This window comes from Cajanus cajan, chromosome 3 (assembly GCF_000230855.2).
Source record: "Cajanus cajan strain Asha chromosome 3, NIPB_CcT2T_4, whole genome shotgun sequence".
NCBI classification, from domain to species: domain Eukaryota; kingdom Viridiplantae; phylum Streptophyta; class Magnoliopsida; order Fabales; family Fabaceae; genus Cajanus; species Cajanus cajan.
Window position 1 is genome coordinate 2,854,272 of NC_138519.1, and position 141,553 is coordinate 2,995,824.

At 32.2% G+C, this 141,553-nt stretch overlaps 9 protein-coding genes across 10 annotated transcripts; 6 read left to right on the forward strand and 3 right to left on the reverse strand.

The window, feature by feature from the left end:
• Positions 1 to 23,983: 23,983 nt before the first annotated feature.
• Positions 23,984 to 25,934, reverse strand: LOC109802674 (UDP-glucosyl transferase 73CC6). The gene has a single exon (XM_020364093.3). It carries the CDS (start codon positions 25,871 to 25,873, stop codon positions 24,431 to 24,433), a length of 1,443 nt encoding a protein of 480 aa, XP_020219682.2. The 5' UTR covers positions 25,874 to 25,934; the 3' UTR covers positions 23,984 to 24,430.
• Positions 25,935 to 31,784: 5,850 nt separating this feature from the next.
• Positions 31,785 to 32,786, reverse strand: LOC145955954 (uncharacterized). The gene has a single exon (XM_083071503.1). The coding sequence runs from the start codon at positions 32,784 to 32,786 to the stop codon at positions 31,785 to 31,787; it is 1,002 nt and encodes a 333-aa protein (XP_082927629.1).
• A 7,570-nt stretch (positions 32,787 to 40,356) lies between these two features.
• On the forward strand, positions 40,357 to 42,716 carry LOC145955443 (putative ferric reduction oxidase 1). The gene is made up of 3 exons (XM_083070189.1): positions 40,357 to 40,696; positions 40,801 to 40,903; positions 42,329 to 42,716. Exons 1-3 carry the CDS (start codon positions 40,525 to 40,527, stop codon positions 42,531 to 42,533), a joined length of 480 nt encoding a protein of 159 aa, XP_082926315.1. The 5' UTR covers positions 40,357 to 40,524; the 3' UTR covers positions 42,534 to 42,716.
• A 308-nt stretch (positions 42,717 to 43,024) lies between these two features.
• LOC109803882 (ferric reduction oxidase 2) lies at positions 43,025 to 54,827 on the forward strand. Its single transcript, XM_083071504.1, has 12 exons — positions 43,025 to 43,411; positions 43,735 to 43,978; positions 44,072 to 44,778; positions 44,860 to 44,995; positions 50,048 to 50,283; positions 50,381 to 50,483; positions 50,632 to 50,832; positions 51,143 to 51,377; positions 52,780 to 53,107; positions 53,364 to 53,607; positions 53,694 to 54,400; positions 54,490 to 54,827. The coding sequence occupies exons 1-12, from the start codon at positions 43,084 to 43,086 to the stop codon at positions 54,627 to 54,629; spliced, it is 3,609 nt and encodes a 1,202-aa protein (XP_082927630.1). The 5' UTR covers positions 43,025 to 43,083; the 3' UTR covers positions 54,630 to 54,827.
• Positions 54,828 to 57,863: 3,036 nt separating this feature from the next.
• On the forward strand, positions 57,864 to 60,944 carry LOC145955956 (ferric reduction oxidase 2-like). The gene is made up of 4 exons (XM_083071505.1): positions 57,864 to 57,898; positions 59,753 to 59,950; positions 60,069 to 60,306; positions 60,912 to 60,944. The coding sequence occupies exons 1-4, from the start codon at positions 57,864 to 57,866 to the stop codon at positions 60,942 to 60,944; spliced, it is 504 nt and encodes a 167-aa protein (XP_082927631.1).
• A 7,618-nt stretch (positions 60,945 to 68,562) lies between these two features.
• On the forward strand, positions 68,563 to 68,949 carry LOC145955957 (uncharacterized). The gene has a single exon (XM_083071507.1). It carries the CDS (start codon positions 68,563 to 68,565, stop codon positions 68,947 to 68,949), a length of 387 nt encoding a protein of 128 aa, XP_082927633.1.
• Positions 68,950 to 72,354: 3,405 nt separating this feature from the next.
• Positions 72,355 to 74,964, forward strand: LOC109802667 (putative ferric reduction oxidase 1). Its single transcript, XM_083071508.1, has 6 exons — positions 72,355 to 72,402; positions 73,088 to 73,174; positions 73,622 to 73,949; positions 74,209 to 74,452; positions 74,536 to 74,817; positions 74,931 to 74,964. Exons 1-6 carry the CDS (start codon positions 72,355 to 72,357, stop codon positions 74,962 to 74,964), a joined length of 1,023 nt encoding a protein of 340 aa, XP_082927634.1.
• A 672-nt stretch (positions 74,965 to 75,636) lies between these two features.
• On the reverse strand, positions 75,637 to 84,354 carry LOC109797844 (TMV resistance protein N). 2 transcript variants are annotated; one of them, XM_020357997.3, is made up of 5 exons: positions 83,735 to 84,354; positions 81,935 to 83,030; positions 77,627 to 77,908; positions 76,459 to 77,523; positions 75,637 to 76,340 (listed from the first exon to the last, which is right to left on the reverse strand). In XM_020357997.3, exons 1-5 carry the CDS (start codon positions 84,205 to 84,207, stop codon positions 75,855 to 75,857), a joined length of 3,402 nt encoding a protein of 1,133 aa, XP_020213586.2. In that variant the 5' UTR covers positions 84,208 to 84,354; the 3' UTR covers positions 75,637 to 75,854. The 2 variants fall into 2 exon arrangements, with proteins under 2 accessions (XP_020213586.2, XP_082926316.1); XM_083070190.1 differs by having other exon boundaries at positions 83,728 to 83,867.
• Positions 84,355 to 119,003: 34,649 nt separating this feature from the next.
• LOC109803237 (brassinosteroid-responsive RING protein 1) lies at positions 119,004 to 119,800 on the forward strand. The gene has a single exon (XM_020364719.3). It carries the CDS (start codon positions 119,090 to 119,092, stop codon positions 119,576 to 119,578), a length of 489 nt encoding a protein of 162 aa, XP_020220308.1. The 5' UTR covers positions 119,004 to 119,089; the 3' UTR covers positions 119,579 to 119,800.
• Positions 119,801 to 141,553: the final 21,753 nt, after the last annotated feature.

Sequence of the window (141,553 nt, forward strand, 5' to 3'; positions counted from 1 at the left end):
TTGTTGTACTTGCAAACAGAACTCAACTACCTAGCTCGGTAAGAGTTTAAAATGGGTCTATTCTTTTAAGTCAAAATATATTTGAAGGCGAAATTTACATATTATATATATATATATATATATATATATATATATATATATAAATAAATAAGAGACATCTGTTTAATATTTTAAAAATTTTAAAAATTATTTGATATTTGTTTTATTAATTTAAATTAATATATAAAATATTTTTATAATTATTCATTAATTTGAATTAATAAAATAAAGTATTAAATAATTTTTAAATTTTATAAAAATTAATAAACTTATTTTATATGCTAAAATTTTTAATTTTAAAGATTAAATCTTTAAAATTTAATATAAAATATGAGTTATTAAATAAAATAAGTATAAATAAATTTATTATTAAAAATTTAGTTATTTAAGTACATTTAAAATATTTTATTGTCATGTAATACTCAAACATTATTTTCTATAAAATTTAATCATAAAAAAATGTCTTCGAGAGGTCAAGTACTCCTTGATATATGGGAATACACTGTTTTCGACAAGGAAATCTAAAACTTATCCAAAACAATGAAGATAAATAGCATTTATCCCGAATGTAGCTAAACATCTCAGAGAAAACTAAACATAAAAGGCTCTAACATAAATAAATAAATAAATAAATAAATAAAATTAAGTGAAATGTTACCGTATAAAATAATATAAAATATAACCATTCAGTTCTCAAAATCTTAGAACAATACCCAAAAGTTAAAAAAATTATATATCTAATTATATTAGTCAAACACTTATATTAGAGTAAATAATCCTTAATCCTCATTAATATTATATTATATTATTGGTATGACGGTCCAAAAGCAATAAATTTTGTATAAAATAGAAATCAGGTCACAAACACCACAAATGCCATTTTTTTTGCGCTTAAAACAATTGCCACAAGCATGTGGGCCAAAAGCTCTCTGAGACTCTGACGGAATTTTTTGGACCACCCGTAGCAAATTGAATTGTGAACTGGGAAGCCAACGTACTGAACGAATCGATCGAGTTGGCCGGAAGCCGAGTAAACCAACTCAGTGCTCGTCCCTTTAAGGATGTTGGGAAGATTTGGCATAGAGCAGCATCATCGTTTGTGCTTAGAGTAACTTGAGTCAAGAACACATCCACGTGTTCGTCTGGATCGGTAGTGCCATCATACTTGTCTAAGGGCAAAGACTTCCAATGGTCAAGGAGTGCCATCTGCATGATGTTCGGGGTAAAAGGATGCCGATGTGCTCCGGCCGGCAAAGGCTGGATCGGTCGGCCGACCGAAGCATGCGCAGCTGGAGCGGCGACGGAGGTGTGGGGAAGAGAAGAGTGAGGGCCCTGCGAGTGGAACGACCCCTGTGTGTGAGTTGTCTCAGATGGTTTCCATGTGGGATCCCGGTATTGATTTTTCAGCGCAGCATTCTCTTCTCTCAATGCAGCCATCTCGGCAGCATCTCTCTCTCGCTGTTGTTTCATGGCGATCATTTCTTCCTTCATCTGGCGCACCATATCGGTCAAGTTTGTCTCCTCAACCGTCTCGGCCCCGGACTGATGTTCGTCTTCAGACTGTTGCCCCTCAAAATTAGTATTCCTTGTCTTTACCATGATTCTTTTACTCGTAAACTTTCAGTGCTTCTGCAATGCTATCGGTTCGGCCCCACGGTGGGCGCCAAAATGTACCTGCTTAAGGATACACTCGTAGTCTTCTTGGTAAGAAGGGCCAAACGGATACTTCAAACGGATTCTTCAGAGGGGGGAGGTACCTGCAAAAGGCACTCCAACGCTCAAGTCAGGATAAGCACGATATTCTAGGATAATTAATGAACAGTGACATACCTTGTTGTGTGTGACCTATTTATAGCATCTGACATGGGCCTGAGCGTGATGGGCCCTCTCAGATATTTACCAAATTAGGTAATACGGTACTAATTGGTTGTTAGGCTTTAATCATGTACTTACCTTTCTTAATTGTGATTACCGTTATGACTTGTTTAACTCTTCGGCAAGAGGCCGAGCCGACTATTCAATACTAGTCGGAACGGCAAATGACCGAGCCGTCTAATCCGTATACGGCAGCTTGTATACTTCCGGTACGATCTATGTCGGAACGGTACTTGACCGAGCCGACTCGATGAGTGATGATGGTCCATATTGGCATTAACCAGACTGATGTCGGTTCTCGACCTCATGCCGAGCCGACGTTGATGGTGATGCTTGTACGTGGCTTACTATGCATGAGTGTCTGACGAAATGGCACGTGTTGGCCCACGTGACCGATACGGTCTCTCCGGTACAAATATAAAATATAACCATTCAGTTCTCAAAATCTTAGAACAATACCCAAAAGTTAAAAAAATTATATATCTAATTATATTAGTCAAACACTTATATTAGAGTAAATAATCCTTAATCCTCATTAATATTATATTATATTATTGGTATGACGGTCCAAAAGCAATAAATTTTGTATAAAATAGAAATCAGGTCACAAACACCACAAATGCCATTTTTTTTGCGCTTAAAACAATTGCCACAAGCATGTGGGCCAAAAGCTCTCTGAGACTCTGACGGAATTTTTTGGACCACCGGTATTCCCGTCAGGTTTCTCTGGAATTGAAAAAACTATTTAAATTATATTCTTCATGTTCACATCATCACATGTATATTACCTGTTTCTCATAGGAGCTGTATATTAACAAATTTAATACGTTAAATTATATTTTTATTCTCACTATTTATTTTTAATATTTTACTTAATCCTTCTATTTTTAAAAGATCTAATTTCATTATTTAATTTTTAAAATATATTCAATATTACTTTTCTATCTAAATTGATATTAAAAATATTTAAAAATTAAATAAAAAATAATATTAACATTTTTAAAATTTTATGATCAAATTGAATATTTTAAAAATGATGAGACCAAATTAAATATTTAAAAAATAGTAAAATTAAATTAAATAAAAAATTATTTTACATTTTTTGTCTAAATAAATATAAATTTTCTTTTACTTATCTTAACAAGATCATAAATGATAACAAATTGAGTACTTGAAATTAAAAAGATATCAAAATGAATGAATTATGTAATAAAATAAATCATCTAATAAAATAAACTATTATAGGTAAAAGAAAACTCAAATTTATCTATAAAAAAATGTTAGATAAATTTTGTTCAATTTAATCCTTCTATTTATAAAATGTTCAATTTGATCCCACATTTCTTTTAATCATTTAATTTAATCTTCAAATTTTTAAATAATATTTAATATTGTCATTTTGTTTGATTTCATTAATATTATAATAATATTAGTTTGAATAGAATGATAACACTAAATAATTTAAAAAAATTAGAGAATCAAATTAAATTATTTTAAAATAATAAGACAAAATTAAATCTTAAAATTAAATAAAGTTAAAAATATATAATTTAGTCAATCTAATAAAAAAAAAACGTGTTTTACTTCCTTGGCTGGTGGTCACATGGTTGCCCGACAAAACCATCTTCATGGAAACCAATTTATAATGAATTTCACCAATAATAATAATAATAATAATAATAATAATAATAATAATAATAATAATAATAATAATAATAATAATAATAATAATAACTAAGACGAAATAAATTCTAGTACGCACTATAATCTTGAACAAGTCTAAAATTAAAAATGCATGGAAAAAATCAGGAACCACAACATAGAGATTCAATTAGAAAAGGAAAATTGGAATTAAGATTTCACCTTCGCAATTGATTTGCGACAACGATTTACGAGCCTAAGTAATTATTAACGAGGCTCAGCTCAACCTCATGTTATCCTTTGCAAAATCTCTAAGCGGATCTAACACATTACACATAATCGATTGCCCATTCCTGATTTTGGTCCTGAGAATGAAGTGAATATGATGTTTATTTTATTTTATGGATGTTTTTTTTATATTAAATACATAAATTTTCAATTTTTTAAGATATCGATCATTTTTCTTTTTATTAAATAAAACAAATAAATATGTTTACCGATTAAGTTAGTGATGCATACAAACCTGCACTTACATGTCAATTCAGGTGGTTTTAATAAAGTGATGATGATTCACGGTGGTGATAGAACAGAACCAAGGGTAATTCGGGAATAAAACGGAGAAAAGAAAAAAATATATAAAATAATTTAAACTATCAATTTTAAATTCATCAAATCTAAGGGTATATTCACTTTCTCATAGTGGGAGACTTCATCTCCTCTCCCAACCTAAGAAGTGAAAGGAGTTCAAATAGAAACACATTACAATGATTTATTTAATAAAATACAGATGAAAAAGAATAAAATATTCTTACTCAATACTGAAAAATCAAATATTTAGCTGTAAGTATATAATGTATTTGAACAGATATTTTTAAATTTAAGAAGGAAAACATAAATAGTTTTAATTTAAGGAGAAATAATATTTCTTTTCTAAAAAAAGAATTATTATTTTTTTAATAATAGAGGCTAAAGTCTCAAAGACTAGATTTAATTATCCTTTTTTTCTCTATAATTTCATAAATTTTATCTTTTAATTTTTATAATTAAAAATATTTTAATTTATTTCTTATACATATTATTTTTTGTTCCATTTTAATTCACATCGCGTATTATTATAGAAATTAAAATATAAAGTTCATAAACGTGGGAATTAAAAAAATCATGAATAAATTAAAACTAAAATTTAAAGTTCATAAACTCTAGAAATTAGTTCACATCATATATTATATTTTTTTATCGCTATAATTTCATTAATTTCATTGTTTAAACTCTATAAGTAAATATATTTTAGGGGTATATTAGATTGAGATTTTAAAGATTTTTAAAAGATTTTATTATTATAAAAAAATATTGTGAAATTCAATTAAGGCTTTTATTCAATATAAAGATAATGTGATATTTAATTAAGATAATTAAGATTTTTTAATAGTATATTTGGTGATATTCAATTAAGATAATGATTATTTTTTTAGGAATATGTCAAAATTTGATGATATTTAATTATTTTTTTCATTTAAAAGAGTCTATTAATATTAAAAAATATAGAGATTTTAATGAATTATTTTGATAAATGAATTTTACTAGACTTTTTAGTAGAATTTATATATAATTCATTCATTCAACAATGTTTCTCTCACCAAAATCATTGAAATTTCACATGACTTTTTTTTTTCTTGTTTATTTATCTTTTTTTCCCTTTCACCATTTTTGCTTCTCTCTCTTTTACCCCCCCCCCTCTCTGATCTTCTATCTTCTTTCTCTCTTTCTACCCCCTCTCTCTTTTTCTCTTCTCGTGTCCTTTTTATCTTATATTCTCTTTCTCTTTCTGTTAATCTTTTATTTGTTTCTTCTTTTTAATCTCTTTATTTTTCTCCTATCTTTTTTATCTATCAATATATTTTACCAACATTTATAATCTATCAATATTGATGTGTAATTTATCAATATTTATTTAATTTTAAATTATTAAATATTATGTATTGTTGATTTTTTAAATTATTAAAACTTAACAAATGTTTATTTTCAATAAAATTTAATATTGTAATATCAATTTCTTAAACATATATTAAGAATATATTTGACAATTTTATTAGTTAATGAATATCATAAATTTGAACATGTTGTTTAAATTCAGTAATTTGAATGAGAAAATATAAATGCATAGAGGGTTGTATATAAAGATATTTTACTTAAGAGTATATGAAATCTATAACGACCCAGCATGTCAATACATTTAGTATGGTTCAATTAGTACGCAACGAAAATTATACCAAATACATTTATCCTAAATTTATTATGTGACCATCATATAATCTCATGCACACAGTCATGCAAGGAGAAGAAAAGTATGCTAGATTCCTATACATGTAAACTATATACATCAAAGAGTAAGTGATATATACAAAATATATCCTAAAGTACCTCTCAAGCATCTATACAAGATCATTGCATCGGAGCAACAACCAAAAGAAGGTCAATCATCTCCTGCATGACCCTACACTACCATACAAGCCACTAGCTAATCCTAACATGTTTTCATATCAAGTATGATTATCGTAGTTGTAACCATAATGAAAACATATGGTAAGCTTGTGAAATAAAAATAACATGTAAGCACAACATCAATGTCAATATGAACAACATAAACAACAATACCAATTTCAACTTAACATACATTACCAAGTCACTTGTGAAATTAACCTGCTAACTATCATTTGCCACACCATTGATCAACAAGGATCTTCTATTATCTTAGGGAGTCTAGAAGGAAGAAGTCGAAGGATTAACTTTAGAACTCCTTTCTTTAGAATCCCTTTCTAAGATTCTCTAAGTATGAGATTATGAGACTTAAATCTAAAAATAAAAAAAATTAAATATTTTCTTTTATAGGATCAATTAGACCATTGGTCAGAGAAATCCTCTAAACACTCATTGAAATTAAAAATGATGGAAGTAGGAAGGTGAAGTGAAGCTTGATCTTCCCTTGCCTCCTCCAAGCTCACGGATCTTCTTCTTTGATGGATGAACAAGGATTAAAACTCAAGTTGAATGGAAAATGTTCAGGTTTTCCCTAAGCTAAGATGGAAGCATCCTAGCAAGAGAAGCAAAAGATTACCCACGGACTAAGGCTAGGAGAGGTGATTTTCCTAAGACTAAGAGTAGGATCTTTTGATGACTTTGAGAGGGAGAGACTTGGCTGAAAATTCATAAATCTCTATTAGCATTCAAAGTGTTTACAAAGGTGAAGGATTCAAGCATATAAAGCCACGGATCAAGGAGCTAACCCATGTGCACTAAAAGTGGCGCCAAAATTTGAATTCAAATTTGAGTTTGAACTCAAATTTTGAACGTCCACTTTGGCTCCCCATGTGCAGCCCCTCCTTCTAGAAACCTTAATTACATTTAAGTGTAATTTAGGGTTCATTTGAGTGATCACATGTGCAGCCCCCTTTGGCACAAAACATGTGACTCAAATGCAACTCTAATTACTCCTAAATGTAATTAGATTTCTATTATTTATGCCTAATCCTTATTCCTTTTAAATTCCTATTCTAATGGCCTAAATACAATGGCCAAACATATACAAATAAAAGGAAAAATTACAAGAATGAAAATAAGCCCAATATTGGGTAACAAAAGCCCAAAGGCCCATGAAGCCTATAGCCTAAAATGCTATCCTAAATGGTCAAAATACAAGACCCAAAATATAGGAAACCTATGCTAATATGGTATATACAAGACATAAGGAAAATATTGAAAACAAGATATGGCCCATGAGAAGTTCCACTTGGGCCTTCCAAGCCCATCGGACCCATTGGACCTTGACTGGCCCAATCCTTCATGTCTAGCTCATTCCTCTTGGCTCCTTCAATGTGTCACCCCTTGCCTTCCTAGGCATGATTCCATCATTCCCTCCCTCTTGAAAAGGATTTGTCCTTAAATCACGAGGATCCATATGATAAGAATCATCACCTACATGCATAAAATACCATGTATAAGAGGTGAAATGTTCATGTGAAGAAAATGGATTGTGGATCCTAAGAGGAACCCTTCCATCTAGCCTAACAAAGAAAACTAAACTTTTGAAATTAAAATCCCTACAAATGGAAATAGGTTCTTCTTCTAAGCATAACCTAGAAGGAAATCCTAAACAATTTTGAATCATATTGTTTGGTAAATAAAAAGATAATGTCTTGTGAAATCCTGAAAACTCATATAAACTATTTTTGTCTTGTAGGGAAGGAGGAAAATTAAGTTCAAATAAAGTTGAACTTCCCATAAGATCAAAAATAGAATATGAAATATAACAAGATGTATCCATCAAACAATATATTCCAAAATTTGGGTGCTTTATTAGAACAACTATGGTAGAAGGAGTCCTAAAGAGAGGAAAGCTATCTTCCTTGGGCACCTCCAAGGAAGTAGCACAAGAAGTAGAACTAAGTGTAGTCCACTCCTTCTTCACTACATCTTGAAGTTGAGATTCATTTTTCTTTAAAATATTTTGTTTTAGAATCTCCACTTCATGACTAGTGGTAGCATAAGGGTAAGAGTTAAGGTTTTTATGTATGAAGAGAGTATTTTGCAAATGATTTTTAGAACAACTCTCTTCACTCACAAGTCCTTTAGAGGAAATGTTTTCCTCCTTACTCTTCCCTAAGAGAAATGTCTTTTTTCTTTCTTTTTCTCTTGTTTTTCTCAATTTTTCCTTTGCTAAAAGTTTTTCTTCTTTTTGTTTAAGAAGGAGAATTTCTTCCTCCAAAATTGCAAGTTGTGCTTCTCTTTCAAGTTTTTCTTATTATCTTTTTAACACTTCTTGCTTTGTCCAAGGTGTTAGTGGTTTAAGCTCTTGAGTAGATTGCGAAAAATATTTTGAAGAGCTTGATTCACTAATACCTAAGGAATGTTTTCTCATGATTAAACAAAAAGAGTTATTTTATGCTATGCAAAAAGAAATTATTTTTTTGGTCTTTTCTAGGAACAAGACTAACACTTGGAAGTCTAGGTGTACAAATTGCACTTTCAAGGGAGGTGAGATACTAAGAGCCACTTAATAACCAAGCCTTTTCAAGTGAAAATCACTAAACTTCCTTGTGGTAATCTCAATTCCACAAACTTAATTTTTCACAAAATTTTTAATGATGGATGATTTTCACAAATGTTTTTGATTACAACTAGACATGAACAATTTAAATTCTACACATGCTAGTCGAATTAATAAAGCAAAGTAAACAAACTAAGAACAAACAAATCAAAGGAAACAATACTAATCAACTAGTCGGATTTTCTCTAAGTGGAAGCTTGAAACATATGAAATTTCCAAGCCACTTCCACTAGTACTACACGTGAGTGATTACAAGTGATTAGAGATACCTGACCAGCTTCTTAATACTCCCTACAAGCTATTACAAATTGATTGAATTTACAAGAAAAATGCAAGAAATTAAACTAGTCCTAAAAACAAAGTTGTGACGGTTTTGTGACCACTTTAGTGACGGATTTTCAGCCACATTTTTCCATCACTTGTTTGAATGCTTTAATCCAGCACCAACCTTGGTCCTTTGATTCTCCTTTAACCTGCACAGTGAACACAACAAATAGGTGAAAGAAGGCTGCTCACAAGATGAAAGGATTGATCACTCTTGTGAAGGTAGTTTTAGGAATTTTAGGTCACCAAATTTAGGTCAAATTTTATGTCCTTGTTTCAAAACTCCTTTTCTATCCTTGTTGAGTCAATGTTTGGTTCTTTAGCAAGGATTTGATGTCACTTCCAGCACAGAATTTTATTCAAGGAAAACTTAGACAAGCAACAAAAGCACAATTTAGAAAGCTTATACCAAAATTGAAGGAATAAGTGTTTATGACAAGACTCAAAGAAAGCCAAAGAATTAAAGCAAAAATTAAGACTCCAAAACAATCTAGCACTCAATTAGGAACACTCCTAGATAGGCACTAGAGTAGATTAACAAAACCCAATTTTTTTTTTGAAAGTAATCAAAGAAGCAAAATCAAACTAGTAGTTCAAAGTATTTGATGAAATTTGACTTTTCTTCAATTGTTTTTCCTTCTCGGCTTTTCTTTTATTTATTTATTATTTTTTTTAACTCTTTGTTTTGCTGAATTCAAATTTCTTTTCCAGAGAAGATAATTTTCCTTTTACATAAAAATTTTTACCAATCAAATAGACATGAACCAAACTACTAGAATGATCAATTTCAAGTGAAAATTCAATTTCTAGTGTAGTTTAAGATGAAAATGTTTTTGGATCCTTTTTACTCTTTGTTTTCTTTTCTTTTTCACACTCTTTGGCTTCAATATACTCTGTAGTTCTCTGTTTTTCCAGCAAACAAACTTTACAAATTTGGATCCAATACAATTGATACACTAGAAACACAAGTATCACTTAAAATGTCTAAGTAGAATTACTTGATTTACTTTTTGAATTGGAAGGTAACATTTGAAAACTCAAGTACACAAAAGAAACCTAACTCTAAGAATTCATCAATGATCTAATGATGAATATGAACTCAAAAATGTAAAGGAAAAAGCACACAAGCAAAGCACATATGGTGAACAAGGAGTCTAGACCAAACTCAAAATGACTCAAAAAAATTTCAGCATATGGACACAAGCACATCTCGAATATTTTTTGACATTTTAAAGAACTAACATGACTTGACAAAAGATTCAAAAATCAAAATCAAACACATGCATAGACAACGAAATAGCCGAATCAAATCGAAGAAATAAGCAATGACTCAATCAAACCAAAAAAATAAGCACAAGTAGAATGCCTAATTTGTAGTAATTGCCGGATTGAACACAAGTGACAATCACTAACTTGGATCCATCAAATTTAAGCCAAAAATTTAGATCCAAACAGCAAAACCAATATGAGACATAGGAGAACACAAAGACACAAAAAAAATTTGGTGAAAAGAGATTACTTAGCTCAAGGAAGCAACCTTGCTCATGATACCACTAATGATGGAAGTAGGAAGGTGAAGTGAAGCTTGATCTTCCCTTGCCTCCTCCAAGCTCACGGTTCTTCTTCTTTGATGGATGAACAAGGATTAAAACTCAAGTTGAATGGAAGATGTTCAGGTTTTCCCTAAGCTAAGATGGAAGCATCCTAGCAAGAGAAGCAAAAGATTACCCACGGACTAAGCCTAGGAGAGGTGATTTTCCTAAGACTAAGAGTAGAATCTTTTGGTGACTTTGAGAGGGAGAGACTTGGCTGAAAATTCATAAATCTCTATTAGCATTCAAAGTGTTTACAAAGGTGAAGGATTCAAGCATATAAAGCCACGGATCAAGGAGCTAACCATGTTCACTAAAAGTGGCGCCAAAATTTGAATTCAAATTTGAGTTTGAATTCAAATTTTGAACGTCCACTTTGGCTCCCCATGTGCAGCCCCTCCTTCTAGAAACCATAATTACATTTAAGTGTAATTTAGGGTTCATTTGAATGATCACATGTGCAGCCCCCTTTGACACAAAATATATGACTCAAATGCAACTCTAATTACTCCTAAATGTAATTAGATTTCTATTATTTATGCCTAATCCTTATTCCTTTTAAATTCCTATTCTAATGGCCTAAATACAATGACCAAACATATACAAATAAAAGAAAAAATTACAAGAATGAAAATGAGCCCAATATTGGATAACAAAAGTCCAAAGGCCCATGAAGTCCAAAACTAGGCCTAATAAGCCTATAGCCTAAAATGCTATCCTAAATGGTCAAAATACAAGACCCAAAATATAGGAAATCTATGCTAATATGATATATACAAGACATAAGGAAAATATTGAAAACAAGATATGGCCCATGAGAAGTTCCACTTGGGCCTTCCAAGCCCATCGGGCCCATTGGACCTTGACTGGCCCAATCCTTCATGTCTAGCCCATTCCTCTTGACTCCTTCAATGTGTCACCCCTTGCCTTCCTAGTCATGATTCCATAAAAACAAAGATACAATTGTTATGCATGAAAATTATATATAATTGCACTTTAAAAAAAAACAAAAACAAAAATTTCTAGATAGATATTCTATCATTCGAGGGTATATATTGTCATTTCAGAAACCACATGCCACTAAAATGTGCCAAGCTAACACAAAATTATTTTTCTCTCGAACATTATGGTACATTGATTTCTTCTATAAACACAAAATTGTCTCCTGAGCATAATTTACCTTGAGCATCAGACCTTTTAAGTAGTGATTTAATAGTCTTGCGGTGCCAAACGGGCTTCAACAACTACTAAGTTGACCTAGATATTCCCTTCAGTTTGACTCAAGAGTCATGATCGACTAAATGGCTCAAAATATACTATAAATTATATTCCTGTCATTATTTAAAACGCGTATGTTTGTAATTAAAATTTTCTAATTCTATAATGTGTAGAAAAAAAAAGCATTTTGTGGTATAGGCCCATCCAATTGTACTGATGATATATATTTAACTCAATTCATCTTTCGCGTTGCTTTTTCTTATTGAAAACTGACAAACTTCCGTGAACATAAAAATTTCTAAACACACCCCAAGGTAGTGTTTGTTTCTATTGATTTACTGTTCACGACGAACGAAAGGCGAGGAAATTTCACGTTTATTTCTACTGATTTACGAGGAAAGAAAGGCGAAGAAAAGAGGGAGAAGGGGCGTTGGGCGTCTTCGCATTTTTGCGAAGAAAAGAGATGAAAGCCACTTAAGATTTGAGAAAATTCCATAATACCCCTACTCCATACATGCAGAGACTGTGCCATGCAGCAGAGGAACGAAGCATAATCGATTATGCATGCCACATAATCGATTATGAGCTTGCATAATCGATTATGCTGAGAACATAATCAATTATGCAAGTCCATAATCGATTATGTGGCTTGCATAATCGATTATGCCGAGGACATAATCGATTATGTAAGCCCATAATCGATTATGTGACTTGCATAATCGATTATGCCGACGACGGAAGTTATGACACCCTGTCCTTAACTCAGCAACGGATTTCGACGCCGAGAAATTCTCCACAATTGATCTCAGAGCATTCTTTTTCCACTCGCCAAGGTAGAAAATCTCGTCCACGTCGAAGAACCCCACCCACTTGCATTCCTCCTTCGCTTTCAATCCACAATGGGAAAACCCCGCTTCTTGGCTTTTAATCCAAGGCCACACCACTCTCGTAATATTGTACCCTTTAGAATCAAGCTCTCGCGCCACGTCATCAATCTCATCGTCGCTGTTGTTATCGTAGATAAACCACCGTTGCACGCCCAGCCACGCGTGGTACATCACCCACTTTTTCATCGAACGTGCCTGGTTCCACACCATGGTGCACGCGCACAGTTCAAACTTCTCCTTCTCCCCTATCTTTCTCCGTCCCTGCCAATTCTAGCCACCGTAGGCACGCTTTTATTTTTACGCACATGACTCACGGTCACGCTTATTCCGCGGGCCATGTCGGGGTTCTTAAGAATGCTCTGCGGCAACGAGCACCGCACGACTTCCTGCGCGGCGGAAACAGCTTTCGTGGTGAGCCAAAACGCACCGTTTTGGGGTCCGAAGTGACAATGGATTAATTATAATTTATTTTCATTATTATTAATATTATTATTATTTATTATAATTAGTATTATTATTATTTATTATAATCCTTATTATTTTTCTAATATTTATTATTATTCTTATTATTATTTATTATTATTTTTAATAAATTATACTTATTAATATAATTTTATTGTAATTATTATTATTTACAATAAATAATATTATACTCATTTTTAATTCAAGCATAAAAGTATAAATTATATATTCATCTATTAAATTTTTAATTTTTATCTATTTTAAAGCAAATATTTAAATAAAATTATTTATAAATTAATATTTTACATTTATTTTTTAAGTTAAAATTTATATATTTATATTTTAATTATAATAATTATAAACTTTTTTTTAATCTAAGGGCAAAATAGTAATCTTACACAATTATCAATTAAAAAATTTATTTTTATCTATCACATCAATCAATTCACTCACAAATTTTCACAAACTTTTTCTATACTTTCCACTCACTTTCCCTTAATCCAAACAACCTCACTTTCCACTCACTTTCCCTTCAAATCTTTCCTTTTCCACTCCTCCTTTTCCATCTTCAAATCCAAACAAAGCCTAAGTGTCCCCGTATTCCTTTTTATTTTATTGGTCCCGCACTCCCGCTAATCGGTGTCTAAGGTCACTAATCAAGAAATCAAAATGCATTAAGTTTTATTAAAATTAAAATTTAGTTATACGAAAAAAATATGAAGATCTCTTTGTTATTAAAAACTTTATATTTTGATTTTTTAATCAGTGCATTAAGAATAATGGTTAAATATTTTTCTTATTTTATGTTTTTTTAAGAGGAAAAACTATAGCGAGAGACGATCTCTTTTCACTATACTAATAAGTCATAGATTTTTTTATTAGAGAATTTTTTCGGTAATTTTTAATTTTGAGGAATCCATGTAGGCATGGCAATCTAACCCGTCCACGTAGGTACCCGCTCGAACCCACCCCGATTTGGATGGGAAAAACCCGTGTTTATTAGGTTCGGGTTCGGGTTTTCCCCGATTGACAAAATCGGGGGCGGGGGCGAGCATGTTAATACCGACACGCCCCCGTGTCGCAACCCGAAAATTTCCGATCTTGCGACCTATGGTTTAGACATCCTTTTAAAGATCTCATCAATTAAGGAATGCCCATACACCAGACTAATCCTTAATCAATGGTTTTGAAAATAGGTTCTATGGAGTCGCCACCAATGTTTTACTCAAAACATTGGAAAAAGAAAAGGTTTTTAAAAGTCCAATAATGGCCTTGATAACCATAATTGGGTTCGGGGGTCGGTTACGTGTAGGGAAGGTATTAAGCACCCCTACAGCGCCCTAAATCGGTACCCTATGATGAAGTTAACGTAATAAGAAATAATAAATTAAATATTAGATCCATTTTTATTAATAATTATTTACATGCTTAAAAATTAAATTACACAATTAATCCTAAAATATCTACATGATTGCTTTTATTATAAACAATATTTATTAAAAATAAGAAATAAAATAAAGAGAAGAAAATTGACTGAAATACCTCTTGAATGAGCTCTATTGGATCTTCAAAAAAAGGTGCTTTGTGGCAACCCTTCACACTACAATGCCTCACAAAATCTCAAGAAATACAAAAGAGAGGGGAAGAGAGAAAAAGAGAGAAATTTCGAGCTATAGGAAGCCTGGAAGAAATTTCGGAGTCCGGAGAAATGAGCCCCAGCTGTCTATTTATAGACTTCAGGAAGGGGGTCCAGAACGGCCCGTTCCAAAACTGGAACGGCCGTTCTGGATATGGCCGTTGTGCCTAAATTTTGTACCCCAGAACGGCCCGTTCTGAAATCGGAACGGCCTGTTCCGGGGGGACCAGAACGGCCCGTTCTGGATTCAGAACGGCCCGTTCCGGGGCCAGAACGGCCCGTTCCAAAATCAGAAAGGCCCGTTCCGGGGTAACCAGAACGGCCCGTTCTGAAATCGGAACGGCCCGTTCCGGGGGAACCAGAACAGCCCGTTCTGAATTCGGAACGGCCCGTTCCGGGCCCCTAAAAAATCCCTAATTTGTCTTTTAGGTCCCTGACGTCCTATATTGTTGTTTTGTACCTCCCGGACGAAATTGGGTGTCTACAGCTGCCCCTCTTTACTTGTCCTTTGGAATAATTGTGTTGCTTTTCCAAAGGCAAGTAAAGACGTAGACATTTCGTACGGGTCTTCTCTTTGTCTCTTTGTGTGATGCTTCTACGTTGCTTCCCTTGGATAGATGTATTTGCTCGTATCATCACCCTTTAGAGCAGTTGCATACTCTTGGGTAACAAGGCTGACAAATTGTACACCTTATCTTCATTCTTCGAGTAGAAGCTCCATTGTTTTTCTTGTGATAGTGAGGTGAAAATTCGGATCTTCACTCTTGCTTTGACAATGGATACCTTAACATTGTTTCCTTTGGGTAGACGGTGTTCCCTATATCCCTGCCCCTTGAAGCAACTAAGTGTTAGGTTGTATGCTCCGTTGGGTGTTAAGGATGGTAAACCGAAACATCCAGCCTTCAAGATCCATGTGAATGCCCCATGTCGCTTTCTGTGTCCGAATCCTCTCCTTTACTTCAGCAGTATAGATGCTCCCACATCATTCCTTTCGGGTAGATGGTGTTTACCTGTATCCTTGTCCCTAAGAGTAACTGAGTGTTGGTTTATGCTCTGTCGGGTGATAAGGATGGTAAACCGAAACATCTAGGCTTCTGGTCTTGATATAGACGCTTCTTACTGCTTCTGCTTGTCTCATGGTAGTGTGTCTCTTTATTTGTGGCTTGTTAACGAGGGAGTATATTCTGAGCTCAGCCTCTGCAAGCTGGACTGATATTTAGGGTTTCAGCCGACCCACTCTAAGGTCAGGTAACCCACTTTGTACTAGTTTTGGGGATCTAGCAACCCTTTCACTAAGGTCAGGTAACCCAATTTGTACTAGTTTTGGGGATCTAGCAACCCTTTCACTAAGGTCAGGTAACCCAATTTGTACTAGTTTTGGGGATCTAGCAACCCTTTCGCTAAGGTCAGGTAACCCAATTTGTACTAGCTTTGGGGATCTAGCAACCCTTTCACTAAGGTCAGGTAACCCAATTTGTACTAGTTTTGGGGATCTAGCAACCCTTTCGCTAAGGTCAAGTAACCCACTTTGTACTAGTTTTGGGGATCTAGCAACCCTTTCACTAAGGTCAGGTAACTCAGCTTGTACTAGTTTTGGGGATCTAACAACCCTTTCACTAAGGTCAGGTAACCCAATTTGTACTAGTTTTGGGGATCTAGCAACCCTTCCGCTAAGGTCAGGTAACCCAATTTGTACTAGTTTTGGGGATCTAGCAACCCTTTCGCTAAGGTCAGGTAACCCAATTTGTACTAGTTTTGGGGATCTAGCAACCCTTTCACTAAGGTCAGGTAACCCATTTTGTTCTTGTACTTGATGTCTTCTTATTGGTGTTGTGAGATGAAAGACTGCCCCCAGGTTGATGGGCAGACGACGTTTGATGTGCCCCTGTGTTGGTGGGCAGGAGAAGTAGATGGTTGATAGGGATTCCAATGTTGCCCCTGCCACTTGAGTATTGTGATGCCTCTCCAGGCGCCTGCTTGCGTTAGGGTTTTTTCTAAATTTCATTTTTTTAGCTTCGGCTTTTTCATGTTTGAAGCTTGCCTTTTCTGCTATTTTTCTAAATGCTTCGGCTTTTTTCAACATTTACGAAGCTCGCCTTTTTCTCATGTTTTTTGCTCTTTTTTTGTGTCATCATTGATGGAGGGATCTATTCCCACGATGATGTTATTTGCTGAATCTTGATTGATGAGTATTATTTTGGAAGCCACTCCTGGCTTTGGTTAGGGAACCATTTCTAGTCTTGGCATTCTCTTAGATCATCCTCCATTCAGTTGAGGAGTAGGACGCGATGGCCTCTTCATGCTTATGAGTCTGCTTATTTGGTTGATTCTATTCCACTATTGATATGTCTTTGCTTAGTGGGCACATAGAATCACTTCATGTTGTCGTTTGCCACTGCTTGGCTCATGCTCGGCTATTTTGCTTTGACGAGTGTTTTGTCCTGATGGCTCCTTCTGACCCATAATAAGTAGAATGCATGGATGCATGGATGTAATGAAAATGCAAGACAGAATTATTCTTTTATTTATATTTTTGTGTAACGCCCTTCCATATGCCCCTAACTCATATGCATGCGATGCAGTTTAAGCTCATGTGTTTATTCCTAAAGATGCAATTCCTTTTTTTTTAATGTCGGGAAATTAACCTGTACGCATTAAGGTTAATGTTGACGATTGCTTTCTATCCATGTCAATCTTGATTACTATCGGGATATGTTCTTCTGAGTCCAAGCTTGAGTGGCTCCTTGACTATCCAGTCGACGTGTGGTCAAGCGTCTCTAACCTCTATTTGAGGACATCTCGGCCTTCCTTCTGTGAGTATTCACTGTGCATTTTCCGTGTATCTTTTCAGTGTTATTTTAATGCCATAAGGGTCAAGAGAAAAGAAGAAAAGGGATGTTTGTTTGTTTTTTTTTTTTTCAAAAGGTTGTTAGAAGGGATTTTTTTTTTCAAAAGGGGTTTTTAGAAGAATGGCTGGCCAAGGTAGGCTTTGGTGTTTAGGGTTATTAAACAAAACGTATTTGCTACAAAGAAGCTATCATTGTGTTTAGCCTTTTTGGAAAGTGGAGTGATGACTCGGGGTCGTACTTTAATTGGATGATTCTTCTGAGCCGCCTTTGAGTTTTCAACTCAGGTTGCTGTTTTAACGTCCTAACTTTTGCCTAGGTCACTTGAGATGTGTTTCCTAGCGGACATTTTTCTTTTGATCTTTTTCTTTTGCCTAGGTTACCCATTTTTACTTGTGGATTGCCTAGCAGATCTTGCCCTAACTTTTGCGCAGCCCCCTTAGTGGGTTTCCTGCCGAGCCTTCTTTTTCGCAGCATTTGTGTGGGACGACTTTATTTTTATTGAACCCTAGTCATGTCCGATTTTCTGATTGTTCTTTTGTTATCCTTTCCATGCTATTTTCGAGTAACATCTTTGTCGCAAATATATTTTGTTTATTAAGGGTTGATGGATGAGGCCTAGAGTGAATATTTTAAAGGGAGAAGAGAAATGAAAGAATGTTATGGCATTTAAAACAGTACTTCCAATTTACACGTGCCCCTTTAGCAAAGCTCGGAGGCCCGGGCATGCCCCGAGTTCGTGATTCATACACAGAGAGATTAACCGAGGTTGCCCCCTAGAGAGGCATGGTTGACGATTGGTTGAACTGCATTATGAATGCATTCCCACTTGCTTGAATGTGGGTGTTTCGACTTCGGAGTGAAACCTTCATGAATTCTTTCTTTCTAAAGGGAATACTCAAGCCGCCTTTCGTTTTTTTAACTCAAGTAGGCATTACTTTTTTTTTTTTATGTATCCCTAACTTTTGCATAGGACGTATCCTATCGGGATTTTGATTTTTTTCTTTACCCTAATTTTTGCCTAGGACACCCTTTACAGGTTTTCATCCTAGCGGGTTTTTGTCATGCAATGCCTTTATTCTTCAATTGAGTTGTTGTAATTCCATAGAAGCAAGAATTCATTCATTCTTGATTGTTCCTCCTATCCCAACAGTTGTCATTTCGTCATGGGAAAGTCTCGTTGTTTGAATCGTCGATTTGGGCGTGTGATGCCCCTAATTACTGATAAGTGTTTCCCGATTTGATGTATCAGGTTCGCATTTGATTACAGTAATTTCCATTATCCGGCTAACACGCACAAATTAGATTTCCCTTTTTATTCGTATTTATTATTTACAAGGAAGACGTGTTATCTATATGAAACGTAAAATAGGATGCAAAGACATATGAGAAATTCAACGGATATCATTCTCATTGATTTTTGTTTAGGGAACATTCTTTGCATACTATTACATGAGTCTTCCATTTCTAATGAATGTATGCTAATGTACTATCCTAGGAGATGCATGATATTTATTTTTTGCCTAAATTTTATCATGTTTTTTTTTTAACTAAGAGTTATGATGCATGATTTTTTTGCTATATATATATATATTTTTTTTTTTGAAATAAACTACCCTATATGATGCTTTAGAGTTAGGGTATACAGAAGGGAATTAAATTTTTTATCATAATTTTTTTTAATATTTACTTGTTTGTAATTCTTGTCTATTTGAAGTAAATAAACACAAACAAATGCAACACGCATATGCTCAAACAAATGTACACCCGCGAACAGTCACGTTTAAATCCTTGGTCTGTGGTCCCTGCAAGAAAAGTGCATTGTATAGGACGGTTCTAATCTCACTGGTCTTAAGGCCCCCAAGGTGCCCCCATTATAGGGACCCAGTATCTCTGTCGCCGTCACCAGGCAAACTCTAAGGTTTGTCGCAGTATTTCGGGCTAGAGTAACCGGTTATCACCTTGAGTGTGATTTCCGACAAGGCTCGCAGGCTCCAAGGCCAAACTTGGGCCGGTCGTACGTCAACCACTCCCTATGTTTATTACCCTCATGCCCCCGGGTGTAGGGGGAACTGTTGTGTGCAAAGGTTTCTGTACAATTTTTATTCAAAAAGATGTAGAATTTAAACAGGCAACAGATATTAAAGCCAAACAAATAAAATAAACAAATTAAAGTAAAGGGGAAAATATTTAAATTATTATTTTTATTTTATTAACTTCATCAATTAAATGGGTCTGACCCTCTTTAAACTTCCCCAGTGGAGTCGCCATCTGTCGCAACCCGAAAATTTCCGATCTTGCGACCTATGGTTTAGACATCCTTTTAAAGATCTCATCAATTAAGGAATGCCCATACACCAGACTAATCCTTAATCAATGGTTTTGAAAATAGGTTCTATGGAGTCGCCACCAATGTTTTACTCAAAACATTGGAAAAAGAAAAGGTTTTTAAAAGTCCAATAATGGCCTTGATAACCATAATTGGGTTCGGGGGTCGGTTACGTGTAGGGAAGGTATTAAGCACCCCTACAGCGCCCTAAATCGGTACCCTATGATGAAGTTAACGTAATAAGAAATAATAAATTAAATATTAGATCCCTTTTTATTAATAATTATTTACATGCTTAAAAATTAAATTACACAATTAATCCTAAAATATCTACATGATTGCTTTTATTATAAACAATATTTATTAAAAATAAGAAATAAAATAAAGAGAAGAAAATTGACTGAAATACCTCTTGAATGAGCTCTATTGGATCTTCAAAAAAAGGTGCTTTGTGGCAACCCTTCACACTACAATGCCTCACAAAATCTCAAGAAATACAAAAGAGAGGGGAAGAGAAAAAGAGAGAAATTTCGAGCTATAGGAAGCCTGGACGAAATTTCGGAGTCCGGAGAAATGAGCCCCAGCTGTCTATTTATAGACTTCAGGAAGGGGGTCCAGAACGGCCCGTTCCAAAACTGGAACGGCCGTTCTGGATATGGCCGTTGTGCTTAAATTTTGTACACCAGAACGGCCCGTTCTGAAATCGGAACGGCCTGTTCCGGGGGGGACCAGAACGGCCAGTTCTGGATTCAGAACGGCCCGTTCCGGGGCCAGAACGACCCGTTCCAAAATCGGAACGGCCCGTTCCGGGGTAACCAGAACGGCCCGTTCCGGGAGAACCAGAACAGCCCGTTCTGAATTCGGAACGGCCCGTTCCGGGCCCCTAAAAAAATCCCTAATTTGTCTTTTGGGTCCCTGACGTCCTATATTGTTGTTTTGTACCTCCCGGACGAAATTGGGTGTCTACACCCCGCCCCCGCCCCCGCCCCTGCCCCGCTTAATAATATAATTAAAAAATTATTTTTTTATATATAAATCAAAATTAAAAATATTTATATATAAAAATTTATATTATTTTTATTTTTTTTTATTTTTTTAAAATTGTTCATATTTATTTAAAAGAAAAAAAGAAAAAAAATATAGGAGCGGGGGCGGGGCGGGGCAGGGCGGGGAAACCCGAACCTCACCGAGGACAGGGATGGGGACCTAGATTTTACCCCCGGAGAGTATCAGGAGCGGGGGCGGGGAACGTAAAACCCGCCCTCGCCCCGTCCCGTTGCCATGCCTAAATCCATGTTAAAGATTAAGGGTCTACTAAATATGATTACTATAAAATATAAAATATATAAGTGAAAGAATACTTTTTTTTCTTATAAATTAGTTTTGTAAAATTAACTCAAGTTGTTATCTTAACATTATGCAACTATTTGTAGATGTATATATAGTTTAGTGAATTTTACACCATGAAAAAGAAAAAAAATCACTTAAAATGACATGAAAATTACTTACATATTTATAGATGAAAATACGAGTATACGAAAAAAAAACATAATGGCTCCCTTATTATCGATTTTTCAATCAATATAAATTTTAAAAAAACCAAAAATTAAAATCAATTTTTTTTTAAAATTATTTATCAAAATAAGTACTTTCTGTCAAAGTACGAAATGGAAAACGTACAGAGGATTGTGTTTTCCATTTTAGGCAAATTTGAATAAAAAGCGCACATCTCTTATGTGTTTTCAATTCAAAAAATTTTGAATAGAAAATGCACAGGGGATATGCATTAAATGAAGATCATTATTAGTAAGAGGTTCTTTGTCAAATGTCGATTAAACATTTGTGATAGGGTCAAAGTATGCATCAAAATCACTTTTAACATCTGTGTCGGATGAGCTATCATAAGGAATGTTGGCTTCTTCATGTTCGTCTCCATCATCATCACTTAAGTTTGTTATAAATTCAACATTCAAATTAGGATGATTTGGAGGGGGAGCAATAATTTCATGCGGCTATTCTTCAATAATAGGGACATTATATGTGTTTCACATTGATCTACTATTACATATGGATTAGTCTCATTTGTAATTACATTAGTCAAAGAAAGTTGAAAGACCAATAATATCAAGTTCAATATATAAGTCGATCATGGTACTAAACTAGCTTTGAAAAGCATCAAACATGAGCTCGATATCTTCATTGTCTGAAATATCATGACCTTCGTACTTTGATGGATTAATGAAATGAAGATACCTACAACTAATAGAATTAATCACTTGATGGTCATGTAATTTGAGTTTATTGTGAAATTTTCTTTTCAAGTAAGAAAAGTTAATTCCAAAACTAAGGTGAATAGTTTTTGTTTATCTAACAAATGATAAACCTTGATCATCACGATATTTATTTCTATTAAAATACAACACACAAATGAAAGACATTTCCAATGAAACGACAAATAACTCCAGATTTCAAACAACTTGCAACACAAAATGATAATTTGAATTAAAATTAAAATAAGAAATTTCACTTTGAAGAAAATTAATGAACATAACATATTCACTAACAACACTGTGAAGAAGAAGTCTGAAGAGGTTGTGTAACTTTGAAAAGGTAATGAAGGAGAAGTCTAAAGAGGGTATGTGACTTTGTTGAAGAGGTATTGAATAAATGCTATAAGAAACCTGACACGTGAATAGTAACGATGACCAATCGGTGAGATCTTAGCCGTTGGTTTTGTGGGTGAAATCTTAGTCGTTTCTTTTTCTGCAACATTTGCATACATCCTGCAATAAGTCTGACACGTGAACAATGATGATGACCGATCAGTGAGATCTTAGTCGTTGATTTTGTCGGTAAGATCTTAGCCGTTGTTTTTTCTGCAACATATGAATACATCCTGCAACAAGTCTAACGCGTGAACAGTGACAATGACCAACAGGTGATATCTCAATTGTTGATTTTATCGATGAGATCTTAGCCATTGCTTTTTCTATAACACCTAAATACATCCTGCAATAAGGCTAATGTGTGAATAGTGACAATGACCAACTAGTGAGATCTCATCCATTGATTTTGTCGGTGAAATCTTAGCTGTTACTTTTTCTACAACAACTAAATACGTCCTACAATAAGCTTGATGCGTGAACAATAACGATGACCAACTAGCTAGTGAGATCTCACTGTTAATTTTGTCGATGAGATCTTAGCCGTTACTTTTAAATAATAGGGACTAATTTACACAATTAAAAAGTATTCATAAAAATCAACTCATGTGTATTGAATCTTGTAGAAATTTGTAGATCACATACATTGTCAAATAGTAAACCATTACAACAAGCTTTTGAAATAGAAACATATCATTGTGTGAATACATTCATAACAACAAACACATTAAGATGTAGTTAACTAATCTAAAGCACACATTGAACAATAAATCATAATGAACACAAACACCATCACTTTGAAATGATACAATTTTATATATCGATTTCAACTATAGTATGTTTAGCTGTCGATCAAAATTATAAGCTGTCGTTGAATCCGATATCATGTATGATGGCATTTGAATATCCTCAATAACAAAGAAAATACCAATAACTAACAACTTTGGATCTTGAGCAAAACTATTGAACATAAACTTGACATCGTTATCTTCATTAACTTAAATAGTGTATACTGGTAGCAACCATTTTCAATTGATATAGGACATCAATAATAAATTTTAGAAACTTGTTTGTAATTAACTTTGATTATCCTTCATTGTATCGCATGACACAACTCATGAAGTGTTATGTCGCCTCATAGCTTGATTAATCTTCCATTCTGATTTTCATTCATCACATAGATTTGTATTTGGATGATCTCGACATCGCTATAAACAAATTTAAAAACTATTGTAGAATTAATTTTCAAAAAACTTTGTTAATTTATTTAAAAGAGAGGAATATAAGTGTGTGAAATGAACTAAGAGGACCCATGTATATATAGGTAGTAGTCATGGAAACAATTTTTTAAATTTGTTACTAAGTCCTTATAAAATTGAACATTTATAATTTTATTCTTCAATAACAAAAATATTACATGTTGTTAAGTAAAATACATAAAAAACAAAAAAAAAAAAGAAAAAACTTCATCTAAACAAAAAACTTCATCTGTGTGGTCTCCGCATTGGATCATGCTCATCATGCGGAGGGGGACAACCGTGCTAGAACAAATTGCGCACAAACCCCTTACTCCATCCGTGCCAGATCAGTTTGCATACACCCCCTGCTCCATCTGCTCCATCCGTGCCGTGCCTGATTGCGCACCACCCCCCGCTCCACTTACTCCATGCATGCCAGCTTGGTAGAAACTATTTACTTTGATAAATAGTTTTTTTAATTTTTAATTTGTAGTACTTCTTTTAATTTAATTTGGTGGAAAATCCCTTATTATCATTGATTGTTGCACGAAGAGTAGGAAAATTGAAGGTATTTAACTAGTTATTAGCTACCCTTTCTAGGCTAGGCACAAAGCTCTTAAGATGTTGTGTCAAATCCAAGAGACTGTTGTGAGAAGATCCACCTTCATTAACAGCTTTCCAAGCCTTGTGCTTCATCTCCTTCGCTTTCTTCCTAATCCCCTCACCTTCTCCACCATCCATCAGCCTCCTCACAGCCTTCTCTATCCTCTCCCCACTCACCACACTCTTCTTACTCTCGTACGGCGACAGGCTCCACTCCGCTGCGCCCACCTCCACCCCAAACCCATGCACCTCCGTTATCAGCTTCTCATTATAGTACTGGTCACCAAACCCCGGCATGGTTATCATCGGAACCCCAGCACTGATAGCCTCCGCAACCGCGTTCCACCCACAGTGCGTCACAAACCCTCCAACAGCACCGTGGTTCAAAATCAACGGCTGTGGGGCCCACCCCTTTATCAGCATCCCTCTCTTTTTCTCCCTCATCCTCTCCTCAAACCCTTTCGGCAACCATGTTTCTTCTTCGTTGCCTTCGTCTTTGTTTTTCCGATGAACCACCCAGAGAAACTGATGCCCTGACGCTTCAAGTCCAATGGCTATTTCATAAAGCTGCTTATCCGAAATAAGAGACAAACTCCCGAAACAAATGTAAACGACCGAATCATTTTCCTTTGAGTTGAGCCATGTCAGGCATTCGTGTTCATCTCCTTTAACACTAGGCACTGTTTTCTGCACCATGAGGGAACTAGGTCCAACATGCCACACTTTTCTCCCGGTGAGATTCTCGTAGTGTTTGGTATACTCCACGTCGAGTTCCGCAAAGCTGTTTACGATGACTCCATGGCTTTCTTCTTCAGCGTCCAACAAAGCTTCAGTCAAAACAGCAAAACCAGGTGAGGGTTTTATCGGCAAGGTAAGAGCGTGTGGTAGACCCGGGATGTGATAGGGTCCAGAGTGAGAATGAAAGGCTTGAGGGTTTTCCTTGATGGCGTGGATCATGCAGACGTCGAAGATTGAAATGGGGTTGAAGACGAGTCTCGGGACGCTGAGAGTGTTTGCGGAGTGTTTGGACCAGGTGAACATGATGTCGGGGATGAACACATCGGGAGGGGATTGCTTCATGAGGGACTCCACTTGGGGTTTGATGAGGTGCGCCGCCATGCTTATCTTGAAGGCGGTGTGGTTGTCGGAGGCGGCCACGAGATTCTCCACGCCGGCGGGGAGGCCGACCTGGGCGGCGGGGAAGTCAATCAGGAGGACGCGGACGCGGTGTCCGGCGGCGGCGTCGTCGTCGAGGGTTTTGTCGAAGAGTTGGGCGTTGGAGGGGGTGGTGATGATGGTCACATGCTGGGCACGTGACGCCACCAAGCGTGCAAGCTGGACTAGGGGGATTAGGTGCCCCTGTGCGAAGAATGGGAGGAAATATATTTTCAAAGCCCGGGGTGTTGGTGTTTCCATGGCTACCTTTGTGTTTGATTTTTTTTAGTGAAGAGTGAAGAGTGAAGAGTGAAGAGTGAAGAAGAAAGCATCATGAGTTGGAGATTTATTTAGTTGGGGAAATACGTGACTCGTGGCATGCATGGAGTATTAAATATCGGATATTTGAGGAGACCGCCACGCTAAATGCGAGTTTAATTCATCTCACCATCTATCTTTTAGTAGTTCTATCTTCTATGCACGTTTTTGTCCTTATTCTTCTTCTTCTTATTATTATAATAATATTAGAATATAATATATCATGCGTGACTCTCGTGGAGGCCTTTCTGGTAGGCGTGAGCATAAAATCCACACCCGAACCCAACCTGAAAAATCCAATAAAAAATATTATTTTTGAGTGGGTTCGGGTGGGTTTTACGGGTAAATCAGGTTAAAATTTTGATTTTATACAGGTTATATTGGGCGGGTTCGGTTTTAAATTTTTAAACCCGCTAAAATCCGAACCCAACCGAAAATGAGATAAGTTTATATTTTTATTATTTTTGTATAACTAAACAACATTGGTCTAAACTCAAAAGTCTTTATTTCAAGTATAATATAGCCATCAATTTGTAACTTTTTTTTTCTTTTTCTCATAATCTAGATATTTCTTTTGTTTTCTCCTTCCTCATTCAATTTCTCAATACACTAGTCTACTTTTAGATTTTTCTTTTTGTTTCTTTCTTTATCTTTCTTTTCCATCTTCCTATCTCCATTTTGAGTACAACTTGTGTGACAGTGGTTTCTTATAGATTTTGTAATCTAACTTTAGATTTCTTTTGCATGTAACGACTATGAATTTTGTTATCTTTTATTTTTGCTTCTTTAGTTTGTAAAATGTTTTATTTACGAATCTACTTACATCATCTATTGTTACCTTCATTCTATTTTTGTACACTGTTTTAAAAATATTTTTTTTACCGTTTTAAGCTTCACCTTCGTTAAAATAACTTGGTCCACAGAAAATCTCAAACCCGATTGTACCCACCCGCCCAAATCCGAATCCGTTGCAACCCGAACCGCCTCAAACCGAAAGCTCAGTCGGTCAGATATGGGTCACATTTTTCCAAAGTCGATTTACAACGAGTTGAACATTTTTCACCCGAACCCGACCAAACCCGCCCGTTGCTCACCCCTACTTTCTGGTTTTAGTTTTTCAAAATAAAGATGACTGTTGGACACTCAACAGTCAACAGCATAAAAAAAATTAAGAACCTAAAGCACTAGTACTGTACTGATACACTTGCGAATATCATCACTGACCCAACTACATATGCTGGTTATCAGTACTAGTGCTGTAAATGATTAATGTCACATGTAGAATATAAATCCTACAATAACTTGTATAATATTATTTTTAGTTTATTTTTCTTTATTATTAATAATATATATCTTTTCATAATAAAAAAATAAACATGAAAGTAGTATTTTAAAAGATATTGTATAATTTTTATTTGTAACTTTGACACTACTACACATGATTGCTAGCGTGCGGATTCGATGGTTTTGGCATGCGCGCAACGGCGGGTAAATACGTTAATATTCATTGATTAAACATCACTATTCCCTACAAATGACTTTGCTAAATGTTTAGTTTTTTTTGTACTATGTCTTTATAGATTGAGCCCCATATTTTCAAACAACACAAATTACAGGAATTGTTTTTGACAAGTTTCACTTCCCTAATAATTAAGGTTAACTCTTTACTACCAAACTTTTTTTTTTTTCTTTCGACATATTAAACGGAAGAATATTGAATTTAAGAAATAATTCATGTTAATTCAACCTCCTATGTATATATACGCTATTAGACCAATCTAACAGTTCATTCCATAAATGGTGTGACCTACGGTTCAGACATATCAAAATAAAAGTAATTTACAGATTTATATGTGTGTAATTTACAGATTTATATATGTGTGAGATAGTAGCAAGATAATTTAAAGGAATTAAGTTAGTAATATTTATATTGATAAATGTATTTTTTTTTTTATAACTTATCACATGAATTTTATAATAATTTTACTGGGGGATGGTTAAACTTCTAAAAAAATTTAAAAAAATATATAAATGAGGATAAAACATGTATATATGCTAAAAATTCTTGTCTTGATTTGAATGTACTTGGTAAGAATAAGTTTTCTCGAGTAGTTTTCAATCCTTGGTTCTTGACCCTTGTCTTTGATTCTTGTAATTACAAATGATTGTTGTACTTGCAAAAAGATATCAGATGTCTAACTTAGTAAGACTCTAAAATGTTTGGGTCTATTCTTTTAAGTCAAAACATACCTTTTAAAGGTCGTATTTTGTTTGTGTCTATTTATATATAAAAGGAGAGATCGTGATACTTTTAAAATTTTAAAAACTATTTAATATTTTATTTTATTAATTTAACTTAATATATAAAATGTTTTTATAATTATTCATTAATTTGAATTAATAAAATAGAATATAAAATAATTTCAAAAAAAAAGAATATAAAATAATTTTCAAATTTGATAAAAATTTATAGACTGTTCTATGCATTAAGAACTTTAATTTTAACGGTTGAATATTTAAAATTTGATATAAAACATAAATTATTAAATAAAGTAAATTTAAGTAGACTGATTATTTCTATCTCTCTTTATTTATATATATATATGAGAAAATGTTACTGTTAAAAATTTGGTTATTTAAATGTATTCAAGACTTTTTAGTGTCATGTAATGATCAAACATTAATAAAGGAATGTGTTCAAGAGGTCGAGTACTCCTCGACGTATGGGAATACTCTGTTTGAACTATATGAGCACTATTTGGATCCTTGTCATGTAGTTGTGGATGCATCCTTAATGTATGGCCGAAAACCAATAAGTTCTTGATGAGAAAATCTTAACCTATCTGAAACAGTGAGAATAAATAATCATTTATCCCAAACATAGCTAAACATCTTAGAGAAAGCTACAAACAAAAAATTCTCACATATAAAAAGTTCTAACTAAAAAAGAGTTAAGTACAATATCACCGTATAAAATATTATAAAATATAATCATTGAGTTGTCAAACATAAGATGTGTTATATAAACAATTTTAGACAATATCTAAAAGTTAAAAAAATTATATATCTAATTATATTAGCCAAACACTTATATTAGAGTAAATAATCCTTAATCCTCATTAATATCATCTTATCGAATTGGTAGGAGGGTCCAAAAGCAATGAATTTTGTATAAAATAGAAAACAGGTCACAAGCACCACAAATGCCTTTTTTTTTTTGCGCTTAAAACAATTGCCACAAGCATGTGGGCCAAAAACTGTATGACAGAATTTTTAGACCACCGATACCGCCAGGTTTCTCTAGGGATTCAAAAAACTATTTAAATTATAATCTCCATGTTCACATGTATATAACCTGTTTCTCATCGTAACTATATATTAACAAATTTAATAGGTTAAATTATATTTTTAATTTCACTATTTATTTTTAATATTTCACTTAATATTACTATTTTTAAAATATTTAATTTAATCATTTAATTTTTAAAATATATTTAATGTTACCTTTTTATTCAAATTAAAAATATTAAAGATATTACAAAAATTAGATAAGAAGATAATATTGAATATTATTTTAAAATTTGATGTACCAGAAGGGTTGTATACAGTTTAGCTTGACTTATAAGGTCTTGAGGAATCACATAATATTTCCATCTAATGTCATATTTCGATGGATATGGACTAGCATTGTTCTAACAAAAGTTTCAGCTTTTGCTTGGAGGGTTATTTTGAATAGAATATCAACTAAAGATAATTTGTTTAGAAGAAGTGTTCTGCAAGCATCACAGTTGGAATGTGATTTGTGTAAGAATAAGGGAGAAACAACTTCTCACTTTTTTTTTAGTGTGAGATTTTTTTTCAGCTCTGGATGGCGTGCTTCAATTAGTTAGGACTAAATTATGTTATGCATAATTGTTGTGTGCAAAACTTTGAACAGTTTTATGGGCTTCGTTATTGTTCTGCAAAGTATCATAATTGTTGGATTATTATCTAGTTATCTTTTATTTGGACCATCTGGCTGGCAAGAAATAATTTCATATACAGCTCTAAAATAATTCCTGTTTTTGAAATGCTAAATCTGGTGCAATATTACACTCATGGAGATGGTTAAGGGCCAGATTACCTTCTTTCAATTATGATTTCTTTTCTTGGTCTAATTCTCCTGGTGTCTTTCTTTCTTAATATTGCACATTAGCTGTTAGTTTTCTGGGATATGAGAAACTTGTTGGATATAGGTTAATTAAGTCACTCTTTTTGTGAGCTTTTTGATTGACGTGAATTGAATTAACTTTTTTAATTTATTTTTATAAAATACTATATATATATATGTTAGAGTACCCTTTGTATTCTTGTTAATTCTATTTTGCTTATCAAAATTTTTATTTAAAAAATTTGATGATCAAATTGAATATTTTTAAAATGATGGGACCAAATTGAAATTTCAAAAATAGTAAAATTAAATTAAATAAAAAATTATATTACATTTTTTTGTCTAGATAAATTTGAATTTTATTTTATTTATTTTAAAAATATTTTTTATAAAAATCTTAAAAGTCATTACATTCTTATATTGTCTTTTAAAATTTACAAGACTTTTTTTTAATGATAAAATTATTTTATAAAATCTCAATCTAATACACCATTTTTAGTATGTCTTCTTTTCTTTTCAATTATGTGTTTTTCTATTTAGAAGACTTAAACTAAAAAAATTTCTTACAAGGACCAATAAATTTAATATCATCCAACCCAATGATTTGTTAGTAATGATCAAAATTTACTATCAGAAGAGAAAATAATGGATTTATGAGAACATGTAGAAAGAGTTTTAGTCAAAAAGAATAAAAGAAAAATTGTTAAAATGATTAAAACTAAAATTTAAGGATTTAATGTCTTATCGTAAAAGGAAAGAATCAAGATTCTATACAAAATCTATTTTAATAATAAAGGATATCTATTTTGTGTACAAATTTATTTTGATTATTTTATTATTATAATCAACTCCTTATATATTAAACCCTAACTTTTATTTTACGCGAGAATATTTTTAAGAGTTATTTTTTTCAATAAAAGAATTTGTAAGAAATTTTTTAACTTCTTATCTAATTCAGTTTATATTTATCATAATTATTTATAAATTAAATATTGATATTTTAAAATAAATTATCAATAAATAAAATAATTTGAAATTTGTAACAATTTTTTTAACTTCTTATTTAATTTAATTATTATTTATCATAATTATTTATGAAGTAAATGTTAATATTTAAAAATTATTATATATATATATATTAATTTTAAATATAATTTATTCATTCAGACATAATATTTATTTATATAATTTATTATAAATTTTAATTATACATAATAAATATATTTGTGTATTTTACATGCTAAAATATTAGGTATCTATAAATTACTACCATTTTTATATACTAGTCGGTCGAAATACTTTGTGTCTTTATTAAATATAAAATAAAAATAAAATTCAAATAATAAAAGTATATTAGTTTAACTAAATATGATTAAAAGTATTATTTTTCTAACTTTTTAAAACATAATGGTATAATGCTTCAAAAAAAAAATAATAGTATAATAATTAACAAAATATAGAGACAAAGGTGATTATTAAAAAACGTATTCTTTTATATATTAATAGAGGGACCGAGATACTTCGTGCCTCTAACATAAATGATTACATTTATATATATATATATATATATATATATATATATTATCCTTTATCTATAAAGAATTATTGCATAAACGAATGAACAAAAAAATAAAAAAGAAAAATGGAGACAAATATGGTTATTTAAAAATTTATTCCTTTTTTTTTTTTTTGAAGCAAATGAACTTAACTCATTTCATTAATGATAAGAGATGCAATACATGGAGGAATAAAATCGAAAAAGTGGTGACTAGCGGAAGATCTAGCCACCCTTGCTAAAGTGTGGGCGACCCGATTGGCTTGTCTCCTAATAAACCTAACCTGAAGGTTTTGATGGGAACGTAACAGGGATCTACATTGATTTATAATGATCCCATATTCTGAGTGAAGAACCTGCGTGCTGTTGAGATGATCCGCTACTTGCTTGCAGTCCGTTTCCACACAGACGTTATCGTATGGAGAATGGATGAGATATTGGATTGTTTCCAACATAGCTGCTGCTTCTGCCTCATGGGGTGGTGGTAGGCCATGCTTCCATCCGGATATGGCAGTCTGGAATAATCCTCTTGTATCGCGGACACAAATACCGAACCCAAAGGTAGAGGAATCGTTGAAGAGCGCCGCATCAACGTTGCACGTGAAAGTGTCGGCTGGAGGTTTGGTCCATCTGTGGTTCACTACGGGGGAGGCAGTTTGCGCCAAGTTACTGTGTGCAGATCGCCATGCATGGAAATGTTGTTCCGTTAGCTGGATTGAGGTTTTTGGGGGAGGGGCACCCTCCTTCCATACTTTGTCATTTCTCCGCCGCCAGATACACCAAAGCATGAGGGTGAACGATGTTAAATCAGAACCTGTTAAGTGACCCAGCAGTTTCCACGTGGTGTCGATGAAGCTGATGCCTTGCTCTACTATATGGGCGATCCGCGGCCAACATCCTGAGTCTATCCATATGGATAAGGCGGCTGGGCAGCGATAGAAGAGGTGCCATTCGTTCTCTTGGTTTGCAGAGCAATGGGGGCAAGAAGACGTGCATGGGACGCCTTTCTGTTGTAGGTTCAGGCGCGTGGGAATGCAACCTCTCAATAGTCGCCAGAGGAAAATCTGTGTTGAGTGAGGGATCTTCAAGCTCCAAAGTTTCATCCAGTCACCCTGCACTCTCAATGTATTGTTGGAGATGACATGTTCCATGAGATGGTGATATGCTGTGCGTACCGAGTAGGAGCCATTGGTGGTGAGCCTCCAAGTTAAGGAATCTGGGCGTGAGGGGTTCAACAGTGGTATAGATAGGATGGATTGAGCATCTTGATGATTGAAGAGAGTTTGAACTCGATGTGAATCCCACTAGTGAAGAGTGCGGTCAATGAGGTCGTGGACAGTGAGGGATTCGTATCCTTGAGGGGCTGTTGAGGTAACATACGAGCTATGTGAGTTGCGGAGCCATGGATCCTTCCAAATGTTAATAGAAGATCCGTTCCCTATACACCACCTGGCACCTTGCCTGACTAGAACCTGTGAAGCGTGGATGCTTCTCCAAATAAAACTTGGGTTGTGGCCCAGGCGGGCACCCAAGAAGTCCCCTTGAGGGAAGTATCTAGCTTTGAAGATCCGTGTAAATAGAGCATCTGGGTTGGACTGTAGATTCCACCCTTGCTTCCCAAGCATAGCCAAGTTAAAACCATGGAGGTGACGGAAACCCATACCGCCATACTCTTTCCGCATAGTGAGTTTATCCCAGCTTAACCATTTGATTCCTCGCCCTGTATGGTGGTTAGAGCCCCACCAGAAGGAGTTCAGCATCCTTTGAATTTCATCCTCGAGGCTGGTTGGTAAGAGGAAGGTACTCATACAATAGCTGGGGATTGCTTGTGCCACTGCCTTGATAAGGGTCTCGCGGCCAGCCTTGGAGAGATGTTTGCCTGTCCAGTGGTTGATCTTTTTCCATATGCGATCTTTGACGTAGGAGAACACTGCCTTTTTATTTCTGCCCACCATGGATGGGAGTCCTAAGTATTTTCCAGTGCCAATGCATTCGTGAACCCCCAGAATAGCGTTGATGGACGTGCGCGTTCGTGTAGTGGTATTTTTGCTGTAGTAAATCTCTGATTTTTGCAAGTTGATGGCTTGTCCGGATGCACTCTCGTATTGTTGAAGAATGGTGCGAAGAGTGGTGCACTCTCGTTCAGTGGCTTTGCAGAAAAGGAAACAGTCATCCGCGAACAGCAAATGTGAGACTTGCGGTGCGCCTCGACAGATTTTAGCCCCATGGAGATCCCCTCTAGCTTCTGCTGTTCGTAATAAGGAAGAGAGTCCTTCAGCACATAAAATATAAAGATAGGGTGAGAGGGGGTCACCTTGGCGTAGTCCTCGCTCCGGTGAGATAGGTCCAACTCCTTCACCATTAACCATGACATGGAACGTGGGGGAGGCATAACACATACGCATCCAAAGAGCCCATTGGGCGTGAAATCCCAGTTTCAAGAGTAGAGCATGTATGTAGGACCAACTGACTCTGTCAAAGGCTTTACTGATGTCAATCTTTAGAGCAACCGTACCTGTTTGGCCTTGATGTTTGCACTTCATATAGTGGATTATCTCGGATGCTACCATTACGTTGTCAAGGATGGAGCGTCCTTCAACAAATGCAGATTGGGTTTGGGAGATGCATTGGTGTAGCACATCTTTGAGTCGATTTGCAAGAACTTTTGAGACTATCTTGTAAATGACGTTGCATAGTGATATGGGGCGCAGGTCCTTCATAGATGATGGTGCTTCAGTTTTTGGTATGAGGACAATGTTGGTTTGATTTAAAGGTTCTGGGAAGGAGCCTTGTTCCAACCATTGTTTCCCGGCCTGGTAAATTTCTGGCCCCAACAGTTCCCAGAAATGCTTATAAAAACCTGGGTTGAGCCCATCCGGTCCTGGCGCTTTGTCTGCATGCATTGAAAAGAGGGCAGATCGAAACTCGCTGATGCAGAATGGTCGTAAGAGATGCTCATTATCTGCAGTGGTGATGCGTTGAGAGAGAGAATCTATGACTGGGTCTGGCATGTTGGCGGAAGCTGTGAAGAGAGTATCAAAGTACGTTTTGGCTACGTCCATGAGTCCCAGTTGGTCGTGCACTACCACATGATCATCGCGGGTGAGTTTCTGTATGAGGTTGGTCTTTCTCCTTGCACTGGCTATGGCGTGGAAATATTTAGTATTGTTGTCACCATCCTTGAGCCAAAACAGTTTTGACCTTTGCTTCCAGAAGGATTCCTCCTGCATGATAAGTGAACTGAGTCTTTCTTGAAAATCAAGGAGCCGGGATATGGACGCAGGGTCTTGCTTGTCTCTCAATGCCAAGATATGTTTCCTGCATGCTTCTATTGGAGCTCTAAAGTGAAGTCGGATCTTTCTCCCCCAGGCATCCATATCTGTTGCACAATGGTGTAGCTTGTGCAATATGTCGGGAGATTGTGCTTGTAGCCAATTGCGCGTCACTAGTGGTGTTAACGTTGGCTCTTTCAGCCATGCATTTTCAAACCTGAAAGCACGTTTTGGGCGTGTGTATCTTTGCCCCGAGAGATTGAGAAGGAGAGGGGAGTGATCTGACCTGGCAGCCACCACATTGAGGAGCCTACAGTGGGGGAAGATGTCCAACCAAGAACTTGTAGACATAGCTCGGTCCAGTCTCTCCTCTATTTGGAGTGGTGTTCCTTTGCTTTTGACCCATGTGTACTTGTAACCTTCCAAGGGTAGGTCGATCAGATTGGCGTCTGTGACAGCAGAACGAAAACCGTGTAGCAACCATGGAGGATGTGCATGGGTGCCGCGTTTATCATCATCAGTGAGCAGATCATTAAAGTCCCCCATGATACACCACGGGAGAGAGTTGTCTTGTGCTAGGTGGCGTAGAAGATTCCATGAATCTCGTCGTCGTGCTCGTTCAGGGAAACCATAGAAGCCAGTGAGGCGCCAAACAGGGTTGGATACGTGAGATACTTTCACGTTGATGAAATGTGGGGAATAGTTAATGAGTAGACAGTCAAAAGGTTTTTTCCAGAATAATGCTAGCCCTCCACTGTGGCCGGAGCAACTAACCGCAAAGGAAGAGTCGAAATTCAAACGGGATCGTAGTTCATCTATACGAGAAGCTGATACAAGAGTTTCACACAAGAATAGAACGTCGGGGTGATACGTTCTGAGTAGGTCAAGGAGGGTAGGAACTGCACGCGGGTTGCCTAGGCCCCGGCAGTTCCAGCTGAGGAGACTCATGATCCCTGGTAGGCCTGATTCCCAGGGCCTACCGTTAAAAAATGAAGAGTAGAGATGCTGGAGTTTGTGTCTTTTAATGGGGAAGAGTGCTGGGCGTCGTCATTTGATATGGAAGCAACTTCGTGAAGATCATTAAAACTATGTTTTTTGCTAGTTGTTGTGATGTTTAGATCCTCATGGTCTTCTTCCATGGCGGAGTGATCAGCGCTGCCAGGTGGAGTGGGAGAAGTATTCTTGCGTTTGGGTGCAGTTACCATATTTTGAAAGATTTGAGCCATAATATCTTTCCGTTTTTGAATTTCCATAATATCCGGAAATTGGGTTGGTTGATTATGATCAGGAATAGTCCCCCCCTGATTTACGTGGAAGCCCAGATTTTTTGCATGGGAAAAGATATCATGTCGATAATCTTGGCCGGATTCATCCCGCAGCCACCGCGAGCTTCCGTCGCCGTTTCTGTTGTCGGCTCGGAGTGTTGCATTCCAGTGGCGTTTCCCGTCATCCTTTGGCAAGGCGAAAAGGCTGTCGCAGCAATCCTCTAAATGGCCCATGACGCCACAGAAAAAACAAAATATCCCTAAACGTTCGTATTTGAAGATTACTGTGAGGGCTGCACCGCCTGCTCTTCTGATACGCTTGTCTTTTTTCAACGGCACTCTCACATCCAGCAACACACGAATGCGCATGTGGCTTTGCCAAAGGGTCATGTTGTTCTTTTCATCATACTCCAGAAAAACACCAATGTGGTTACCGATTTGTTGGCCCACCTCGAGAGACATGAAGCCTGGAGGTATGTTGTGTATTTGGATCCAAAAAGGGCATGTGAAGAGGGGGATCATATGAGGAATGTCCCCTGGCTGGAGAGTGCCAAGGATGAGAAGGTGTCTGTCGAAAGACCAGGGGCAACCTTTGAGCACTTTCTGCATATCCATGGCGTGAAAAAATTTAAACATAAACAGGCTTGGGCTTATCTCTTGAATGGAGACTCCACGCCTGGGTTGCCATATCTCTGCCATCCGGACCTTCATCATCTGAACTCTGATGTTCCGTTCTGTAAGAAAGCGGCCAATGAGGCATAAGGAAATGTCGGTGGCATTGGTCTCTTGTTGGTCGTTCGCAATGATGAGTTCATCTTCTTCATGGCCAAGGTTGAGGTTGTGTAGATCAGGAGTAGTCATGGTGTGATCAGTGTATTGGCTAGGGTGTGTGGCAGCAATTAGGTTAAAACTTCTCAACGAGGAGAGAAAACATCCCACGAGAGGAGAGAAAACATCCCAGCAATTAGGTTAAAACTTCTCAACTTTAAGACTTATTTTATTCCTTTTATTAATAATTAGAGGGGGTAAAATATTCATGCCTCTAATAATCATACACATATAAATATTAGAAATTATAAATAATATAAGAAGATTTATTTATTTTTTAATTCAAAAAATATAAAAATCCATTAAAAAATAGTGAAAAAAAATAATTATTAAATTATATCCTTTTATAATAGATATAAATTTTATATTTTGATTTGGATGAGGACATGTCATGTCTTGAACGTGAGACTCAAGGGTAGTATTGCAACAAGCAAACCATTGCACAAGTTATAAACATTATTTTTCGGCCCAAACGTCTCATTCTCTTTTGAATAATACTTATTATATTACTTTATTAAAGAAAAATACAAATTACCCGTTTTTAAAGTACTTCCTATACTAAATAATGATAAAATCACGTTTTATTAGAAAAGTAATAAATATAATAAAAAATAAATTCATGTTTTAAAAGAGGACTTTAATTTCAAATATAATTATAAGTAATATATATAACTATTCATTTAATGCCTGTTTTATTACCGTTAAAATGGATTTTGTTCGATGAGAAAAAAATGATTTTTTTTAAATTACAAGTATAGATTTTTTTAGTATTTAATAAAACTGCGTATTAAGACTCGAATTTAAAATTTCTAATGAAACTAAAAAAAACCTCATAACAATTAATCACACTTGAGATAGAAAAATTTGACATTGATAAAACTCGTTTTAAAATGCGTGTTTTTTTTCCTAATTTTTTAAAGAATAAATCTATATTTTCCTACTTCATTTGTATAGTATTATTTTAAGAAAAAAATTATTAAAATGTAAAATAATTTTACACTATCATCAAAATATAAAATATTATATATAATAAATTTATTGACTTTATAATAATTATTTAAAGACTTACTAATCATTAATTTTTATAATTGATAGTATAATTTTTTTATACCCACAGTACATTATCATTAAATTTTTATATTAAATATAAATATTTAAATTATTAACATGAAAGTAATATGTCAATACCTATAAAGTTCTTATATAATACACTGTATAAACAAACAATTTCACTAATATAAAAAATTAATTAATATATACTATAAATGCATTAAATTAATATTAAAAAGAAACATTATGTTATTGTATAATAAAAAAACTATAATTATTTATATATATAGAATTACATATTAAAACTCATAATTGATATCTATGCTAGTATTTTAACTTTTAATAAATAAAAGATATGCTTTACAACTCACATTTAGCTAATGATTTTTTAGAGTTGAACTCATTAAAAGAAAGTATTATTAAAGAATATTATAAAAATTATAAAAAATTAATTAATATATACTATAAATACAAAAAATTAAAATTAAAAAGACACATTATGTTATTGTATAATAAAAATTTATAATTATTTTTATATATAGGAATTACATATTAAAACTCTTAATTGATATCTATACTATTATTTTAACTATTAATAAATAAGTTCTGTTTGGATGATGAATTTTATAAATTCAAGGAATTTGAAATTCTTGATATTTGAATTATTTTGATTTCAAATTTTTTTGAAGGGATTGATTTCAATTTCTATCATTCTTAAAATATTTTGTTTGGATAAGTCATTTCAATTTTTTTAAATTTTAAATTGTTAATTTGGATATGATAATTTGATTCTACCATGGTAGAATTGATTTTAAAAATATATTTGTATGTTGATGTTTTTAAATAAAATTTTATAAAAATAAATATTAGCCAATTTTTAAAATTTTAATAATGTTAAAATTAATGTTAGATAATATTTAATAATTTTAAAATTATTTTTAAATATTCAATAATTAAAATTATGAAGAGATAAGATAAAATATATAAGTGAAATAAGGAAAAAAATGAAAAATTTTAAATTCTTACTTTTTTGAGAGAACTATTTCAAAAAATTTCACAAATGCTTAGATTTCAAATTCTCTATAAATTTTCCATCCAAACAAAATATTTCACCCCCAAGAATTTAAAATTTTTCAAACAAATGAATTATTCCATTTAAATTCTCCATCCAAACATATTCTTACAGCTTACATTTAGCTAATGATTTTTTAGAGATGTGAACTGATTAAAAGAAAGTATTATTAAAGAATATTATAAAAGTTATAAAATTTATTTTGTGAGTTTTTTTATTATAAAAATAAAGAGTTATTTTTAGTAAAAAAAAACTTTTAAACTAAAATATTTTTAAATTTATATCTAAGCAAATTTTATATCAATATTTAAATTTAAGTTGTCTTGAAATTTACTTTGATCCTAATCAACTTCTAAGAACCAACTGACCTTTTTTTTTTTTTAATAAGAAATTTTTACATTTCTTTTATCAAATAGTAATAAAATTTTATAGTAAAATTTTCATTTTGTTTATTTTGCATCCATATTTTAAGATTAACTCGAACATTATTTAACGATTCAATTTTAAGTTCAATTTATTAAGCATTTATACCCATCTTCTTAATTAATAAAGTTTTCATTTAATGTGCTTCAAAAATTGAAATTAATATAAAATAAAATATATTAAAAGATAAATATTCACATATTATATATATATATATATATATATATATATATATATATATATATATTCAGAATGTTAACAAAGATATTAGTTAATGAATTTAATGGCAAATAGTCTGTAAAATAATGTTTGATCCACAGAAATTAAGTTTCGCATAAAATAATTTTTAATTATCAATTTTAAAAAATTGTGTGAATATGCAGATAAAAAATAAATAGTCTGTAAAATATATCATAGTAAAGTGTATATAGTTTGTATGCTGGCTCGTGCATGAGGGCGTCCGTAGAAGAGTGAAGACTTTACGGGTTTTATTATTAAATGTTTTATTTATAAATACTAATACTCCTATTAATGACATCAATTTTAAAGAATTTATCTCCCTTAATTTGCTTGCTCTCAATATTGAATGTAACACTTATTATTTATTACAGAATAATTACTTTTCATTTTTCATTGATTTGGGCATTGACCAGATCGACCACACAACACTGAAATCAACCCTTTATTGTTTTTTGCTTCCCTTCATTTAATTTTACTGGGCATTAGTCACCCAACAGTGAAATACTTGTCGACCTTCAACCATGTAAACTCTATGTGACACGTAATTTGGGCCAACAAACTATATATGATGCAAAAATAAATATATAGGAGTACTACTTCTTTGTTTCTATCTTTCTGGTGTTCCTTGCATAATCATTTTTTATAAGTACAATTGTGCAATCACAATCATGATCCATTTCTTGAACTACAAGTAGGTGTACTGCAGTCTTTTCTCTTCTGAATACAAATTTGTTACAACATGGCTCAAGAAACGGTGGTGAAAAGGGTTCAATTAGCAATAAGGCTATTTGTGTTGGTATCGTTTCTGGGTTGGATTCTCATTTGGATAATGATGCCCACAAATACTTTTACACAAACATGGATGCCTCCATACACGGCAAAGACTAATTCAACCTATTTTGGTGCAGCAGGTCTCGTTGATTTTGTTTGATTATGAAATTCAGAGTTTATGCATTGCTTTTATTTATTTTATGCTAATTAATGTATATAAACCCCTATGATCTTCTTATTGCAGGTGGTGATATTCTATTGTACACTTTCCCAGTCTTGCTCGCAGCTACTTTGGGGTGTGTCTACATCCACTTAGCCAAAACGTTAAATGATTCCAACGTCGAAAGGTGCCATTTCATTTTTCACCTGTTCATCTTGTTTTATATTTTTTCTAAATGGTTCATTGTAAGATTAAGATTTTTTTTTTAGGCTTTTATACCCAATAGTACTATTTTATATTTTGATCCTATATATAAAAAAAATTCTACACTTTGTTGATCTCTATTTAAGAAAATGCTAACGCAATGATATCAGATTTTACTAAGCTAATTGACGTTTTATAATAGTATTAAATTTTCTATATTTTTTTTTATTCTTTATTCATGATTGAAAGTTTATTTATAATTTGTATAATAAAAAATTGTATTAAATGTTAATTGGTTTGAGATTACTACCGAGGTGCGACATATGGTCGATATAAAAATACTTAAAAATAATGGCATTTAAATTTTGCTCTTATTTGATAATTTAAAATGTTTTTTTTAATCTTTATATTTTCGATTACTTCATCTTTTAACGTTTATAATTTAAAATAGATTTTTTTTTTCTTATAGTTATCCTTTTCAATCTTTTTAATTATTATAGTTTGATATAGATTTTTTTATCTTTTATACTCGTAATTTTTTTTTTAATTTTTTTAATCTTTATTGTTAAATTTTTTTTAATAATATTATATCTTTTGTGTTGTATAAAAATGTATTAATTTAACTCTATATGTCTTATATCGAATTTATATCGTTAGAATTACTAAATTAGATTTTCAATTTTTTGTGTCTCTTTTATATCCTTATTTGTGACGTCTATTGTTAGATGTCTTTTTTTTTTTTACCTCACAAAATTGGAGATTGTTCCCTTATTTGAGACATTTTGTTGAATACTTTTTTTTATCTCACAAAATTAAAGACCTCAACCATGTCAACAAAAATGGATAAAATTAAAAAATAAAGATAGAAATTAAAAATATTAAAAATTGTAAGTATAAGATTTAAAAAAAATTTATTTTAAACTTTAGAAACTAAAAAAGACTGAAAAAATAAGAATAAAGACTAAAAAAAATCTATTTTAAACTGTTAAACTTAAAAGGTTTAAAGGAAATGAAATTTTAGAAGAAAAAAAATATTTTAACCTATTTGATATCATGTAATTTCAGTAATTGTAGATAAAAGAAGCTCTCTCATCATCATAATTTTGATAAATAACATGGACAATATATATAAACATTTTGTAGAAATTAAAATGTAGAATTTTCATCGAATGACTCTAGAAAAATGTTGTCAAGAGAGTGAGAACTAAGAATCAGTTTGAATACAAGTTTAGAAGTGTTTTTGAAAATTTTTCTATTAAAACATACTCTTTATTTTTATAAGAAAAACTTTCAAAAGCTTTTTTCTAACTTGTATTTAATCAAGTTCCGAGTTTTTTTTATCAAACCTGAAAAGAATTCTATAGTTATGATAGTTGGCTTATCATCCCATGTTTGTTTTGTATATCAGTAACCGCAATGCAAAGAAACGTGAGTCAACCATATGGAAGCGTCCAATGCTTACAAAAGGCCCTCTGGGGATTGTTTCCGCCACAGAGCTAGTATTCTTGCTTATGTTCATTGCACTCCTAGTTTGGACCTTTATAATTTCTATACAAATAAGCTTTGCAGGAATCACTGCAGAATCAGCAGCAGAGGATGGCTGCACTATGTAAGTTTATTATTAATTATCATTATCATTAGAAAAATATACTAGCCATGCACCCTCTAACACACTCTTTTCACTACATTTTTCATCATTAACCGAATTTTATTGAAAATTATATAATGGTGGTGCAGTTGGGAAGAGAAACTATCTACGGCAGCATCAATATTTGGTGTGGTTGGGAACATATGCTTGGCATTTCTGTTTTTTCCCGTGGCTCGTGGCTCATGCATGCTGCCACTGCTTGGCCTCACCTCAGAGAATAGCATTAAGTACCATGTTTGGATTGGACACATGACCATGCTACTCTTCACTTTTCACGGCATTTGCTACATCATCGTTTGGGCAGCTATTCATAAAATTTCATCGGTTAGTTAACATTAAGATTCCCCGTTTTTCTGATAATAATTAATCCTAGAACAGTTGCAGTACAACATTTTAGAGACCAAAGCAACAAACCTGTCACTGCGTTATTTTTTGAGCAAGTCCTCTGAATGCGATTTTATATGACTGTTGGTTTATAGTATTGTATATATTAAGCTCATGGGGTACGATTGCAGATGCTGGAATGGAACAATACTGGTATATCAATTGTGGCTGGAGAGATAGCTTTGCTTTCGGGTTTGTTCCTATGGATTGCAACCATTCCTTGCGTTAGGCGAAAATGCTTTGAGCTCTTCTTTTACTCTCATCATCTTTACATTCTCTTCATGGTCTTCTTCGGCTTTCATGTTGGCGTGTCTGGTATCTTCTTTATCCTCCCTGGTTTCTACCTCTTCTTGGTTGATCGTTGCTTAAGGTTTCTACAGTCAAGGCGCCAAGTTCGTTTGGTTTCTGCTCGGGTTTTGCCGTGTGAAGCCGTAGAACTCAACTTCTCCAAGGGATATGGTAATTAACATGGCTATCCAAAACAAATTATTATGCAGTCCTCGACCACTGAATGTCTATGATGTCAAGTAATCTCAACATGATACATAATGCAGTTTTTAATTTACCGAATAAAAAAATAATAACAATCAATTATGTGTCGATGTGGAGACCAGTTGACATCATGTTGGTTCTGAGCCATGTAATAATTTCACATTATCCTAGCTTAGTAATTTTTTTGGGAGTTATTCCTAGTATCTTATGGCTACCTCTGGTTACTTCTTGAGAAATGACTATATTTTATTGAGACTTTTATAAGAACCAATGCGACATTTTTTTGACAGGATTAACTTACAACCCCACAAGTGTGATGTTCGTAAATGTACCAAGCATATCTAAGCTACAGTGGCATCCATTTACTATTACTTCTAATAGTAATTTGGAGCGAGACAAGCTAAGTGTTGTTATTAAAAGTGAAGGAACTTGGACCAAGAAGCTCTATCAGCTGCTTTCACCTCCTTCAACAGTCGATCACCTTGTTGTTTCTGTTGAAGGTCCTTATGGACCTGTTTCAACAAATTATCTAAGGTTTGTATCTTATAAGCCAAACACAACCTCAAATCTTATGCTTTATTACATATAGTATTAACTTTTGTTTTTTTTTTTTTCCCTTTTTATCAGGCATGACACTCTTGTGATGGTGAGTGGAGGAAGTGGCATCACACCTTTTATCTCCATCATTCGGGAGCTAATATATCTCAACACTACATTCAAATACAAAACTCCAAAAGTTGTTCTAATTTGTGCCTTCAAAATTTCGTCATCTCTTTCAATGCTAGATTTGATCCTCCCAATATCTGACAACCCTTCTGACATTTCTACTATGGAACTACAAATCGAGGCCTACATCACAAGAGACAAGGAGCTTAAAGCAAATGGTCCAATTCACCCTAAAACCATATGGTTGAAGCCAAATCCATCTAATGCACCAATACAAGCTATATTAGGTCCAAACAGTTGGCTCTGGCTTGCTGCTATAATCTCATCCTCTTTCATCATTTTCCTTATCTTAATAGGGATCATTACCCGTTACTACATTTTCCCTATTGATCATAACACAAATCAAATATTCTCATCCTCTTTGAATGCATTCCTTAACATGTTAGTAATATGTGTGTCAATAGTAAGTGTTGCTAGTGTTGGATTTCTTCATAATAAGAAAAATAATGCTAAAGAAGCAAAACAGATTCAGAATTTGGAAGGCTCAACACCAACAACATCACCAAACTCCACGGTATACAATGAAGATAGAGAATTGGAAAGCTTTCCATATCAATCCCTCATTCATGCTACTAATGTGCATTATGGTGTAAGACCTGACCTAAAAAGTAAGTTTCCAATTTCTTTAATTATGGCTTAAATGCATATCAATAGATTGAAATCTCTTAAGTTCTTTCTCCTTTTTATAGGAATACTATTGGAACACAAAGGGTCAAGTGTTGGAATTCTAGCTTCAGGACCCAAAATAATGAGGCAGGAGGTTGCAACCATTTGCTCGTCTAGTTTAGCTGAAAATTTACATTTTGAGTCCATTAGCTTTAGTTGGTGATTTTACTCTTACTGTTGTAAAGGTGCAAAATGTTAAAGATAGACCTTTGGAAGAAGGTAGTAGTCTTAAGTTGAGTCAGCTTTGATGGACCTCTAATTTTGTTCCTTTTACTTAAAATGAATGATATTTTGTTTGACAACAATAATTAAGCCTTCATATAAATAGTTAAAAGAAGTTTACTTCAATATCTTTTTCGTTAGTATGGATCATCTCAACGAAAACATGCAAAAGTTGAGTTCAAACTACAAATATGGAGTGAGAAATTTCTATATAAATAAAACACACACATAGTTACATGAAAAGTTGCAGCATAAGTCACCCCACCTCATTGATAAATGGAGCTCTTCATTAGAAGAAGTAACACACCTACTATAGTATTATGATAAATCCTAGAAATTATTTCCATAAATATCTTCGATGCTTACTTACCAAACGACACCTAGATCTCACTATTTCCAATGAACGACAACAATAACTTTTCAAAGCAAATTCAATTTCACTGCGGTCACCACCTTCATAAATTATGTCTCAGAATTTATCAAAGGACAAATAGAGAATAAAAAGAGTTGCTTATTGGTATGTTCATTTTGTTGTTTTCATTTTTAGTAAAAATGGAAAATAGATAAAAATTTGCTTGTTTAGGTTTTAGAAAACATTCTTAAAATGAAGGCTAAAATTTAAAAAAAAAGTCGCTTCAATATTTTTTTTAATAAAATAAAACACAGTGGTATAAATCATAATTATAAAATAATTTTCTTTATTTTACATATATTTTTATTTCATCATTTTTTTACTAGTAATAATGATAGTACGATAATGATGACAACATTATCATCACTACCTCTATCATTATTGTTATTGTTATTATCATCAACATTATCAACATCATTGCTATCACATAACAATTATGATGATGATTATAGTTTTAGTAGAACACCACAATTACTATTTTTGTTGTTATCATTATCATCACTATAACGTAATAATGACAATGGTGGTGGTGACAACAACATCTATGACGATGAAACAATAAATGATATTGGTGATAGTTGTGGAGATAATAATTATAAGAATATAATATATTTTTAATCTTTATAAGACTATCAAAATTTGATTTAATTAGTCTTTCTAAATTTTTTGTCCTATTTTAATCCCTTTATTTTAAAAATCGTCACTTTAGTTATTCAATTACTTTACATAACATGTAAAACCGGTTATAAAATGTCATTTAAACTACAAATTTGTTTTTAAATTAGAAGGACTAAATTAGGATAAAAAAAAATTAAAAAGCACAATAGTCAAACTTGAAATTTTTTAGAGAAATAAAAACGTATTTTACCCGATAATAATAGTTTCATAATAAAGATATTTATACTTGAAATTAATTACAACCATTATTTTTAATTAAAAAATTATTACTTTTTCTTTTTTACAGGTTCAAAGGTTATTACTTAATATCTCATAATTAATCACGTCCTTCTCACTTTGATATGCTATTTGTACTATTAACATCAATCAATAAACTTATAATATTTATTATTAAAAATTGTTTGTAAACATATAATAAAAACATTTAATGTTTTTCATAAATAGTTAAACTAAACATTTTTAGTTTTCTCGTTTTTTGAAAACAGAAAATAAGTTTTTTTTTTATTTAAAAAAAAACGTTTCTAAGATTTGAAAATGAAAATTATTTTGAAGGTTGAAATACTTTTTTTAATTTATATAGTTTCACTTCTTAAAATAGATCCTTTTAATCTTATATTTATCTTTTTCAATTTTTACAGTTTAAAATAAATATTTTTAATTCATATATTAGTAATTTTTAATTCTTTTAATTTCTATTATTAATTTATTTTTAATATTATATATTTTATATTGACGTTGTATAAATCCTTAATTTTATGAGGATAAAAAAATATTTTTTCAATAATTGACGTCACAAATAAAGTTACAAAAGAGACACAAAATTTAGAAAAATCTAATTTAGAGTAATTTTAATAAAATAAATTTGACATTACACAAACAAGTTGAATTAATATATGTGTCAAAAAAATTAATAACCGGGACTAAAAAATTAAAAATTACAATTATAAAAATTAAAAATAGTTCAAGAATAAAAAGGATAGAAGAATATAAATATATATAAAAACTAAAAAAATTATTTTAAGATATAAAAATCAAAAGATAAAGTAAATGAAACTATAATATTAAAAATAATATTTTAACCTTTTCAGAAAATAAAAATAAAAAGCAAAGATAGAAAATATTTTCTTAAAGAAACGAGTCCTGTATGTTAGGGTAATACTAATATGGCTCCATGAGAGGTAAATTCATGGAGCTGAATCAAATGATAATCATCTTAGATGGATTGAATTCGGAAGTTTTCGGTGAAAAGCAATTGCTTGCATCCAATCCTCGCATGCTTATGGAAGCTCCTGCAACCTCTGAGCTGTTTAGGATAAGAAATTCAAGCTTTGAGAAATTGGAATGAGAAGGTTATTTTGCAGAATGAGACGAGACGCACGCACAATTAATTCTTGGAATGGAGGTGAAGTCAGCAAAATACTATATAATTGTTAAAGCAGAAATGAATATATAATTAGAATCAGAATTTTTCAACACAGGCATGGTTCATGGCTTCAACCATACGTAACCTTTTGAGTATAAGATTAAGATTAGAGGCATTATTTGTGAGGCAGACTTTTAGCAAGTGCAAATTGTTAAGCAACAAAGATGTCACTTGAAAATTTATGATGTTATTATTATGCAATTGTTATGCATAAACCTTTTTTTATTTTTTTCTTCTTTCATATTTCACTTCATTTTTGTCATTATTATTCATTTATTTCCTTTTTATTTTTATTTCTTACCATCAACATGAGTTATGCAATTTTATTGGTGGCTTATTAGTAACTCTTCACTTATGTTACAAAGTTACTTAACATATCTTGAACACCAATTGAAAATTCCTGACCAATAATGTTATATCTATGTTCAAAGTCATTTTGTTTATAAAATTGCCTTTGACAAATATTAAAAATTTACTAATTATCAATTATTTTAGTTTAATAATATCTAATGAAACTACTATGGATATGATTAAATATTAGTTTCTAAATGCACATTAAATTATTTTTAGTTGCTCATTAAAATTTTTAAAAAATGATTCATATATGTGCTATGAATCTGTTTATATTTTTAGAAAATGTCTTTTAAAACTTAAAGAAAATGTTAGTAATATATAATTAATATTAAATTATATATTTTTATTACCATTAAAATGGATTTTCTTGGAAGGAGAAAATTTTGACTTCGATAAAACTTGTTTCAAAATGAGTGTTTTTTCCAATTTCTCAGAGTAATTCTAAAGTTTCCTACTTCATTTGTATAGTATTTATTTAAATATAAAAATTTACATTATTGACATAAAAATTATTGATCTATACTTATAATGTAATATACTGTATAAACAAATAATGTCATTAGTATAGGAGAGGCTACATTACTTATAAAAGGTATGTTATGGAAATAACCTTTGCAGGTTACATGTAGCCAATGACATTTAATTATATTTTGTAGAGACGGGAATTGATTAAAAGAAATATTATATATTATAAAAATAAAAATGTTAATAATAATATCTGGAGAGGCTTCACTCTTCACTCTTCAGCACAAGCCTACATGGTTGAGAAACGAGTATGGTTTGAAAGAGGAAGCAGTAGTGGCATCAACGGAAGACCGGATGAATTTAAACCATGCACCAAATATATTTTCTTCTTGGACTGCTTTCACGTGAGTTGAAACGGGTATGAATCTTATTCGATTAATATTTGATTTTCGACAAACATCAAAATTTTTAGCAAATTATATTTTGGACGCTCAACTTCATGGTTTTTATTAAACTCTATTATTTCAATCATTTTTAATAAGTTTGTAAATTTTTAAAATTCTTTCTTCTTAATTTTTAAGGTACTATCGTATTCTCTTGTTAAAAAATATTTTTAGAAAGTATTTTTTAATGATATATATTATTTTAAAAAATATTTTTAGTAACTACATATCATGATCACTACATTTTGTGAAATTCTCAAATAACAATAAAACTACTAACATATTAAAGGTCATACATTTACTTCTAACAAGATAAACAATATACATAACATGTATAATAAAAAAGAAACCAACTATACAAGTATAAAATAAGTATATATATATATATATGTATATTAAACTAATATAATTATTTTGATGAAAAAGTAATTAAAAAAAAATCCATTATCTACTAAAGGTTCTATAGTTACTTATAAATGTCTCTTCCAAATTCAATATACGAATCAACTACAAATAAAAATATAAAGATTAAAATATAATTTGTTTTTTAAATTTAGGATAAGTTTTTTTTTTATTTGTAATCTAAATTTAAAAATATTTTTTATTCCATGTAATGTAAAAATAAAAAAAAATTACTTGCTTTAGTCACTTGGGGCCTGGGGGAGACAAACTTCTCCAAAATAAAACTAAGAAGTTCTTCATGGAGAGAAAAACGTAGTAATAAGAAAAATCTGAATGAAAAATTAAAATTAATTTTATGTATAAGTTAAAAATAAAATTTTGAATAAAAATTAATAAGAAAATACTTCTACAAATTAACTTATTGCATAAACTAACTTTAACTTTTAGAAAAATTAATTTCATTTTTTCTGTATCTTTTTCACTTAAAAATATTTATGAAAAAAAAAAAGCCAAGCATACTATGATACAAGCATAAATCAAAGCTTTTATTTTGTTTTGCTTCCTTTGATTCTTTCGTTGGGCATTAGCCACACAACACTGAAATGGTTGTTGACCTTCAATTCATGTCAACTCACAGAATTTGGGCCCACAAACAATGATGCACAAATAATACTAATTTCTACATTCCTAGCAGTAGCAGAGGGACGTGAAACATGCAATCTTGTTTTTATCTTTCTGGTGTTCCATGCTTAATCATTTTTTTAAGTACAATTGTACAGTCACAATAATTCCATTTCTTGAACTATAAATAGGTGCCCACTCAGATTCTCCTCACTGCACTATTTTCTTTTCTCCATACAAATTTGTTACAATATGGGTCAAGAAACGGTGGCGAAAAGGGTTCAATTTGCAATAAGGCTATTTGTGCTGGTATTGTTCCTGGGTTGGATTCTGATTTGGATAATGATGCCCACAAATACTTACAGAAAAAGATGGCTGCCTCGATTCAGAGCAAGGACTAATAACTCAACCTATTTTGGTGCAAAAGGTCTTATAATTTTTATTCAATTATGAATTTCACTCCTTGCATTTTCTTAATCATTTTATGCTAATGTATACCCCTATGCATGATCTTCTTATTGCAGGTGCTAATCTTCTGATGTACACTTTCCCAGTCTTATTGGTAGCTACTTTGGGATGTGTCTACCTCCACATAGCCAAAAAAGTAAATGATTCCAACATGGAAAGGTGCCATTTCTCTCCGCTAATAAGCTTTATTTTCAGTAGAGGAATTATCTATAGAACTTTTATGTTTGTCTTGAAACATACTCTGAATCTGAAAAGAATTACAGTTCTGATAATTGACTTATCCTATGTATGTCTTCTACATCATCAGCTGCAATGCAAAGAAACAACATAAGGTAGTCATATGGAAGCGTCCAGTGCTCATAAAAGGCCCTCTTGGCATTGTTTCTGGCACAGCGCTAGCATTGTTCCTCATGTTTATTGCACTCCTTATTTGGAGCTATACAACTTCTATATACAACAACTTCGCAACAATTACCCCAAAGTTGGCAGCAAAAGATGGCGACAAAGTGTAAAGTTTATTATTATTATTATTATTATTATTATTATTATTATTATTATTATTAATGGAAAAATACTAGTAATATACTTTCTAACTAATACTTACTTCAATCTTTTTCAATTAACTAAAATTTATTAAAAATTATAAAATTTCATGAATCTTGTTTTATATTTAATGAGTTTCACTCGTGATTCTATAATCAATAGTAAAGAATGTATTAAACGGGATTTATTAGAAAGTAGAGTTAATTATTATTATATATAAAAAAAATCTTTTGTTTGATGGATTTATTGTTGATTGTTATATGTTGGTGGTGCAGATGGGAAGAGAAACTAGAGAGTGCAGCACTAAGGTTGGGTGTGGTTGGGAACATATGCTTGGCATTTCTGTTTTTTCCGGTGGCTCGTGGCTCATGTTTGTTGCCTCTGCTTGGCCTGACCTCGGAGAATAGCATAAAGTACCATATTTGGCTTGGACACATGGCCATGATTCTCTTCACTTCTCATGGCATTTGCTACATCATCTATTGGGCAGTTACCGGTCAAATTTCTCGGGTGAGTTAGGATTAAGATTCCTACACTTGCATGTAAGGGTTGAATGGTAAAATATAAATTATCTTGCTTATCACATGCGTATTAAATAATAAATTAAACATTTATAAATATATATAAAATGTTTTTAGTCAAAAGAGAATTAGATGAAGAGAGAAGAGGGCTAAGAAGTAATAACATACTTACCCACCTTAAGTCCATTCTAACGATCATTTAACTTTAAAGTCAAGATAAACTCTTTGTACTTTCACTTGTTTTATTTTCTATAAACTTGTGTGTCTATAGTTTTGAATAAAATTAGGTACAGTCCTTATTGCCCATGTTTAATTATAGTTTTTCAAATTGTTCCTTTTTAATGGGATTTAATTTATTTTAAGACCGGTTCTTGCTCATTTCTTTAGATGAAAGGAAATTAAAAAGAAACTAAAGAAAAATTTGAAATTTCAATTGAAGAGGAAAACCGTGAAAGAAAATTTTAAAAATTTCCTTTCAAGTTTTCACATCGATAATCTATACATATAAAGGCCAGTATAGAAAATCAGCATTAATCCATGAGGTAAAACTTCAATCTTAACTAGAAATTGCTATTACCAACAAATTTAACTTTCTACTATACCAACAAATTTAGCTTTCTGCAATTAAATTTTTGTCCACTTCTACTAAAGATCAAATCTACTTCTATTCACTATAATTAATTTAGTATGGTAGGCATTATATATAGTTTATTTTATTGGGTTGGGTTGTTAATCATAAGTTTGACTTGTGTCACTACTTGGCTTCGCGGCATGCTCTATAACTGTTCCCCATCTTTCTGGTCTGGTCGCTGTCATTTAGTACTTTGGGGTTGCCTTCAGGGCATGTAAACTTTTATTTAGAGTTGATTGAATTAATCCACGTACGAATGATACCTTATGAGGTGGGATATTGTCACTTATGATATTTATTTTCTTGGGCTTATATATGCTTATTGACCTAGATTCATTTCTGACCTGTTTGATAGCAAATTGGGCACCACCCTAAAGGGAATTTTTTTTTTTGTGAAATTATTTCTTTACTACATGAATCCTATTTATACGATTTTGTGGATTTATAATTATAAAAAAGTTTTATTGATGGTTGTATATGGCTATACAAATTTATGTGATAGTAATCAATACTAGAAGAGTTACATAGAATATTTTAGAACTAATTAAAGGTCAAGCCCAAGTGGTTAAATACTTAAATGTAGTTCTAAACCTACATGTTCGACTTTTATGGATTAAAAAAATGAGACATTTTAGAGCCCAAAGCAACAAATTGGTTACTGTGTTATTATTGAGCAAGTCTTTGAACGCAATTTTATGTTATTGTTTGTTTATAGTATTGCATGTATTAATCTGATGGGGCTATGGCTGTTTCATTGCAGGTACTGGAATGGAACAAAAATGATATATCAAATGTGGCTGGAGAGATATCTTTGCTTTTCGGTTTGTTCCTATGGATTGCAACCATTCCCCGTATCAGGCGAAAATTCTTTGAGCTCTTCTTTTACACTCATCACTTCTACATCCTCTTTATAGTCTTCTTCATCTTTCATGTTGGCATTTCCTATGCTTGTATTATGCTCCCTGGTTTCTATCTCTTCTTGGTTGATCGTTACTTAAGGTTTCTACAATCAAGGCAACAAGTTCGCTTGGTTTCTGCTCGGGTTTTGCCATGTGAAGTTGTAGAACTCAACTTCTCCAAGGGCCATGGTAATAAACATGGCTGTTCTAAGAAATTATTACATGGTACAGAAGTACGAGATACCCATGATCTTGATCAATCTCAACATGACACGTAGTAAAGTTTTTCGATTTTTGAAACATAATAATATTCAATTACGTGTCATGTTAAAAATAGTTGGAATTGAATCATGGTGATCCTGAACCATGTAATAACTTCTCACTAGCTTGAGAAATGACTTTTTATCGGGACTTTTAAAGAGCTAATATTGCATGTTTTTTGCAGGATTAACTTACAACTCCACAAGTGTCATGTTCATAAATGTACCGAGCATATCCAAGTTGCAGTGGCATCCATTTACTATTACTTCTAATAGTAATTTGGAGCGAGATAAGCTAAGTGTTGTTATTAAAAGTGAAGGAAGTTGGACCAGGAAGCTCTATCAGTTGATTTCAACTTCTTCCACAATAGATCACCTTGTTGTATCTGTTGAAGGCCCTTATGGGCCTGCCTTAACCAATTATCTAAGGTTTTGCATCTTATAAGCAAAACACAACTTGAAACCTTATGCATTATTACACATAGTAATAACTTTTGTTTTCTCCTTTTTACCAGGCATGAGAGTCTTGTGATGGTGAGTGGAGGAAGTGGCATCACACCTTTTATCTCCATAATTCGAGAGCTAGTATATATGAAGACTACATTCAAGTGCAAAACCCCAAAAGTTGTTCTAATTTGTGCATTCAAGAATTCTTCATCTTTGTCAATGCTAGATTTGATCCTCCCAATATCTGGCAACCCATCTGGGATTTCTGATATGGAATTACAAATTGAGGCCTACATCACAAGAGACAAGGAGTTTAAGGAAGATGGCCCAATTCAACCTAAAACCATATGGTTCAAGCCAAATCTATCTAATGCACCAATACATGCTATATTAGGTCCAAACAGTTGGCTCTGGCTTGGTGCAATAATCTCATCCTCTTTCATCATTTTCCTTATCTTAATAGGGATCATTACCCGTTACTACATTTTCCCTATTGATCATAACTCGAATCAAATATTCTCATTCCCTTTAAATGCATTCCTTAACATGCTAGTAATATGTGTTTCCATAGTAAGTGTTGCTAGTGCAACTTTTCTTTGGAACAAGAAACATAATGCTAAAGAAATAAATCAGATTCAAAACTTGGAAGGTTCAACACCAATAGTGTCACCCAACTCCATGGTGTACAACGCAGATAGAGAATTGGAAAGCCTTCCATACCAGTCCCTTATTCATGTTACCAATGTTCATTATGGTGTAAGACCTAACCTAAGAAGTAAGCTACCTCCAATTTCTTTAATTATTATGGCTTAAAGACTTATCAATGGATTGAAATCACTTGATTCTTTTTTTCCGTTTTTACAGGAATGCTATTTGAACACAAAGGGTCAAGTGTGGGAGTTCTTGCTTCAGGACCCAAAATAATGAGACAAGAAGTTGCATCCATTTGCTCGTCTGCTTTAGCCAAAAATCTACATTTTGAGTCCATTAGTTTTAGTTGGTGATTTTATTTGTAATGTTGCAAAGGGTGCAAAATGTTAATGATCAGTCTCTGGAAGGAGTTTATAGTCTTTAGAGATATTAGGATCGATCTAGTAATAAGGGTTGAAATGATACGTAATTTTAGGTTTGAGACTATTTTTGTAACATGGTTAAAAAAAAGTTGTCTCTCCCTTAATGGACCACTTGTTTTGTTCGTTTCATTTAAATGGGTGAAAAATGTTAAATTATTTTAATCATAATTGGATTAGTATTAAATAATAATTAAAATATTATTCAATTATAATAATTAAAATATTAAATAATAATATATTGTCATATAAATATATTGTAATTTATATCTATAGTTGTTAGATATGATATGATTCATTATTTTTTTTAGCAAAAATTTGTTTGTCAACAACGATTAGGCCTTCATATAAATTATATAGAATGAAAGTAGTTTACTTTCATATCTTGATTCTCATTTGTATGGATCATCTCAATAAATCGTGTAAAAATTGAGTTCAAATTATAAATTTAGAGAGTGAACACTACTAGAATTTATTTTATTACATATGACTTTTTATGTGAATTTTGCATAAAAATTTGCAGGAAATGTTATTCTTACAAATTTTTCTGCAAAATTTTATCTCTAGGTAATAATACCTTCGTAGATAATATTTTTTTGCAAATTTTAAAATTTACAAGAAATTTTTCTGTGAAAAAAATTCGCAGGAAAGTTTCCTACGAAAAAAATTCACATGAAAGTTTCCTACGAAATTTCCTGCGAATTTTTTTGCAAGAAATTCTAAAGGAAAATTTCTTACGAAAAAAATCAAAGAAATTAATTCTTTAATTTTCAAATGCTTACAGTGAACTCATCTAAAGCATTAAGAAATTTGTTTCCAAGCCTCTAACATGTGATAGATAACATTTTAAATTCTTAGATTGTAAATCATAGGTCTAAACTCAACCATACAAAATCAACTTGTAAGGTGAGTGTTGCCCTAACTTATATACTCCTTAATTGTTTTATTTATAATCGATGTGGGACTTAAGGAAAATCTTTTAATCTTTAAAATTACAAATATATATATATTTATTTTTTCTGCGGATTATAATTGACAGGAAAATTTGCAAGAAAAGTGTTGAGATACAAACAAGTCCCACATTGATAAAATAACACAACAAATAACAACTTATATATAATACAAACATACTTCAATGAGGTCCCTTGAGAGACCTTTTGGGTGATGACCAAAAGCAAAACCGTGAGGGTTAAGGCCCAAAGCGGACAATATCTCATCATTGTGGAGTATGTTTGTGTAATAACCTTATAAAAATAATTCATAAATATCCTCTCAGACAAATACCATAAAAATAACCCCCATCAATGGTATCAGAGCCGCAGGTTAGATTCGGTGACAACCAATAACATATAACCCCTCATAACTCATAACATATAATGTGTCATATAAAGACAGATTCCGCTGCATAAAAGGTTAGGTCCCTTGTTTGAGAGGAGGATTGTTGGGATACAAACAAGTCCCACATCGATAAAATAACACAACAAATAACAACTTATATAATACAAACATACTTCAATGATTGAGAGGCCTTTTGGATGATGACCAAAAGCAAAACCGTGAGGGCTAAGGCCCAAAACGGACAATATCTCATCATTGTGGAGTATGTTTGTATAATAACCTTATAAAAATAATTCATAAAATATCCTCTTAGACAAATACCATAAAAATAACTCCATCAAAAAGTTACTTGCGAAATTTTTCTACCATTTAATAAACAGTACTTGCGAATTTATTTTTACAAGAAAATTTGCAAGAAACAAGATAAAATTCTTACAATATTTTCTGCAAATTTTTAGAAATTCTTAAAATTTGCAAAAAACAAAATTGTAAGAAATTTCTGAAAATTATTTTCTGCAAGATAAAATTCTTAAAATTTGCAAAAAAATAAAATAAAATTGTAGATTATTTTTCATAAAAAATTTGTAAGAAATTTCTGAAAATTATTTTTCAGAAATAAATTTGTAGATATTTTTTATAAAATTATTATTATAAGAAAATTTAACAAAAAAAAAGTCTGCAAATAATTTTTTTAAAAAAATTTGAAAAAAAATAAGACTTTTTTAGTAGTGGAAATTTTTTTTATAGAAATAACAAAACTAGTACATAATTACATGAAACGTTGATGCATAATTCACAGGTGGTATTCTTGAATACACGTTATATATAACATGCTTCAATGTCCTCTCCACTATTGTCCGTTAAGATACCTAAACTATCCCAATTTTGACGGAAAATATCTAGTTTGATTATGTATGGATACGGATAAAATCTAAAATATTAAACTGAGAATGGGGACGAGTATATACTTACCTGCCTCGTTCCTATCCCGTCTCCATCTATGTCCCCATCCCCATCCGTGATTTAATATATTCATTCCCAATTTGTTTGTTTTGAAGAATTTTAATATTTAATTGTGTGATTATTTATATGATGTGAAACATTTGTAGTTGTTTAATTATTAAGAAGTCTCTTAATTAAAATGAGATAGACAAACAACCCAATTATAATTGTAATATAATGAAAAGATAAGCTAAAAATATTGTGTATTTTTTTTTGTAAAAAAGATTAATTAATTTTTTACGAGTATGGGTATATCCGATACCCGATAGTAGGCATGGCAATCTAACTCGCTCCTGTGGGTACCCGTCCGAACCCGTCTCGATTTGGATGGGGAAAACCCGTGTTAATCGGGTTCGGGTTCAGGTTTTTCCGATTGATAAAATCGGGGGCGGGGGCAGGGACGAGGATGTTAATACCCACCCCGCCCCCGCCCCCATACCCACCCCGCCCCCGCCCGCTTAATAATATAATTAAAAAATTATTTATATATATATAAACCAAAATTAAAAATATTTATATGTAAAAATTTATATTATTTTACTTTTCTTTTATTTTTTTAAAATTATTCATATTTATGTAAAAGAAAAAAATAAAAAAAAATAGGAGCGGGGGCGGGGGCGGGCGAGGAAACCCGAACCCTGCTAGGCGGGGATGAGGACCTAGATTTTATCCCCGGCGGGGTATCGGAGGGGGGGTGGGGGCGGTTTAAATTTGCGGGGGCAGGGCGGGGAACGTAAAACTCGCCCCCGCCCCGCCCCGTTGCCATGCCTACCCGATAGAGACAGGAATGAAACAAAAATTACATATCTAACAAGTACAGAGACAAAGATGGATTTGAATCGCAGGGACAGGAACGAGGACGAGTATCATTAAACTCGTACCCGAGTCCCAACCTACCCCATTGTCATATCTAGAAACCAAAATTATTATTTTTAGGGAAATATCTATTTTTAATCATATGCTTTTCATTTATAAGATTTGAATTAAGACTTTATTTAAAAAGATAAAATTTAGTTCCATTCGGACAAATAACTTATTGATAATTTAATATTATATATATATATATATATATATTATAATTATTAAATATAACTTTTAATGTGTTATTAGAGTAAATTACAGTATATCACATTTAATAAATATAGACTTTAATAACACACAAATATATAGCTAAAGATTGGTATTAGATGCTATATTTATTGAAAAAATAAATACGGAGTAATGATTATGATTAATAAATTAATATAGCATTTAACAGTTTTCTTTAATTTAATTGTATTCGACGCATAGTAAATATTGATAGATACTGTATAAATGTAGATAAAAATGAAGTGTTAAATATATTAAATGTAATATTAAATGATACTGCATTGTAATTATTAATTAAAAAAATGTGCATGTATTAATTTTTACTTTTTATCATTATAATAATAATAATAATAATAATAATAAATTTTTTATATAAAAAAATTGTTGTTTACTATATTAACCAATTGGAGTTGTGCCTTGCTAATAATTAAAAAATCTATATTAAAGGTGAAAATAAGTTAATTCTAATTAGAAAATAATAGTAAACATTAAAACAAATTATGTCTTGTATATAGTTTAATTTATCCAATGGCGGAGGTCGACTAAAAAATTTGGAGGGGTCAATTTTTTTTAAATACAATCTATTATATATGATTTTAAATATTTAATAATATTATTTAAATATCAATTATTTTCTTAATTAAATATTTTATGATATTAATTTTTTTTTGTATTTTATTGATGCACTCATCAGATATTTGTTTTACGACTTTCATATATAATTTTGTCTTTTTCTAAATAAAAAGGGAGAATTTATTTATAAATTATTTTTGTTAAAATTTAGAAGTCAAGTTAAGTTATATTTTTACAAAAAAAAATTAATTTTTTGAAAATCAGTAGAAAATATAAAAAAAAAATTAATCATTTTTTTGATAAGTTTAAGAAAATAATCATATTTTTATCAATATCACAGCATAATTTGACGAAAAAAAATTGTAAGCAAAACCACAAAATTTATATAAAAATAATAATTTGCAAGAAAAATTCACAATAATATAATATTGCGAGTTTAAATTATATTGTACAACAAGAAACTTTCCTATATATAATGAGAATATAAAAGTCACAAATAAATGAATTTAAAAAATGTAGGAAAATAGTATAAAATATCAATTAATTAATTAAATTATTCATGTATGAAAAGTATAATTAATATTTAAAATTTGTTATGAGTAATGATGTTATAAAAATCAAACACTTATTTACTATAAATAAATTAAAAAATTATAATAAAGAAAATTACTAGAGATTAATTTTAATTAAAGTATTATTCTATATTTATTTTGTGACATAAAGTTATTAATAAAATTTAAACTATATTTTTAAAAATATTACAAAAAAATTAAAGTATAAATAATTTTTAATTCATATGTAAAAAAATTAAAATAATAACTTAAAATTTTGGGGCCATGGCCTTCACCCCTTAAAATGCTCGGCCACTGGTTTTATCCTTATTTAATGTAAAGTGATTTCAGTAAACATGGTATAGATAACTAAAAAAAATCTATTATCATAGAACAAAATCATAGAAAGACAGTAGAAGAAAGATGTTAACATGGGAGCAAGTCCTTAAAAGAAATATAGTTCTGATAATTGACTTATCCTGTGTATGTTTTGTGCATCAACAGCAGCAATGCAAAGAAACGTAAGGTAACCATATGGAAGCGTGTAGTGCTCATAAAGGGCCCTCTTGGCATTGTTTCTGTGACAGAGATAGCGTTCTTCATTATGTTCATTGCACTCCTTGTTTGGACCTTTACAGCCTCTCTACACAACGCCTTTGCAAAAGTCACCCCACAATCAGCAGCAATTTATGGCGAGAAAGTGTAATAATGTTTATCATTATTTACTACTATTTCAGTAAATATGATAGATAACTATTATTTTAACAACCCTTTTATTTGATAAATTGTGCATTTTGATTGCTATATGTTGCTGGTGCAGATGGCAAGAGAAACTATGGAAAGCAGCACTAATATTGGGTGTAGTTGGAAACATATGTTTGGCATTTATGTTTTTTCCTGTGTCTCGTGGCTCATGCGTGCTGCCATTGCTTGGCCTGACCTCGGAGAATAGCATAAAGTACCATATTTGGCTTGGACACATGGCCATGATACTCTTCACTGCTCATGCCATTTGCTACATCATTTGTTGGGCACTCACTGATCATATTTCTGATGAGGTTAATTAAGATTAACATCCTATACTTACACACGTATGACGCTTTTATTTATTTATTATCTAAACTAAGCACTCACGCATTATTCATCTATTTAGATATTTATACGTGTGATGGTTAAATAATAAAATATTATTATCTTACTGATCACGTACATATTAAATTTTAGATAAATACTTATAGGTATATAATTTTATAGTCAGTATTTATTTATATTTTGAAAGGTGGTATATATTATACTATAAAATGAAATTAATTTATTATTAGTATTTAAGTTATATTCCTTTCACTTTTTTTTTCTCATAAGATCTAATTTAATTACTTAATTGACTAAGAATAATTAAGAAAATTGATGAATTTAGTTGATAAAATTAAACTTAATATCGAGGATTATTCCCTATCATACTTTCACCTTTTATACTTTATATACGTGTGTATACTTTTCTCATTACCTATTTTTACTTATAGTTTTTAAATTGTTCATTTTCAAATACGAATTAATTTATTTTAAAGATTAGTTTCACAACACCGTGTGCTTTTAACTTATTTAATTAATTGTATGGAATATCTGGTTAATTGTTTAATTATTGTACTTATTGTTGTTTTAGAATTCTAAGAGTCAAGGGATCTCTGAAAGTTAAGTTCTTGTTGAAATAGTTTTAGTCAGAATCAAGTTGGCCAAATTTTATAAAAAAAAATATATAAGATTTTTCTTAAGACGTGAATCTCATAAGTTCATACCTTTAAAAAAGTTGGAGAAAAGTTAGTGAGATAAGTTTTGGAATCAAAAATCTTTACTTCCTTTGATTCTTCAAGAACCTTAGACATCCTTTCCTTAGTTGAGTAACGATAATAAGTTGTCAAATTCAAAGCTTGGAGGCCAAGAATTCGAGGTTATGAATCGCATAGAGAAGTTTGAGTTCTTCTTCTTCTTCCTTCCTTCTTCTTGTTTTTGAATAATTCGAGATAAAGGAAGTTTGTGAATTGGTGTTTTTGGAATTGTAGTTGTTGAGTTTTGCTTAAATTTGTGCTTTGAATGGCTAAATTGATTGAGATTATGAGATGAAGGGATTTTGGTTATTTGTAGCTTATTTGAAGTTGTTTTTGGGTGAGAATTGATTATTCATGAAATGTAATGGTTGCATGTTGTATTTTGTTGAAAATAATTTGTACTTGTTGTACTATGTTGGAATTGGACTTGCATGTTGGTTGGATTGTGTTATTTGTAGGTTTTTAGCCAAATTAGGGATTCTGCTATCTGAGGAATTCTTCATTGCATCAAGCATGCCTATATGGCACTAAACATGGCTCAAGTCAAAGGGCTTTTTGTCCTGATCATGTTGGACAAGAGATTGGTAGCATCGGATGTAAGTCAATTAATGAAGAGCTCTCTGACTTAGTCATGTTGAATATGAAATGAGAGGCATCAGACATGATTATTTTTGGAGCTCTCTAACTTGATGGTGTCAGATGTATGTCGAGTGACGTCGAGCATGATCAAGTCAGTGACTTTTTGCCTAAACGATGTGTTGGGATACAAACAAGTCCCACATCGATAAAATAACATAAGAAATAACAACTTATATAATACAAACATACTTCAATTATCAAAAGGCCTTTTGGGTGATGACCAAAAGGCAAAACCGTGAGGGCTAAGGCCCAAAGCGGACAATATCTCATCATTGTGGAGTATGTTTGTGTAATAACCTTATAAAAATAATTCATAAAATATCCTCTCAGACAAATACCATAAAAATAACCCCCATCAATGGTATCAGAGCCGCATGTTAGATTCGGTGACAACCAATAACATATAACCCCTCATAACTCATAACATATAATGTGTCATATAAAGACAAATTCCGCTGCATAAAAGGTTAGGTCCCTTGTTTGAGAGGAGGATTGTTGGGATACAAACAAGTCCCACATCGATAAAATAACATAAGAAATAACAACTTATATAATACAAACATACTTCAATGATCGATAGGCCTTTTGGGTGATGACCAAAGGTAAAACCGTGAGGGCTAAGGCCCAAAGCGGACAATATCTCATCATTGTGGAGTATGTTTGTGTAATAACCTTATAAAAATAATTCATAAAATATCCTCTCAGACAAATATCATAAAAATAACTCCATCAGTGGTATCAGAGCCGCAGGTTGGATTCGGTGAAACCAATAACCCCCATAATAACTCATAACATATAATGTGCCATATAAAGACAGATTCTGCTGCATGAAAGGTTAGGTCCCTTGTTTGAGAGGAGGATTGTTGGGATACAAACAAGTCTCACATCGATAAAATAACACAACAAATAACAACTTATATAATACAAACATACTTCAATGATTGAGAGGTCTTTTGGGTGATGACCAAAAGCAAAATCGTGAGGGCTAAGGCCCAAAGCGAACAATATCTCATCATTGTGGAGTATGTTTGTGTAATAACCTTATAAAAATAATTCATAAAATATCCTCTCAGACAAATACCATAAAAATAACCCCATCACGATGTTGGGTGCAAGTTGTGTGCCATCAGGCGTGAATCAATCAAAAGCTCTTTACCTAAACGAGATTGGACTTGGATTTAGCGATGCCAAGCCCTATCAACTCAAAGACTCTTTGTCTCATCTATGCCGGATGTACGTGAATTGGTACCGGGCATGAACAAGCCAAAGACTCTCTTCCTCAATGATATTGGATGTTGGGAGAGCGACGTCAAGCACGATTTTGTTAGATGATAACTTGATGTTTAAGTTGTTAGTTGATTGAAAGTTGATGAGTTGCATAAACATGTGGTGATGATTTATGTCTAAGTTGAGGTACATAAAATCTAGAGGAGATTAAAGTTGATTTAAAAATTAAAATATCCTATTGTGTGGATATAAGTTGTGGTACTCTAAGAGTCTAAAGTTGAGAACCCTTTAATAAATAAGTTAGCTTCTGAATGTCTAATTTTTAAGTTGTCTTCTTTAGATTTTCTGTGGAAATAATAAGGGGGCCAAGTCAAGTCATACGGATTATAAAGCGACCAAAATTTTTTATCCATATGGGGGCAAGGTCAAGTCACACGTTTATAAGTTGACCAACTGAGTAAGGTATGAAGTCGAAAGATAAAATCCTTAATTGATTGCTAGAAAGGTGCGTAGTATTTAAAAGGTACTCGACAAGCTAATTCCATATAATGCTTGGATGTGCATGTTAAGGTCGTGGTAGGTTTACACCCAAATTGTTTTAACTTGATAATAGTACTAGATTTTTCTAGTATAAGTCATGAAACTTGAGAATCAGTTTAAGTTGTTTACTAAGTCCTTTAAGAGGCCTAATGTTGTATCTACCTGGTTTGGGTATGATAAGTCAGATATAGTGATTCAATAGAGTCAAACCACTTAAACTGTTCATTTTTGTTGTATGAAATCTTTATAAGTTGATATATGTGACACACATTAATTGTTTAATGCTACTTATGTTGTGTGTTGCTGCGTTATTATTATGTAGATGTTGAAAGTTGGAAAGTTGTTAATCTGTGTTGTGTTGTAAGTTGTATATGATGATTGGAAGTTGTAATTGTTGGTAATAAGTTGATGTTGTCCTATGAACTAGCTTGATTCTAATTAAGTTGTCAATATTGTATAAGTTGTAAATACATGTTGTTATGTTTATTCGTTCACAAGCTTATTTTTTCTTCTCCTTATGGTTGAAATCCAATGATCATACTTGGTATGAGAGTAGGACAAGATTAGGATAGATGGCTTGCTTGGTGGAGGGTCAATACTTGTATATTTTGATGTATATTGTATATATGTACATGAATTATATGTAACCCCTTTAATAGCTCTATGTGTTCAATCATATTTATAGGAATATTTTTTTTGTACCCTATACATATATTTGTTGTATGAATATCTAAATAATTATTGCATGAGAATCCTAGAGTAGTAGATTATTTTCTATTGTATAGTGATTGTACTATATTAAGTACAGTGATCTGTTTAGTGTTATATATTTCTTTAGATGAAAGGAAACTAAAAAAAGCAAAGAAAAAGGAAACTGTACTGACCGTACTGCAAAACCGAGCTCCGAGCTCGGTCTCGCAAACGCAAGATGACCTCGGGCACGCGCTAACGCGATGTCAGCTCGACTCTTAAATAAATCACAACTGATTCCAGAAGATCTCGCCCCAGACGAGATCCCCCACTTAATCATATCATATCATATCATATCTTATATTATCATAATATATCTCATCTCAGGCATAGAGCCCAAAACAATCCTAATTCATACTAAGGTACGTGCATTATTTATACGAGACTCATACTCATACAAACCCTAACTTTGGCATCGGAGTCTCTTTTGCAGGTACCTCCCCCATCTTGGAGCACTAGCGTATCAGCAAAGGAGGCTCACCGATCTTACTGGACGGATTACCTCTACGACCAGAATCCGGTAAGAACATTTGGCGCCCACCGTGGGGCCGATCACAACAGCTCTAATCAGCCACCTGTATGGTTTCCACGAGAAGCCACATTAGACGAGGAACAAACGACGAAAACCAACCATCCATCATGGATAGCGAAGCAGCACTGAGGAGACTGAGCAACCAGGTCAAACACCCACGGCGGCAGCATGACGCCGATCTACAAAACACACGTACCAGACGCAAAGCCAACCCGGCAGCAACGCAAGCCGCTGTGCACCCAGGAGCAGAATCCACTCCCCAGCGAGGAGAAATCAATACCATCGCAGGAGGTTTTGCGGGCGGAGGCGCCAGCAGCTCTGCCCGGAAGAAACACCTGCGTAGCATCAGCCACGCACGCCCTACCACCGCTACCACACATCAAGGATCACCGACAATCACCTTTACCAACGACGATTATAGCGGGATCTTCCCCAACCAGGACGACCCCATAGTTATAGCGGTGGGCTTAGCCAACTGGGAAGTTCACAAAACCCTGGTCGACCAAGGGAGCTCGGCCGACATCCTCTATTGGTCAACGTTCCTCAGGTTAGACGTCCCCCACTCTCTCATACAACCTCATACAGAACCCCTAGTCGGTTTTGCAGGAAAGAGCGTTCACACTCGAGGGTACATAGACTTACTAACAACTTTCGGGACACCCCCGGACTCAAGGCGGATCATGGTTCGATACCTCCTCGTGGATGCAGATGCCTCCTATAACATTATCATCGGCAGGCCAACCTTGAACCAGCTCGGAGCGGTGGTATCCACCCCACATCTCACCATGAAATTCCCAGGGCACGATGGGAAGATTATCTCCGTCAGAGCAAACTCAAAGGCGGCACAGCAATGCTATGCAGAGAGCCTGAAAGTTGCTCCACTCGACGAGCAGAGTAAGCACAACCTCACCCCCGTGGCTCACACCGGTCGCGAAGAAATCACCGACCTCGATCCAAGATCTGACACTCAAGACGAGCGTCCCAGTCCCGTCGACGAGCTCGATGACCTCCAGATCGGAAAACTCCCCAGATAAACCACAAAGATAAGCAAACGGTTAACCCGAGAGCTGCGACAGCAGCTTGAAGCGGAGATCCTGAGGAACACCGACCTCTTCGCCTGGTCTAGCGTTGACATGTCAGGCATAAGCGCCGATCTCATCTGCCACAAGCTAGCCATACACAAGGAGGCAAAACCAGTCACCCAGAGGAAAAGAAAGGTCGGCGGCGAAAGAAGGGAGGCCATCGCCGTTGAAACACAGAAATTACTCAATGCCAGTTTTATCCGTGAAGTCAGATATATCACCTGGCTGGCAAACGTAGTCCTAGTAAAGAAGAACTCGGGAAAGTGGCGCATGTGCGTCGACTATACCGATCTAAACAAAGCATGCCCCAAGGACTCGTACCCCCTACCGAGCATTGACAGGTTGGTCGACGGAACCTCCGGACATGCCCTCCTCAGCTTCCTTGACGCCTACTCTGGGTACAACCAGATAATGATGTACCCACCCGACGAAGTACACACGTCCTTCATCACCGACCACGCCAACTACTGCTACCGGGTGATGCCCTTCGGCCTCAAAAATGCAGGGGCGACCTACCAGCGGCTGATGGACAAGGTTTTCCATCAACAAATCGGGAGAAACATGGAAGTCTACGTCGACGACATGGTAGTCAAGACCACTTTGGCAGTAGACCATGCGACCGACTTCGCCGAAGTATTCGCCCAGGTCAGAAAGCATAACATGCGCCTCAACCCGGAGAAGTGCATCTTCGGCGTTCAGGGAGGTAAGTTCCTCGGCTTCATGATCACTAGCAGAGGAATCGAGGCCAATCCCGAGAAATGCAAAGCCATCATTCAGATGCAAAGCCCGCAAACGGTAAAAGAGGTCCAACGCTTGGCCGGACGATTAGTCTCATTGTCCCGTTTTATCCCCAAACTCGCGGAGAAAGCAGGACCAATCTTCATCCTGTTAAAAAAGCCGAAAGATTTCCTATGGACAGATCAGTGCGAAGAAGCTTTCCAAAGCTTCAAATCATTCCTCACTACTCCACCAATCCTACAGAGGCCAGATCACAACACCGACCTCCTCCTCTACCTAGCGGTAGCAGAGAACGCCATCAGTGCAGTTATCGTACAAGAGCATCAAAAAGTACAGACCCCTATCTACTTCATCAGCCGAGTCCTCCAGGACACGGAGAGAAGATATCAGATGATCGAAAAGCTGGCATTAGCACTCGTCACCGCAGCCCGGTGGCTCCGACCTTACTTCCAAAGCCATCAGGTGGTAGTCAAAACTGACTATCCCATCAAACAAATCTTGCAAAAGCCTGAACTCGCCGGACGCATGATCGCCTGGTCAGTAGAACTGTCCGAGTTCGGCATCCAATACGAAAGTCGCGGACCACTAAAGGCCCAATGCCTAGCCGACTTCGTAGCCGAGCTCACACCAATTACCGTCAAGGAACACCAGGCGTGGACGTTACATGTGGACGGATCCTCTAACTCCAAAGGAGGCGGTGCAGGCATCATTCTGGAGGGACCAAACCAAGTCGCCCTGGAGCAATCCCTAAAATTCGGGTTCAAGGTGACCAATAACCAGGCGGAGTACGAGGCACTCCTCGCGGGACTGAGGCTGGCCCGCGACCTCGGAGCTAGAAGAGTAAATTGCAACAGTGACTCAAAGCTCATGGTGGAGCAGCTCAGCGGGACGTACCAAGCAAAGGACACTATGTTGCAACGGTACTTCCACACTGCGTCCCACCAGATCTCGACCTTCGATGAATTCACCATAAAGCACGTGCCGCGAGAGCAAAACGCCCGGGCTGACCTCCTATCGAAGCTCGCCAACACCAAAAGACCCGGGCAGCACCGAACCATCATCCAGGAAACCCTACACTCCCCCAGCCTGGACGACAAAATCGTCAACCTCAGTAACAATGAAGACCTGGGCTGGATGGCAAGCATCTGGAGATACCTGAAAGAGGGGGTCTTGCCCGGGGATAAGAATGAAGCTCGGAGGGTAAGGATGAGATCGGCCAAGTTCGTCATCATTGGCGATGAGTTATTCAAGCGCGGCAGCTCCTCACCACTACTTAAATGTCTAACAGCATCTCAGGCAGCCTATGTCACTAGGGAAATCCACCAAGGGATATGCGGTATGCACTCTGGAGCGCGCTCTATGGCAGCCAAAGTACTCCGAGCTGGGTACTACTGGCCCACTTTGAAGTCAGATTGCCAGAGCCACATCCAAAAATGCAAAGAATGCCAACAGTTTGGCAACGCGCACCGCTAGCCACCCGAAAACCTCCACCACATGATGTCAGCATGGCTCTTCTCCCAATGGGGAATGGACATCCTTGGACCATTCCCACCTGCGAAGGGACAGCTAAAATTCCTCCTAGTAGCAATCGACTACTTCACCAAGTGGATCGAAGCCTGTCCACTCGCCAAAATCACCACCGAGAACGTGCGGAAATTCACTTGGAAAAACATCATTTGCCGCTTCGGAATCCCTCATGCCCTCGTTACCGACAACGGGCGACAGTTCATTGCACAAGAGTTCGAAGAATTCCTCAACGAACTCGGGATCAAACACCTTTCAACCTCGGTGGAACACCCCCAGACCAACGGCCAAGCTGAAGCTGCCAATAAAGTCATCCTCAGGGAGCTCAAAAAGCGACTAGGAAGCGCCAAGGGACAATGGCCCGAGGAACTCCCCAGTATCCTCTGGGCGTACCATTGCACCCCCCAGTCAACCACACAAGAGACACCTTATAGGCTGACCTATGGAACTGATGCAATGATCCCAATAGAAGTCGGCCAAATATCCCACAGACGTCAAACCTTCAATGGCGAACAGAATGCCCAAGAACTAGCGACTGACCTCGACCTGGTGGACGAGGTTAGAGATGAAGCCCAAATCCACGAAGAAGCCTGCAAGCTCCGAGCTTCTCGAAGGTACAACACCCGAGTAAAACCTCGCGCTTTCCGAGCAGGAGACTTAGTATGGCGGTTACTGGGCGAAGCAAGAAAGGACACGTCAGACGGGAAACTCGCACCCACTTGGGGCGGCCCCTTCCGAGTCACAGAAGACTTGAAAAATGGAGCATACAGACTAGAAGAACTCAACGGAAAACCCGTACCACGAACTTGGAACGCCACACATCTCAAGATCTATTTCAGTTGAACTCTGTACCAATGAGCCATGCACTCTTTTCCCGCCTTAGTCCTCGAACTGAGAGGGTTTTTAATGAGGCACACAAAAACTATCAATAAAATTACTCGTTTCGCACAATCGATTACCTCATCTATCGCTTTTGCATGAACGAAATCACACACCCTAAGGACCCACACTCACAACGTAAGGTCGAATACGAACCTTACATGCTTAGCCGAGGTCAAGTCTGAACCTCGCAAAATTCGTAAGGTCGAAAACGAACCTTACACCCTTATCCGAGGTCAAGTCTGAACCTCGCAAAATTCGTAAGGTCGAAAACGAACCTTACACCCTTATCCGAGGTCAAGTCTGAACCTCACAAAATTCGTAAGGTCGAAAACGAACCTTACCCCCTTATCCGAGGTCAAGACTGAACCTCGCTAAATCCATAAGGTCGAAAATGAACCTTACACCCTTATCCGAGGTCAAGACTGAACCTCGCCAAATCCGTAAGGTCGAAAACGAACCTTATACACCTTTCCGAGGTTAAGTCTAAACCTCGCTAAGCTCGAATACAAACCGTAACACGCTTATTCAAAATCGCAAAACGATCCTCATATGAGATCGTTCCACCCAAGGTCAAGAACAAAACGGGTACGAACTGCGACGCGTTCACTAGAATACAAGCCTCACCATGTTTACTAGAGGCCGAAAAGCCGACCTAAGCATGATCGTCCAAGACCAATTTCGAATTACGGCATTACTTAAAAACTGAGGTCAATTTCGAACCTCAAAACTAGGCGCAGGAAAAAGGCGCATATATACAAAACAAACATGTTCAAAACATGAATACAAGTATGAAAAAACAAACAAAAACTTTCCTACGCAGAGGCGTTGTCGCTAGAACTATCCTCGACAACGTCTTCCCCGACCAGCTTCCCAAAACGAACAACCTTTTCCACATGCATGCTGGAAAAGTCGAACCCCGGCGCGAGGAATCTAGCCTGGCGAGCAGCCTTGAGGAAACCCCTCTTGTGCTCCACCACAACGGAACGCTTAACCTCCTCAAGCCTCCTCTTCAGTGAAGCATTCTCAGCCTCCAGCGCTGAGAAAGCCTTCCGCTGAGCAGCTATCTCTTCTTCCTGGCTGCTAAGAATGACCTCGTCGCGAAGACGCTCTTCGGTCACCGACACCAGCTCGCTCTTCAAAAATGATACCTCATCCTCTAAAGAGCGAACTTGGCCCACATAACCTTCATTGGAGCACAAAGCAGCCTCCAATGACTCCTGAACCTTAGCAAGGTCCCCCCTCACCGCTTGAAACTTGGCACCTTGCAGCTTGGCTTCACCCTAAACCCTAAACCCTAAACCCTAAACCCTAAACCCTAAACCCTAAACCCTAAACCGTTCTGAACTCTTAGAACCTTGTTCTCTTCACTCAAGGATTGAACTCGGCTCTTCAGCATCACAACATCCCCTTGCTGCTTGGACCACTTATGCTTCCAATAATCCATAATGGTCGTGCCCCTTTGCAAGAAGATCTGAGCAGCATCAAAGCTCCCTACCGGCCCAGCTGACTCGATCAGTGCATGGTCAGCCGTACTCAGGGACCCTCTAGGAAAAAACTTCTCAGGAGTCGCCGCGGCACTCCACAAAGAGTCGATTTCCTCCGACGCACTCAGGTGCTCTAAGCGCGCAGACGCACCCTTCTACGCATAGCGATAGGCGACGTACGGACGCTTCGGGGGTCCCTTCGCCACCAGGACAGGCGTCGAAACCTCGAAACTAGGAACTTGGCCGCGAGCACCAATCGGCGCAGAAGCGGGTCCCTGGCCCCGCACCAGAAAGACCAACCCCGCTCGCCTACAAAAGGAAGAAAGAACAAGAGACATAAGCTCAACAAACAAAAAACACCCAGCACATCGAAGGATCACGAACACACACCACCTACCGAGGAAGCTCGGACAACCTGCACCGCGACCGGGGCCACCGCCTCGGAGGTCGGACCATCCTGACCAGCGGCTCGAGAGCCTACCTCGGGCGGACGACTCCCAGTCAAATCCATTGCCTCGGCGGCGGCAGTGTGGGAAGTAACCCCCTCTGTCCCGCAAGAAGCAGAGGCCCCCGACTCGTCCCTCTTTCTCTTTCGGTTGAGATTCAAGGAGGGAACTTCCTCCTCAGGGGGTTCAGAAGCCTCGAGCTCAGTAACCCTGTAGCGATGCTTCAGCTCACGCCACAAATTTTTCCCCAATATACCTGCAAGCAAAAGCGGAACACGTGTCAACGAAAACAAGTTGCACGAACCCTAACAAGTTACGAAAATAGGAGATACTCACTCTCCAAACCTCTCTCCCTGTGCAACGAATTCTCAAGCGACAGGATAAGCTTAACATCTAGAGGTCGGGGAAGTGCCTTGAGATTCTCAACGGCAGCTACCTCCGAAGCCGTCAACTGCGAAGGATCCACCCCGTTAAACCCAGACTGGTCAGGGCACCAGTAAAAAGGAAACTTCGGCAACCCACCAAAGTAGAACGCACCATCCTCAGACGGGTCAACACCGACAAGAGCGACCCAGAAAAACTCCTGCTTGTAATTCTTATAAGATTGGGAGTAAAGGGTAAACAAACCCCCATCTTTACCCTCATTCAAAGAAAGAACGCCATAAGGCGGAACACCCGACTTTAACTGGTAGAAGCTAAGAAAGACACGAAGAGACACCTCCATCCCTAACACGGCGCAGAAAACTTGAAACCCCCTCAGGAAACCCCAGCTGTTGGGATGCAACTGGCTGGGAGCAGCATTAATATAGTTCAAGAAGTCGCACTCGAACTGAGTGAAGGGAAGACGGACGCCTAGGTCCCTGAAAAAGCACTGATACACATAAAAGTGGGGAGAGTCGGTAGACTTCCCCATGAATACACAATCCCCGGCCGGACAGGGCTCCAGTCGAATCAGTTGGGAGATAGAGGAGTCGCAAACCCTATGTGTCCTCCAAACCGAGTTAACGTCCAAAAAAGATTTGAAAACACTCTCGAATTTTGCCATCTCGCGCTTCACCCAACCATAACCAGGAACGCCCAATTCCAAGTCCGCAGGTGGAGGCGAACCCACCCTCGAGGCGACGACCCTTCCGGTAGCCACCACCTTGCCGCGCGCCCTGCCCCTGGCAGGCGCAGAAGAACTGGCACCACGACCACCGGCCATCGATAAAAAGAAAGGATGAAGACGGGAAAGAAGGCGTGCGCAAGAAGCTGAAAGGATGGAAAGAAAAGTAAGGTGAAAAGAGAAGAGGCGCGAGAAAGAGAAAAGGGTTTCCCAAAAATTCAAACAGCCACGACACGTGCCAGTCGGGGGACACACCTGACTACGCATTAAATGAAACCATCATTGTATAACTGTCATTTCCTTCAACACGCCACACGCACGTTTCCAGGAAATGGATAGTCGCGACACATGGCACCTCCGCAAGCCACGTTCGCGGGAGGTGCTTTTTCCCCTGACGAACTCGGTTCCAACTCCTCGACCAAAGGTCTTTGGGGCTCGGGGGGCTAGTGTACTGACCGTACTGCAAAACCGAGCTCCAAGCTCGGTCTCGCAAACGCGAAGATGACCTCGGGCACGCGCTAACGCGATATCAGCTCGGCTCTTAAATGAATCATAACTGATTCCAGAAGATCTCGCCCCGGACGACACATTTAATGAGACCATCATTGCATAACCATCAACGTACCACCTGCACGCTTCACAGGAAGTAAACAGTTGCGACACGCGACACCCCCACGAACCACGTTCGCAAAAAACTGCTTCTCACGAACTCGTTTTCAACTCCTCGACCAAACGTCTTTGGAGCTCGGGGGACTAGTGTACTGACCGTACTGCAAAACCGAGCTCCGAGCTCGGTCTCGCAAACGCAAGATGACATCGGGCACGCGCTAACGCGATGTTAGCTCGGCTCTTAAATAAATCACAACTGATTCCAGAAGATCTCGCCCCAGACGAGATCCCCCACTTAATCATATCATATCATATCATATCTTATATTATCATAATATATCTCATCTTAGGCCCAGAGCCCAAAACAACCCTAATTATACTAAGGTACGTGCATTATTTATACGAGACTCATACTCATACAAACCCTAACTTTGGCATCGGAGTCTCTTTTGCAGGTACCTCCCCCATCTTGGAGCACTAGCGTATCAGCAAAGGAGGCTCACCGATCTTACTGGACGGATTACCTCTACGACCAGAATCCGGTAAGAACAGAAACCAAGTAAATTTTTGAAATTTTGTGAAGAGGAAAACTGTGATATATATATTTTTTAGCTTATATGCTTATTACCTTATTTCATTTCTGACCTGCTTAAGATTGCAAACTTGTGCATCACCCTAAAGGGGAGAAAAATTGTGAAGTCTGCATGTTTGATGCATGAAATTTTTTGTGCTACATGAATCATATTTATATGGTTTTATGCATCTATATAAGAAAGTATTACATTAATAGTTTACAATATATATATATATACACAAATTTATTTGACAATAATTAATCCAAGAATTGTCGCAATAGAGCATTTTAGAGACCAAAGCAACAAATTGTCACTATTATTCTTAAACAAGTCATTTGAACGCAATTTTATATCAGTTTATTTATAGTATTACATATATTAAGCTCATGAGGTTATGCCACTGTTTCATTGCAGATTCTGAAATGGCAAAAAACTGGTGTATCGAATATGGCCGGAGAGATATCTTTGCTTTTCGGTTTTCTCCTATGGATTGCAACCATTCCCCCAATTAGACGAAAATTCTTTGAGCTCTTCTATTACACTCATCACTTCTACATCCTTTTCATAATCTTTTTCATCTTTCATGTTGGCATTTCCTATACCTGCATTATGCTCCCTGGTTTCTACCTCTTCTTGGTTGATCGTTGCTTAAGGTTTTTGCAATCAAGACGCCAAGTTCGTTTGGTTTCTGCACGGGTTTTGCCATGTGAAGCTGTAGAACTCAACTTCTCCAAGAGTCATGGTAATTAATATGGCTATCTTGAGAAATTATTACATTGTCCTAAACCACCACATATTCATGTTTTTTAATTTACAAAACATAGCTAATAACATTCAATTAAATGTCATGTGAAAATTAGTTGAGACCATGGTAATCCTGAACCATGTAATAATTTCTTATTATCCTATCTCAATATCTTAAAGCTACCTCTAGTTCTTAGGAGATGACTTTTTTTTTTTTATTGAGACTTTTTAAGAGCTAATGTGTATGTTTTTGGCAGGATTAACTTACAACCCCACAAGTGTGATGTTCATAAATGTACCAAACATATCCAAGCTGCAGTGGCATCCATTTACTGTTACTTCTAATAGTAATTTGGAGCGAGACAAGCTAAGTGTTGTTATTAAAAGTGGAGGAACTTGGACCAAAAAGCTCTATCAACTACTTTCAACTCCTTCCTCAATAGATCGCCTTGTTGTATCTGTTGAAGGTCCTTATGGACCCATTTCAACTGATTATATACGGTTTGTATCTTAGAAGCAAAACACAACATGAAACCTTATGCTTTATTACACATAGTAATAACTTTTTTTTTCCTCTTTACCAGGCATGACACTCTTGTGATGGTGAGTGGAGGAAGTGGCATCACACCTTTTATATCCATCACTCGGGAGCTAATACATCTGAAGACTGCTCTCAAATGGAAAATCCCAAAAGTTGTCCTAATTTGTGCCTTCAAGAATTCTTCATCTTTATCAATGTTAGATTTGATCTTTCCAATATCTGGCACCCCATCTGACATTTCTGATATGAAATTACAAATTGAGGCTTATCTCACAAGAGACAAAGAGCTTAAAGCAGATGGCCCAATTCACCCTAAAACCATATGGTTAAAGCCAAATTCATCCGATGCACCAATACATGCTACATTAGGTCCAAACAGTTGGCTCTGGCTTGCTGCTATAATCTCATCCTCTTTCATCATTTTCATTATCTTAATAGGGATCATTACTTGTTACTACATTTTTCCGATTGATCATAACTCTAATAAAATATTCTCTTTCACTTTGAATGCATTTCTTAACATGCTAGTAATATGTGTGTCCATAGCAAGTGTTGCTAGTGCAGCTTTTCTTTGGAACAAGAAATATAATGCTAAAGAAGTAAAGCAGATTCAAAACATGGAAGGCTCAACACCAACAGTGTCACCAAACTCCATGGTATACAATGCAGAGAAAGAATTGGAAAGCCTTCCATACCAATCCCTTATTCATGCTACCAATGTGCATTATGGTGAAAGACCTGACCTAAGAAGTAAGTCACCTCCAATCTCTTTAATTATGGCTTAAGGACCTATCAACGGATAGAAATAACTCAATTCTTTTTTCCTTTTACAGGAATGCTATTTGAACACAGAGAGTTAAGTGTGGGAGTTCTTGCTTCTGGACCCAAAATAATGAGACAGGAGGTTATTTGCTCATCTGGGTTAGCTGAAAATCTACATTTTGAATCCATTAGCTTTAGCTGGTGATTTTACTCATACTATTCTAAAGGGTGCAAAATGACAACGATCAATCTCTAGATGGGAGCTAGTAGTCTCAAGTTCAATCAGTCTTGATTGGACTTACTAGTTTTGTTGGTTGTATTAAATGAGTGAAAATTGGTGTGTCAACAATAGTTATCATATAAATAATAAAAAAGAAATGAATTGACTTTAATATCTTGATTCTCATTAGTATGGATCATCTCAACAAAATATGCAAAAGTTGAGTTCAAACTACAAGCACAGGGAGAAGTTTATATACAAGTAACAAGATATATGAATAATTACATGAAAACTTGCTAGATAATTCACACCATCTTATTAGCAAGTGGAGCTTTTCACTAGAAGAAAAAGGATACTATTTTCAAGTACCAACTACAATATTAGGACAAATCCTCGAAATTATTTTCATAAATATCTTCAACATCTTGCTTACATACCAAACGACACCCACACCTCACTATTTCCAATGAATGACAACAATAACTTTTCAATACAAATTCAATCTCACTGTTGTCACCACCTTCATAAATTATTTCTTGGTATTTTTCTCGGTATTTTTCAATGGACAAATAGAGAATATAGAGGTGAGGGTAACATGGCTCCATGGGAGGCAAATCCGTGGAGCTGATAAACAACTTACCATTAGGTCCAAACAAGTAGCAATCAACTTCATGATGGCACGCCTCAGGTGGGACAGTATAACTTATTAACAGGAAACACAAAGCAAATCCCACCCATTCGTTTATATGGCAATTGTGAGGGATTGGTATATTTGCAAATGAAACATATTTTTGAGGGACAAACCATGATGGAATTTCACTCCCTGTAATAATCATGTCAAATCTTTTTTTGGGAAGACGGAGTCCCTGTATGTTGAACACACATGACATAATGTAATGTTGAATAAGTCACATGAAATCAAGAATGGATGATTATGTCATACACAAAATAGTTTTAGAAAGTGGGGAAAACCAGGGTACAAACCTCCATAAAGACTCTAATTTCTCTCGGTAAATTCCATTTTGTAGGCGATGCAAAAAGACTACATGGCTTGGATGGATTGAATTTGGAAGTTTCCAGTGAAGAGCAATTGCTTGCCTCCAACCCTCGCATGCTTGATGGAAGCTCTGGCAACCTTTGAAGCTTTTCACAGCAGTTTAGGATAAGAAATTCAAGCTTTGAGAGTTTGGAAATGCAACTTGGTAGGCTAACAAAATTGTTGCCAGTAAGATTTAGAATGAGCAATGAAGATAAGTGACAAAAATCATCTGGGATTGAGTCTTCAGATAGATTGCAGTAACTTAAATTTATTCTACGCAAAGACGGTAGATTCAGTATAGATTTTATTGAAGGTGGTATTCTAAATCCAGTAGGAGTTTGCTGATTCCCAAACAGCCACTTAAAGGGGAGAAAAAGTCCATTTACTGAGTTAGCTACTGGCCCTTTGCACCCAGCAAATGAGATATTCTTGAGACTTTCCAGATAAAAGACAAATGAAGGTAGCTCTTTAATAGCAGTTTCACCTGCATAAAGTTCCTCCAAACACTTGATTTCCTTTAAAACCTCTGGCAAGCTACTAAGTTTTGAGCAGCCAAAAACATTCAAAACTATGAGGGACTTTAATTTATGAATGGTATCTGGAAGGCAAACAAGATTCTTGCATTTCCCCAAATCCAAATGATTAAGGCCAACTAGACATCCCAACGATGAGGGTAGTTTTGTTATAGCAGTCCCCTCTAAAGAAAGCATTGACAAATGTTCCATGCTTTCCCCAAACTCTGGAAGATATTTAAATCCAGAGCAACCAGAAAGATTTAAATCTTTCAAGGAACTCATCTCCATTTTACTTGGAAAAGTTTTGAGCCTTTTGCAATCTTTTAAATTCACCATAACAAGTTTCTTATGGTTTACAAGGGACGGATGAACTTCAGTTAAACTTGTGCAACCTTCAAGAACCAATGATTCAAGATTTGGAACCCCAACAATGTCCGGGGATTGCTTTAGGTTTTTGGAAAAGCTCAAAATGATGGACTTCAGCATTTCCAGAAACTGTTCAAAATTAATGGTGGAAATAAAAACTATATTAGCTTTCTGAACTATTATGGTGATAAGAAAAACAATCTGGAAAGAACTCTTGATAAATTGTCTTTACCTTTGTCTCATGCCAAAGTTGTTCTATTCTACTATGAGGCAATTTGAGGTCAACAAGTTCATCTAGTTGATTATTAAGTGGTAAGGTTTTCAAAGGACATCCCTTCCAATGAAGAACTTTTAGTGCACTAGGAAGGCAGTTGAGGCCAAGGGGAAGTTGCATATCACATAACTTGAGTAACCTTAGCTGGCTTATCTTGGAGAAGGCTCCAGTGCTCCAGCGTGCTTCATAATCAGACGATTGAACTAAATTCAGAACTATGCCTTGAATTTCATCAGTTCCCTAGAAAATCAGAATGACAAATAAGTTATGGTGATGTCTATGATGGAGAAGTTGGACAAGTGGTCCATGGATGGTGCATTTAAAATCACCATAGATATAATATTAAAAATAATGAATGGTTGAGATTGTGATTTAGTGAGAAGATATATTGTACACCTTCACACACTGGATAAAATTTCTGAATATTTTACTGATTTTTTTTTTTTTAAATTACCTTAAAAAAAAAAAAACACGTATTACGATGACTGACGCAGCAGCTGTCACTTCCAGAACGGGTCGTTCTGAAACCAGAACGGCCCGTTCTAGATGAAAAAATAACACAGGAATAATGCACCAGAACGGGCCGTTCTAGAAGAAAAAAAACACGTGATAAACTACACCAGAACGGGCCGTTCTGAAATCTGAACGACCCATTCCAGATTTAAAAATAACATATGATTACTTAAACCAGAACGGGCCGTTCTGAATTCGGAACGGCCCGTTCTGGCTACATATTTGTTTTTTTTTTTTTCATTCTACTAAATCACATTTAAAATTTAAGTATAGTTTTTCAATTGAGCGAGATATGAAGGCCCTTCCTCAATGACATCAAACATCTTATGAATAAAGGTCAAAACTAGGCCTAATAAACTTAAAACCCAAAAAGTCTTATACTAAGGCCCATAATACAAGACCAAACAATATAAACTCCTATACTACCAAATATATGAGAAAGGTGGTCATCTATGTAAAGTCCAAGTAAAGAGAACCTTATGCCCATCAAACCCATTAGGCTCACTAAGCTCAAAAGCAATCAAAAGTCTAAAGGCCCATGAAGCCCAAAGCTAGGCCCAACAAGCTTAAAACCCAAAAAGTTTTATACTTAGGTCCATAATACAAGACCAAACAATATAAACTCCTATACTAAAGACCAAGTAAAGAGAACCTTAGGCCCACCAAACTCATTGGGTTCACTAAGCTCAGAAGCAGTCAAAAGCTCAAAGGCCCATGAAGCCCAAAACTAGGTCCAATAAGGTTAAAACCCAAAAAGTCATATACAAAGGCCCATAATACAAGACCAAACAATATAAACTCCTATATTACCAAATATATGAGAAAGGTGGTCATCTATGTAAAGCCCAAGTAAAGAGAACCTTAGGCCCATTAAACCCATTGGGCTCATTAAGCTCAAAAGCAATCAAAAGTCCAAAGGCCCATGAAGCCCAAAACTAGGCCCAATAAGCTTAAAATCCAAAAAGTCTTATACTAAGGCCCATAATACAAGACCAAACAATATAAACTCCTATACTACCAAATATATGAGAAAGGTGGTCATCTATGTAAAGTCCAAGTAAAGAGAACCTTATGCCCATCAAACCCATTAGGCTCACTAAGCTCAAAAGCAATCAAAAGTCTAAAGGCCCATGAAGCCCAAAGCTAGGCCCAACAAGCTTAAAACCCAAAAAGTCTTATACTTAGGTCCATAATACAAGACCAAACAATATAAACTCCTATACTAAAGACCAAGTAAAGAGAACCTTAGGCCCACCAAACTCATTGGGCTCACTAAGCTCATAAGCAATCAAAAGCTCAAAGGCCCATGAAGCCCAAAACTAGGTCCAATAAGCTTAAAACCCAAAAAGTCATATACTAAGGCCCATAATACAAGACCAAGCAATATAAACTCCTATACTACCAAATATGTGAGAAAGGTGGTCATCTATGTAAAATCCAAGTAAAGAGAACTTTAGGCCCGTCAAACCCATTGGGCTCACTAAGCTCAAAAGCAATTAAAAGTCCAAAGGCCCATGAAGCCCAAAACTAGGCCCAATAAGCTTAAAACCCAAAAAGTCTTATACTAAGGCCCATAATACAAGACCAAACAATATAAACTCCTATACTACCAAATATATGAGAAAGGTGGTCATCTATGTAAAGCCCAAGTAAAGAGAACCTTAGGCCCATCAAACCCATTGGGCTCATTAAGCTCAAAAGCAATCAAAAGTCCAAAGGCCCATGAAGCCCAAAACTAGGCCCAATAAGCTTAAAATCCAAAAAGTCTTATACTAAGGCCCATAATACAGGACCAAACAATATAAACTCCTATACTACCAAATATATGAGAAAGGTGGTCATCTATGTAAAGCCCAAGTAAAGAGAACCTTTGGCCCACCAAACCCATTGGGCTCACTAACCTAGTTTTGTACTTCATGGACCTTTGGGCTTTTGTTTTGGTCTTGTATTATGGGCCTTAGTATAAGACTTTTTGGGTTTTAAGCTTATTGGGCCTAGTTTTGGGCTTCATGGGCCTTTGGACTTTTGATTACTTCTGAGCTTAGTGAGCCTAATGGATTTGGTGGGCCTAAGGTTCTCTTTACTTGGGCTTTATATAGATGACCACCTTTCTCATATATTTGGTAGTATAAGAATTTATATTGTTTGGTCTTGTATTATGGGTCTTAGTATAAGACTTTTTGGATTTTAAGCTTTTTGGGCCTAGTTTTGGGCTTTATGGGCCTTTGGGCTTTTGTTTACTTTTGAGCTTAGTGAGCCCAATGAGTTTGGTGGGCCTAAGGTTTTCTTTACTTGGGTTTTACATGGATGACCACCTTTCTCATATATTTGGTAGTATAGGAGTTTATAATGTTTGGTCTTGTATTATGGGCCTTAGTATAAGACTTTTTGGGTTTTAAGCTTATTGGGCCTAGTTTTGGGCTTCATGGGCCTTTGAGCTTTTGACTGCTTCTGAGCTTAGTGAGCCCAATGAGTTTGGTGGGCCTAAGGTTCTCTTTACTTGGTCTTTACATGGATGACCACCTTTCTCATATATTTGGTAGTATAGGAGTTTATAATGTTTGGTCTTGTATTATGGGCCTTAGTATAAGACTTTTTGGGTTTTAAGCTTATTGGGCTTAGTTTTGGGCTTTGTGGGCCTTTGGGCTTTTGTTTACTTCTGAGCTTAGTGAGCCCAATGAGTTTGGTGGGCCTAAGGTTCTCTTTACTTGGTCTTTACATGGATGACCACCTTTCTCATATATTTGGTAGTATAGGAGTTTATAATGTTTGGTCTTGTATTATGGGCCTTAGTATAAGACTTTTTGGGTTTTAAGCTTATTGGGCCTAGTTTTGGGCTTTGTGGGCCTTTGGGCTTTTGTTTACTTCTGAGCTTAGTGAGCCCAATGGGTTTGGTGGGCCTAAGGTTCTCTTTACTTGGACATTACATGGATGACCGCCTTTCTCATATATTTGGTAGTATAGGAGTTTATAATGTTTGGTCTTGTATTATAAGCCTTAGTGGATGACCACTTTTCTTATATATTTGGTAGTACAAGAGTTTATATTGTTTGGTCTTGTATTATGGACCTTAGTATAAGATTTTTTGGGTTTAGGGCTTAGGGTGTAGATGTAATTTAGTAGAATGGAAAAAAAAATATATTATTTTGCTTTAAAAAATTCGTGTGACAAATTTGCAGTTAGAACGGGCCGTTCCGTTTTCAGAACGGCCCGTTCTGATTTAATTATTGATGTGTGATTTTTGAATTCGGAACGGGCCGTTCTGATGTTGGAACGGGCCGTTCCGTTCCATTCGTCATGTGTTTTTTGTCATCTGGAACGGCCCGTTCTGGTCCATTATTTATGTGTTATTTATTCATTTGGAACGGGCCGTTCTGAACCGTTCTGATTTCAGAACGGCCCGTTCCGAGTGTTAGTAGCAGCTGCGTCTGTTGGCACGTGTTTTTTTTTTGGGTAATTTAAAAAAAAAAAAATCAGTAAAAAAATCGAAAATTTAGATCCAGTGTGGTAAGGTGTATTATGGTCTACTAGTTTAGATGCATCTAAGGGTGAAAATTGATGATGCACCCATCGACCACTTGTGAAAGTGGTCCTTTAGAGAATTCACCATAAAGTTATTTTGTAGAATGAGATGAAACGCACACCTAAATATATATATATATATATATATATATATATATATATATATATATATATATATATATTGCATGCATCATTAAAGTATAGAATAGTGGAAGAGAAATTGGCACCTACCTTGTTTTTTGTCAATACATAATCAATGTCTTTTTGAGACCACAATCTACTACGTTTGCCAGGATCATTTGGAGATTCTTGAAATACAATATTCCTACCCATTTCTTGTAGCAAATCATGCATCCCGAACTTATTCTTCATCTTATCCAGAGTTACCAAAGATCTTTCAATCAAAATGTCAATTCCAATTTTGGGATGATCTCCACTATTTTCTAAGATATTTATCACTTCATCTAGGTCCATCCCTTTGAAAAAACAGGCAATATCAAGAAACATTTTTTTCTCCGTAGGTTGTAAACTGTCATAGCTTATTTTCAGTGTATCTTGGATTTTGGATTGCGGAAAACTTCTTATTTGTTCTAAAGCACTATGCCAAACCTCAACGGTTCTTCCATGAAGATGGGAACCCAATACTTCAAGAGCTAATGGAAGGCCTCTTGCATATGCAACCACTTCTTTGCACAAATTCAAATACTCTTCTTTAGGTTGATCTTGTTTAAATGCTTTCAAACAAAAGAGCCGAAGGGCTTCATTTTGGGCTAAGCCTTTTGCCTTACAAGTTACATGCACTCCATGTGTCGTTAGCAAGTGCTTATCTCGGGTTGTGATCATTACTCTGCTTCCTGGACCAAACCATTCTTGCTTTCCAGCTAAATTCTCCAATTGGCTTAATTCACTTACATCATCAAGAACAAGAAGAACCTTTTTGTTTCTTAAAGAGTTAGCTATTATTTTTTTCCCATCATATAAATTGTAAAAATCATTGCTTCTTACATTAAGATAAGAAAGAAATTCCTTTTGAATATGAACTAAGCCATTTGTCTTAGACTCCTCCCTAACGTTTTCAAGAAAGCAACTAACCTTGAATTCCTCTTTGATTGCTTCGTATACTAATCTAGCAATGGTTGACTTACCTATTCCCCCCATGCCCCATATTCCTATGAAGCGAACATCATTTAGACCTGTGCCCATGAGTGAAATCACTTCCTCCATCCGTGAATCAATCCCAACAAGGTTATCAGTGCAACATGGCAATCTAGGAATTAATTTTTGTTGTAAGTGTCCAACTATTGTTTCTATCAGTGCTGCCTCATGCCTATATAAAGAGAAGGACCAAAATAAGACTTGTAATTTACTCCAACAAGAACTATAAACATATATAACAAATAGATAGAGAAAACTAGTTATCATTTTATGTTTTGCAAATCCAAGGTAAAACGATAAACAAACCTTTCCAACTAGGTCTCATGTTCAAATTTCAATGTACCACACGGACAAACAAAATAAAAATGACTAAAATACACTTTTTGATCCCTCATCTGAGTTTTGGCTTTTAATTTGGTTCCATAAGTTTAATTTTTTTATTTTGATCACTTAAAATGTCTCTAGTAGAACATATTGATCCTTATAATAGTTCTTTGCTCTAACGATGCTAATTTTGATCAACGTGGCAAATGTTCATCTAACGTGGAATCAATGGATCACGTGTCACCAAATTGATCAAGTTATGGCGCCTGTGGCCACCACACACAGCCTGGTAGGCTCCATTCTGTTATTATTATTATTATTCTCATTTTTGTCTTTGCTAATCCTTTTCTGATTCCTTTTTTTTCTGTTTTGTTTTGTTTTTCTTTCTATAGGCTATTGGTTAGTGTGTGTTCAGGATACTATTTTCTTATGGATCATAATTTGGTCGTTCATCCATCGTGTTTTATATATAATGATAACGATGATAACATATCATTCGAGCTAAAAAAAAATTATATATATAACAAAGTGAATGATGATGAGACCTCTTACTGATTCTTGGAGTCCCAGCCAGAGTAACCTGCAACTTCTCTCAAGGCATCTCTCCATTTTCCCACCTTCTTTCTGTCTTCTCTGAATTTCTCTTCATGTTCTCTGAAAGCCTCGGCAAAGCTCCCTCTCTGGTGCCTCACATCAGAGGGGTCTACACCATAGAAGACTGGAAAAACTTCTTTCTTACACTCTACAATCTTTTGGAGCTCATCCAAACACCATGTTGAGGAAGCATAGTTTGGTGAGAGAATGATGAGTGCAAACATGGACTCTTCAATTGCTTTCATGAGTTCCACTGATATCACTTTTCCCCTCTCGAGATCATGATCATCCTTGAATGTTTCGATCCCCCTTCTCTCTAGTGAAGCAAAAAGATGGTCTGTGAAACCCTTTCGTGTGTCATCACCCCTAAAACTCAAGAAAACATGGTTCGACCATCCTGAAGAAGAGGATTCTTCATTGGCAGATCCCATTGAATTACCCCTGCAATAATGCTGGTTCAGCTAACAATGCAATGCAAGCTCTTTTTCTTTTTTGTTTTTTTCATTTTTGTGTGTGAAGTAGATATAAAGAAATGATAGGGTTGACCAGTTGACCACTCAATTGTGAACATATTCTACTTAGGCTTTTTTTATTTTTATTAAAATAAAAGTTCATCAATGTTTGGTTGGATATCTCAATCATGTTACCTTTTTCTTATTACAAACTCCCTTTACCTCGTTCTCCATGTTTTATTTCTTTATACAAAACCCATGTACTCATTGTAAAAAAAAATAAAAAAAATAAATAAATAATAAATAAATAAAAAAACACATTACGGTGTTTCTCTTTTACGAGATATAAAGAAATAACTAAATATAATGTTAATTATTTAATATTCATTTAATAAAAGTGAATTTGATTTTGTTTCCTGTTGCATCCGTTTTCTGCAAGGAAATATCCACGAAAAGGCAGATTCGCAGAGACACTTGTCAAAAGGGTAAACACATAACTAAAGGGAGTGAGAGAAATCATGAAATGAATATGTTCGATTCCTAGCAGACTAAGAAAATAAAACTTGATGATGACTAATCAGTGATTGGAATATATTACAGAGTAACTTGATGTTCATATTCCATCTTTTCTTTCAATTTTCATTCCATAATTTATTCCTTTCTTTTATTATTATTAATAGCCTTCAAAAATGGACCCCTTCAGGGAGAAGATATCAAAATTCAAAAGATTCCGGGTTGCTTTGTTCTACCCTTATTTTTTCCTTTCAATTTCATGGGCTTTTTTTGTTGCATGTTCAAGCAGAATTTGGTTTGTTCACGGCACAGTGAACATTAACTTAAGTACTGTGTTGGCACTCAATAACCAAGCAGGCAAAGTCCTAGAATCCCGAGTGATTAAAGGTTTGTTTGTTTTAAAAGTTATATTTAATTTTAAACATCTAAAAATAATTGATATTGTGCTCAAATTAACGTCATAAATTTATATTAGTGTGTGTTTTCATTGAAAAATTTTCCATCATCGAAACAAACAGGGATTTAACAAATTTAGGCTCTGTATTAGGTTTGCCATATTGCCAAAATAACGTATTGGTTGGCCAAATGATAAAGCAAGTAAAACTCTCGCTTGCGACCCCAGAGAATAATTTTAATCATTAATAATATTTTCAAAAAAATTTTAAAAAAACTACCATATAAATAATATTAGCTTAACAAGGGCCAATAAATATTTGTTTAAAAAGACTTGCTTCATTTGTCTATTAATTAACACAACCTTTCTTCTCTTTAATATATTTACTAGAACAATACCATTACATTTACATTTGTTATTCTCATTTTTATGCATGTTAAAAATACATTCATTTATAAAAAAAATATATTGAGATAACATAATTAATTGTTTGAGTTTTTTTAATATAAAAAGAATAAAAATATTTAAATTGAATATAGTCTTATATATATTTTCCATTTTACTAATATATATAAAATTATAAGGTGTTTTTTTACAGCATGAAAAATTTATTTTAAAATTTAAAAATAATTGAACTTATCTTAAGTTTATATATTTTGTAACTTTATAATATTTATAATTTTATAACCAATATTTTGAATATTTTATATGAATTAATAAAAAAAAATTATTTGAAGTGAAAGTGACAAAAATTTGCATGTCTTGTCCCGTCATGTTACGTCACATCCTATCACATTCCATTTTATTTAGTAAAGTGAATTAAAAAATGCAGCTTCCCTTTTTATATAACATTTATTAAAAACTAAATAAATAAACAATTTTTTAGTGATAATTAGTTTATATACAATAAAATAAATATAAATTTCATAAAAATAATTAAAAAGACTATTTACACTTAATTAATGTGTGTGTATAGTGAGAAAAGTCTATTTATTTCAAGAGTAAGTCTTTCAAAACTTATTTCATTCAATAACTCATATTTTATATCAAATTTTAACGATTCAATTATTAAATTAAAAAGTTTTAGTGCATAGATTGAGTCTACAAACTTTTTAAAAAAATTGAAAACTATTTGATACCTTATTTCATTAATTCAAATCTAATATATATATATATATATAGACATATATATATATATATATATATATATATATATATATATATATGAGAGAGAATCATTTACTCCAAAATAAAGTCTACCAAAACTTATTTCATTCAATAACTCATGTTCTCCATCAACTTTTTATGATTCAATTGATGAATTAAAAGTTCTCAATACATGGATCAGGTTTGTAAGTTTTTTAAAATTTTAAAAATTATTTGATACTTCATTTTATTAATTCAAATCAACGTACAAATATTTTTTATGATTATCTATCAATTTAAATTAATGAAACAAAGTATCAAATAGTTTTCAAATTTAAAAAAAAAATCCATACTTGATATAAGCATTAAAATGTTTTAATTTAATGGTTAGATAGTTAAAATTTAATGTAGAACATGAGTTATTAAATGAAGTAAATCTATATAAACTTATTCTTGAAGTAAATTGATCCCTCCTCTCTCTCACTATATATAGAGAGAGAGATGAGGGATCCGTTTACTCCAAAAGTAAACTTATTCCGTTCAATAACTTACATTTTACATTAAATTTCAATGATTCAAGCATTGAATTTAAATTTCTTAATACATAAATTGTAACGACCCGACTGGTCATTACACACGGCACCGCACACTAGAAACACCGCACAGAAGAGAACAAATGTATACATATAGAGTCTAGAATATACATATACATGATCCAGTTTGAACAGAGTTAAAGTGTACAAAAGATATTACAATCAAATGTTACTGTCACAAGTAACTACATAGCAAAAGATATCACCACATAAATCAGCTCCACGGGTCCACCGGAGACTCACCACCAGACACCCACCTATCCCTGCTCTGCTCCCATACATTGTATGATCATTGCAGTCCAACATCATGGAGACAACAAAAGGGTAAGCTAGTGTAATTAAAATTCAACATACAAATATATCAATATAAATAAACAACAGATACAATTATCAGCACACTTGTACAGCTTATACCACTCGACAATATCAGCACCACAATGCGGCAATATCAGCACTGCTTAGCAGCAACAACAGCACCACTTGAGTGGCTATAACGGCACCGCAAAGCGGCAACAACAGCACCGCCTTAGCGGTTAGAATCAGCACCACATATGTGGCTAACAACAGCACTGACTTAGCGGCTATAATATTCCACAACTCAGCACAACCCAGCACAACACAGCACAGCACAACACCACACAGCACAGCACCACACAGCACAGCAATTCAACACAATTATTATTTTCCACAATTCAGCCCCACAGTCTATAATTCCGCTATACTATAAAATTTCACTTATTAATCCAATGATTTTCAGCTCAACAATACACCTCTAATACAGCTAACATATTTATCTCCTAGTCATCACAGCATATTCATCAAATACGACATGGTTCAGCATATAACATCATTGATTTACAAACTCGACACAATTCAACAGTCATCATCATATAGGTCATCATCTCCTTACGCGCCCGGCGCACTCGAGGTCGCGCCCAGCGCGGCTTAACCCGAGAGCACCAGGACCAACGCGCCCAGCGCAGGAGTACTCGCGCCCAGCGAGACTCAACCCGAGAGCACCAAGGCTCTCCCGCGCCTAGCGCAATTCCAAATTGTGCCCAGCGCCTGCCTGGCAGAGACTCAAGGAGTCTCGTGCGCTTAGCGGGGCCTAACCCGCGCCCAGCGTGGGGAAGGCAGAGACCTATTAAGGTCTCGCGCCCGGCGCAATTTGCATTGCGCCCAGCGCCCTCTTGGCAGAGACTCCTAAGGAGCCTCCGCGCCCAGCGAGTTTACACGTGGGCCTAGCGCGGCACCAGAGTACCCAAACCATGTCACCACTGATATCGCGCCCAGCGCAACCCAAGTCACGCCCGGCGCGGGCCAACCAGAGACTCCCATTTGCAAGCTCGCCCAGCGCACACAGCCTTGCGCCCGGCGGGCTTGCCTAAACAGAGTCTCCTGGTGGTCGCGCGCCCGGCGCGAAGAACAGCGCCCAGCGCGAACTCATCAGTAACTTTCCCAAGTTCGAAAAATTGCTCAAAACCTGCAAATCTTAACAGAAAACAAGCATGCAATCCAGCCAAAATGTCACATTCTCATCAAACATCAAGAAAAATACCTCATTTTCCACATGCAACCACAATCCAAGAATTTCCTCAAAATTTCTCAAAATCCCGAAAACCCCAAAAGCTTAACTTTAGAAGTTCTCAACCAAAATCATCAGTTCTCAACCAAAATTTATTTATTGTTTCTAAATTATGAAACATTAGTGAGGAGAGAGACATTGAAAATAACATATAATATTAGACATGAAATTTTTGTTTAAAAGTTGTTAAAGGCATAACTTTTTTACTTATCAAGTACAAGCTGAGGCAAAGTTCTCCATGTTAGCAATCGCATGTCTTGCACATCGTAGATGCTCCTGAAATTAATTGTTAAAGAACAATTCACATTATCAAAACAGAGATTGGAATTAGTCTGGTAGATTACCGGTGACTTAGTGCCTTATACAAACCCCGCAACTGGAGAGTTCCTTCTCTGAAATCAGGTAACTAAAACATAGTTTTCTAAAATATTCTTTACAGAGGTTAGATGAGCACATTGCTCCTGGGATGAGGTGCTGCTACAGAGAAAAATTACTTGTTAGTATAGTTGGTAGCATTCATGTTGTTAGCAACGGAAGAAGAAAAAAAATTGCTGAGTTTGCATCAACCACTTAGCCAATGAATGCTTCTGACTACCGAAAAAAAAAAAAAAAAACCTAAATTATTGGAGACAAATTATCCAATTCAGTTGATGTGGTTCATATTCCTCACGAGATCACACCAAGAACCTCAGTTGAGGACTCCGAACATACAAGTAGAGAAAAAGCGGTGTCATCATGAACTTGCCGGGGTGTTCATGCAAAGACTCATCTCATCAAGAGTTGCTTGCATGAGTCTGGAAATCCTTATCGTTGGTGTGACCCTTTAAAAAAAATAAAATACAGCAATATAAATAAAAAGATTGAATCAAACAAGCTTAATCCTTTACAACTAGAAAGCACAGTCCTGATTGACAGTAGAACCTTCAAGTTTATCAGCAATCTTGTTAAGCAATCCTAACATAATAACATGTAAAACATATATATATCATAGCTATCTTGTAATGAAAAGTTGTAAATGAATTCTGAATTCAGTCCTAGAGAAAAAAAAAAAATATATATATATATATATATATATATATATATATATATATATATATTGATATGAACTTTATCAAAAAGGCACAAATACAAACTTGCTGTTGTGATTTAAAATTGAAATTGCAAGATTGATGATGTTGTGATTCCATATATTATGCAGTCACCAATGAGACGATATGAACAAAATTACTGAGTTTAAAGCAGAGGGCAATGAAAAATTGTAAGTAGTAACGTGTGAATATAACTACATTTATCAGAAGATAAACATTGACTTCCTTTTCATGAAGCAGAAAACAGAGCAAATTGAAGAATTCAACAACAATGGAGCACCAAGTCGAACTATGTATACTGGAATAACAATAGAGTGAATTGAAAGAGCCTTGGAATCTCAAACCTTGTAATTTCAATTTTCAAACCTCCTGTTTGTAAAATGTTACTGCTTCGAGATGGACTTTAACAGTTGAATTTGCATAGTGGGCATGGGAATCAGAAGTTTACCTCCCTTGTTATGCATAAGACTGGACTTAGAACAATTATATGTTAGAAATGATGAGGTGTTTTATGCACAAATGATGAACATTGTGACATTTCATGATTTTTCAAAAAAAGAAAAATTGAATTTCATTTTCATCCTTTAATAAATAGGTCAGTTTCGAACACAAGAAAATAGATTGAATACATCACATATCTTTTCTGTCTTTTAATGATAATCCTTATTTGATAACTTAAAATAATAATAATAATAATAATAATAATAAATTAATCAAATAAATTGATTTAATTTGATTTTAGTAAATTATAATTTAAAATTTGAATCAAATTAATTAAATTTCTATTTGTTAAATTTGAATTGATTTGATAATTTGAACCTATCCGATTTTTTCTCATTAGAAAATAAATATAATAATAAACTTCTTCTTTAATAACTTTTGAATAGATGTTTCTTTCGTAACTTCCCATGGATTAGTAATTTGGTCAATTTCATTTTTTTTTTATATTGTTTACTCGTTAATATAGGAAACTATGCTTGTATATATAATTTACCACTGAAAAAAAAAATACTACGTGTTTTCATTAAAAAAATTTAAATATATATATATATTAATAATTTATACAATTATTAAAAGTTATTTATAGTTATCAAAAATAAAATAAAAAGAAAAAGGAAAAATAAACACTAAACAATCTTCATTATTGATATAAGTTTTGGTATAGATTAGATGATCCAGTATTTGATCGGAAATTGTCACCAAGATTTTACAATTAATGGTGGGTTTCGGTTTATTGTTCTTTTCTTTTTTTTTTCTTTCTTGTCATTCTTGATCAAATGCCCAACCAAGGAATATAAAAAGGAAAAGGTTCATGATATATACACTTCCTTTTGTTTATAAGTACACCTTCTTTTTTTAAAAAATAATTAAATTTCTAAAATATATTTAATTTTTTTATTTTTAATTTTTAATTTTACATCTACAATATTTAATTTAGTACTTTTTTTTCATACATCTTCTTTCCTTTTTTTCAATTTTTATATGTACTTCTTTACCTTTCCTTCATCACACCTATTTTAGTAACATGTGAAAACCAAAAAAAAAAGTGTGTAAAAAAAAGAAGAAAGTAGCAAATTGAAAGTTGGAGGTGTAAAATTAGAAAATTAAAAAAAAAACTACAATACTTTATAAATTTAAAAAAAAAAAAAAAAAAAAAAAAAAAAAAAAGGAGGTGTACTTAAAAAAAAAAAAAAAGAAGTATATATATCATGAGCCAAAGGAAAAGCATAGGGGAGCTTTGTTTCAGGGTTTCTTAACATATGAAGCCCAACCCAAATTATAAACCCAACAACACTAAAACCAGTGGTGACCAATCAATCCAGCTATTAACAAGTTCCGACTCCAATACTAAATTATTTCACTTGCTTTTTTTTTAATTTATATTTCATGATCTCGTATAAGAAATGTACAAGTCTCGGGAGAAAATTAGTCTGATGACATGTTTTAATCACTTTAATGTCACTCTTAGATAAGCGTAAATTTATTTAAAATAAAAATATTTACTTTTGCATTATTAAAATATTTAAGACATGAAATTGTTAAAAAAAATTGATCATAAAGTCACAAATCTTTAGATAGATAATGTGTCATCAGACGAAACATACAATTTGATTTCATAAAGTTTTAAATGCATACTATTTATAATGATTAACGACTACTTGTTGCATATTTGAATGATTCTTAATAGATCAAACTAAAAAAAAACTCCTTAGAACACACAAATTTGTTAAAGAAAAGAAGTCATGCTTTACACCAGAACAAAGGACAAATGAATCTCTGATATCACGTAAAAAGTTAGCAAAAGTTGATGCAGAACTTGCTCATCATTGACACACATTATAAATAGTATGTTTGGTATCCTAAAGTTGATAAGTAACTTCTTGATCAAATAAAAAGTGACAATTTAGTGAAACATATGCAAGAACTTAATGCATCAACGAACACTTCTCACCTCGAGAAACTTGTAATGAAAACAGACGAAACACGCTTTTGAGAAATCCTCAAAATTTTAAAAATAATTATCCATTCATTCTTTCTGTACAGATTTTTTTCTTAATTAGTTGTATCACGTCTTGTTTGTAACACAGAATATAATTACTGATAAAACTTTACCCAAATATAAATGTTGCTATAAGGTTGAGCTTAGAGAGACTTGTTCGCAAAAGAATACTCGTTTGAGTCTATAAAAGCTTGGTACAAAAGAATATTTGTTTGAGTCTGGAAAGGCTTGGCTACAAAAGAATACTTGTTTGAGTCTGTAGAGACTTGACTGTAAAAAAATACTTAGTGTTGAAACCTGAAGAGGTTTTGTACAAAAGAATATTTGGATAAATTGCTTGAAGGGGTATTCAAAGAACATTTAGGTTTGAGCTAGAAGTAATTTATTGAAAAAAATACTTGTATCTTGTTTAAGATAATAGAACTTAATTTGGTTAATTAGATTAAGAACTAGATGTGGTCTCCATTGTTGAGACTAACTAATATAAAAATATTGTATGTTTCATCTACCTCTTCTTCAACAGCCTTTTCTGTTAGTATTACTACTTCATTACTTACAAAAGTTTGATTTCTTTATTGACATTATTTAACTCCCTTCTAGTATGTATTTATCTTTTCTCCATAGTGACACCAAACTTTGGACGAGTGTTTCTTATCATCTTGCTTCCAACTAACAAACGAGTGCGTGTTTGGTTTTGATTTGGAAACGTAATTTTTTTTTCTCTCTCCATGTTCATAAGCAAATTTACGTGGAAGCTTCAATTTATTGCTTCCCGTAAACGTAAATTTTCACGTTTCAAAGTTGATGCAAACACACGCGAAATTGTTTGACAAGGTTTTGGAATAATACCTTTGCTCCTTTGTGCATGACAAACCATCTCAGTGTTCCAAGTTTCTCACTTTGGTTGAATGGTCTTATAACACATTTGCCCACTCAAGCACGAGTCTCTCTACCCTTTGAAATCACTTATGGTAAACCTCCTCTACCATTCCCCACTATTTGTTGGGATCATCTCCAATGGAGCCCGTGGATTCTCTCTTATCCAAACGAGAAGCCATGCACACTATGCTTCAGTGTTGCCTTGCAAAAGCCCAAGCTGCCATGTAAAATGTTGCTGACACCAAATGTCACATCGTTTCATACACTGTTGGGGATTGGGTATATGTTTGTCTTTGTCCTTATCGACAACGTTCCATTGTTGGTTCCTATCACAAACTATCTTAGTGATTTTATGGTCCTTTTCAAGTCATTGAATGTACTGCGACAGTTGCATACCACCTCTAGTTGCCACCATCTTCTAAGATTCATCCTGTCTTTCGTTGTTCATTGTTGAAGCTCCATAAAGGACCACTTCTCCTTATTACTGACTTACTCAAACCTAGGGATATTGACAAACACTTTGTGATTAAACATCTTTCCATCATTGATTGGAAATCGGACCCCTCTATTGACCCCTTTACCAAGTTGGTACTTATTCAATAGCTTGGCCTGGCCCCTAAAGACACTACTTGGGAGAAATGGATGGACATTTGCACTATTTTTCACCTTAAGGACAAGGTGATATTTCCACCAAAGGGTGATGATAGCAATTCATACCAAGTTATTAGGCCCAAGAGGACACACATACCTTTGTGACTCTTATGTAATTATTGGTTATAATCACTCAAGGATAAGATATTATTACGATATTATTTGGTTGTAATTGTCATTTGTCACATACATTATTTTCATTCTACTGGATTCGTTTTTCCTAAATTATGTTGAGCTAATAATTGTCAACGACATTTTGTATATATAATGCATAAATAAATGAAAGATAGCAAAGAATTATCAGATAATTCCTTCTTTAGCATTAGACTTGCTATTAGTATCTTACCAGACACAGAAGCATGTCCTCATCAAAAATTACATAAAAAAATAGGATAAATTAAAATAAAAAGAAAAGAATCAAAGGGGGGGGGGGGGTGAAAGAGATCTAGAGAATTAAGGAAGATACTAAACAGACCAAGAGAACCACAAAAGAAGCCATATTTAGAAGATCCAAATGAAGAGTCAAAGATGTAGTGTCCCACTTCTTGGAGGAGATAAGATAATAAACAATAATACCTAAGCATGTGGGTGTGCACGTTTGATGGCAAGTGAGATCGAGAGACATAGATCAAACATCTTGTTTAGGATATTGGGTCCCTTGAATTTCATTTATGTTCAGCATTAATCATAATTTCTAAAAATAATTCATAATATTCAATTATTCATACATGACACAAAGGAAAAATCTCCCTTTCTAAAAATAATTCTTATTTAGATCCATATCACAGGTATAATTCTTTTATAGTTGATTTAGGTGAAAACAAATAGGCATAAAATTTCTAGGATAAACAAAGGGTATAAAGTTATATGACAACTTTAATAGGATTGTATTCAAATTTAACTATTTTAGGATATAATAGATATAAATTCGTAATTCTTTTGAATATAATAAAATTATTAGTTCATGTACAATTTACTTTTAGACGTGTACTTTGTAATTTGTTAATCGTCCTTTTCTTCTCTCATGTTCATCAATAAATAATACAATCTCCTTTCGTTGTAACAATAGTTCTTATGCCACCCAATTTTCTCTATGGTACATATATTATTGGCATCGCTTGCGAATATCTAGACCTATCACCTATCTACTTTTCAATAAGCAATATTGAAGGCTTAAAACTTAAAAGTTGTCGATTAATTCGATCAATATACAGTGTAAAGTTATCAAAAAAAAATTCAGATATTTATATATGCCTGTGAATAGAATAACCATATCGTGGTTGGATTTCCTTAGAGAGGGGAAAAAGTAGAAACAAGAGACAACTCATAAATCCTTTTTCTCTATTTAAATTAAAGATGCATGTACTATGTTAATACACTTTTGGGCAAGATACATGTAACGCCTCGACATCTCTTTTCATGTGCAGCACTTAAAAAAAAAAAGATAAATTGTATTTTTTAATATATTATTAGTATAAAATATTGACTAATTTTATTAATAATTATATTTTATTGTAGAACATATTATCTTTATTAAGATTCCACTTTTCAATCACTTTCTTTATATTAAAAAAAAAAACTTGAACACAACAACTTATTTAAAAAAATTAAATTCAATTTCATTTGAATTTGTGATTGTCTTAAATTGTTCTTAAAGAATTTTTTATCTTATCGCACATGTATTTCTAGCTTATTGAGACAAAAATTAATATTGTTGATAATATTGTGATAGTCTCTGATCTAAATGATTTTTGCATGTGGTAGAAATTCAGTATGTGATTTTTTGTTAAATAAATTGTCTCAACAATGTATGAGCGTATTTGACCACTACATCAACCTGTCAGATTATGTTTAAAAACTTTTAAGATTCTATTTTAAAATTTAAATGATAAAAAGTGGGGAAAAAAACTATTAATTATTATCTCTGATTTTAATTATAAACAACAAATTAGATTTACATATAAAAAAAATAGATTATTTTAATCCTTATTATAAGTGAAAATCATTATACTTTAAATTTACTCAAAGATACATTTCTTTTATATCATTAATTTATTGTTAATTCTATTTTTTATATATTCACTAATAACTAACATTAAATATAACAATTTAGAATCATCTAAATTGAAAGGTATATTTAAGATAAAATTTGAATTTATGATAAAATGAATAAAAAATAATAATATTAATTGTTTATTTTTATGTTATTTAGAGCATATGCAATGAGTTGCTTATAAGCAACTTGCTGATGACCCACTTTATGGGTTGTTTAAATTTTAGCAAAATTACTTTTACAAGCAACTTTGCTAAAATTTAAGTAATCTATAAAATAGGTCAGAGCTGATGTGAGAGTAATGTAGCATAAGGAGTTGCTCTCCTTACCCTAAAGTGGTTCCATGAAATGATTGGTAGTGACACTACAGTTGGGTCATTGGTGTCATGGTTTGGCCAAGCACACCAAAAACTTTTGTATTCCAATGAAACCTGAAAATGTTATTGTACATGCTTCTTGTATATATCATGGTTCATCCCTTTGTGCCACTCCCATTTCTATCATAAGGGTGATGGCCTCCTAACCCAACCATGATGCTATGCTGGTTGGCCAGGGTTCTCATCACCGACGGTCCATATTTGTCCTCTGTCTCTTCTCCTCCCCCACTGACCTACTCTTATGGACCTTTTGATTCCTTTTGTCCTCTCACCAATCCTTGTCATGGACTTTCGAGTGGGCCTGGCCCACCATGCTTCACTTGGGCCCACTCCTCTCTATCTTGCTGCTTTGGTTAATCCCACTTTTATCTCCATCTTTCTTTTCACATTCTCCACACTGCTTTGTGCCATTATTTCGGACGACATTTGGTGGGCCATGTTTCCATGTCAGAACCACATCTGCATGGAAATTTTGTCCTCCTTTATTTTTCTTTCTTTATTGAAATAATTAACCCGTATCGTGTAAGATCGTGTGGTTTTAACCCCACTTCTTCTCAAAGTGAAGCCATGTTATGTATTGCATTGTTAGTCACCATTTAAAGTTAATGGGGCCAATGGGGTCGAATTACAGTTTGGTGGATGAAATGACCCTTGAGGAGATATTATTATTGTGTAATGTTGGAGGTGACTAAAAGTTCTATAATTGGTAACTTTTCTTGGATCTATGTTTTTCTATATGTTAGCTATTGAGGAGGTGAATCAATACTATATGCAATTTTGCATCGTATTGGGGGTGAGACTTTAGGGAATAATGATCACTAATTTACTTTATATAAATGGTATATGTTTAGATTTTTTTATGGTCGATTCTGATGCTACTCGCTTGGTCCATTGAGATAGATGACTATAGAATTCTTTTACGGAAAAGAATATTTAATTATTAAGAGATTTAAGATGCTTTAATTGAATTGCCAAGTGCCACGATGCTTGCCATGGACAGACCAACGTGGACCTATAATCCTTGTTTTCAGCACAATTCTTTTGCTTTCGTCGTTAGATCTAACCTTTTGTAAGTCCTTTCAATAAAATATTGATTAAAAAATATTTAATATTTGTATTTTAATATTTCTGATAATTAAAAATTAATATTGATTTATTATTATAGTTTTAATATAATAAATATTTCTATTAACTTTTTTAACTAGATTCCTGTAAATCATTTGACACTTGTCACATTTATAGCAAACAGAAAGAGCGCAAATGCAAACACAATCATTAGCTAATTAAATTTAATATTTAGTAACAGTACACTAAGAGGATGTCCATCTGATTAATAAATTAAGTAACTAGCTAGCCAGCCGCCTCTAATATATTAAATGTGTAAAAATCATTTATTGATGTAGTTTATTAAACACTTTCCTTCTTTAAATTAGATAGTTATAGTTTTAAGTATGTTATCTGAAAAGTTAATTTAATTATGTGTTGATTTTTTAGAAAAGCATGATATCACACATAATCAATTCATTCAAATTTGAAAGAACAAGTCTCTCAGTTTGTTTATTTTTTATTGATTGATTATATGGGTATCTTACGTATTAGAGTGGGTTTTTTTTTAATTATTTCTATGTTGAAGGTATTGGTTTTATTTTAAAGTAATATTTTGCAAATAAAAAATATGTATTCATCAAATAGTTATAAACTTGTTGTATCAAACTAAGAAATAGATAAATTCAAAAAGTATTGATGGTAACATTGTTAATTTTAATTATGTATATTAATTTTATTAATTTAAGTATTATTGTGATTAGTTATCTAATTGTTAAAGATTAAGGATTTTTTTTTGGAGTTTTTGATGTTTAGACGTTGTTTTGAGATGAGGTCAAGTTCATCAATTAAGGGAGGGTATATAAGGTTTTTTCTTAAGATGTAAATCTCGCAAGTTCATTTCTTAAGAAAATTAGAGAAAAGTTAGAGAGAGGAGTTTTGGAGTCAGAAATTCTCCATTCTTATTTCGAGTTTGCTAGAGAATACTAGGGCCCTTCCCTAGGAGTCAGCGAGTAACTAAGTTGAGATTCAAATCTTTGGAGTTGAGAATTAGAGTCGTTGCACGGAGTTCTTGGAGGATTTTGTTCTTCCTTCTTTTTACCATTTTTTGGACAATTTGAGGTAAGGAAAGTTTATATGTTTGATTCTTGTTGTAGTGTATGAGTTGTATATTGCTTGAATTCATTAAAATTGTGGCCATGTTGATGATTGTAAGGTGAAACTCTTATGTTTTGGGTTCTAGTTGTTTCTTGAACATGTTGAGGAGAACTTGGTGATTGTAGTCATATGTTGGTTGCATGTTGTTTTTCTAGCTGGAATTGAAAAGTTTGTGAATCGTGGATATGGTTTCATGAGTTGCATGTTGGTAATTTGCTGAGTTTCAAGTGGAATGTGCCAAAATACGATTCTGCCAAGTGCATAAATCGTTATCACGTAAGGCGCAACATCATGACACAAGGCATGATGCAGGCTAGAGGCTTTCTATCTCATTGACATCGAGCATGAGATTGGTAGCATCAAGCATGAGTTAAAGGAAAACTCTCTGACTTAATCACGTTGGGTGTGGGTTGAGCACTACAAGAAAAATGATAAATTGCGACGGACAAATTGCGACGGTTATCTAGAAACCGTCGTCGCTTTGATAATGCGACCCTTCATACGACGGTTTTTCAAAACCGTCGCAAAATTGTTCAACATTGCGACAGTTTATCGTAAACCGTCGCAAAATTTATTTAACATTGCGACTGTTTATCATAAACTGTCGCAAAATTTGTTTAACATTGCGACGGTTTATGATAAACCGTCGCAAGTTTAACATTGCGACAGTTAATCATAACCGTCGCAAATTTAACATTGCGACAGTTAGTCATAAACCGTCGCAAAATTTTCAGCATTTTTTTTATTAGAATTTAAAAGTTTTTTTTTTAAGTATTATGTATATTATCTTAACGAACTTATATTTTATTAACAATTTTATATATACTTTATTTAAAAATATAAAAATAAATATGTTAAAATTTATAAAAATCCAGTTTAATTTATTTATGATATAAATATGTTTTTAATATCTAATATATATTTTTAGATGATAATTTATTTTAAAATATATCTTATAATAACAATTCTAAATGGAACATAAATCTTCTGATTTTTCTTAGTTTGATTTTTTTAATCAATATATATAATTTTACTATTTTGATTTTTTCAATCAACGTATACAATAAAGAAAAAACACAAAAGATAAACATGCATAGTAAAAATTTTATTTTATCAAAAAACTTTTTATTTTAATATATTACATTATATATGTGAATATTAAGACATATATATATATATATATTATAATTAAACTTTTTTAAAAAATTAATTCATTATTAAGAAAAAAAAATTTATTACATGAGAATTAATTTCTTTCAAAAATTTGATAGATATAAAATAAATAAACATTTTTTCTGAATCTATATTTTTATTTTATTAGAATATAATTTTTATTTTTTAAAATAAATTATTTTTTTAGCTAAAAAATTATGTATATGTCAAATAGTAGTGGGGCAAGTGCCCACTATTCCAAATGTACATCCGTCCCTATATATATATATATATATATAATATAGGGGGTTATAATTATACCAATGTAACTTTTATTAAGTATTATGTTGTTCAATAACTTTATATTAAATGTGTATTTTGTAAATCCAACCGTTAAATTGAAAGTTCATATCACTTTATAAGTGTATATCAAATTTTGTTAAAATTGAACAACAACTGGAAGGTAATCAAATTGTTTATATTTTAGTGTATTTTAAAATGAATATATGACATCAATTTTGTTTTATAAAAATGAAGTATCAAACCATCTTGGATTAATATAAAGTTTTGTATATATAATCTTTGAGAGATATGAACTTTCAATCTAACAGTTGGATTTACCAAATTCACATTTAATATAAAGTTATTGAGCGGTGTAATACTTAGTAAAAGTCACATTTAATATATATATATATATATATATGAGGGGGTTCATAATTACATCAGTGTAAATTTTACTAAGTGTTACACAACTCAATAACTTTATATTAAATGTGAATTTTGTAAATTTAACCGTTAAATTGAAAATCTTTTACTGTTAAATCATATATACAAAATGTTAAATTAATCAAAGATGATTTCTTATAAAAACAAAATTAAATCTGTCAGAAAATTTATATTTTTGATGAGAAAATTTTTGTAGGAAAAACTATATTATTGATGAAATATTTTAGAAAAATTTATATTTGTCGAAAATGTAAGAACTGGTTTTAAATTTGATATGAAAATATTATGATATAATTAGATAAGATTTTAAGTTAGTATTTTATTAATGGTTGATAATTAAAAAATAAAACAAGGATAAATATATTTTTTGAATTTTATATGTTTGATTTAAGATAACTTACAAAATAACTCTTGGTAAAGTTATTCCGCTCAATAACTCATCGTGTGTGTTGAATTTCATTGATCCAATTAATTGTTAATTTAAAAATTATTAAATTTTACTAATAATTAATATAAAAAAATTAATTAGTTTTGGAATAAATTATTTTCTAATTAACAATATAATTAAAACATTAATTATTTTAAATTATTTAACTAAAATCTTATTGACAATTTACTATATGATCTTAATATTTTTGTATAACTAATACTTGGATTTAAATTTGATATGAGAATATTATATATAATTAGATAAGATTTTAAGTTAGTATTTTATTAATAGTTGATAATTAGAAAATAAAACAAGGATAAATACATTTTTTTTTGAATTTTATATGTTTGATTTAAGGTAAATAAATATATTAAATTAATTAATAATTTATTTAAAATATTAAAATAATTTATAAGTATGTAATAAATAAATATTTATAATTTTATAAATTATATTATCATTATAAATTAAAAAATTTAAATAATTTAAATTATAATTTTAAATCGAAATAAGTAGATGTTAATTATAAAAGTAAGTACATATAAATAAAGAATAACTAAATATATTATTATTATTATTATTATTATTATTATTATTTGTAATATAAAATTATTATATATTATTATTATAATACAGATATGAGATTGTATATTTGAGGATGACTTAAATGAATTAATATGTACAAGTTATACTGACAACATACATATACATTTCGGTAGCTTACTCATCAGAACTTCACAGTTAAGCATGCTTGACCTGGAGTAGTACAAGGATGGGTGACCTTCTGGGAAGTTTCCCAGAAATTGCACAAGTAAGGATAAAACATGCTAAACAGTGAAATATCGTGAAATAAAATCCTTGAAAGGCCAAATATGAGGATTGTTACATTAATAAATTTATTAAAATAAAAAAAAAATTATAATTTTTGATTGGTAAAAAAAGGATTGTAATATTAATTTAGAGGCAGTTGGTGCGACAGTTGATGAAAGGGTCGCAATGTTAATATAGAGGCATTTGGTGCGACAGTTGATGAAACGGTCGCAATTCTAATTTTGCGACGGTTTGTGCAACGGTTCTGATAACCGTCGCAAAATTGCCTGGTGACGGACGACTCTGCGACGGTTCCCAAACCGTCGCAATGTTGTCTTTGCGGCAGTTATAACCGTCGCAATGTAGGTCATATAACCGTCGCAAAATCGTCATTTTCTTGTAGTGGAGGAGCGTTGGACATGGTTGCCTTAAGAGCTTTTTGACTTGGTGATGTCGGACTCCAATTTGATTGGTGCCAAGTGTGATAAAAACATTAACTTTCTACCTAGACGATGTCAAGACATTGGTTGTGACGTCAGGCGTGAGTTAGGCAAAGATTCTTTGCTTGAATGAGGTCGGGCATAGAACTAACTACACTAGATGTTATTATCACAGAGGCTCTCTGCCTCATCCACGTTAGGTGCAGGTGGATTAGCTTAGGGCATAGGTAAGTGTTGAACATGGTAAATGACTAAGTGTTGAACATGTGATTATTAGATTGAATTACACACATGATTTGAGTTGTTATATGACTCTAATTCTTTATGAATTAATCTATGATGATGTATATGGATATTTAAGTTGCTTAAAGTTATAAGTTGATGAAAGTTGCATTGTAGTAGAGTTATATGAAATGTAATGTTGAAATTAGTTATGTTGTGAATGCTTGAATATCACATTGGGAGGATGTGGTGTTGTGGTGCTCTACGATCCTAGTTGTTGAAAAACCATTATTGAGTATAGTTGTCTCTTGAAATGGAATATTGGGTTTCCTTTAGGTCCTTAGCTGATATAGTATGGGAGCCAAGTCAAACCATATGAATTATAAGCGACCAATGTAGACATGTATTGGGGCCAGGTTGAGCCATATGTGTATGAAGTAATCAACCAAGTAAGGTACAAGGTTGGAGACCAAAATTCCTAACTAAGTACTGGAAGGGACACATTATTTGGAGGGTAGTCGGTGGGTTATTTTCATATAGAATTAGTTATGTAAACTTAGGTTATGGTAAACTCACACCCAACTTATCTTATCTTTAACAAGAACATTGAACTTTCCTAGTTTAAGTGGCAAAATTTAAGAAATCATGTTGTGTTGTGGATTGATATCCAAATTTTTGTTGATCTAACAAGTCCAAAAAGATCGCATTGTTAAGTTGGTTTGGTAGGGGTTAAGCCATTTAGACTACCCACCTGTGTTGTGAGAGATCTCTTAGTTGAAATGTGTGACAACTTATCATGTTGTTGTGTTGATATATTAAGTGTGATGTGTGTTGAAAGTTGATGTGTCGTTATGTTGTAATGTTGTTTAAGTTGTTGTGTATTTAATTAGTTTAGTTGTAAACTATTGTATTGATCATATGTTGTGTTGAATAGTTACATTATTGATATATTAAGTTGGTATGATAGTAAGTTGTGTGGTCTATGTATCAAGATGGATATGTGATAGCATTGTCAAATCACTATAAAAAGTTACTAAATTTTTTTCTTGGATTTGTACTATAGGGAACAACCTAGGTCATTCTTTTCAAAAACACAAGTCAATAGAATCCAAATTTATCATGTATGATTAGAATGGGGATTTCTGGATAGCAAGCAAAAATTGCAATATTAAAATGCAAAACAAAAAATTAAATAAAAAATTCTAACAAAAAATGTATCTAGTCAAATTTCAATCCTTACGATAAAATTTTAAAATTTTAAAATATAATTCAAATTCAATCAACCTTAAATAAACACAAACATAATTAAAATATAGATCTAAATCTAGATCTATTGAATTTCATAAAAATGTGAGACACAGTTGCAATCTCACAATTTCCATGAAATTCAAGAATAGTGAATGGTTGATTTAGGTGATTTAGATACTTTAAATCTAGATCTAGATCCAAAAATAAACTTCAGTTGTGGTTTTAGATCTATTTGAAATAAAATTCATAATGAAAATTAAAAAAAATATTTTGAAAGGAGAAAAAGACGAAGAGAATTTGTACGATAAAAATAAAAAATTTAAGTTTTACTGTAATTCATGTAATTTTGAATCGATTGAATGGAGTTGCTACAATCAATTCTTGTAAAAAAAAATGTAGAGGGAAAAACTTGAGAAAGAGAGAGAAAGAGAGAAAGAAAGAAAGAATTTAAAAAAATTTGTAGAAAAAACAACTCTAAAATCTGGAGAGAGAGAGAGAGAGATATGAGAGAAAGTGTACAAAGCAAGTCTTTTGGAATCTATTAATAGACCAAGATAGTAGGCCCAAACAGAATATTTACAAGGTCCAACCTATTAATCAACTAATTAACAAGGTTAAAGTTATATAAAAAGTTCCTAAAATAAATCCAAAATAAAGTATAGATGCAACATTGTGATGCATTTTTTAACCTTGAGACTTTCAAGCCAAGTGAAACATCCAACAGAGAAGTTGTAGAGCTTTTTCTTAACTTTTGTGGGACACAAAAAATATCCGATTTTGAGTTTGAGAACTCGATATATGGTCTACACAAGATAGCATGTCAAAGTAGACAGAAATTACGAAAATTAACTAAAATTTAAAATTGAAACCAAAATAATCCACTAAAACAAGTTTCAACTAATTCATAATTTAAAACACTTATAAGTGACGTCACCTTTAGTGCGTTCTTCCTTTTTAACAATTTTTTTTTTATCCACGACACTAGAACACAAGATCTTAATTAAAAAAAACTACATCTAATTTTACTTAGACAAATGATTTATTTGATAGGTTATACAAATATAAAATTAAGTATTTGTAACTTATTGTAAAAATTAAATAACATTAATATATTGTCATTAAGGAGAGTAATAAATAAAACAAAAGAAAAATAAAATGGATTATGATCGAGAAAAATAACATTTGTAAGATAAAGTCAGAGAAAAATATAAAATTAAGTATTAAATTAATAGTGTTAAAAATGTTAAATAAATATTTAAGTGTATGAAGTAACCATGGTGAGAGAAATTGGAAAAAAAAATGTTATTCGGATATTTCATGTTCAACTAGGTTGACAAATACACAGGCAAGGCTAATATATATGGTGAATATTAGAATTGGAAAGATCCAAAAATTTCTTATTCTTTGCTTATAGTAATCATACTCATCATGATTCATAAGGCCCTTGTTTACTTAAGGGGGGACCCCGACATGCTTTACCCACTAATGGACCATCACAATTTATCTGTTAGCAGGGCAATTTTTATAATGATGGTATTAAATTGAAAGAGTTGAATCTTAATAGTATAGCTTTCCAAAATTAATTTTAATACTTAAGTAAACAGATTTATTTTCAGGACAGAATTTATAAGCAAAGCTTTTGATCCTTCAATTTGGATGACGGAATCCGAACCTCCACCTCACAATCAAATCACATATTTTTTATTTATAAAATCAACTTAAAATATTTATTTATTTATATAAGATCTAATTCATATTATTTTATATATTAATTATTTTAAATTAAAATATATCTAATTAAAATATATTATCTTTATTAATTAAAATATATTATCTTTATTTGATAATATGTATTAATTATAAATTTTTTAAAAAGGTTATACTCCAATTGATTAAGAGACAGATGAGTATTAATTATGAGAGATAAATAATATAAAATATGTATTTTATTGGTTAGAAGATGCATGAGTATTAATTAGGAAAAATAAACGATATAAAAGTAGTTTAAGAAAAATAAAATAAAATAAAATAAATACAAGTTTATTATTATCAACTAAATTAACTATTTTTCTTAATCTTGGTCAATTAGGTAATTGAGTCTTGTATATAGGAATGGAGGTAGTATATCAATTTTTTAGGTAAAAAATATTTTTTTAGTCTCTATAGTTTCACTTATTGTATCTTTTAATCCCTATAGTTTAAAATAGATATTTTTAGTCATTATATTTATTTTTTGCAATCCTTTTTAATATTTATAATTTAAGATAAACATTTTAGTCCTTATAATTGTAATTTTTTAATCCTTTTAGTCATTAATTTTTTTATATTGTCTTTTTTTGTGTTAATGTGATAAATGTATAATTCAATAAAGGAAAAAAATTACAAAAAAAAAACTAATGAAAGGTACTAAAAGAATTAAAAAAATTGTAAGTATAGGAATTAAAAAGATATATCTTAAATTATAGGGACTAAAAATGATTAAAAAATAAATATAAAGACTAAAAATGTTTATTTTAAACTATACAAACTAAAAAAGTATTCTAACTTTTTTAAAAGAAACTACTTGTATTTTTTAACAAAGACAACTACATTCAAGAAGTATAAAATTACTATAAGAACAAAGACAACAATGGTGATAATAGTGATAATTAACAATAGTCATAGTGGTGTGGTGACAATTAAGGGTAACAAAACAATCCTTTATTCACTACCCATCAAATCTATTCATAAGTAAATTGATCCAATTCATCCATTATACAAATATAATAATGATAAATTGTATTCAATCCATCCATTTAATTTTATGGATGATATTGATTCATCTACTATTTTTCAAAATCCATTGGATTAAATAAAGAGAATGTATTGAATTGAGACTTTAAAAGATTATTTTGACATAAATTTTATTTTGGACTTTTACAAAAATAATATTTAATTTTTAAAACATATTTTCATAGATGGATTAGATATCCATCCATTAAGAAAAAAATTAATGGATGAATTAGTTTTTTTTTCTTAAACGGATCGCATAAATTAAATTTTTAAGTAAAAGTTACTCCAACTTGTATGAGATAATAGAAAATTTAATCCATAATCAATAAATTTTAAAATATTCACTTCTTTTATTGTTATTAACTTACAGCTAAATTTTAAAAGTTCTTTCAGATTTTAATAAATTAAAATTAAATAAAAATTTAATTATATAAATTATATTTATAAATTGAGCTGATTTATGAACTAAACAAGTTAAATTATATATGTAACTTAAACTCAATTCATTTATATATTAAATTCAATCTTTAACTTAAACTTAATTTATTTGATTCATAACCAAATTTAATAAATTAATTATTAAGTTAAATTTTAAATTATTTTCAAGTTAGTTTGATAACCTAATTCCACCTATCCTATAACTCTCACGCGTGTAGGTACTTCTATTGAGTGCAAAAGTTTTTTCCCAAGCATATTTGAGAATGCTTATACACATTAAAAAAGAAATCCTTATTCATCAACTTTGATTGTTGTTGATTTGGATAAGACAAAAAGAAAGGTGTATGATTGTTAATTCCACTTGAAAAGGAAAGCACTTGGCACCATGTCTAAAATTCCCATTTGAGGAGGGACTTTGATGTCTTAGTACAATGTAACTTGCTCATCTGATTCTTCTCTTGTCATTGAAAATATAACCCTATATGTTCCAACTATGTGTCACTTAGACTTATGTTCTCAGCTACATTATCTAGTCATCAATTGTTAGTATGACTCGAGCTAAGTTTAGCTTTTGTGCAATGGAATTTTAATTTGCTCAGATGATCATCACAGGGCTTTAAAGTTTAAACTATTGTCACTATAGGTAGTAGCATTGAGCATTCAACCCCACTTTAAACTGCTAATTGGAAGCTACTATTTTGGAAGACCTTTCAAGTGTCCATACGATGATTCCCTAGGTTTGTAGCATAGCTATTGTACAGGAATTGTAGGCTTTAGATGCCAAAACAAAAGGGGAAAAATAAAAAGTTATCAACTGTGAAATTCACTCTGAAATTGGAATTTCCTGAATTAGTTTCTAAAATTTAAGAAACTCATTTCTCAGCTTGGATCGGTGAGGTGTACACGATAAATCTGTTTCATAAATTTGTAATATGTTGCTTTTGACTTTCCTCAATTATTGTGGTTCAGATCAGCGTTCTGTTATTTGGAAAAAATTTGCGTCATTAGAAATCATAAAATATTATAATACTACAGGAGAGAATACATAAAATTATGCTAATACTAACATTTTAACATGTCTATTTCACCGTCAAAATATTTATTATATATTCCTAAACCTTATAATAAATTACACCTAGTTAGGCGGGAATGGACTTCTTTGCCTGTTATAGGATAAGACGTATAGGTATGAAAAGGTGGAGAACTAGAGCTTTAAGTGTGTGGGGGGACAAAACAAAAAGCAAAATAGAATAGAAAATGAATAAAAAATGAATAAAAATAGATTAAAAATATAATAAAAATTTGATTGTTTGATTAAAGAAATAGATGAGAAATAATATATATATATATATATATATATATATATATAAGAAAGATGAGAAATAAATAAATAAATATAAATAAATAAGATAGTAAAAATCTATCACTTTTTAATTTCTTCTTAATCAAATTATCTTACTTATTTCAGGGTTCGAATCATGCCTTGTATATGCAGTCGCGTTAAATTTTGAGGTCAGTTATTCTACTCTTTGAAGTATCTCCAACGTAGCGAGGAGATTAATCACTGCTATCAGCGGTGGATACCCCAGGAACGAACCAAAAAAAACTATCTTACTTATTTACATCTTTATTTATACTCTCTCTATCCTATTTTTTTTATCTTATTTTTTATTCATTTCTCCTTATTCAAACAAGGCATAAAGACATTTGTTATGCTAATAATATTAATAAATTTCAAAACAGAAATAAGTCAAAAGATAGGTCTTAACAAGTAAAAAGAAGACAAAGGAACTACTTCTTTTTTAGTCTTTCTTACACGTCACTGAACGTAATATTCATAAATAAATATTATATTTAAATATATCAATTATATTTAAAATTTATATAAATAAATATTTTTAAATATATAAATTATATTTTATATTTAAAATATATTATATTGTGATATAAAATAATTTTAATTATTAAAAGCATATTTTAAAATATTAAAACTTAATTCATAAATAAGTATGATAAATAAAAAATAAATTATAAAAATTTCTTAAACCACTTCTATCGAATAATAATTTTTAAAAACATTCACACAAAATAATTATTCGTATTTACTTAATATATAAGAATTAATCATCCAAAATTACTTTTAACTCAAAAGTAACAAATGTCACTTTTATTTAGGCATGGCAACGGGGCGGGGCGGGGGCGGGTTTTACGTTCCCCGCCCCCGCCCCCGCAAATTTAAACCGCCCCCGTACCCGCCCCCGATACCCGCCGGGGGTAAAATCTAGGTCCCCATCCCCGTCCCCGGCGGGGTTCGGGTTTCCCCGCCCCGTCCCCGCCCCCGCTCCTATTTTTTTTCTTTTTTTTTTCTTATTTTTTTCTTTTAAATAAATATGAATAATTTTAAAAAAATAAAAGAAAAGAAAAATAATATAAATTTTTACATAGAAATATTTTTAATTTTGGTTTATATATATATAAAAATAATTTTTTAATTATATTATTAAGCGGGGCGGGGGCGGGGGCGGGTATGGGTGCGGGGGCGGGGGTGGGTATTAACATCCCCGTCCCCGCCCCCGCCCCCGATTTTATCAATCGGGGAAAACCCGAACCCGATAAACACGGGTTTTCCCCGTCCAAATCGGGGCGGGTTCAGGCGGGTACCCACGGGGACGGGTTAGATTGCCATGCCTAGTTTTATTCATCTTACATTCATTCTTGTTGAATGATTCAAAATTATGTTGAAAATTTTGCTAACGTGACTTAAGATAAAAATTCGCATGTTTAATTCTAAGTTGAAGAACTAATTTTAGATTCATTAGATTTTGAGTCGAAACAACTTTAGGTAATTTTTGAGTTGAATAAAAAAAATTATCCTCAATTTTGTTACTAACTTACTTTTAAAATAAAAATATAAAAACATAAATCATATTACTTCAAAATCAATTTCACTCAAAATTAATTTCATTTGAGATCAACTTTGTAAATGCCCACCCAAATACACAAGAAGGCCAATTATTAGAGCCATGCGAAAGAAATGGAGATATAGCCACGTAGGAATCTTGTGAGAATTAGAAACAAAATCTTAGGCACTAGAGGAGTTCATTGCATCACATTAATTCGATAAATCCGATAATTTGAATTAAATTAATTAAATTAGTTTAATTTTTTTTTAGTCTAATTCGAACAAAATTAATTAAATTTAATATTGATTGGTTCAAGTATCATTTAAAATTTGAACCAACTCGAATCAAACTAATTATTTTATATATTATTTATTTTATTAACAATTAATATATATGTAACATTTTGATTATTTTGAATAAATTTTTGATACAATACGTAAATTTTTTTATTTTTTAAATATTTAAATAAAAAAAAAGAAATATATTATAATATATTTAGTGTCATTTTCAAATATTGTAATACATTTGAAATCCTTAAATATGTTAAAAAAATCAAAAAAAAATTATATTATAAATTTTATCAATTTAATTAATTTTTAATAATATATCAATTTAGTTAACGTTGAAAATTCTATTTATTATATAAAAAAAATATTTTTTTAATGTGTTTTTTTTTTAAAATCATTAGATACTCAAATTCAACCAATACAATCGGTATCAGATTGATTTGATTCTGATTAAAAAAAAATATAAAAAATTAAACCAATTAAATTTAATAAGCCTAGGAACTCATAATATATCATGAGCATAACCGTTTCTTATAAATATTATATCTCTTGCGCAATTGGAAGGGAAAAAAACATCGAGAAAATATTTATTTCGAATATTATAAGTAAACCACGACAAGCGAATTAGATATTACATCCTATTCAAAATCTTAATATATTAATTAATGGTGAAGTTTTCTCCGTGTTGATTCACATTAATGGGAATGACGCATGAGTCATGACCTTCACACATATTAGGATACATCCAAATTTCCAATACAAAGAGTAAACATTGAATGGTTTTCAACCAACTCAACATAAACAAACTATGCAAATAATTTTAACTATACGGTTTAACCCAAAATCTCAAAACATTAAATATTATATATTATTTAACTTTATCATTGATCTTATGTAATATAGAACCTTCTCAGTCTGAAAATACCCACAGCTATAATTTGGTGATCATTGATATGGACAAAAAAAAATGGCTTGATTTATGTTTAATTAGTGAATATATGAAAGGAAATGTCGCTAACCGAAAAAAAATTATTTGTCAACGTAAAAGAGAGTAGTAAAGCAATATAACTTCTCCGTATAAAAATACTACCACATCTATGGATAATATTAATAAGTATTCTTTATGCATGGTAAATAAAAAATTATGAAACTTTGAAGAAGAAAAATGTAATCAATACATTTTCATAATGATTTTTAATATATATTCATACCTTAATTTCCAATAAAAAAATTTTTTTATTGATTTCTTAGCTTTGTATGTAAGAAAAACGCGTTAGCAAGATTTTATAATTATTTTAACATCCTTTTATAAAAGTATTTTATATATTAAATCATGGGTTTAAATTTAAAGTATGTTTAAATTGCATTATTTTTGTTATTCAGATAAACAAATGAAGGTGAGATGTATTTTGATAAAGTCACTTACGATATATGGATAAAATATTTAGAAATTGGATACCAATTATTTTTGTTTTCCATAATCATCTTCTTCTTGCCCTTTATAATTTTATATAAATCCAATTATGAATCTATATGACTAAAATGGATATAATTAAATCAGACAGATGATGATGGTGATGAGGAACCCACTACTTCACTCTTTCAAGTTTCAATTACTTATTAAAAGCACGTGACACTTTTTTAAATTGTATTAATACACGAATTTTGTGAAAGGCATAGTAAGTCATACACGGTCTTTTAATTAAACTTTTTTTTGGCCACCAAACGTCCTATGGTTCAACATCTCTTTAGTTTTTAATTAAAAATATTTGGATCAACCTAAGGTCGTTCATCTAGATAATTATTTGAACAAGAAGAATACTATATCAACGTTTTTTTTAGGATATTGTTTATGTTTAACGATTATTTTAAATAATTATGAAGATTTTTTTATTCAAAATATAATATTTATTAAATTTATATTTTATATAATGAACATTATACTGAGAAATTAGAATGACTAAAATAAATATTAATAAATAACATGAACAATATATTTTTTTATAGTTCGGCTATATATAATTATTTATCGTTGGACTTTATATTATGAGTCGCGACCTCCAATGAAGAAACCAACAGATATAAATCTATATATGTTTATATATGTTATTTTTTATGTATTAAAAAATATGTTCTTGTTCAATTTATTTATGGTATAAAAACTTTATTTTTTTCCAATGAACCTATATGGACTTTGTGTGTATGATTGAAAAAAACAATATACTACTTTCCTTACATGTTAGTTTTACAATACACGCTGGTTACTTAAAAAAATAATAAGTGTTTATTTTCATTAATTTTATAATATTGTCTTTATTGCAAAAATGAAAATTCTAATTAACGAAGAGTCTAATAAAAAAGAGTTTATATTTCTTAATATAATGGATCAATATTCGAATCCTAGTCAAAAGAGATATCCATATTTTGCATCTAATCAAACTTTGAATAGAATAGTCTTTGAGAAAGAATACAAGTGATAAATTAAAAAACAATATAATGAAAATTTTAATTAATAACTTTAATTAAAAAAATACATATGAAACAAAAAAATTAGTAACATCTATTACGATTTTTAATTACAAAATTATATTTACTTTATGCAGTTTGATAATATGTCTTTACAGAAATTCAATTCTTAATTTATATAAGATAATAAAAAAAAATATTTTAGCTTACTTACCCACTTGTTGGTAATTTATGAATTTTATCTTTTGATGCATGTAGATAAAAATATTTATTCTACTCTCTATACTTATAATATTTTTTTTTAAGTCTATGCCTTCAAATTTTGTAAGACTAAAACAAAATTTTATGAAATTATAGGGACTATAAAAGTAAAATTGAAATTTTATGTAATTATAAAGACTAAAACAGAAAATTAATACAATTACCTTATTATATAAAATTGTTAGCATTTAGAATGAGCTTTAAAGGACAATTCAGTAAATTTTAATTACTACAAATAAGAGTTTAATACATATTATTAACAACATTTCTTTCTATAATTAATTATAATTATTGTATGAGTTAAAAAAATTTAGGCGAGTTAAAATATATATATATCTGTCTGTGCGTGCGTGTGTGTGCTGCAAATTTTGTATTAAAATTTGCAACAAATGTTATTCCTACGAATTTTTTTGTGAAATTTTATTGGCGGGTAATACTTTCGTGGATAATATATTTTTGCAAATTTTAAAATTCGCAAGAAATTTTCCTGCGAAGTTTCTTGCAAAAAAAAAATTACAGGAAAGTTTTAAAGAAATTACTGCTCACAATGAATTCATCCGAAGCATTTGTTTTCAAACCTTCAACATGTGATACATAATCTTTTAAACTCTAAGATTGTAGATTATAAGGCTAACACTTAACCATACAAATCAACTTGTAAGGTAAGTGTTGCCCCAACTTATATACTATTTAATTATTTTATTTTCAACCGATGTGGGACTTAAAGTTTTTTTAAAATATTAAACTTATAAATTTTAATATTTTTTTTTATTTTTACTGCGAATTAAAATTGGCAGGAAAATTCGCAGGAAAAGTTACCTACGAAATTTTCTACCATTTAGTAAATTTTACTTGTAAATTTATTTTTGCAAGAAAATCTGCAATAAAAAAAATAAAATTCTTACAATATTTTCTGCATATTTTTACCATGGAAAAAACATTTCCATGATCATTAAAGTTGTAGCAAAATTCGCAAAAAATTCTTGTAAATTATTTTTCATAAAAAAAAATTGTAAGAAATATCTGTAAATTATTTTTTTGCAAATAAATTCGTAAAAAGAATTTGCAAAATTATTATTACAAGAGAAATTGCAAAAAAAAAAATTGCAAATATTTTTTTGTAGGAAAATTCATAGAAAAATGACACTTTTCTAGTAGTGATTGTTAACATTTATAGGAAGTTTTTTCCCCAAAACACATTTACCTAAATGAAGGAAAATTCAATTAGGGATGGAAAAATATACCCAAATTCTCTAGATACACACAAAAAAAAATACCCTTAATAGAGAGGATAAAAAAGACCCGCATGGTACGAGGGTAGAGATTTACCAACAAAATTCATGGAGACTTTGGGATGGGAAGCGGTGTTTGATTTAATTATATGTGATATATGTTTAATTGTTGAATTGTAGTTATTACTATTATTTTGGAGCTTTGGGGTCAAAGGACCCTTCAGAGATAAGTTATCTTTGAGATAATCTCAAACAGAGTTAAGTTGGTTCAATTTAAAGAAGGGTATATAAGGTTTTTCTTAAGACATGAACCTCATAATTTTATGTTTTAAGAAAAAAAAAACTAGAGTGAAGTTAAAGAGAAGGTCTTTGGAACCAAAAGCTTTCTTCTTCCTCTTTTCTAGTGACTCAACTTGGCCCACACACAAATTTCACATAAAGCTTGGAGGAGACAACTTAAATAATAACTACTCATTTAAAAGTCAACTTACTTATAACTTAATAAACTATCAACTTACAACTTAATCAACTATAAACATCATACAAATTTATAACTTAATCAACTATCAACTTACAACTTAGCAACATAAAATATCACCATATATTATCTTGGATTAGTACATAATGAATTACCACCGTACAACATTAGTTATGTAAATGAATCAACATACTTCAAAACTCAAACAACTTAAAACACCAAATTTATATCCAACAACTCACGTTTAATGTCATTCTTCCTACGCACAAACGTTAATTGAGATAAAGAGCCTTTGACTCGATCATGCCCAACATGGATGAGACATAAAGCCTTTAAGTTAATAGTGTTTGGCATGGCTAAACCCACGCCTAGCCTCATTCAAGCAAAAGACCTCTACTTAACTCATGCTTGACTTCACAACATTGACACCCAACATTGTTTGGGCAGAGAGTCTTTGTTTGATCATGCTTGGTACCACTCATCTACACTCATGCATGACACCTATCACTTTACACCCAACATGATTAATTGAGAGAGCTCATCTTTGATCCATGTATTATCTCCATTACTAAATTTGAAATTTTAAAATTACAGAGAAGATTATAATTTTTAATAAAATACTTGGTTAATTTATCATATTATTATTATTATTATTAGTCAAGTGGAAAGTATCTACCAGTTTTTATAAAGAATGAATGAGAACCACTATGTCATTTTAGCGAGAGTTGTTGGGATAATATCGTAAAGGTCCTTTTTTTGGTAAATTATATACCTGAGATCTTAAGTTTAAATTCTAGTGCAATATATCATTATATATATATATATATATATATATATATATATATATATATATTATAGTAATAATAAGAATAATAATAATAAAGATGAATAAGTTTGGTGATGAGCAAGGCTTGTTGGCCTACTTAGCCTATAAATATATTTATGGGTCTTGCCTAAAATAAATTATGTAAATAAGCTTTTAGACCAAGCAAAATTTTAAACAAGTGAAGTCAAACCTTTTAAAAAAAGATCTGTAACATGTAAATAAGATAAATTAGACTCAAGCTCCCTAAAGTCTAGCCTATTGGCTTCTTTTGACTCTTATTAATGATAATATTTAAAATTTTATGTTTCTAGTGTTGTTTGATTATGAGTTATGATTTATGGTTGAACAATTTAAAGTTGTGTTTGGATAATTTAAGAATTAATTTTTAATTTAGTTGTAACAATTTTCTTGATTAATATTTTTTGTTGATTTATTATTTTTGTTAACATAAGTAAAGTACAATGAATAGGTGCAGATATCGGTATATAATTATCCAAGGAGTATGGAGATAATAATTAAAGTTGTTATTTATACAAATATCAGAGCAAGTACGAATACTTTTTTCCAAATGTAAGTACGAGGACATTTACTATAGTAGGCTACTCATTGTCATTCCTAAATTCAATAAAGGTTTAACACATATTATTTATAACATTTCTTTTTATAATTAATTTCAATTATAAGCACATTTTTCTTATATATGTGTTGAAAGGGAATATATAGTAAAACTGTAAAGCAATGTATCTTTTTTTTTTAGTGATTACTATAAATTATACCACAATAGAATGCAGATTTAAATTTTTTTTTTGTCTTTTACTTTATATGTTTTAAAGATTTATATTTCTAAAAAAATTAATATATTGTCATATAAAATTGTTAACATTTGGAAAAAGTTTTTATCCAAAAACATTTAATTAAATGAAGAATAATTAAGTAAATTTTAATTGAGTTCAAATAAGAGTTTAATATATGTTATTAACAAGACTTCTTTCTCTAGTTAATTTCAATTATTATATGATTGATTGATTATGCATAATGACTAATTAAGTGTTAATATCTTATTATATAAAGTTGTTAACATTTGGAGGGAGTTTATCTCTCCCAATGTCTTCTTAAATAAAAGATAGTTTAGGTGGGTGTATTGAATTGAAATTTTATATAAAAAAAATTTAGCACAAAAAATATCTTGTAAATTTTAAAAGACTTTGCAAAAAATTTAATGAATTTTATATTTTTCAAAAGACTTTATAGGATGTAATGACTTTTAAGATTCTTTTTTTAAAAAAAATTTAATCAAGATTTTGTAATATGGGTTTTAATGAATTTGTTCTTAAGAATTTATAAGATTTGAAATGATTTGATTAGATTTCAAAGAACAATATGAATTTTTAAAAAATAATACAATTTTTCTACACATAGAAATGTCAAGGTTTGAATAAAGAAAGGTTTGAATAAGGAGGATAAAATAATTTTTTTTCAATCTTTTAATAAGCAATTAATTATAGTTTCATGATCTCCTAAGTAACATATCTCTATATAAAATCTTCTATGCATTTATATTTTCTCATTCATACTATTAAAATTGAACAATATGTTTAAATTTATGATATTTATTAATCGTTAGAATTGTCAAAATATATTTTTAATATATGTTAAAAAATTTGATATTTCAATATTAAATTTTACTAAATATAAACATTTGTTAATTTTAATAATTTAAAAATTTAAAAATTTATAATATTTAATAATTCAAGGATAAATTTATATATTTAATAATTAAAAAACAAGTATTGATAAATTATATATCAATATTGATAGATAAAAATGTAACAAAAAATATTGAATGATGAAAAATATAGGAGGAAAATAGAGAGAAGAATAAATAAATGAGATAAATGAACAAAAAAAAAAAGATAATATAAGATAGAGAAAACATGAAAAGAGAGGGAAACAAAAAGAAAAGAAAATGAGTTAGGGAATAAATAGAAGGAAAAAAAAAGATAGAGAAGCAAATTAGACAGAGAAAAAAAATAAATGAGAAAAAAAAAAGATTGTGAAATTTTAATAATTTTGATGAAATTTTAATAAGTGACCTACATGTAAACTTTACTAAAAAATCTTATGAAATTCATCTATCAAAATAATTCATTAAAATCTCTATATTTTAAAAAATCAACAAGTTTTTTTAAATGAAAAAGAAATTTAATTGAATACCACTAAATTTTGATATACTTCTAAAAAATCTTGTTAATTAAATGTTACCAAATTTTGATATACTCTTAAAAACTCAATCCAATACATCTCCTTAATAAATTTTAATTGACTCAAAATAAGGATTTAATATATATTTTATTATATAAAATTGTTAATATTTAGAAGAAGTTTTCCCCTAAAATTTTACCTAAATAAAAGATAATTGAGTAAATTTTAATTTCAATTAACTGTAAATAAGAGTTTTGTATATATTATTGATAAGATTTATTCATTAATTAATTATAATTATTATATAAATTTTTAAAAATAATACAATTTTTCTACACATAGAAATGTCAAGGTTTGAATAAAGAGAAAAAATAAATTTTTAAATCTTTTAATAAGCAATTAATTATAGTTTCATGATCTCCTAAGTAACATATCTCTATATAAAATCTTCTATGCATTTATATTTTCTCATTCATACTATTAAAATTGAACAATATGTTTAAATTTATAATATTTATTAATCGTTAGAATTGTCAAAATATATTTTTAATATATGTTAAAAAATTTGATATTTCAATATTAAATTTTACTGACTATAAACATTTGTTAAATTTTAATAATTAAACAAATTTAACAATTTATAATATTTAATAATTCAAAGATAAATTTATATATTTAATAATTAAAAAACAAGTATTGATAAATTATATATCAATATTGATAGATAAAAATATAACAAAATATTGAATGATGAAAAAGATAGGAGGAAAATAGAGAGAAGAATAAATAAATGAGATAAATGAACAAAAAAAAATAATATAAGTAGAGAAAACATGAAAAGAGAGAGAAAAAAAAAAGATGAGTTAGGGAAGAAACAGAAGGAAGAAAAAGATAGAGAAGCAAATTAGACAGAGAAAAAAAAATAAAAGAAAAAAAATTGTGAAATTTTAATAATTTTGATGAAATTTTAATAAGTGACCTATATGTAAATTTTACAAAAAAATCTTATGAAATTCATCTATCAAAATAATTCATTAAAATCTCTATATTTTAAAAAACCAACAAGTTTTTTTAAATAAAAAAGAAATTTAATTGAATACCACTAAATTTTGATATACTTCTAAAAAAAATCTTGACATGTTAATTGAATGTTACCAAATTTTGATATACTCTTAAAAACTCAATCCAATACACCTCCTTAATAATTTTTAATTGACTCAAAATAAGGATTTAATATATATTTTATTATATAAAATTGTTAATATTTAGAAGAAGTTTTCCCCTAAAATTTTACCTAAATAAAAGATAATTGAGTAAATTTTAATTTCAATTAACTGTAAATAAGAGTTTTGTATATATTATTGATAAGATTTATTCATTAATTAATTATAATTATTATATAAATTTTTTTAATATTTAGGAGAAGTTTTTTCCCCCAAAAATTTATACTTAAATAAAAGATAATTCAGTAAAATTTAATTAACTTGAAATAAGAGTTTAATACATTTTATTTATAAGATTTCTTTCTATAATTAATTACAATTATTATATTAGTCTAAAAAATTTAATTATTTTTTTATTTATATAGTTTATTAGTACATTAAATTTGTATTTTTTTTTGGAACATTGATTTTGTTTTTTTGTAACATTCAACTGATTCAAGTATATAATAAAACTAGGAACCAATGGGTCTTCTATTTTATTTATTACTAGAAATTATACTGCGTAATAGAACGTAAATTCAAGATTTGTACTTACTTATATTTAATTTGTAATAATTAATTGGCACCTTTTTTTGTGAAGAATAAAGAAAAAAAATAAAATAAAAAAATGGCGCCTCCGTACCCTTGTTAACAGAGCATTTAATAATTGCTGGACGGACTAATAATGCATTTAAAGTGAGCTGTGGCTCACACTCTCTGCCCGAATTCGAAGCTTCTCTTCCTCACTTCTCTCTCTCTCTCTTTTCAATTATTTTTCTTCTCCGATGGGCTTTCCGGTGGGCTACGCGGAGGTCTTTTTCCCCAACCCCTTTATTCAAACGCTGGCCTTCCTCGGCTTCCTCCGAAACCTCGTATTCCTCCTCTTCGACACCCTCGGACTCTCCGACTTCCTCCAGACCGACGTCGCCTGGCCGGACCCCGCCGCCCCCGACGCCGCGCCGCGCCCGCCCTCCGCCTCCGCGCTGCTGATCCGCGAGCTGCTGCCGGTGGCGAGGTTCGGGGACTCCGAGGAGAGCGCGTGCGCGGTGTGTCTGTTGGAATTCTCCTCGGAGGAGGAGATTCGGTGCATGAGGAACTGCAAGCACATTTTCCACCGCGCCTGCGTGGACCGTTGGATCGATCACGATCACAAAACCTGCCCTCTCTGCCGCTCTCCCTTCGTGCCCGATGATATGCTCGATGATTACAATCAACGGCTCTGGGCCGCTTCTGGAGTCACCGAGTTTTACGCTGACTACACTTCCTCCTTCTGATTCCCACCCCTCATGCATCCATCCTCAAACTCAAATGTATATAACAAGACCAAAAATAAAAATAAAAAAACAAAAGAAAATTTTGAACATTACACTTTTTTTGTTGCTACTCTTGTTATTGGTGTGTTGTCTCCAAATTTCATCCTCTGCTGCCACTGCATATAATTGCTGTACCATGGTAGATAGTAAATTAGTAATACAACAGGGTTTAAAGTTAAATTACATTTTTGTCCCACTTCCTATTTTAAATTATTTTTTATCTTTTATCTTATTGATTTAAGATAATTTAGTCTTTATAAAATAATGATAATTTCTCTTTCGATTTATTTACATAAAGATTAATTGTTGTTTAAATAAAAAGGGTTATAATAAAAGTGAAGATGGCGTGAAGAGAAAATCTCACAACAGCATATTAGAAATTTTAATTACTTGGTTGACTGGTGAATTTATTTTCACGACTTCAAGTATATTATATCAGTTCGCTTTAGTAGTTTTCGTTGAATCCAATGAGACAAAAGTAACATTTTGAATTAATATAAAATATTCAAAATTTTATTCTAAAGCCCACAGTGATTATTGTTTTAGAATAATCAAATTAATCAAAATTTAAAAGATCAAAATAAATATTAAAAATAAAATAAAAAATAAAAATACTTAGCTTTTTTTAACTAAAATATCATATTTGAGAGTAAAAAATGGCGATTAAAAACAGAGAAAATAGGTAATGTATTAATAGTGTATAATTATACTATTATCTAACCATAAACTATATGAATAATAAATTGTTAATTTTTATAATAATAATTAAAAAGTTGTTACAATCATAATATCTGATTGATTGATAATATAAAATTATTTTATACTATCTATGCATGATTATTTAACTCTTTATAAAAATATTAGCGAAATTTTCTGATGATTGAAATTAATAGATATAGGTACTTTGTACCTAACAAAAATATAGTATTTTATTTATGTTATTATTATTATTATTATTGAAACACGACTCTCTTGGAATGTCCTCTGTTTAGTGTGGCTTTTGGGGTCACCAAATAGTAATCCATGGTCATTCATCGAATATTTCTATTTTCTAAAAGTTAATTTGGATATCTGTGACAAACTAGTTCATTTGTTGCTTAAAATTAATAATAATTTTTTTTATTACATAGTAAAATGAAACAGTTCCTTTCTTTCTTTTTTCTTTTGTGGGTCAGCGATTCTTGAATTGGTGGGTACTTACCTTAGATTACAAGTATTGAAAAGTAAGCAATAGCTTTCGGCATATGATTTTGCAAAAGGAATTAATTATACTTGCAGTGGGTGTGTGAGCTTCTCTCTTTTTTCTGCTACTTTAATGACAAAAATTACAAATTTGAGCCTCATTTTGTAATTATAGCAGTTTCAAATGCCAACTAGAATTTTCTTTTTCTGTTAACATGTTTTTGAAGTAGATAATATTTGTTTCTAAAAAAATAGATTTTTTTTAAAAAAAAAAGATTAATTAAACAAACATAAATTTTTTTTATTTTATTTAAAAATGTTTTTATAAGAAAAAAAATAATTTGAACTAACAGGCACATTGTATCTTGTTTCATTTTTTTAACATTGTTGTCTCGCAATGAATAATTTATAAGAGCATTTCTAAAGGTGTCTTTATGAATTAACTAAGAATAAAATATTATTTCAATATCACACGTAATTTTAGATCGTTCAAAATTAAAGAGCTATTTAAATTAATAGTGTAAGCGAGTAGTTACTCATCCATAAATTTGACTTATCAAAATCAACTCAATTACATTTTTGTAGGTTAAGTTGAGACATCGAATCGGATTGAATAATTTTTACATTACTTGATTATAAATGGGTTGGTTATCAGATCAAGACATTTGTTATCCAATAAACTCGAATCAACCTGACCTATAATAAATTATAAAGTTAAATTAAAAATATTACACATAACAAAATGCTTAATATACTCATCTGCATATATTTAAGTCTACCTTCTTTTTTTTTTAATAAAATATTATAGTAATGAGTTAATTGACTAAATTGAAGAAGGAACACAGTAAGAAGAATAATTTAATTCTACTTGTTATGCAATTCAAAGTTTGTTACATTAGTAACACAATGTTTGATTATTTGTGATATTTGTGATTTCTTATATATGATTGTTGTATTGTTATTTGTACTTTGAATTATGTACTAAAATTTTAATTAAGTATTTTTTTTATTGGTTTAAACTTTTTAAAATATATTTTTTAATTACTCAATTTGATGACTTGAATTGGTCCAACCCGATTGTAGTATGGTAAAGTCATTTGAAGAAAAAAAAGTTCATGAATCTAACCCAACCTAACTTGATTAAGTTTAATTGAATTTCACACTAAAATAGTTTAAATTTGACACAATCTGACCCGTTTATACTTGTAATCTATATGAACAATTATTTTTGTGAGTTACTTAGTATTTATGTGTGACCATGAAAAAGAGTAAATATATTTGTAAGTTAAACAAATTTTTTTAATAAGGACTTGAATTAGAATGATAATTAAATGTATTGTTTAAAATTCAAGTAATACGTGTAAACCTACTTAAAGAGATGAAGTAAATTATTTATTTAAAGAACATCATAGATGTTCTAGTAAATTATTTACGAGTTGATGTTAAAGTTGACTAAGTTTAGGAGAAGGTATATAAGGGTTTTTCTTTTTAAGATTTGAATTTCATATGTTTATTTCCTTAAAAAATTTAGAGAGAAATTAGAGAAATAGGTTTTGGAGGCAAAGGACACTATTTTCTCTTCGAACATCATGGAACCGCTCTAATTCATCCCTAGAGCTTAGTTGTAGGAGTGGAGTGGAGATTCAAAGCTTCGAGAGCTGAGAATCAAGTGTTGGTGGTGTTGTGTAGAGAAAGCTTGGAGGATTGTGCTCTTCCTTCTTATACTTCTTTTCTTAGTGATTTGAGTTAAGGGAAGCTTGCAGAGTTGATTCTTGTTGTATTGTACGAATTATATGTTGCTTGGATTCATCAAATCATGTTTGTGTTGTTGATTTGAAGAATGGAAATCTTGATACTTGATTTTCTTCTTGTTCCTCATAAAATGAAAGAAAATTGATGATTTAGAATCTTTGATGGTTGCATGTTGGAATTCTCTAGTTATTTGAGTTGTTAGTGATGTATAAGTGTGATATTGTGAGTTGCATGCTGGATTGGAAGTGATTTTACAAGTCATTGGAGCCATATCGCAATTTTGTCAAGTGCAAAAAATTGTCATTGCGCCAAGCGTGATGCAGATTAGGGGCTCTTTGCCTTGGTCATGTTGGGTGTGGGTTGAGGGCATCAAGTATTGGAGTCATTAAGTCATAATATTCCCTTTCCTAAAATTGCTCCTCAATTTCAAATTCAAAATATTCATTTATTTGTCATTTACTATTGTTGTAACAATCCCTATAATTTAGCTTTATGGTGTAGGTTATAAATGCATACCATGTACACATGTTCTGCAAGTTTGGAAATTATTCAATCAAATCCTTTATTCACATGGTATCAGTTTAAGCCTTAAGCCTCACAGCAAATACGATCCTATCATGGCTACCTCTTCCAAACCCATCATTGAACTCACCTCAGCCTATACCCTTCCCATCAAGCTTAACTCTAGCAACCATCACACATGGTACAACCAAATTATTCATCTTCTCAAGGCCAATGACTTGTTTGGTTATGTGATTGGTGATGTCCCCTGTCCCTCACCCAACATTGAATCCAATTCCACTCTCATTGACAACCCCGATTATGCTCATTGGAAACGCCAAGACCACTATGTCTATCTCGCTCTATTGGCATCATGCAGCAGTGATGCTCAAATTGTTATGACTTCTGCCGAAACATCTGCGGCAGCCTGGACTCGCCTAAACAAACAATATGACAATCGCTCTCGCACACACGTTATGTCCCTCAAAGAGCGACTCGCATCAATCTCCAAAGGCACTTCCTCTGTCAGTGACTATCTCCGCTCCATTCGAGTAATTGGTGATGAACTTGCTCTAATTGGTCACCCCATTGATGACATTGACCTTGTCATTACTGCTCTTAATGGCCTTGGGCCCTCCTTTCGCGAATTTACTGCCTCCATTCGCACTAGAGACTCTCCACTTTTGTTTGATGATCTCGCTGACAAGCTTGTTGACTTTGAAATTTTTCTCAACCGTGACGATCAACGGACCCACTCTCTCCCCGTCACGGCCAATTACTCTCATCGGACCCGTGGCTCCTCCCGTGGTGGTTACCGGTCCCGCCAACCAATCTCTCACTCTCCCCCTCGTGGTGCTACAGATTCCAATATGGAAAGCTCTAATTCACGTCGTGCTCCACCTGTGTGCACATACTGTCATCGTCGTGGTCACACGGAAGCCGTTTGCTACCGGAAGCATGGTTTTCCAAAACATTACTTTAAACACCAAGCAAATTCAGTCCATCTTCCTAATGACGATAATGATGGCTCTTCTTGGCTCCTTGATTCTGGTGCTTCTCACCATGTCACTCATGACCTTGGTCAGCTTTCCATCTCATCGGACTATCATGGTAATGACAAACTAGTGGTGGCAAATGGTAAGGCCCTTCCCATTCGTCATTTTGGTACCACTTCTATTCCTACCTCATCCATACCTTTAAAATTAACTCAAGTTTTACATGTCCCTACGGTTTCCAAAAATCTTATTTCTGTTTCTCAATTATGTAAAACTAATCATGTGTCTGTTGAATTCTTTCCATGTCATTTTGAGGTAAAGAGCCTGACCACGGGGGCGGTCCTTCTGCGCGGAAGGAATGAAGATCAATTGTACAAGGTCCAACCATCCTTTGCCCAAGCCAACCATGTTCATACCCAACATTCCCTCTCCCTCTGGCATCGCCGTCTTGGTCACCCACATTCACCAATTCTCAAGCATATTCTACATCACAAGTCCTCAATTTCCTCATTAAAATGTTTTGATTGTTTAGAAAATAAGGCCCACAAGTTGCCATTTTCTGATTCTAGTTTGAACCTTTAGACATTATCTTTTCTGATGTATGGGGTCCCATGTCCATTACCTCAATAAATGGTTTTTCCTATTATGTTCTATTCATTGATCACTTCTCAAAATATGTCTGGATTTACCCAATTAAATTCAAATCTGATGTTTCCACTATTTTTCCGATTTTTAAATCACTCGTTGAAAATAAATTTGATTCCAAAATTAAAACCTTTTATAGTGATAATGGTGGTGAATTCATTAAACTCCGTTCCTTTTTCCAAACACATGGTATTACTCATCTCACAACTCCACCTCACACTCCAGAACATAATGGTCTTTCGGAACGAAAACATAGACACCTTATAGAAACCACTCGCTGCTTACTCACTCAAGCCTCATTACCCTTAAATTTTTGGTCATATGCTCTTCAAACGGCTGCATATTTAATTAATCGTATGCCCACTACGGTATTAAATATGGCAACTCCCTTTGAAAAATTGTTTCACTCTCCACCTAATTACTCTAAATTAAGAGTCTTTGGTTGTCTATGTTTTCCTTGGCTTGGTCCTTACACCACAAATAAATTACAAGCCAAATCTAAACCATGTATATTTTTGGGATACAGTCCCACTCAAAGTGCTTATTTGTGTTATAATTTGGAATCTAAAAATTTATACACATCCAGACATGTAACATTTATTGAGGATACTTTTCCTCATGCCTCGCTGATATCTCCACCGACAAATCCTTCTATCCCTTTAATCCCTCCAATTACAAATAAATCCATTTCCCAGCCTTTTCTACCAACTCTCTCTAATCAGGACCCCATGCACCATTTTCTTTCCAATCCCATAATTCCATCCATCCCACCAACTCACTCTTCTTCCAATCCCCACGTGCCTCATTCTTCCACTCTCACCAATTTTCCAACTCACTTACCCTCCATCCCATCCATGCAACCTACTACTCCCTTGGTCAACTCCCCCTCTCTCTCCAATCAATCCACCCAAACCGTACCAATTTCAAATGGCCCTCAATCTTTAATTCAATGCCTTATCACTCCATCAAATACCAACATAACTCCACAAAATCCTCACTCCATTACTTCAGCCCACAATCCTAATATCACGCCACTCCCCCCTAATTCTCTTCCAAATCCATCAACTTTAATTCCTCCTATTTCCCACGTGAACCAAATCACGTCCACTACCCAAACTAATCCAATTCCAAATCCATCACATGCAACCTCAACCCAACTAATTTCCAATCCACTACTTCTCTCCTCATCTAATCACAATCCTTATTCATCTTCTCATCCCATATCCAATATTTCATCAGATACACCTCTTCCATCACCTATCTCAAATCAAAAACCTTCCACCATATCCTTACCACCACCAAACGCCCAATCCTTACCTGCCCCTTTACACATTTCTCCACCGGGACAGTACACTTCGGTCTCTCACTCCACCAGTGCAGAAGCATCTCCCCCGCAACAACAGGTACATCCCATGATTACAAGAGCCAAAAATGGCATATTCAAACCCAAACAAATACACTTAGCCACAAAATTTCCTCTACCTCCACCAATAGAACCAACTTGTCTCACTCAGGCTATCAAACACCCCGAATGGAAGGCTGCTATGTCTGATGAATTCAATGCCCTTTTAGCCAATGGCACTTGGACACTTGTACTGAAGCAATCTCACTTCAACATTATTGGCAACAAATGGGTTTATCGACTCAAACGTAACACTGATGGCACCATTGCACGATACAAAGCTCGTTTGGTTGCAAAAGGCTTTCACCAACGTCCAGGCATCGATTTTCATGACACCTTCAGTCCGGTTGTCAAACCTCAGACCATTAAATTGGTCCTATGCGTTGCCTTGTCAAAACAATGGTCGTTAACCCATATGGATGTCAATAATGCTTTCCTCCATGGCACTATTACTGAGGATATTTACATGGCTCAACCTCCAGGCTTCATTCATCCTACTTTACCTCATCATGTCTGCAAATTAAGAAAATCTCTCTATGGTTTAAAACAAGCCCCTCGTGCTTGGTTTCATGAATTGAAAAGTTTCTTAATTCGATTTGGTTTCACCAACTCTAAATCGGATACATCACTCTTTATATATCACAATGGACATGTCTTGGCCTATTTCCTAGTTTATGTGGATGATATTCTTCTTACAGGCAATGACTCCAAATTCCTCACCACTTTCAAATCTGCACTCGCCAACACCTTCTCTCTCAAGGATTTGGGGTTCCCTAGCCATTTTCTTGGCATCGAATTCATTCCATCCTCTGCTGGTATATTTTTAACACAACATCATTACATTAGAAATTTGCTACAGAGTACTAATATGCACGATGCCAAGCCTGTCTCAACACCCTTGTCAACTTCGGTGAGTTTGGCTGTAACCGGTGACACCTCTACCTGTGATCCTCATGAGTATCGAAAAATTGTTGGGTCTTTACAGTACATCTCCCTTACTCGTCCTGATATGGCATTCACTATCAATAGGCTATCTCAATATATGCAAGCTCCTACACTTATCCACTTACAGGCTGCCAAGCGTGCTCTACGCTACTTAAAAGGCACTCTAGATTATGGACTCCAGCTCCGTCCTGCACATGACCTTCAACTTCGTGCCTTTTGTGACTCTGATTGGGCAGGCGATTCTTCTGATATGAAGTCCACTGGGGCATTCCTGATTTACTGCGATCCAAATGTCATTTCCTGGCAATGCAAGAAGCAGCAAACCATTGCTAAGTCTTCCACTGAGGCAGAATATCGAACTATTGGGTCCACCGCCGATGAGCTTCTTTGGTTTAGAGAACTCTTCCGCGAACTTCGCCTTCCCTTTGCATTGCCACCCACCGTTTACTCTGACAACATCGGTGCCACCTACCTCTGTGCCAATCCTGTTTTTCACTCACGCATGAAGCATCTTGCTATCCACTATCATTTTGTTCGTGATTTGGTCACTAACAAAGAAATTCAGGTTCATCACATACCATCAAGTCATCAACTAGCTGATCTCCTCACCAAATCTCTTTCCCCGACTCGGCACTCAACACTCATGACCAAGATTGGTGTTCTTTCCTCTACCACCATCTTGCGGGGGCGTATTGGAGTCATTAAGTCATAATATTCCCTTTCCTAAAATTGCTCCTCAATTTCAAATTCAAAATATTCATTTATTTGTCATTTACTATTGTTGTAACAATCTCTATAATTTAGCTTTATGGTGTAGGTTATAAATGCATACCATGTACACATGTTCTGCAAGTTTGGAAATTATTCAATCAAATCCTTTATTCACATCAAGCGTGATTGCCCTGAGAATTCTCTAACTCGGCAACATCGGACACAAGATGAGTAGTGTCGAGCATGAGCAAGTTAGTGATTCCGCCTCAATGATGCCAGACGCGAGTTGTGCGGCATTGGGTGTGAGTGAGGTAGAGACTCTTTACCTAGATGACGTTGGATGTGAGAGGATTCACATTGGACATGAATGATCTAGAAGCTATTTGCCTCATTGACGTCAAGCGTGGGGAAGTGACGTGAGCGCGGGTAGGTCACACCATACTTGATTATATTGAATGTATAATTTTTATGTTTGTTGTGATTAAATGAGAAGTATGTTGAATTGTAGTATACAGTTGAGATATGTAAGAGGTATGTTGTAATGTTGAAATATGTTGATGAGGTGCATCATGCATGGAGTTGTGTTGTGTTGTTAACTTAGGAGTACGGGAGAGGTATTATTTAAAAATTTGAAATATTCCATTGTGTGGTTATGTGTTATGGTTCTCTGAGAGTCCAATTATTGAAAATCTTCCTTGAATATTGTTGTATCTTATAGTGAAGTGTTGAGTTTCCTCTAGGTTTTTAGTTATTATAATTGAGTAAGGTATGAAGTCGATGGTAAAATTCTTAACAAATTATTGTAAAAGTGTGTGGTATCACGAGAATAGTTATTGGGTTGTACCCATATGTAACTTGGTTAATGCATGCTAATGTCGTGACGAACTCATACCCAAACTATATTATTCCTAACGATGGGTACCAAACTTTCTTAGTTTAAGTGATGAAATTCGAGAAATTGTGTTGTGTTGTGGATTGATATTCAAATTTGTTGTTAACCTAACAAGCCAAAAAAATCGATCTATTAAGTTTGGTTCAGTTGGCTCGAGTCACTTAAACTACTTATCAGTATTGTAAGAGATCTCTTAGTTAAAATTAATGCGTGACGACACATTGTGTTGTCGTGTTGCTATGTTGCAGTGTTATTTAAGTTGTTATGTTGTGAGTTATTATGTTGATCACATGTTGTGTTGAAAGTTGTATTATTGATATGTTAAGTTGGTATGCTAGTACGTAGTGTGGTTTATATATCAATTAGGATACGATGAAGAGTTATATATCATGTTGTATGCTAAGTATCTGTTGAGTTGTAAATCTATGTTATATGTTGTTATGTGTTGCTAAAGTATGCATTGTGTCCTAGTTGTGTTGAAAGGATGATATGTTATGCAGTGTTGATATGATGATATTAATAATATATTTGTAATTTACTTCTACATTATGTGTTGCTTTGTTGTCAATAAACTTACTCTTACATTTTTCTTGTTGTTAGATTGCGACAATCATATTATTATAAGAGTAGGATAAGATTAGGTGGGAGGGTGAACTAGATCTTTTGACTATCATGCTAAAAGTGTTGGTGTTATATTGGTGACTGTTTTGACACAGTGTATATAATAGTTACTTGATCGACAACTTAAGATTTATGTTTATAATTTTATATTATTGTATATGTGTATGTGAGTAGAATTGTGTTACAGTTTCACTAAAAGACCTTTATATTTTCAATTAAATTATTTTTTATGCATATATATTATTATATGTATATCTAGAAATTATTTAATAATAATTCTAAATAATAATATTTATATTTTTCACTATTTAATTATTAAACTGTAATAATAATAGAACTTGATACTGATTACTTAAATTCTATCGTCATTATAATAATAATAATAATAAATAAAAGCATGATTATCAATTTCAAGGCTAATCAGGTGGTAAGGTTTATGCTGATGTGTTGCAATTTTGCAACAAAATATGAATTCGAGTGGCGCCGTTGCACCACGTTCTTGGGAGCGCGTGTAAGTTATCTTCAGTTGGATGAGTGAAGGATGGACTAGTGTACACATACAAATTCAATGTTAGATAAAGAAATCTAAGAGTTGGAAAAATAATAAAGAAAATAATATTCTACTATTTAAATTATAATATATTTTAATCTGTGATTTCTATCTTTATTTTTAAATCAAATTTTATTATATTTTAAAATAAAAAACTATTATAAATTTAAAATATAATTATACATCCATAATATTTATTTATCATAAATATAATTTATATATTTAAAAGTATTCATTATTATAAATTAGAATTATATAAAATAAATATTTATATTGCATATCGTAATAATTTTCATTTTTTTTAATTAGAACAAATTGATATGATCTTTAACAACAACTTGCAATTAGAAATATTATTATTATATTAAATAATGGATATAATTTTGTCCTCTGAATGGGTTAGTTATTTAGGTTCTACGCATGACGTACTTAAAAAGAAAGTGATAATTGAATTCAGTTTATAAGTGCCCTAAAAGAAAAGAAACCAAAATTAATGCCAAAAAAACTTGAGTCTATCATAAAAGCAATAAAGTAGTGAAGAATTTGCACATAAATACAAAGAAAAAAAAAAGAAGAAAAAAAAGAAAAAGAAAAAAAAAAAGGCAAAGGGTATGTGAAGGTAACGTTAAGATGGCGTGCAAGTTCAATGCATAATATTAAAGTTCAAAGTTCCAACCGTGGACACGCAATGGGAGCAGGCTCTTCTCTCTAGTCTAAATATATAATAATTCCAATTTGTTTTAACATACTATTAAGTTGACTAGTCTACTTTAACAATTGAATAAATACCACTCAACAAAAATACATTCAACTGAAAATGAAATACGTATAGTGAGATTAGATTAAATCAAATTTATTTTTTTATTTCAAAATTTACGCACTTGGGTTAATTTTATCTTTTTTTTATATTTATTTTTATAATATATATATATATATATATATATTAACTAATAAAGTCGAGATACTTTACCTTTCTATTTATTTTCCATAGAACATAAGAACTTTGGAAGTAATTATATATCAACTGTAATAAGAGAAGATGAAGTGAGATGAAAAGTAAGAGAAAAAAAATAATTATATGTATAGTGAGAAGTTTTTATTTATAATAAAAATATAACATACAATTATTTTAAAAAGTTAAAAGATTCAAATGTAAAAATAAAAATTTAGAAAAAAAAATGAATTATTTTTTTTTATAGAAGTTTTGAAAGATGAAATATGGTCCAATTAAAAATAGAGTCTAAAAGCAATCATAAGAAAATATATACACTTTCTCTATTTATAGATTATGATAACATGTGATATTTATTTTTAAATCAATAGTTTGGTTGTTTTACATTAAGAATTAATTTTACACATTGCTGATGTATTTTAATAGAAAAAATATTATTAAAAATATCTTAAATTCACATCCTAATTACATTTAAAGATTTAAAATTCATTTCATTCAATTTAAAAACAAATGTTTAATATCATACTAAAGTTAAAGTTGCATCTTTTTTATTAATGAATATATTTAGATTGTGTTAATTTCTTTTTAGTAATTTAATGAATACAATGCCAGCTGATCCTCCTCACTAAAATAAATAAAAACACCATTTTCTTGTCCTTTCAAGATTCATCAAAGTGACCATTATACCCCAAATCTTTAAATTAGTTTTCAAAATTGTATTACTGAGACATTCTAATATCTAAGATTTTAAAATTATCTTTTAGTTTTTAATTTTATAAAATGTGATTTGTTTTATATTTTTTTTTTTCACTTTAATTGTTCTAGTGTTTTCTACCTAAAGAGACTAAAATGAATGACATTCTGTAAAGTAAGAGACTATACACTTAAATCTCATAATAATTTCCTCCCATTTTATCTCTAAATACATTATTTAGTTGACATATGCTTCATCTCTTTCTCTGCATCCTTTTCTCAGTGGGCCTGTCCTGTCACCATCTGATTGGTATCATTCAATGTGCACATGTGAAGAATCACATAAACATGAGAACTTTTTTTATTGGGTCAGATAAACAGAAGAAGTAAATGTCAGAAATTGTGTAAAGAAAAGGCCTTATTGGAGGCCCAGAACATTTCTCGTGAGCATTGCACGAAAACCAAAACTAATCCTGAATTTACGAGGTTTTGCATTGGTACACTTTTTGTCTCTACTTCTCATAGTAATATTGCTATTTGTTTATGACAAGTAGGGTTAAAGTAGAACTAACATAAAATCTCAATTAATTAGTGAATTACAAATTTTAATGAAAAATTCAAATTTAAAATTTCACATAAATTATTAATGTAATTAAAATAAAGTATATGAATGTGAACAATACTTACCTAACCAACTAACTTTGTAGAATTAAATCGTACTTAAATTTAATTTCTTAAGAAAAATAGTTGCATTTTAGTGTACGAGGACATTAAGAAAATTTATATCAATGTTGTAATATAATTTAGGACATGTAAATGTAATCTTTTTGAATGCTAAATTATATGTATTTCGCATTTTTGTTAGCTTTGGTGTGCTATCTCTTCTTCACGATTAGTTTATTTAAACTTTCTTTCTACATACGTCTAACCAGGAGTTAGGATAAAAATTTAGGAATTGTGTTGTGTAGGTAATACCAATGAAATTAGTTTTGTAGAAGTTCTTAATGTTCTGATTGCAGTAAACATGTATCACTTACAAACTAGGGTTTTCCTCATTGGGCTATGGACAACTAGAATCACGAGGAAGCATAAGCCCATCTATTTCAAAATATTATTCCAGATCTGATTGAAAACATATATTCCACACAATTTGTAAATAATCCAAGTCTGAATCTAATGCAATAAATTTATATCCTTGATTTCTTTGGATTAATCTTTTTAATCTAGTACTGCTACTACTGCACTTCCTTAATTAACTTCCTCATAACAGAAATATTAATAATTAGTTTTTTCAAACTTTTTTTCAAAATTTTGTTATTATTAATACTAACATGTAGATTAACCAAAACATAATTATTTTAATTTAATAAGAAGTTTTCAATTTAAGTCTTACATATTTATCTGGTGAGTGGCGAACTTACAAGTAGCTGAAAGGGTGCACTTGCGTTCATTTACTTTAACTTGATAATACATATGTATCTTAAAGTTATAATTTTTTTGTCTCTTTAAATTTATAATTTGAATTCACTATTTCTAATTTCTCAATTGCTGTTAATTCTTTTATTAATTAATTTTTTCTTATATTTTTATCTCACTTTTCATTCTTAATAAGTGTTTTTTTATATGTAATATTTATCTTTTTGTATATATATAAACAAAACTTTCTAGGAGATAATGAAAAAAGGAAGACTTCAGAGTTTTTCTGGAGACCACCTATATTTTCACTCAAAAACTAAAAAAATATGATCGAGTTAAATAAAATGAAATTTAAGATAACGTTACATACTTAAAAGTTAAAATTTGAATTAAAAATTATTCGTTAAATTTGAACAGCCATGTGTCTGTTGACTCATGTGCACTTACATACATTTTAAATTTATATATTAAAATTCATATAATGCGTCTCTTAGTTTTGGTAAATGTGTAATTATATATTTGTTTTGTAACAAAATTGGTTCCCATAACATACTAAAGCTAGCTATCGAAAGTAATCTACGCAGTTCTTTAGAAGAATTACTATGGTTGATTTAGTTGTGAGGTTAGAGTAGTATATATAAAGTTTTAAATTTGAATTTTATTGCTGTTATTGTAAATCTTACATTAAAAAAAGACTCCAGCAAATATCTTTCTTCCATTTCAAGCAATCATATTTGGTTTTTGTTAAATTTGATGCCCATTTTTATAAAATTATTTAGATTCTGGTGGCTTGCTTAATTTATCTAGATTATAGTAACATGTTTCACGAGGCCTGGATGTATTTAGAAAGTGATAAATAAGGTATAAAAGTCCTGGAAAAAACATTTTTCCCCACACATTTAGACAGTTGACTAGTTTATAAGTAAGCCCCTCACACCTCACAAGCAAAGTCAAGCTGAAAAAAAATCTCTCAATAGCTTTCACAACAATTAGCCTTCTATAATTATATTCTCTCTTATAACAAAATTCTCCTTTTAAATTTCTTTGCAATTAGCAACTCGTTTTACATTACACTTCCAACTACTTAATTAACTAATTAATCCCTCTCTTCAAATTCCAACAGGATTCTTGAAGCAAGAAATGAAAAAATTCATTTATGAACAATGAAAAGAGGTCAGGGTAGAGAGGGAGTGAGGGACCCAATGCCAATTTGTCCTATGGAAGTAATTAAAAGGGTCTTTCTTTTTGCAATTAAATGGAAAAAAAAATATCATTTTACTTTCCCGAAAGTTCCTGAGATTGCAAACAGACAACACGGGCAAAACAGAAATTAATAAAGGATGCTTCAAGTACTACTTTCTTTGATCTTACATTTATATGCTGAATCCAATTATTTTGGCACTTTTAGTTCAATGTTGCTTTGTTAACTTTTTTCTGTTGATGTTATCCAATAAGACTAAAAGGGTAAGTTTTATGATGAAATGATCAAGTGTGGTGTTGGCTGAAGCCGCAGACGATGTTTACCAGTGTCAATTGCTCTCTCCAAACTACCATGTCAAAAGCTTCTTGTTTCCTTTCTTCCTCTCACAAACATGTTTGAATGATGTCAATATGATAAATTAACCTAACAATAATTATTTGGTTCCAATCAAGCGACAAGTTTTAGGCTTACAGAAACATACTTAAATTTATTTGGTTACGGTAATTATTTTTTTCATAGGCTCATCATCCGATCATGCACTAAATTTAAATTATGCTTCTTTATATAAAAGCTAAGCTCGGAACTTTAATTATCAACAGAAGAAACTCAGCTGCATTATACACTTATGAGTTGGTTGAGATTTCCTGATAATGCGGAATTTCCATATCCACATTCGGAATTCCCCAATTTGGTAGATATTTGACTTCAAATTACATAAAGGAACTAAGTTAAATATAGTTGGTAGATAGCTTAATTATAGCTAGGATTTCTTGAACTATGTTGTCGAGGTTCAATTCCTGATAAAAAGATTTATGTTGAGACGGATAAAACTTACTTTAATAATTTTTATATCTAAAAAAGAATTAGTAACTTTAACTATTAGTCGAAGATATTTTTTATGAAAAAATAAATAAAATTACATAAAGAAATAAAATAACATATAAATAAAATATTAGAGATAGTGAGTGAGTCAAAATTTATTGGCTTGATTAGTTAACTTTCATCACAATAACAACAGTAAATTCTTTGTATAGATATACTCCAATTATCACCAAGTATTCAAAAATAATTTGGGATGTGTGGATCAAGTATTCAAGGACACAAAATTGATAGTTTAGAGTTGGATTAAAGTCAAATTTAGAAATGTAAATTTTTTCTTTTATCAAAGGCATTCTGAATCTCTTTTGTGCCTTAATAGAATAGTACTCCTTTGATGGAGATAAATGTATGTTTGTTGGCTATTGTATTTCTACCGAGTTGATGATGAACATTATATTATGTTGATAGATAAATATGAAATTCGGACCAAATATGAATAGTATTTGAGAGAGTTAGTCAATATCATAATCTTGATATTAAATTTTTTTGGTTAAAGGATAGTAGTTAGAGAATCCTTAGTGATATGAACTCTAAGAGAACCTAGCTGTCAAGGATATAAATATTTTTCTTCAATCCCAATTTCTTGAAATAAGCCTTCATTTTATTTTTCATAATGAACCTATAAATCACATTTATAATTGTAATCAAATACTTGCAAGAATCATGGAAATTACTGTCTTAATTAGTCTTAAAAAATCTGTAAGTGATCTTAAATTTGACTTGTTTGGTCGGATGGGGAGTTGAAGGATACGTGACCCTCCATGCTTAATTGTTAACATTACAAAAAATCTTTACTCAGTCGATTCAGTCAATTTGGTCAATTGAGGTTTAGAGGGTACACAGTGTCAAAGGCGTGAAAAGTCTTGAGTTGACCAATTCAATTGGTTGGAAAGTGTATTTTCTTTACTTGTTATTATGTTTAATTACTAGTTAAACCATCCTCACATATAGAATTATTCTTATTATCCCATTTTACAATTTGATGGTCAAATCTTGTTGTCAAGTACAAGCCAGTTGTTATTATCTCACCTCTCACTTAAATACACTTAAATATGAAATTGCGACCGGAAGTATCCATTAGTTATTATAGGAGCCGATTCACTTATACCTCATTAATAATTCAAAAAAAGTACAAAGCAATTATCTTAATTGCGGACTCATGGTATATACCGTATATAATAAGGATCCGAGTGGGTTATGTTATTATGGGATATATATAGTGGGTATGTGATAATTAAGGATTCATGGATTTTAGTGCGTAATTTTTGTTTTTTTTTTCATCATAAGAACATTTTCATGTTCTTGGCACACGAGGGTTTTAATTTTCTCCATAATGCTAAAAGTTTTGTCTTGCCATAGCATGGCATGCAGATACTAACATTTGAGATGATGGTGTTTAATAAGCAGACACTCCAGACAGCATGTGCTTAATAAACAGACAGCATAGGACCATAGCATGTCTTAAATTTTAGGCTTTTAGTTGTCAAGGTTTTTTCCGTAAAATAAGCATTATTTATATATTAGGTTGTTTTTGTCCTCAAGTCTGAATACAGTTAGTTAAGTGTGACACTGCAATTCCATTTTTATCCCTCTTCCAATTAAAACTGACAACTCCAAAAATTGGGGGATACTTTAGGTGAAGAACAGTAAGGTCATGGTAAAAGTGCACAGAAATTAAAAAAAAATGCTAATTTTGCACGTTGTTGAATGTTGATCTAATGAACATAGAACATTCAAGATTCATTCAACTACTGGCTTGAAAAGGCACTTATATCTGTAGTTTGCCCTTTATTCCTCTTTCACAAACAACTCCAATTCTGGTTAACAAAACATTTATTCGGCACCACGTTGATATGTAATTTCCAATAAAAGTTTTTTTTAAGGTACGCAAACTAATCTTTTTATTGGCGGAAACATTTAACTTGTTATATACGCCACGTTAACGATCCATAACCTGACTGGTACTATATTAAATGTCGGCTTCAATATCGTCCGTTTTTTATTTATAATCGTTTAAAATTTTGCACGAAATTTAAAAAATGATTAAAATTTTAGTTTTTAAAAATTTATTATTTATTTTTCTATTTTACCCTCTATTTTTTTTATTTATAGTATTTCATTAGAAACGTATTATCCTTTTAAATGTAACATTAACTTCACATAAGTGGTTAGAAAAAAAATAGATAGACATTAGAAATAAATAGACACATTGTTTAATAAACATACATTAATTATTAAGAATAAAAATGAGAAGAAAAAAATTAATAAGTCATTAATTTTAGTAAAATGACAATGAAAAAAGAATAAATTCTGACAAAACGACTATAAATAAAAAATGGAAAGAGTATATTCTTAAAAAAAATACATGTACTAAAACTCTTATTTGTAACAATTTGAATGCTTCAGGTACTCACATATTTGTATATGAATCCATTTACATGTATTTCAGTTCATTTGAATGCGGTCTTCTATCATGTGTTTGTTTGGCAAACTAATAAAATATAATTTTAAATACGTTTTTATCATTCAAGTATTATTATTTGAAATTTTAGTTCTACAAATTTTAATCAAATAATTTTAATGTTTCAAATATTATAATTGTATGATTTTAATTTTTCTAATTAAAAATTTAATAATTTTTATAAAAGAAAATTTAATTAATATTTTCTAATTGAATTGTTTCTATTATATATATCTTATCTAATATATTTATATTTTTAAAAATATATTAATGTTTACTAATTTATATTATGAAATTATTAATGTATATATAAATATATTAATAATATTATTGATATTAATTTATTATTAATATTATAATAGTAGTATATAAATTTTATTTATTTAGTAATAATAAATATATATCATCCAGTACATTAATGAAAATTCATATATATATATATATATATATATTCACTTAAATAGGTAAGTAATTGCATAATTTTAAAATTAAAAGATAAAAATGCAATATAATATTATTGTAATACTAATCTTATCGATGAAAACCAATGAAGAAAGAGCCATGCATAAAAGTATATTATATAACTTAATTAAATCGTAAATAATTTTTCAATATAATTAATTTAAACTTTTTTTTTAATTCTAATTATAAAATACAATAAATTAATATATTATATAAGTACGGTACGTTGGACAATAGAGTACCTCTATAAACATTCATAATTTTTGTTGATTTATAGGTAGTTATTAATATCCAAACCTAAACCTATTTCAAATGTTAACCTTATAAATCTTTTTGGATGGACCAAAGGTATTGAGTAACTTTGTAACCTAGAATTTGAATTTAAGATTATTGATTAAGTTAAAATAACTATACATTATATAATTTATGTGCTTGGTGGAGTTATCGCTTTTTCTTAAAATAAGAAATTTAGACTGTTATCATATATTCTTTTAACGAAATTAGACAATTTTTATTATAAATTTACATAATACCATTTTTATATTATTTAATTAATAATATCATCTATTATTTAAAAATTAAATTTTATTGACCTATTCTCTCTCTTCTAAAATGATTACAATTTTAATATTTGAAAATAATTTATCTTCTCAGTTTTCAGCGTAATATTACAAAATTTAGTTGACCCCACTTAAATTACATCAATTTTAATAAATATCGGGTAATTTACTAATTAAAATAATGTATTTATTGAAAAAATGAGACTATTTAAAAAATATATATTAAAAAAGATATATTTATTGTTGTTCTTAGTTTGTGAATAAAAACTTAAATAGCAGATATTTTGATACAAGCGGATTAACATGTTTTGAAATTGGTTTAACTGCACTTTTCAACACTTAAGCTTCATGATTTTTGTGAATTGTTGTCTAACTTTTAAAATTGTACATTTTTTTTACCTAGTTAGTTAACTATCTTACATTGTTATTTAATTTTTGATATGATATTAATCTCTAACATATATGATAATTATTAATGTAACATAATATGTCACATTATCATTTTCATGTTACATCATTAATCTATATCAATGATTAACGTACCACTTCTGTAATTAGCATTCACAATAGTGATCAATATATTATATGAGTAATCAACTAATGACATTAGACCTCAACTAATAAGATGACAAAATTGTATTTGAAGAAAAAAAATATACTAATGTTATTTTAAAAGTTGAGTTGTAAATTACAAAATTGTAAAACATGAGTGTTTAAAAGTATAATTTAACATTCTCTCTTTTTTATAATGAGTGTCGTATTTGAAGAAAAAAAAAGTCCCAAAATAAGTCTTATGTTAACTTTTCAATATATCATTAATTAATTTATTCATTTCCATTTGTGTTCTTTATAATATTCTTTAGAAAGTTATTATTACTAAAGGTGTCTAACAAGTTAGACCGACCCAAACTCAGTCTAACTTACACAGACCAAATGTTATTTTAGATTAAGTTGACTTGATTTATTTATTTATTTATTTTTTACTACCATTTTTTAGCTCAACCTGCCCCATGTTGGGTCATTAAACCATCAAACCAAATTAGCTTAATTAAAAAATATTAAAAACAAAAATTTATAATGTTATTAATTGATATTATATACTAGTTACAAATGAGCAATCAGTCAGTTAGAGTTACATGGTCTTGGATAATTACAAATGTCCATACATCATAAGTCAAACATATTCTATCCGGAGTAGTAGTTAACATATTTTTTAGCTTTTTTTGTTCAATTAAAAATACTTTATTTCAATCAATTGTTGAAGTATTTCTACCATTAGATTTAAAATCAGGATGTAACACTTCATTCATTGTCCAAAGCCCTTCAAATTCAACATAACTATATAGGAGATCATACTTGATAATACACGTACAAGTGCATCTTTATATGTATGAGGATCAAGTTTTTATTACTTTAAAAAACTAGTTTTGTTATCTAACATGACCCCAATATTTTGGTACTTAGAATATCTAATACATTTAATAATATAATATATTAAATAATTAGTACTTGAAATGCAGAGAAATTTTCACAACGAATAACCTAAATTTGAGCTTTTAACCATAATTTTATAAATGAACACAAAAGAGTGAAAGTTATTACTATTATTATATTTGATTCAATTTTTTATAATACATTACAAATTTACATATTAATAATGACAAAAATTTATATTATTTCCCTTATTAGTTTAATGTACCAGTTTATAAGCCTGTGACCAACTTGACCTGGACCTATTTAGCCTATCGGACTTAGTGGGCTGGGTCAAAACAACATTGTTCTATTTTGACTATTATTTTAAATATTCAATCTAACTTTATTTTCAGGTTAGTCGAATTGGTCTATTAGATTGAATCTAAATTAACAACTCAATATTATGTTACATATTTTTAACAAAAAGAAAATAATAATATTAATTTTATGAAATTATTATTCTCTTTAATTTTTTTAAATATTTTTTCTTAATATATGAACTTAAAAATAACTTTTATTATAGATGAGAGAAAGTATTAAAAGATAATTTTCTGATATAGTAACCCGCTAATTTCCAACTTGGCCCAAAATCTCCTAGACCCTCAGGTGCGGTATGGCCCGACAGGATATTGAAATTTTTTTGGATCGTACATATCCTTATTCCAACAGTGGCTGGCCGGATTCAGAACTTAATGGGTCAGCAAATGTTAAAAAGTAAACAACCATTTTGTGAAAATAAGAAATTATATACTCCCTCTCATTCTTATTATAACATACAAATAACTAATTTATTAACATCAAGAAAAGTTAATTTTTTTATTAAGATCAATAATTATGCTTTAAATTTTAATTTCTTTCCTAAACTACTTCTAAATTAATAAGATACTTAATATATGTTTTTAAAGTTTTTTATTTCAAAAACAAAAATAGAAGACTATTTGTAGTTTAAAAGACATTAATTAAATGAATATCACTTATTTGTTAAACTAAAAAAAAAATCAATAAATATATTTTTGTAAATTAAAAATTAATAGTTGAGACATAATAGATTGGATCTAATAAAATGATTAAACTAATTTAAAAATTCAATGGAGGAAGTAATATTTTTAAAAATATATATACGCACGCGCGCGAGCGCACACATATATATATAGGGATGACAAAAATACCTGCACCCGCGGGTATTTGTGGGTAAAATCCGCTACGGATAATAAATGGATAGGCTAATTGGATACCCACGGATAATGGGGACGGATAATTTTTTACCCGTTTATAAATGGGGCGGGGGCGGGGGCGGGGGGCGGGGGCGGGGGGCGGGTATGATGATATCCATACCCGTGGGTACCCGTTTAATAATATTTATTAAATATCCTAATTATCCTTATACCACATAACCCTAAAACTGCACTGTAATCTTATTTTCTTTCTATAGAATTATGTTGGATGTAATTTGATTAATTTTCTAGCTTTGATTGGACCAATAAGATTTATGTATTTTAAGTTGTTTACATACGTTTGGAATTATGAGATTGAATTATTGTAACTTTGTGATATGAGACTTTCTCTTACTTGTGTAAGATTGATATATTTTAAGTTATTGATTATCTTACATTTTTATTATTATTTCAACCGAATTAACATTA

Bases quoted from the DNA above. Each gene is read 5' to 3' on its own strand.
- LOC145955956 (XM_083071505.1), top strand. From the start codon at position 57,864: ATGGATTTGAATCGCAGGGACAGGAACGAGGACGA. The intron at 57,899-59,752 runs GTATCATTAAAC...GTGCATCAACAG, and splicing joins AGGGACAGGAACGAGGACGA to CAGCAATGCAAAGAAACGTA. The intron at 60,307-60,911 runs GTTAATTAAGAT...TTGTTGTTTTAG, and splicing joins CTGATCATATTTCTGATGAG to AATTCTAAGAGTCAAGGGAT.
- LOC145955957 (XM_083071507.1), top strand. From the start codon at position 68,563: ATGATCCCAATAGAAGTCGGCCAAATATCCCACAGACGTCAAACCTTC.
- LOC145955443 (XM_083070189.1), top strand. From the start codon at position 40,525: ATGGCTCAAGAAACGGTGGTGAAAAGGGTTCAATTAGCAATAAGGCTA. The intron at 40,697-40,800 runs GTCTCGTTGATT...TTCTTATTGCAG, and splicing joins AACCTATTTTGGTGCAGCAG to GTGGTGATATTCTATTGTAC. The intron at 40,904-42,328 runs GTGCCATTTCAT...TTTGTATATCAG, and splicing joins AATGATTCCAACGTCGAAAG to TAACCGCAATGCAAAGAAAC.
- LOC145955954 (XM_083071503.1), bottom strand. From the start codon at position 32,786: ATGGAACATGTCATCTCCAACAATACATTGAGAGTGCAGGGTGACTGG.
- LOC109803882 (XM_083071504.1), top strand. From the start codon at position 43,084: ATGCTGGAATGGAACAATACTGGTATATCAATTGTGGCTGGAGAGATA. The intron at 43,979-44,071 runs GTTTGTATCTTA...CCTTTTTATCAG, and splicing joins GTTTCAACAAATTATCTAAG to GCATGACACTCTTGTGATGG. The intron at 50,484-50,631 runs GTGCCATTTCTC...CTACATCATCAG, and splicing joins AATGATTCCAACATGGAAAG to CTGCAATGCAAAGAAACAAC.
- LOC109803237 (XM_020364719.3), top strand. From the start codon at position 119,090: ATGGGCTTTCCGGTGGGCTACGCGGAGGTCTTTTTCCCCAACCCCTTT.
- LOC109797844 (XM_020357997.3), bottom strand. From the start codon at position 84,207: ATGGGATCTGCCAATGAAGAATCCTCTTCTTCAGGATGGTCGAACCAT. The intron at 77,909-81,934 runs GTAGGTGCCAAT...CTGATTTTCTAG, and splicing joins ATGTATTGACAAAAAACAAG to GGAACTGATGAAATTCAAGG. The intron at 77,524-77,626 runs GTAAAGACAATT...AATTTTGAACAG, and splicing joins AACTTTGGCATGAGACAAAG to TTTCTGGAAATGCTGAAGTC.
- LOC109802674 (XM_020364093.3), bottom strand. From the start codon at position 25,873: ATGGAAACACCAACACCCCGGGCTTTGAAAATATATTTCCTCCCATTC.
- LOC109802667 (XM_083071508.1), top strand. From the start codon at position 72,355: ATGGATAGTCGCGACACATGGCACCTCCGCAAGCCACGTTCGCGGGAG. The intron at 73,175-73,621 runs GTAAGAACAGAA...GTTTCATTGCAG, and splicing joins ACCTCTACGACCAGAATCCG to ATTCTGAAATGGCAAAAAAC. The intron at 74,818-74,930 runs GTTAAAGCCAAA...TTATCTTAATAG, and splicing joins ATTCACCCTAAAACCATATG to GGATCATTACTTGTTACTAC.